Consider the following 128,288-nt stretch of genomic DNA (forward strand, 5'->3'; position numbering starts at 1 on the left):
GCTAAGGGATGCCCACATAGCTGGTAAGATGTTATTTCTGGGTGCTTCTGCAAGGCTGTTTCCAGAAGCCTTCAGAATGTCACTTGAATGGATGTGAGGGGGCCTCTTCCAATCTGTTGAGAGCCTGAATAGAACAAAAAGGTGGAGGAAGAAGGGATTTGAGCTCTGCAGGGGCTGGGACATCCAGCTCCTCCTGCCCTTAGGCATCAGCTTTCCCGTTCTCTGGCCTTCAGATTTGGACTGGGGATTTAGACCGTCGGCTCCCTGGTTCTTAGGCCTGAGGTTGGGTGGAATGACACCACCTGGCTCCCTGGGCCTCCAGCTCACAGACGGCAGATCATGGGAGTTCTTAGCCTATCTCTCTCTCTATATGCCCTGTTGGTTTTGTTTCTCTGGAGAACCCTGACTAATACAGGCACTAGTCCCATTCACGAAAACTCCACGCTTATGACCTGGTAACTTCCCGAAGGCTCCAGCATTAAACACCTTCACACTGGGATTAGAGTTTCAACATACGAATTATTGGGTGGGACCCACACATTTAGTCCAGTGCACCCAGCATCCAGATTCCAGTGGCCCAAAGACAAGCCAGGAGTTCATTTTCAGATTGGTATCTGCAGAGGGAGGCACGGATTTTCTCCAAAGCCTGGAGTTCTGCACTGTGATTCTTCCATTGGAGATTGTAAAATAGTCCATAGAAAGTGGGCTGGGTTTGAAACAGATGCTCTTGGGGCGCCTGGGTGGCTCAGTCAGTTAAGCGTCTGACTTCGGCTCAGGTCATGATCTCACTGTTCATGGGTTTGAGCCCTGTGTCAGATTCTGTGCTGACAGCTCAGAGCCTGGAGCCTGCTTCGGATTCTGTGTCTCTCTCTCTCTCTGCCCCTCCCCTGGTCACGCTCTGTCTCTCCCTCTCAAAAATAAATAAACATTAAAAAAAATTAGAAACAGATGCTCTTACTGCCATTAATTTCTAAATATAATCACCCAGGAGTTATTTTAGAAGACTATTTTGACATTTCCAACTGGAAGACTTTTGTGGCCAAAGTCTAAGGGTTAATTTCTAATATAATTCCTTTGAGGTTTTTAATGGTTGGTCCTTCTCCTAAGTTATGGCTATTTCCTATATGGCTTATCGTTTGCTGTCCCTACCATTTAGTATTCAAATGTATCTGCACTTATGAACATGGCAATTCTCCTTTTTTTAGCGCCAGCATGAGGATTAGTCAAGTCTGATTTCCCCTTACAGGAAGTAAGGTTTTTGCCTAATTGGATTTGTGAAACCAGTCACAAGATTTTAAAAATCAATTGCAAGTGACCAATCCATTGCAAAAAAAAAAAAAAAAAAAAAAAAAGGAAAAGGAAAAAGGAAAAAAAAAAGTGAACTGTAGGCTACACCAGAAGAAAAAAGAATTGGAATTTAGGTTTTATTTATTTGCAGAGACTTGAGCCAGATTATGGTCATTTGATTTCTAAATTATTCACATTGGGTCTAAAGTCAATTTCAATCAACAAAGAACCAACTTTTTAGAAAAATATTTTGGGTTTTTAAATCTGAGGACATTCTTTTTTGTTTATTTATTTTGAGAGGGAGAGAGAGAGAGAGAGAGACGTGAGCAGGTTAGCAGCAGAGAGAGGGGAGAGAGAGAATCCCAAGCATGTTCCACACTGTCAGCACAGAGCCCGATGCGGGGCTCAAACTCATGAACCATGAGATCATGACCTGAGCCAAAATCAAGAGTCTGAGCCACCCAGGCACCCCAACAAAGAACCAGCTTTTAAAGCTGTTTAAATTCTGTGGGACAGGAGTTGCAAAAGTAAGGATGAAGGAGACAAGAAAGGGGTGAAGAAAAAGAGGTGGAAAGAGAGGAAGAGAGAAAAAGCAAATTGAAAGATCCGAGCAAAAGAAAATTAGCTACAGAATGGAGAAGGATAAACAGACAGTAAAAAGCGACAGCGTGAAGTTTAGGTTTATAGTAGCTGAAGATCAGCCTCTGTCCTCTGGACGTTGACCTCTAATCTGATCCCAGAATCAGAAGCTCCTTAACTCCGACCCCACCCAAGTTCACATTCTGACCATGACTATCCTCTCACAGCCAGTTCCTGACCAGGCTGAGCCCTGACCCTGGCCCTAAACCCTGACTGCACCACAGACTTGAACTCTAAGGAACCTAAAATGGCCATTTCCCAAGAGATTCCCCCAAGACGGTGCCTCTTGGGATAGCGGTGGGGGAGGCAGTCTATGCTCTGCCAGCCTTCCCCTTCCCCGTCTGTGCCGGCTGTGTCCTATACTTACACATCCTCTGAAGACACTTAAAAAAAAAAATCACAGAGGCGCCTGGGTGGCTCAGTCGTTTGAGCGTCCAACTTCGGCTCAGGCCACAGTCTCACGGTTCGTGGGTTCGAGCTTGGGACAGGCTCTGCGCTGACAGCTCGGAGCCTGGAGCCTGCTTCGGATTCCGTGTCTCCCTCTCTCTCTGCCCCTCCCCTGCTCATGCTCTATCTCTCTGTCTTTCAAAAATGAATAAAAACCATTTTAAAAAAATCACTTCTTTGGTCTTGCATTGCTTGTCCCGCCTCTTCTCTTCTCAGACAAGCATCTTCAACTCTCTGGATACCTTTCTTAGCTTCTATGTGTTCTCTTTTGACTCACCCATCCGTCTTTCCATCTTCCCCTTTCGCTACAATTGCTTCTACCAAGGTCACTGACACCCTGCCAGCCACTCTTCGGGCCAGTTTTGTGGCATTTGATATGATACATCACTTCTTTCCTGCAGTCACCCCCTGACAGGGTGACAAATCGAAAAGAAAAAGAAAAGAAAAATTAATTTTCCCTGGTGCAAAAAGGGAAAAAGAGCCCCCTTTCTTTCAGAAGCATTTTCTTTTTTTTTTTTCCAGAAGCATTTTCTAATGATATTTTAAATGTTTTATTTATTTTTGAAAGAGAGACAGAGTAGGAGAGGGGGAGGGGCAGAGAGAGAGAGAGAGGGAGACACAGAATCCAAAGCAGGCTCCAGGCTCCGAGCTCTCGGCACAGAGCCCGACGCGGGGCTCAAACTCACGAACCGGGAGATCATGACCTGAGCCAAAGTCAGACGCTTAACTGACTGAGCCACCCAGGCGCCCCATTCAGAAGCGTTTTCTTTAGGAAATGTGTAATCGTAAATAGATTATTTCTCTTTGGGATGTAGGTAAATCTTGAAAACATAAATAGGTCTCTTGTCCCCTTTACAGCTCAGGAATGCCTTTCTCAAGGACGCAGGACCCATCTCCTTGAAATACAATCAGCAGGGAAGATAGCGCCCTAAGATGATCTCAGTATAGCTCGGTTCATCCCCAGTATCCGGGGAAGGGTAGGAACCTGATGTAGGGTGGTCACCTCCTTCCAGCTTACAAAACTACCTCTAGTCATAACGGTAGGAGAAGTTGATCTTTCCTTCGGATACAGCCAGTTAACTAACACAGATGGTCACCCCCGATTACCAAGTTAACTTAGGACGAACTCTGTATGATAAATGGTGCCGTCCAGCCCTCTTATTTGAGGACTATTGTTCAGAGAGAGAACATTGTGTAATGAGTCGTGTCTGCCCGGCTGTACAAGGGGGGGAGCTTGCCTTCTGTCCGTACAGTTGCCTGGCGGGTCGCCTGGGGTGCACATCACATTCCGGTTTAATGCCTATTCCATCGTAAAACGGTTATTTTGAGGGTGCCTGGGTGACTCAGTCGGTTAAGCGTCCGACTCTGATTTCAGCTCCGGTCATAACCTCACAGTTCATGGGATCGAGTCCTGTCACAGGCTCTATGCTGAGTGTGGGGCTTACTTGAGAGTCTGTCTCTCTCTCTCTCTCTCTCTCAAAATAAATAAACGTTTTAAAGCTTTTATTTTTTTTCCTCTTCCACCTGTGTGCAGAGGTTTTCTGGATTGAGAAGAGACATTGTGTTTCTTCTCCCCCCCGCCCCCCAACCTTTTTTTATTGAATACATTGGCCCTGTAACCCTGGGTAAACTGAAGGGGTACAATACGTTATTAACTTGACCTTTAGCAGAACTAACCTACTCTCTGTGAGAACCTTGAGGAGGGAAGGACCAGACCCTCCCAGGAGACAAGACCTGCCTACAGCGGAAACAGGTGCCCGTGATGCTAGCAAGTCCGTTCAGGGTCACATCGACCTACGACTCACCGCCTGGGCGCCTGCTTCTTCTGCATGCAGCCCTCCCCTCTTTGCAGCGCCTTCTCTTTTCGACCGCCCTGCACCCCACTCCCCCTGGAAGGGGTGATGGTCTTTGGGACATTCGTCCGCCGTCTTCCCAGGTTGCCAGCTTCCCGAATAAAGCAACCTTTCTTTACCCATCATCGCTTGTCTCGCAAGTGTCGATTTTTGAGAGGCAAGCAGCCAAATGTGAGTTCGGAACCGGTAATCATTCCAGTCATAGTATTGACAGAAAGACAGAACAATGGAACGGAACAGAGGATCCTGAAATAAATCCATGCATTTTCTGTCAGTCAACTGATTTTTTTAAGAGTTCTTTTTTATTATTATTATTTTTAATGTTTATTTATTTTTGAGAGAGACAGAGACAGAGCATGAGCGGGGGAGGGGCAGAGAGAGAGGGAGACCCAGAATCCAAAACAAAGCAGGCTCCAGGCTCTGAGCTATCAGCACAGTCCCCCACGGGGGCTCGAACCCATGAACCATGAGATCATGACCTGAGCTGAAGTCAGGTGCTTCACTGACTGAGCCAACCAGGAGCCCCTATTTGTGCCTTTTAAAAATTATAGCCTTGGGGCACTGAGTGGCTCAGTCGGTTGAGGGTCTGACTTCAGCTCACAGTTCGTGAGTTCGAGCACTGCACCAGGCTCTCTGCCATCAGCCCAGATCCCACTTTGGATCCTCTCTCTCTCAAAAAGAAAACATTTAAAAAAATACACAGTGGGAAAGGATCATCTCTTCAAATGATGTTGGGAAAAGTGGATATCCACATGCAAAAGAATGAGATTGCACACTTACTTTACACACACACACACACACACACACAAATCAACTCAAAATGGATGAGCGACTTAAACGCAAGACCCAAAACCACACAGTTCCTAAAGAAAACATAGGGGAAAACTTGATGACATTGGTCTCGGCAATGACTTCATGAATGTGACACCAAAAGCACAGGCAACAGAAATGAAAATCAACGAGTGGGACTACATCAAACTAAGAAGCTTCTGCCCAGCAAAGGAAACCGTCAACAAAATGGAAAGGCAACCTACCCAATGGGAGACAATATTTTCAAACCATGTATCAGATAAGGGGTTAATATGCAACATATATAAGGAACTCCTACAACCAGATGGTAAAGACAAACAAACAAACAAGCAAACAAACAAATAACTTGATTTTAAATGGGCTGAAGGCTTGAATAGACCTTTCTCCAATGGCGAGAGGGTATAAGAAAAAAGTGAAATGCAAATCAAAACCACAATAAGATGTTACTACACACTTGTTAGAATGGCTATTATTTAAAAAAAAAAAAAAAAAAAAAAAGACGGGGCACCTGGGTGACTCAGTCAGTTGAGCGTCCAACTCTTGATTTCAGCTCAGGTCATGATTTCAGGGTTGTGAGATCGAGCCCCTTGGGTTCTGTGCTAGATGTGAAGCCTGTTTAGGATTCTCTCTCTCTCCCTCTCTCTCTCTCTCCCCCTCTGCCCCTCTCCCGAGCTCTCTCTCTTTTTCTCTCTCCCCCTCTGCCCCTCTCCCCAGCTCTCTCTCTCTCTCTCAAATAAATAAACGTAAGAAATCTCTGTTTAAAAAAAGACAAGCGTTGGTGAGGACTGTTGAGAAATTGGAACCCTTGCACACTGTTCGTGGGAATGCAGAATGGTGCGGCCACTATGGAAACCCGTATGAAGGGTCCTCAGAAAATTAAGCATAGAACTATCATACGATCCAGCAATCCCACTTCTGGGTATTTCTCCAAAAGAACTGAAATCGAGATCTCGAGAAGCTATTAGCACACCTGCGCTCCTTGCAGCCCTCTTCACAATAGCCAAGCCGTGGAAACAACCTGGGTGTCCATCGACAGATGAATGGCTGAGGAAAATGTAGCGCATACATATAATGGAACGCTACTAAGAGGCTAGAGCTCATAGGGAGTGTAAAAAAAAGAGAATAAAGATAAAAGAAAACGAAAAACGTTTTCACAGTCAAAACCAAAACTAACACCACACCGAGATGCCACTTCACACACGTTAGACGGGCTGAGAAAATTAGACTGTCCACGCCAAGTGTTGCTGAGGATATGGGGCACCTGGACCTCTCACTCACTGCTAAGTGAGAAAGTAAAATTAAAGTACAATGAAAAGTAAGAAGTAAAAATTAAAAATAAGACAGCAGGGGCGCCTCGGTGGCTCAGTCGGTTAAGCGTCCGACCTCGGCTTAGGTCATGATCTCACGGTTCGTGGGTTCGAGCGCCGCATCGGGCTCTGTGCTGATGGCTCAGAGCCGGGAGCCTGTTTCAGATTCTCTGGTTCCCTCTCTCTCTGCCCCTCCCCCACTCACGCTCTGTCTCCCTCTATCTCAAAAATAAATCAACATTAAAAAAATTTTTTTTTAAATAAATAAAAGCAAGACAGCAAAATTAAAAAGTAAAAGCAACTACTTTGGAAAACAGTGTGCCACATTCCTTAAAAAATTAAACACGTGATCACCCCCCGCACCCCTAGGTGGATCTCTAAAGAAGAGAAATGGAAGCACACGCCCATTTCAAGGACGTCGGGATGGCTTTGAACCTCATACTTCGGCTCAGATCACGATCTTACGGTTCATGAGTTCGAGCCCCAGGTCCGGCTGTCTGCTGTCAGCACAGAGCCCACTTCAGACCACCCCTCCCCCTCTCTCCCTGCCCCTCCCCCCTCCCTCTCAAAAATAAACATTTTATTTTATTTTTTTTAATTTATGTATGTTTACTCTTTACCCTTATTTTTTCATTACATGTAGAATTACATAAACTATTTATACACACACACATATTTTGCTTAAAGTATGGTTGAAAATGCAAAATAGTGACAAAAAGTTTAAAGAGAAAAGTTAGCAAAACAGTAGAATGGTTAACTAAAGGATTTATAGGATTATCAGATTTTCTCTTGGAATTCAGCTTTGTAAGTTGCATTTTTCTAGTGATTTGTCCATTTCAAATTTGGCATATAGTTGTTTATAACATTCTGTAGTTACCTTTAAATGTCTGGTGTTTTCATATTGGCTAGTTGTGACTTCTCTCTCTCTCTCTCTCTTTTTTAAATTTACATCCAAGTTAGTTAGCATATAGGGCAATAATGATTTCAGGAGTAGACTCCAGTGATTCATCCCCTATGTATGACACCCAGTGCTCATCCCAACAAGTGTCCTCCTTAATGCCCCTCACCCATTTTAGCCCACCCCCACCCACAACCCCTCCAGCAACCCTCAGTTTGTTCTCTGTATTTAAGAATATCTTATGTTTTGTCCCCTCCCCCTCCCTGTGTTTATATTATTATTGCTTCCTTCCATTTTGTTCATTGGTTTTGTATTTTAAATTCCACATATGAGTAAAGTCATATGATACTTGTCTTTCTCTGACTGACTAATTTCGCTTAGCATAATACACTCTAGTTCCACCCACGCTGTTGCCAATGGCAAGATTTTATTCTTTTTGATTGCCAAATAATACTCCAATATATATATATATATATATATACACACTATATATATATACACTATACACACACACACACACACACCCCACATCTTCTTTATCCATTCATCTGTCAATGGACATTTGGGCTCTTTCCATACTTTGGCTATTGTTGATAGCGCTGCGATAAACATTGGGGTGCATGTGACCCTTTGAAACAACACACCTGGATCCCTTGGGTATATACCTAGCAGAGCAATTGCTGGCTTGTAGGGTAGTTCTATTTTTAATGTTTTGAGGCACCTCCGCACTGTTTTCCAGAATGGCTGCACCACCATGCAAGAGGGTTCCTGGTTCTCCACATCCTCACCAACATCTGTTGTTGCCTGAGTTGTTAATTTTAGCCATTCTGACTGGTGTGAGGTGGTATCTCATTGTGGTTTTAATTTGTATTTCCCTGACGATGAATGATGTGGAGCATTTTTTCAGGTGTCTGTTTGCCATCTGGATATCTTCTTTGGAGAAGTGTCTATTCACGTCTTTTGCCCATTTCTTCACTGGATTATTCATTTTTTGAGTGTTGAGTTTGATAAGTTCTTTATAGATTTTGGATACTAACCCTTTATCTGATATGTTGTTTGCAAATATCTTCTCCCATTCCATCGGTTGCCTTTTAGTTTTGCTGATTGTTTCCTTCACTGTGCATAAGTCTTTGATGAAGTCCCAATAGTTCATTTTTGCTTTTGTTTCCCTTGCCTCTGGAGACGTGTTGAGTAAGAAGTTGCTGCGGCCAAGGTCAAAGAGGTTTTTGCCTGCTCTCTCCTCAAGGGTTTTGATGGCTTCCTATCTTACGTTTAGGTCTTTCATTCATTTTGAGTTTATTTTTGTGTCTGGTGTAAGAAAGTGGTCCAGGTTCATTCTTCTGCATGTCGCTGTCCGGTTTTCCCAGCGCCATTTGCTGAAGAGACTGTCTTTATTCCACTGGATAGATAAACATTTTGAAAAACTATTTTAAGAAGCCCACGCTGAGTAAAGAAACAAACCCCTGCCCCAAATCATATTGTATGATTCAACTTTTAAAAGTTCTAAAACATGCCAACTAATTTATAACAACAAAAGCCAGCATAAGGTTTCATGGGACATGGGGAAGGAGGGAGAGAGAGGGGCTGAATGAAGAGAATAAAGAGGGCATGAGGAGATTTTTGAGAGTAAGGGACACATTCACTATGTGCATGTAAGAGGGATTTCTCTGGTGCATACGTATGGCAAAGCTTATGAAGTTGCATAATTTAATTTTTTTTTTTTTTAAGACAGAGCGCACAGGGTGGGGGAGGGACGGGGAGACAGGGAAACACAGAATCAGAAGCAGGGTCCAGGCTCTGAGCTGTCAGCACACAGCCCAACCCCGGGGCTCAAACTCAGGGCCAGCCCAAGTCCGACACACAAGGAACTGAGACACAAGGTGCCCCCCCCCTCCCTTTTTCTTATACTTTCAACATGTGGAGTTTCTTATATGTCAACTATAACACAATAAGGTCGCTAAAACTTGTATCTACATACATGAAATATTACTTAAAGTATACTTTAAAAATACAGAACTCAAGCAGGACGTTTTCTTCCACGTTTTCCGCATGGTCCAGCAGAGGGCGGCAGAGAAACTCCGCAGCCTGGAGCTTTGGGTAGGGTGGGGGCGGGGGGGCGGCGCTGCTGATGCCCCTTGGCGCACCCACTCCCCAGCAGGGTCTGATCCTCCCCAGCCTCACTCAGTGACAGTCCTCCTCGCTCTCCAGGCTCCCCACACTGACCTCCATCAGCCCCTGCGGCCAGTCGGGTGTCCGCCCGCTGAGACAGGTCCCTCTGTAGGCAGCTCAGCCCTCCACACCCTCTGTCCTTCCAGGGGCAAAGGCCCACCCACACTTCCGGTCTCAGCCAAAAGATCACTTTGTCAGGCGTGTTGACCTGACCCCCAGGCCAGCTGAGACCCCGTTACTTGCTCCTGTCACACTAGACGCTTTCCCTTCACGGCTCTTTTCTCCATTTTATTGTACTTTATTTTCAATCTTATTTTAAAAAAATGTTTTTTGATGTTCACTTAAGAGAAAGACAGTCGTGAGCAGGGGAGGGGCAGAGAGACAGGGAGACACAGACTCCAAAGCAGGCTCCAGGCTCTGAGCTGTCAGCACAGAACCTGACGCAGGGCTCGAACCCACGAACCATGAGATCAAGACCTGATCAAAGTGGAACACTTTACTCAACTGAGCTAACCAGGCGCCCCTTTTTCCACTTTACAGAGAGAGAGAGAGAGAGAGAGAGAGAGAGAGAGAGAGAAAGCGGTAGAGAGGCAGAGGGAGAGAGAGAGAATCCACGCAGGCTCCACACTCAGCGGGCAGCCGACAGGAGGCTCAATCTCACCACAGAGAGATCATGACCTGAGCCAAAATCAAGAGTCGGACATTAAATCAACTGAGCGACCGAGGCTCCCCACCTTCCCTCCATTTTAAGTGTGTCCTCAAAGCCATGATTTTCTCTGGATGCCTGTGGCCCTGTTTCAGGATCCATGCCTGTCCTGTTCTCTTTGGAGTCCCCAGGACCCAGCCCCGTGCCCCTTGCCTGACCCTGTGCAGGATGGGACAGGAGAACCCAGGATCTACATTTGTTTCCATCTCAGAGGGGCTGAGGGTCTCCTCCCGTGTAACACAGGAAGCCCTGGGAACCCTCAGCTGAGTCTCCAGGTGGGCTCTGTGGGGAGGCCTAGAGCAAAAGCAGGGACACAGACGACACGGACGCAATCCCCCCCCTCCCGCCCCGTGCTGTGATGAGGAAACAGGGCATTGTGGTGTCCAGCCCCCTCCCCACAAGCCAGTGCCTCTTCCAAAGTCTCAAGAGACTCTACTGGGTCATTCCTTGAAACCTCAAGGACAGAGAGTTCCTCCTAAGGGAGCACATCTCTCTGGGTGGACAATTCTCCTGACTCACGATCAGGAATCTTCTGGACGGTGCCTGTCCGCTCCCTGGGCTCACCCTACCCTGGAATGGAGTCAGGCAACCCAGGACCCACAGGGACCAGGACCCAGGCTGCCCAGGGCTCAGGGCCCACGCATCCTTTGGAGCCCCGTCAGGGTCCCTGATGCAGCCCCAGCATCGCCTCCAGGGGGCGACATAGGGACACGCAGGCAACACACAGGGAATTAAAATGTGAAGCTGGCTTTGTTTGCCTAAGGAGGTAGAGGAGCTTGATTTCCGTCTCTTTCTCCAAGAGACCCTTCTGAGTCCCTCCCATGTGGCTGTTCTATCCTGCCCACTAGGACGAGTGGGGCTGAGGAGCACCCTGATCTGTCAGGAGTCCCTGTGCAGCCCTCACTCCTTGCCTGGCACCAGCCACGGGGGAGGCAGGGTGACCACAGGAAAGTCCCCCTGGCAGAGGACACGGGCTGCCCAGGACGCTCAGGAGCACACGGCCAGCCTCTCGGCCACAGTGCAGCCAGCAGACACGGAGAGGAAGTGTCTCCTTACGATCTTCCCTCGAGGATCAGGGAACCTCCCGCCACCGGACCTCCCCCCACCTCTTCTCTTCCCGGGACACACAGGGCACTGCCTGCACACCTGGAACCTGAGCTCCTGAGACACTTGGTCCCAGGTCTCGGTCCCTGGAAGCAGAGGCCGGGCTGGGGACACCCAGGGATGGAGAGTGGGTCCCTCACCAGTCATCACCCTGCTTGCCCTCTTCTCACCCTCAGAACGTTACTGTGACCTTGCTGCCAGGAGTCAATGCAACTTCCCCAGAGCATTTGAGAACACTGGGGGGACCCCGTGCCCCGCTGGGCTTCTCTGATACAGGTGGAAAGAATCCCCTGGGTTTGGGGCCTCTGGGGCTCTGTGTGCGGTGCTGACAGACTCGAGGCCAGGACTCAGCAGAGGCCAACTCGGAGTAGGGAGGAGGCTCGTCCTCTGAGAGAACCAGGTCCCCGTCAGCCTGGCTATTCAACGTGTACCTGGCCCAGGACAACCAACATCACCTGAGAGCTTGTTAGATGCGGACTCTCAGGTCCACACCACACTGCTGAGTCAGAATGCACATTTTACAGGATCTGCAGACCCTCTGTGGGTGCAGGAAAGAAGGAGGTGGCCCCACTCCCACATCCTGGGGTCTCAGTCTGGCTGGCCATCTGCTGAAGCAGCATTTCTAGGAGTCACCAGGGCATTCGCGATCTTTAGAAAGTTCCACAGGTGATTCCGATGCCCGGTGGGGGTAACATCCCTGTGAGGAGAGTTCCTGGGGTAGCCCCTCGGGCTCCTGCTCTGAAGAGAAAAGCCACATGGGGAGGAGGGAGGTGTGCAGGGGGCTGACGGTTCGCCCCGACCCTGAGCTGTGGGGAGCACCCAGGACACCAAGGCCACAGGCTTGTACTTGTCCACACAAGGGCATTGTGTGCGCACTCGCATATGGTGGGAAATCCCAGCTGAAGAGGGAGAGGCCTCAGCAGTTCGCAGGGAACCCAAACGTAGACGAAATGAAAGGGGAAGGAGACCAGGAGGACAGGAGTGAGGGGAGGGGAGGGGGAGGGACCTGGCAGAGACCCCGCCCCTGCCCACGTGACCCGGCCAAGCGCTCCTGCCCCCAGAGGCGGCTCAGCACAGAGGGAGGAAGGACCACACAGCCAACTTGTCGTGACAGCGGTGCTCCTGAGCATTTCTGGAGCCGAAGCTCTCCTCACAGAGGGAAGGACAGAGCAGGCAGCAGGCGGCATGGAGCCCCCCTCGGCCCTTCCCCGAGGAGGGCGTGTTCCCTGGCAGGAGCTCCTGCTGGCAGGTGAGAGGGACAATCCCCTGGGTTAAGGGTGAAAGGAAGAGAGAGACTGGCTGCGGTCTCCCAGGGGAGGATGGGGCGCTGAGAGGGGACATGGGAACAGGGCAGGGCAGGACAGGGGGTTCCCGGCTCAGCAACAGGAAAATCTCATGATCTGGAAGAGGCGAGCGAGCGACGTGCTGTGTCCCAAGTTACTCATCACTGAGGATTGAATTTTGGAAACGATGTGAGCAACCAGGGACCCTAAACGCTGCCCCTCCCACCAACCTGAGATATTGACAGATCAATGCTGGGCCCTGGGAACACTCATTCACTCATCCACAGGTATTTGCAGCCGGCCCCACCACTGGGGCACAACACAGATCAGAGTCCCTGCCCTCCCTGAGCACACTTCTCTGGGAAGGAAGACAGACCAGCAAAGACACAGAATGGGAGGTCGGGCATTGACAGGCCATGAAGGGAACAGAGCGGGAAAGGTCAGAATGTGAAGACAGAGGGTCTTTAGAGGAGGCGGTGTGGGCAGGCCTCTCCCAAGGACCCCCTGAGTGTGAGCAGGTACCTGAGGGCAGTGAGGGAGTGAGCCCACAGACATCTGAGGGAGAGTACTGGAAACAGAGGAAATCACAAGTTCAGAAGCACTGAAGTCATGGCGGTCGTGCCGCTGACCTTGACCAGTAGGACACACACACACACACACACACACACACACACTCACCCCTGGGCCCAAGGCTGAGCGATTAGGACCTGCTCAGTCTCTAGGGCCACATCTTTCCGTCCCAATACATAGGCCAAATATTGACCCAGGTCTTCTCTCTTCCCTCCTAGTCTCACTCCTAACCTTCTGGAACCCTCCCACCACTGCCCAAGTCACTGTTGAATTGGTGCCGCCCAATGCTGCCGAAGGGAAGGACGTTCTTCTGCGTGTCCACAATCTGCCTGTGAATCTTCTAGGCTTTGGCTGGTTCAAAGGGGAAACTGTTGAGCCCCGTAGTGAAATTGTATCATATGCAGCAGACTCACAAGAAATTACCCCAGGACTTGCACACAGCGGCAGAGAGACGTTATATCACAACGGATCCCTGCTGTTCCAGAACATCAACCTGGAGGACACGGGATACTACACTGTACGAATCTTAAAGAGAAATTTTCAAATTGAAATAGTAACTAGACGGCTCCGTGTATATCGTGAGTAATTCCTCTCTCACCTCTGGTGTCGGGTGGAGTGAATTCTACTTCGTACACACAGGATTGACAGGCCTGGACTGTGCCTCCCTTCCCTTCTGCATTTTGTCCCAAATGGTGTTTGAGCATTTAGTGCAGGACACACACAGTAGAGATGAATTTCCTAAGATTTCAACTCCTTTCCTGGCATCCAGACTCTATGACCATCTGAGAAAGACCATGCAGGTCACGGTCAAGGCCAGGCCCGAAGGGGCCCTGGGATCCTCAGTAGAGCTCAGCCCAGAAGGCCCTTGCCCAGAACAGTGCCTTGGGGCTCCTGAGTCTCATGACCCCGGGGACTCTGTGCCAGGGTGGGGTAGGGCTCCTGGGCAGGGCTGACTGGGAGCAATGATTTCCGAGCTGCCCGAGTCCTGAGCCTCTGAGCTGGTCACCAGCCAGCGCTCGGTCTCCAGATCTACATCTGGAGAGAGGCATGGGCAGCACAGACATAAAAAGGCCCCAGTCCATTAGCCAACTGCTGTGGGGGACTTAGGAGACTCCAGCGGAGGGTCAGCACCCCCAGGGAGGAACAGAGCAGAGAGATGCTCTTGACGGCTCTTCCTCTCCCAAGAAGGAGGCCCAGGGAGGGAGCCTTGTCTTGTGGAGGCAAGAGTAAGAGAGGCCATTTGATTGGCCGGCCGCGATATACCATTTTAGGGCCAGGTATTTAAGGATGGTTAAAGGTTACTTCACAGGCATGGCAGGTGGAGATCATTTACCATTATTCCTGTTGTATTAGGGGGAAACTGAGGCCCAGGGAGGTATAGTCACTGAATCAGGGTCACACAGGCTGATGGGCTGCTGGGCAGCACAGCCCCGTCCTCTCCTCCGTCAGAGGGAAGGGTGCTGGTGTGGGCAGTGAGAGCAAATAGAGAGGCTCATTCTGTGTTTACTCTACAACTAATGACCCCCAGCAGCAACCTGAGTCAGCATGCCCCGGCCGCCCCTCAGGTGGCCCATCCTCACCTCCTTGTGCTGGACTTGAAATCACAGAGTGTTTCCTGGTGTGTTGGTGTCGCTCCCACTGGGGTAGACTTGCCTTCTCCTTCTGACTCTGCACCTGAAACCAGCACAGGGCCTTGCCTCGTCTATAACTCTGGCACTCGCCTCAATAAGTGCACAGTCAAGACTATCACAGTCTCTGGTAGGTGGATCCCTGGAGCATCTACATCAGGCACTATGGTGAAGGTCTGCCTGGTTTTCAGAAAAGAGCCGAGGTGAGGTTATTTTCACTTGCTTGTGACGCAGATCTGTCCCTGAACTCTCCCATCACACGTCTGCAGATGCTTCCTCCTCTTCCTCTCTGAATTCTCATCGCAGATCTTGAGATCTGAGATCTGAGATCTCCCAGTCCAGTCTGCAATGTGGGGAGGGGATTCTGTCAGTTCCCAAAACCCCCACACATATAAGGGGCCTTTGCAGATGGGGAAGAAAGAAGGGTCCTCAGGGTCAAGTTGCTTTTTGTTGTTGTTGAATTGCAGAAGTGCTTTATATATTCTGGATATTAATCTCTTACCAGCTATGATTTGCAAATGTTTTCTTCCAATCTGTGCATTGCCATCACTGTTCGTTTTTTGTTTCTGTTTTTGTTTTTGTTTTTTGGTTTTGGTCTTGGTTTTGGTCAGGGAAATTTAGCTGACACACAATGTAACATTAGTTTCAGGTTCAGAACATAGGGATTGGACAACTCTATATGTTATGTTATGCCCACCACAATGTAGCTACCATCTGTCGCCATGCAATGCTATTAAAATACCATTGACTAAGGGCACCTTGCTGACTCAGTAAGTAGAGCATGAGACTCTTGATCTTGGGGTTGTAAGTTCGAGCCCCACATTGGGTGTAGAGCTTACTTAAAAATAAAATCTTTAAAAAAATTAAAAAAAATCATTGACTGTGTTTCTATCAGTGCATTTCCTGCCTGAGTCCTGTTCATTCCATAACTGCTACCATCACTCTCTTGATTGTGCTTTTGGTGCACAGAAGTTTTCTAACTCAATACAATCCAATTCATCTATTTTTTCTTTTGTTGTCTTTGCTTTGGGCATCATATCTAACAAATCTTTGGGAAATACGGGTTCAGAAAGTTTTTGCTTTATGTTTTGTTCTAAGACTTTTACAGTTTTGACTCTTATGTTTAGATGTTTGATCTATTTTAAGTTAATTTTGGAGGGCAGTTATGCTCACCACTATACCACCAAAACATACTATTTTAAGGTATTTCTGTACATGATGTAAGGTCAAGGTCCAATATTATTCATTTGCTAGGATGCCCAGTGTTCCCAATACCATTTGTTTAAAAAAATTTTTAACACTTATTTGTTTTTGAGAGGCAGAGACAGAGCATGAGCAGGGGAGGGGCAGAGAGAGAGGGAGACACAGAATCCAAAGCAGGCTCCAGGCTCTGAGCTGTCAGCACAGAGCCTGATGCAGGGCTCAAACTCACAAACCGCGAGATCATGACCTGAGCCGAAGTCGAATGCTTAACCGACTGAGCCACCCAGGCAGCCCCCAATACCATTTGTTGAACAGATTTTTTTATGCATTGAATGGTCATGACAACCTTATTGAAAATCATTGAACCACATATATTCAGTTTGTTTCTGGGGTACCTACTGCATCCCATTGGCATTTCGGTGCCTATCTTTATACCAAGCCCATGTTATTTTGGTTGCTGTAGCTTTGTAGTCAGGAAGTAGGAGTCCTCCAAATTTGTTCTTTTTTCAAAATAATTTTGGCTATTTGAGGCCCCTGAGATTTCATGTGAATATTTGGAAATTTCTATTTCTGCAAAATCTTTCCTTAAGAATTTGATAGGGGGGGCACCTGACTGGCTCAGTCGGTAAAGTATGCGACTCTTGATCTCTAGGTTATATGTTCAAGCCCCACGTTGGGTATAGAGATTACTTAAAAATAAAATCTTTAAAAAAATGATTTTGATAGGGATTACATTGAATCTGTGGATCTCTTTGGGTAGTATTGTCATCTTAACAATATTAAGTCTTACTATCCATGAACATGGGATGTCTTTCCATTCATTTGTGTCTTCTGTAGTTTCCTTTAGTGATGTTTTATAGATTTCCATGTACAGTCTATTGCCTCATTAGTTCATTCCTAAGTATTTTATTCTTTTTAATGTTATTGTAAATTAAATTGTTTCCTTAACTTGGGAAGGGGTTATTTCATTATTAGTGTATAGCGACACAAGTGATTTTTGCATGTTGACTTTGTATCCTGCAAGTTTGTTGAAATTGTTGATTAGTTCAACAGTTTTTGTGGAATCATTAGAGTTTTATACATATCATTTAATGTCATCTACAAACAGACCTAATTGTACTTAATCCTTTCCAATTTGATTGCGTTCTACTCTTTTTCTTCAAATTATTTCAGCTTGGTCTCCTATACTCTGTTGAATATGGGTGGTGAAAGTGGCATGTTTATGTACTACCTGATCTTAGAGGAAACGCTTTCCGTGTTTCACCATTGAGTATAATGCTAGCTGTAAGGGTTTCATATAAGGCCTTTATTATGTTGCAGTAGTTTTCTTCTATTTATAAGGGTGCCAGTATTCTGTATACCATACCCGATTCTCTACAGAAGTTTTTCACCCTGAGATTCAATCCACAGATGTAGAAGTAAAAGGCTCCAGAGGGAGAAATCCTATGGATTGAAAACTGTTTGGTCCCTAAGGTGATGAAGACTGGGTGGGCTGCTCTCATTTCCTAATAAATTATAACCGTGCAAATACCTTCCCTATTTTATGTAAAGGTGCCTCAGACTCAGAGATAGAAGGCCTTCAAGCCTTCCTCCCCACCATACACGAAAAGGTATATAAGGAGTGAGGCTTGATCTATTAAAGTCATAGAAGTTCAAGAAAGGAACCACACAGGAGCCCATGGGAAAAATTCCACCTGCTGATGAGGATGCTGGACATGGGCTAAGAGGTGTGTGGTGCTGATACTACAGAGATGTTCAGGCAGACCAGGCAGATGACTGAGGGCCAGAGGGGGACCTGAGGGTCAGAGGGAGAGGTACAGCCCCCTCCTTACAGATCGCCACCTGAACAAAGACACTCATCCTTCTGCAGACATCAGGGCGATCCTCTGGGGCACCTTTACAGAGCTCAGTGGGGCCCTCAGAGTGGCTGATATCTTGGAAGACAGAGCATGGCCCCAGGCCCCCTCTCATTCTGTCACCTCCTCTGTTTCTCCACAGAGGCAGTGTCCCAGCCCTCCATCAACATCAGCAACACCACAGCCACAGAACATAAGGACTCTGTGGTCCTGACCTGCTCCACAAATAACAAAAAGGTCTCCATCCGGTGGTTCTTCAATGGCCGGAATGTAAACCTCACAAAGAGGATGAAGCTGTCCCGGGACAACAGGGCCCTCACCATAAGCCTCGTCAGGGTGGAGGATGCCGGGAATTATCAGTGTGAGGTCTCCAACCGGGCCAGTTCCAACAGAAGTGACCCCATCAGGCTGGCTGTGAGCTGTGAGTGACCCTCGACCTCTCCCCCTTCCTCCCTGTATATTTCATGGGCAGGGTGTGTGTGTGAAATAGAATACAGGTCTGGGGGAGGTGGGAGCCTCCTTCACAGCCTCTACAGCAATGTGGATGAGATCCCCGGAATTAGACTAATCTTGTTAACATCTTGGTTCTGCTTTATACCAGCTGTGGGACCTCAGACAAGACACTCAACCTCCAGAACCTAAGTTTCCTCATCTGTAAAACTGGAAAGAAAGGCTGGGTCTTAGGGCTGTTCTGAGGGTTGTCACTATGAGGTTAATGAGATCTTAAATCCTGAGACAGCATCCTACACAGGTTCAAGGCTCAATCAAATTTAGCAGTTCTTGTTCTTTTGTCATTGACGTTGTTGTTATTAGCCGTAATGTCCCGTGGAGCTGGGCTTAAGTGTTGTCTCAACTCGGTCCAGTTCTGTGACCTTCACTACTTTACTGAAGCCCTTGACACTCTCAGACCGTAATTTGCAGAGTGGGGTTGACACATGGCCGCCTCATGGAAGCAGCAGATGAGATAAACACAAAGTATTTTCCATGTGCCTGGCCCAGCGCTGACCTCGAAAGCAGTCAGCTAGTGTTATTTTCACTAATCCGTGTTGAGTGGACAAGTAGGGGCCTCCCTCTAAGACCATCAATGGTAATAGAAAGGAAGAAATGTGGAAAGAGGCATAATGTGAGAATAAGAAAGAGAGGCATTAGGAGGAAAATGAACAGGATGTGGGCACTGGCCACAGTTTTGGGCAGAGGAGGGCAACATGAAGACTCAAGTCCAAGGTTTCACTATAAGGATAGAAAGGACACAGCAGGGGGAACCTGGGCAGCTCACTCCATTAAGCATTCAACTCTTCTTTTTTTTTCTTAAGTTTTTAAAAAAGTATATTTATTTTCAGAGACAGAGAAAGAGAGTTGGGGAAGGGCAGAGAGAGAGGGAAAGAATCTCAAGCAAGCTCTGCACTGTAGGCACAGAACCTGATGTGGGTTTGAATCCACAAACCATGAGATCGTGGCCTGAGCCAAAGACACATGTTTAACCAACTGAGCCACCCAGGTGCCCCAAGCGTTCAACTCTTGATCTCAGATCAGGCCATGATCTCATAGTTCATGGGTTCAAGCCCCTTGTTGGGATGTGCACTGATAGTGGGGACCCTGCTTGGGAGTCTGTCTTCCCTCTTTCTCTGCCCCTTCCCTGCTCCCACTCTCTTTCTCTCTCTCTCAAAAAAAATACACTTAAAAAAATAAAAAAGAAATGACACAGCAGCCGAGGGGGTGGGGATGCTGTGGAGATAACACACATCATCCAGACCTCGATGGCCATTCCTTCCTCCCTAACCAGGCCCTTCCCCCCAGCCCTCATGGCTTCAGCAGATATGACTTGGGACTCATTCCTCCTCACTTTTGCTTCTTATTTCAGATGGAAGAAGCCCCACGGGCCTCCCTGTGGGGACCAGTGTTGGCATTGCAATTGGGGTCTTGGTCGGGGGGGCACTCGTGGCCGCCCTGGGGTATCTCCTGGTCCGGGTGAAGACGGGAAGGTACGATGGCATTTCCCACACATGATCCTGTCCACCACCCCTCCCCCGCCCCAGCAGACTCACCAGTAGGCAGACGCCGTCCTGACCCGGGATTCTGGGCTAGGTGTCCCAGACCTCCCAACTGCCCCCTGGATTTCTCCTCTGATCACACCTGGCTCCTTCCTCACCAGCTGCTGCCCGGGGCCCTTCCTCCACAGCTGCCTCTGTTCAAAATTAGGGACAATCACAGAACAGCCCCTCAGGGTTGTCCTGGTTCGCTCGGCAACCCTACAGCAGTGCTCGGTACTAAGTGCACAGTGACCGGTACCTCCCGTGGTTTGTCAGTCCACATGCCCTGGGACGGGGATTTGCAGCCTCAGGACCGAGGGTGGTCCTGGCCAAGGTCACGCAAGGGAGAGTGGAAGACCCTGACAGGCCGGGTGGGGTCGACCCCCAAAGTGGCACATGCGGGAACCACGGCGCCTGATGTGTGACACCGCAGACCCTGGGCCCCGTCCGGTAGAGGTCCTGGGACGAAGCCCCTCGTCCAGGCAGATGGAGATAGAGCACGAGCCAATGTCAGTTTTCAACAAATTCTGGCCTGAGGACTCGAGGGTCTGGCCACAGCAGGGGCACCGCATTCAGGGATCTGACATACCTGGAGCTCCCCAAGCGTCCTGCACACGCAGCTGGCCGCCTTGACCCTTCCACTCACTCAGACCCTCATGTGTGATTCCTTTCCTGGGCCCTTGATCCCTTTTCAGGACACCTTCTCCTAGGTGTCCGTCCGCTGCCCAGCTTCCTCTCTGGTCCGAGGATACATGTGCTCCGAAGGCCTTTTTTTATCCCTCTCCTGGGCCCTTCCCCTCCTAGACTGGTGGAGAGATGGGGTCTCTAAGGGCTGCTTGGAATGAGGACCCTCCCTGTCCCCTGTTCTGACACCAGAGCTGTGACCTCTCCCTGCCTACCTCACAAATAAGCCTGATCTTTCCTAGGGCCAGTGGCCAACGTAATCACAGAGAGATGGGGCACCCAGCCTGCACCCCTGGTGAGTATCCCTTCAGCCCAGGCAGCACAGGGAGCCCCTCGACCTTCCCCCAATGTCCACTCCTGCCAGTCACACCCTGGGGCCTCTGACCACGTCCCTGGGGCTTCAGTACAGGGGACCCCAACTGGCCATACTCCCTGACCTATGGAATCTAGGTCACGGGTCAGCACCTCACAGACCAGCACCAGTGGGTCTCCCTGTGGGAGGTGCTCCTTCCCTGGTTCTCCGAGAGCCGATGACCCGGTACCTCCTGGGAGGGTGGACCCTGGGTGCTAATTCCTGTTTCTGTGCCCAGGTCATGGTCCAGTCAGCAGCTCCACATCCCCGGTAAGCCCGCCCCCTCCCCACTGGGGTCTAGATTGTGCGGGCGCAAGGCAGAGAACCAACGAATTCAGCAGCACCGCACACACCCTGCTTCCCCCAGAGAGCCAGGACAAGGCAGGGCCCGTTCTGCCCAGGATTTGGACCGTCTTCAGGGACAGGACCACTCCCCACCCCGTCCTGAGTCTCTCCTGCCACTCTGAGCTGCCCAAGGGGAACCCTGGAGTCTGGCCAAGGACAGAGCACTGGGAACATCAGCCAGGGGTCCTGGGCTAATAGGAGTGGGGCAGGGAGTTAAGGAGAGACCGGTCTGGATCTGGGGTGTGGGTCAACAGGCTTGGCGAACGCTGCTCAAGAGGCAGAACGGGTCACCCCTGCAGAGAAATGACTCTCCCTCTGTCCACTGACACCCATTCTCTCCCCCTGTTCAGAACGCCCTACCCAGCCCGGGGACAGCCGTTCCCATCTACCAGGTGAGTGTGGGCAATGAATGTTCAGGTCCCCCAAGCCCAAGGGGACTGAGGATCTGTCCCCAGCCTGCCCTGCCTGTGCTTTCAGGTTTAGGACACAGCAGGGCAAAAGGGCACAGGGGCTAGTGGGAGGAAGGAGGGGCCTGGAGCAGAAACCTGCCACCCAGCCAGGTTCCCAGAGAGGTGGACGCAGGACCTGAAAGTCACCCAGACATGTTCTGAGAAGCTTGCGGGGTTCAGAGGCCTCTTTTTCTTTTACAGGAGTTACAACACCCTGACAGGAACATTTACTGCCAGATCAACCACAAAGGACAAGTGTCTTCTTAGTTTCCCCTTCCCTTGGGAGCTACTCCTTCCAGGGGCCTTCCTGAGACCCCAGACCCTGGGTGGGGTCAGGTGCCGCCGCCTGAGCCAGAGAACCAGCTCTGAGCCCAGAGGATATTCAGGGACATGGACCCAGGGTCCGGGCCTTCCTGATTTCTGGAAGCCCTGACAGGCTGCCACAATCCCCGGATGGGCCAGGACAAAGGCCCCCATGTCCCAGGAAGTGGGGTTTCCCAGGGAAAGTGTCCTGGGCCCTGACCCACCAGGGACAACATGAGGGGATCTGATTAAACAGGACTCTTCCCCCTCCTTGGCCCTTTTTTGGTGAATGGTGATTTCTCTGAGCAGACATTCACCTGAACCTCTGGGGCCCTTCTCTCCTGGGTCACACAGGGAAATGTTCCCTCTGAGTTCACCAAGGCCCCACCTTAGTCCCCTGAGATAGAGGAGGGGCGAGGGGTGTTGACATGCTGGGACCACGTTAACTAGAAAAGGAGAGATCACCAGAGCTGTGGCCAAACTATGACAGCACTCAGCGGTCCTCACCCTGCTCAGGGACCAAGGCTGGAGACACCTCCAGTGTTTGCAAATGTGCACGGGGTTCTCAGGAGCACAGAACATGGGGCCTCTGATGACCACAGGAGGATGAGCTTGGAAGGAGCAGCTATAGTCAGGCACACATCCCAGGTGGGACCCCTTCATAGCCTTTTGGTGTCCTGAGCCCTTTGGTCCTCCTCACCCATCCCCAGTGGCCCTGACTGGTGTCCTTCACCAATAAACTTGCCCTGTCCCCAAATCCAGGATCCAGGGCACTGAGACCTGTCTGAAGGTTTCTCCAGCCTTCGGGATGTCCTACCTGCTGGGGTGACATAAATGCAGGTTGTCAGAGGAACCCCAGGGTTTGGGACCCAGAATTCATGCTCTGAACATAGCCTTCCCGGACACTGCCCATGACGTCTAGCCCAGTACCTCCCAGCAGTGTCGACTTTTCTCCCTGAACGGGATCTTATCTTGAAACACACCTCCTCCCCATAAATAAGCATGCAGGTCAGAGGCAGAGGGCTTCCCCCACCTAACTCACCCAGGCTCCCATGGTGATGGGACAAAGTGTCTCTTCCACCTGGTCCACAGGCCTCGTCCTACTGTCCCACCTGCAGCCTCCTCCACACACCTGGGCCAGCGGCTCTCAGTCCTTCCCTGAGGCCCCCGGTTGGCTGCCCATGTGGATTCGCTCGCGTCAAGGTGCCCTGTTCACACAAAAGCGGTCCAAGCACCAAGGCACCGCACCCACGTTTCACAGGTGGGTTTGCCATCACCCACTTGTTTCTTAGTCATGAGATGAGAGGTAAGGAAAACAAGCTGCAAAGTATCACGTCATGTTTAGCTCTGTGATGCTCCTATCGCAATGCACACTATGTTGGATTAGACAGGGTGACGCCTCTTGTTAGTTTCGTCTTGCTGCTCTAGCAAATTATTGTAAGCCTAGTGGTGGATGTCAACACAAATCAAGGTGCCCACCTGGCTGTCTCTTCTGGAGGCTTAGGAGACAGTCTGTTTCCTTGTTTTTCAAGCTGTGCCGTTGGAGGCTTCCCAAGTTCCATGGATGTGGCCCCTTCCTTCACCTTCAAAACCAGCAGTGCAACATCTTGAAGTCTCTCTGTGTCCTGTTTCCACATCACCTCTTCTTCTCTAGTTCTGCCTCTCCTGCCTCCCCCTGTCACTTATGTAAGGACCCTCGTGTGTGCCTGGATGGCTCAGTGGGTTAGACTTCCAACTTTGGCTCACGTCGTGATCTCAGAAGGTCGAGCCCTGTGTTGGGCTCTATGCTGACAGCTCAGAGCCTGGAGCCTGTGATTCTGTGTCTCCCTCTCTCTCTCTACCTCTCTCTGTGTCAAAAATGAATAAACATTTTTTAAAAATTAAAAAAAAAAAAAGAAAGAACTCTTGGATTATATTGGCCTACCTGGGTAAACTACCATAATGTCGCAATCACATGGTCCTTAACTTAATCTGTTAGTCCCTTTATCATTGAAATAATCACAGATTCTTGACACAAGGGATGTGGGAGTGTCTGAGAGGCCTCTGTTCTGTCTACTGCACCCCCAAGGCCATATTCACCACAATCGTTCATGACAAACTGCTGGTGGGCAGCCTGGACTTGGTCATCTGACCATGGAGTCACTGCCTGCAGGGATGTCCACAACACCATGACTGCCCTGAGCCAGTGATGAAGGCCAGTCCACACTCCCTGCAGCCTTCTCCACCTCTTCCTTGTTAGTAATGCTCCTTGTTAAGAATGCAAAGAGAGTGGACACAACTGGAAGATCACAGCTCCCAAGCCTTGGGAACAGTTCGGTGAGCATCAGCACCATGGACAGGTGCCCCAGCCAGCCTCCTCCCAGGCGTTGAGCAGGGAGGAGGCAAGAAAAAGAGACTCTGGAGAAGCTGCCTATTGCTTTTCTACATAAGAAAGATGTAATGAGGCAGAATGCTATCAGGGGGATGAGCTGCTTCTGCTCTAATTTATCAGTCATAAGCCCTTTGCACATGTCTGGATGTTACTGTTGGCACGTTGATTACAATTCCCTGCGTGGCTGTTAGCTGCATCCAGAGGGTGGCCTTGGGGAGCCTGGGAGGCTGCTCCAGCCTCTTGGGGAACCTCCTGCCCCCCACCCCCCCGAGAGTCAGGCCACTGTCTTGCATACAATAAGGAAGGAATGGGGGCGCCTGGCTGGCTCAGTCAGTACAGAATGAGACCCTTGACCTCAGGGTCGTGAATTGGAGCACTGGGGGTAGAGTTTCCTCAGTAAAAGAAAAAAAATGGAAAATAAAAGGAATGAATGTTTCATGACTAGCTTCTGACCCTTAGTGCCTGACCTTGGAAACACACTCATCACCCGGCCTGGAGCGCCCCCTAAGCACAGCATCCTGTTTCCAAGCCCCAGCTGAACCCCACAGGCAGCAGGGCTGAGCAGAGCCCCTGGGCTCTTCTCCAGCTCCTCCTTGCTGAGCCGTGTGCGTGGTGTCAGAGTCCTATGCCATCTGCCCGCCCTTCCCGGCAGAGCAAACATTTCACCCAGGGGATGAGGGGGGACCTGAAGATCTCCCAGGGGAGAATCCAATATATGAGGGTTCCTGCATCTGCCTATGACCCCTCAGGGGAAGAGATAAGACAAGGGCACTCACAGTCACCCCCATCTTCCTTTTTCCCCATTCACGTCCCACCTGCAGAACCAACTCTGATGCTACAGACCCAGTCTTGCCCTTCCATGGACTCGGGTCCATTGTGTCCACTCATAGTGTCCAATATAATGACAGCTGGGTGCTCTGCCTCTATTATTTCTTTCTTTCTGCTTTTAGTTGGGTTCATTTTGCTCTTATTTTTCTGGTTCTTATAGTAGGAACTTACATTATTGATTTGAGATATTTCCTTTCTTGTAATGTAAGCATTTTGTGCTAGAAATTCCCCTCTCAGTGGGGCATAAGCTGCATCCCATAAGCAGAGGAGGGTGGTTTTTTTTAGTATATTTAATTTAATTCTGTGTGTTTAAATGTTTTTTTTTTTTATTTTGAGAGAGAGAGAGAGAAAGAGAGAGAGCATGGGTAGGGGAGAGAGGCCGAGAGAGAGAGAGAGAGAGAGAGAGAGAGAACCCCAAGCAGGCTCCACTCTCAGCACAGAGCCTGCCTTGGGACTCAGTCCCACGACCCTGGGATCATGACCTGCCTGAGATCAAGAGTCAGATGCTCAACCGACCAAGCCACTCAGGCATCCCAATTCTGTGTGTTTTTAAAGTTTCCTTTGAAACTTGCTTTTTGACCCATAAATTATTTACAAATATGTAGCTTACTTTCCAAATCTTTTAGGGATTTTTTTCAGTTGTCTATTATTAATTTCCAGATTCATTACCATTTTCCGAGAACATACTCTGATTTCAGTATTTTACATTTATTCATTTTTGAGAGACAGAGAAAGAGCATGTGCAAGGGAGTGGCAGAGAGAGAGAGGGAGACACAGAATCCTTAGCAGGCTCCAGGATCTGAACTGTTCGCACAGAGCCCGATGAGGGGTTTGAACCCACGAAGCGTGAGATCGTGGCCTGAGACGAAGTCAGACACCAAACCGACTGAGCCACCCAGGCACCCCAGATTTCAGTATTTTAAATTTGGTGTGGGGCGCCTGGCTGGCTCAGTTGGGAGAACATGTGACTCGATCTCAGGGTCGTGAGTTCAAGCCCCACGTTGGGCTTCCTGCCGTCATGCAGAGCCTGCTTTGGATCCTCTGTCACCCTGTCTCTCTGCCTCTCTCTCTTTCTACCTCTCACTCTCTTCCTCCCTCTCTCAAAAATGAATAAATATTAAAAAAACAAAAACAAAGTAAATTTGGCTAGATTTTAGATATGATACAAAACATGAGCTACAGAGAATGATGAATTATACATCTCCTTTGGCCATTCTTTAATAGTAGGTCAGCTGGCAATAAATTTTGATACTCTCTCTTCATCAGGGAATTTCCTTCTTTCCCCTTCACTCCTGAAGCTAATTTTAGCAGACGCAGAATTTGAAACATGTGCCACTTCCTTCTGGCCTCCATGCTTTCAGATACAAAACCTACTGTCACTTACATTAGTGTTCCTTAATGCACAAGGGTGGTTTCTCTGGGTGTCTTTAGGATTTTGTTCTCTTGTCTTTTATTTTCAGAAGTTTGTTATGTGCCTTAGTGTGACTGCTCACCGTGTTTGGGGTTCTGACTCAGCCTCTTGGGTTGTCATTTCCTCAGATACCTTTTCAGTCCGCACGTTTCCCTTCCACTTCTGGTACCCAGTGGCACCGAGGTTCCATCCTTTTTTTACGGAACAGATATCGGGACTCTGCTCATTTTTCTGTCTCTTTCCTCTCTATTTTTCAGGAGGAATAAATTCTATGGATTTGTCCTCCAGTTCATCGATTCTACCTTGTGCATCGTCATGTTACTATGAAGTTCACCAGTGAGGGTTTGGTTTTGTTTTTTTAAATATTGGTTACTGTAGTTTTCAGTTTCATCATTTCTATGTTTCTTTTCTATTTTTCTTGAAGACAGAGACAGGGAGTGCATGGGTGTGGGAGTGGAGGAGGGACAGAGGGAGAGAGAGGAAGAGAGAGGGAGAGAGAGGGAGAGAGAGGGAGAGAGAGGGAGAATCTCAAGCAGGCTCCATGCCCAGGGTGGAGCTCGACTTGGGGCCTGATCTCACAACCCTGATATCATGACCTGAGCAGAAATCAAGACTTGGACACTTAACCAGTTGAGTCACCCAGGTGCCCCTGTTTGGTTCCTTTTTATAACTTTCATTTTTTGCTGTGGTTTTCAATTTATTTTTTGAGCAACCTTGACACCAGTGTGGCACTTGAACTCGTAACCCCTTGATCAAGAATCATGTGCCCTACCAACTGAGTCAGCTAGGCGTCTCTCAATTTCGTGAAAAAATTTATTATCGGTTATTGAAGTGTTCTTTTAATGATATTTACTTGTTAAATCTTCGTTGGATACTTCCACAGTCATTGGAATTGGAGTCAGTAATGATCTTTTCTCAGTCAAATCGTGGTTCTCCTGGCTCTTGGTATGATGAGTGATTTTTTTTATTGTATCCTGGATATTTTGTTATTGGGTTAGTAGATTCGATAATATTTAAATGTTCATGAAAAAATTTTTTTATGTCTTTATTTTATTTTGAGAGACAGAGTGAGTGTGGGGGGAGGGGCAGAGAGAAGGAGAGACAGAACCAGAAGCAGGGTCCAGGCTCTGAGCTGTCAGCACACAGCCCAACCCCGGGGCTCAAACTCAGGGCCAGCCCAAGTCCGACACACAAGGAACTGAGAGACCAGGCGCCCCCCGCCCTTTTTCTTATACTTTCAACATGTGGATTTTCTTATATGTCAACTATAACACAATAAGGTCGCTAAAAATTATATCTACATACATGAAATATTACTTAAAGTATACTTTAAAAATACAGAACTCAAGCAGGACGTTTTCTTCCACGTTTTCTGCATGGTCCAGCAGAGGGCGGCAGAGAAACTCCGCAGCCTGGAGCCTTGGGTAGGGTGGGGGCGGGGGGGGGGGCGGCGCTGCTGATGCCCCTTGGCTGCCCACTCCCCAGCAGGGTCTGACCCTCCCCAGCGTCACCCAGTCACAGTCCTCCTCGCTCTCCAGGCTCCCCACACTGACCTCCGTCAGCCCCTCCGGCCAGTCGGGTGTCCGCCCGCTGAGACAGGTCCCTCTGTAGGCAGCTCAGCCCTCCACACCCTCTGTCCTTCCAGGGGCAAAGGCCCACTCACACTTCCGGTCTCAGCCAAAACATCACTTTGTCAGGGGTGTTGACCTGATCCCCAGGCCAGCTGAGACCCCGTTACTTGCTCCTGTCACACTAGACGCTTTCCCTTCACGGCTCTTTTCTCCATTTTATTGTACTTTATTTTCAATCTTATTTAAAAAAAATGTTTTTGATGTTCATTTAAGAGAAAGACAGCCGTGAGCAGGGGAGGGGCAGAGAGACAGGGAGACACAGACTCCAAAGCAGGCTCCAGGCTCTGAGCTGTCAGCACAGAACCTGACGCAGGGCTCGAACCCACGAACCATGAGATCAAGACCTGATCAAAGTGGAACACTTTACTCAACTGAGCCAACCAGGCGCCCCTTTTTCCACTTTACAGAGAGAGAGAGAGAGAGAGAAAGCGGTGGAGAGGCAGAGGGAGAGAGAGAGAATCCACGCAGGCTCCACACTCAGCGGGCAGCCGACAAGAGGCTCAATCTCACCGCAGAGAGATCATGACCTGAGCCAAAATCAAGAGTCGGACATTAAATCAACTGAGCGACCGAGGCTCCCCACCTTCCCTCCATTTTAAGTGTGTCCTCAAAGCCATGATTTTCTCTGAGTGCCTGTGGCCCTGTTTCAGGATCCTGTCTGTCCTGTTCTCTTTGGAGTCCCCAGGACCCAGCCCCGTGCCCCTTGCCTGACCCTGTGCAGGATGGGACAGGAGAACCCAGGATCTACGTTTGTTTCCATCTCAGAGGGGCTGAGGGTCTCCTCCCCTGTAACACAGGAAGCCCTGGGAACCCTCAGCTGAGTCTCCAGGTGGGCTCTGTGGGGAGGCCTAGAGCAAAAGCAGGGACACAGATGACACGGACGCAATCCCCCCCTCCCGCCCCGTGCTGTGATGAGGAAACAGGGCATTGTGGTGTCCAGCCCCCTCCCCCCAAGCCAGTGCCTCTTCCAAAGTCTCAAGAGACTCTACTGGGTCATTCCTTGAAACCTCAAGGACAGAGAGTTCCTCCTAAGGGAGCACGTCTCTCTGGGTGGACAATTCTCCTGCCTCAGGATCTGGAATCTTCTGGACGGTGCCTGTCCACTCCCTGGGCTCACCATACCCTGAAATGGAGTCAGGCAACCCAGGACCCACAGGGACCAGGACCCAGGCTGCCCAGGGCTCAGGGCCCACACATCCTTTGGTGCCCGGTCAGGGTCCCTGGTGCAGCCCCAGCATCGCCTCCAGGGGGCGACATAGGGACACGCGGGCAACACACAGGGAATTAAAATGTGAAGCTGGTTTGTTTGCCTAAGGAGGTAGAGGAGCCTGATTTCCGTCTCTTTGTCCAAGAGACCCTTCTGAGTCCCTCCCATGTGGCTGTTCTGTCCTGCCCACTAGGACGAGTGGGGCCGAGGAGCACCCTGATCTGTCAGGGGTCCCTGTGCAGCCCCCACTCCTTGCCTGGCACCAGCCACGGGGGAGGCAGGGTGACCACAGGAAAGTCCCTCAGGCAGAGGACACGGGCTGCCCAGGACGCTCAGGAGCACACGGCCAGCCTCTCGGCCACAGTGCAGCCAGCAGACACGGAGAGGAAGGGTCTCCTTACGATCTTCCCTCGAGGATCAGGGAACCTGCCGCCACCGGACCTTCCCCCACCTCTTCTCTTCCCGGGACACACAGGACACTGCCTGCACACCTGGAACCTGAGCTCCGGAGACACTTGGTCCCGGGTCTCGGTCCCTGGAAGCAGAGGCCAGGCTGGGGACACACAGGGATGGAGAGTGGGTCCCTCACCAGTCATCACCCTGCTTGCCCTCTTCTCACCCTCAGAACGTTACTGTGACCTTGCTGTCAGGAGTCAATGCAACTTCCCCAGAGCATTTGAGAACACTGGGGGGACCCCATGCCCCGCTGGGCTTCTCTGATACAGATGGAAAGAATCCCCTGGGTTTGGGGCCTCTGGGGCTCTGTGTGCGGTGCTGACAGACTCGAGGCCAGGACTCAGCAGAGGCCAACTCGGAGTAGGGAGGAGGCTCGTCCTCTGAGAGAACCAGGTCCCCGTCAGCCTGGCTATTCAACGTGTGCCTGGCCCAGGACAACCAGCATCACCTGAGAGCTTGTTAGATGCGGACTCTCAGGTCCACACCACACTGCTGAGTCAGAATGTGCATTTTACGGGATCTGCAGACCCTCTGTGGGTGCAGGAAAGAAGGAGGTGGCCCCACTCCCACATCCTGGGGTCTCAGCCTGGCTGGTCATCTGCTGAAGCAGCATTTCTAGGGGTCACCAGGGCATTCGCGATCTTTAGAAAGTTCCACAGGTGATTCCGATGCCCGGTGGGGGTAACATCCCTGTGACGAGAGTTCCTGGGGTAGCCCCTCGGGCTCCTGCTCTGAAGAGAAAAGCCACATGGGGAGGAGAGAGGGCTGCAGGGGGCTGACTGTGCGTCCCGACCCTGAGCTGTGGGGAGCGCCCAGGACACCAATGCCACAGGCTTGTGCTTGTCCACACAAGGGCATTGTGTGCGCACTCGCATATGGTGGGAAATCCTAGCTGAAGAGGGAGAGGCCTCAGCAGTTCGCAGGGAACCCAAATGTAGACGAAATGAAAGGGGAAGGAGACCAGGAGGGCAGGAGTGAGGGGAGGGGAGGAGAGGGGAGGGGGAGGGACCGGGCAGAGACCCCGCCCCTGCCCACGTGACCCGGCCAAGCGCTCCTGCCCCCAGAGGCGGCTGAGCACAGAGGGAGGAAGGACCACACAGCCAACTTGTCGTGGCAGCGGTGCTCCTGAGCATTTCTGGAGCCGAAGCTCTCCTCACAGAGGGAAGGACAGAGCAGGCAGCAGGCGGCATGCGGCCCCCCTCGGCCCTTCCCCGAGGAGGGCGTGTTCCCTGGCAGGAGCTCCTGCTGACAGGTGAGAGGGACGATCCCCTGGGTTAAGGGTGAAGGGAAGAGAGAGACTGGCTGCGGTCTCCCAGGGGAGGATGGGGCGCCGAGAGGGGACATGGGAACAGGGCAGGGCAGGGCAGGACAGGGGGTTCCCGGCTCAGCAACAGGAAAATCTCATGATCTGGAAGAGGCGAGCAAGTGACGACGTGTTGTGTCCCAAGTTACTCATCACTGAGGATTGAATTTTGGAAACGATGTGAGCAACCAGGGACCCTAAACGCTGCCCCTCCCACCAACCTGAGATATTGACAGATCAATGCTGGGCCCTGGGAACACTCATTCATTCATCCACAGGTATTTGCAGCCGGCCCCACCACTGGGGCACAACACAGATCAGAGTCCCTGCCCTCCCTGAGCACACTTCTCTGGGAAGGAAGACAGACCAGCAAAGACACAGAATGGGAGGTCGGGCATTGACAGGCCATGAAGGGAACAGAGCAGGGAAAGGTCAGAATGTGAAGACAGAGGGTCTTTAGAGGAGGCGGTGTGGGCAGGCCTCTCCCAAGGACCCCCTGAGTGTGAGCAGGTACCTGAGGGCAGTGAGGGAGTGAGCCCACAGACATCTGAGGGAGAGTACTGGAAACAGAGGAAATCACAAGTTCAGAAGCACTGAAGCCATGGCGGTTGTGCCGCTGACCTTGACCAGTAGGACACACACACACACACACACACACACACACACGCTCACCCCTGGGCCCAAAGCTGAGCGATTAGGACCTGCTCAGTCTCCAGGGCCACATCTTTCCGTCCCAATACATAGGCCAAATATTGACCCAGGTCTTCTCTCTTCCCTCCTAGTCTCACTCCTAACCTTCTGGAACCCTCCCACCACTGCCCAAGTCACTGTTGAATTGGTGCCGCCCAATGCTGCCGAAGGGAAGGACGTTCTTCTGCGTGTCCACAATCTGCCTGCCAATCTTCTAGGCTTTGGCTGGTTCAAAGGGACAACTATAAATCCCCATAGGGAAATAGTATCATATGCAGCAGACTCACAAGAAATTGCCCCAGGATTTGCACACAGCGGCAGAGAGACATTATATCACAACGGATCCCTGCTGTTCCAGAACATCAGCCTGGAGGACACAGGATACTACACCCTACAAATCATAAAGAGGAATGTTCAAGTTGAAAGAGTAATTGGACAGCTCCGTATATATCGTGAGTAATTCCTGTCACCTCTGATGTCAGGTGGAGTGAATTCTACTTCGTACACACAGGATTGACAGGCCTGGACTGTGCCTCCCTTCCCTTCTGCATTTTGTCCCAAATGGTGTTTGAGCATTTAGTGCAGGACACACACAGTAGAGATGAATTTCCTAAGATTTCAACTCCTTTCCTGGCATCCAGACTCTATGACCATCTGAGAAAGACCATGCAGGTCACAGTCAAGGCCAGGCCCGAAGGGGCCCTGGGATCCTCACTAGAACTCAGCCCAGAAGACCCTTGCCCAGAACAATGCCTTGGGGCTCCTGAGTCTCGTGACCCCAGGGACTCTGTGCCAGGGTGGGGTAGGGCTCCTGGGCAGGGCTGACTGGGAGCAATGATTTCCGAGCTGCCCGAGTCCTGAGCCTCTGAGCTGGTCGCCAGCCAGGGCTCGGTCTCAAGATCTACATCTGGAGAGAGGCATGGGCAGCACAGACATAAAAAGGCTCCAGTCCATTAGCCAACTGCTGTGGGGGACTTAGGAGACTCCAGCGGAGGGTCAGCACCCCCAGGGAGGAACAGAGCAGAGAGATGCTCTTTTTTTTTTTTTTAATTTTTTAAATGTTTTTATTTATTTTTGCAACAGAGAGAGAGACAGAGCATGATCAGGGGAGGGGCAGAGAGAGAGGGAGACACAGAATCGGAAGCAGGCTCCAGGCTCTGAGCTGTCAGCACAGAGCCCGATGCAGGGCTCGAACCCACAGACTGTGAGATCAACCTGAGCCGAAGTTGGACACTTAACCAAATGAGCCACCCAGGCGCCCTGAGAGAGATGCTCTTGATGGCTCTTCCTCTCCCAAGAAGGAGGCCCAGGGAGGGAGCCTTGTCTTGTGGAGGCAAGAGTAAGAGAGGACATTTGATTGACGGCAGCGATATACCATTTTAGGGCCAGGTATTTAAGGATGGTTAAAGGTTACTTCACAGGCATGGCAGGTGGAGATCATTTACCATTATTCCTGTTGTATTAGGGGGAAACTGAGGCCCAGGGAGGTATAGTCACTGAATCAGGGTCACACAGGCTGCTGGGCTGCTGGGCAGCACAGCCCTGTCCTCTCCTCCGTCAGAGGGAAGGGTCCTGGTGTGGGCAGTGAGAGCAAATAGAGAGGCTCATTCTGTGTTTACTCTGCAACTAATGACCCCCAGCAGCAACCTGAGTCAGCATGCCCCGGCCGCCCCTCAGGTGGCCCATCCTCACCTCCCGGTGCTGGACTTGAAATCACTGAGTGTTTCCTGGTGTGTTGGTGTCCCTCCCACTGGGGTGGAATTGCCTTCTCCTTCTGACTCTGCACCTGAAACCAGCACAGGGTCCACGTGTAACCAACTCACTTGCTTTTGTTTAGGAGGGAAGGCGTGAGGGACGCCTGGGTGGATCAGGTGGCTGAGTGTCCAACTTCGGCTCAGGTCCATATCTGCTGAGATCAAGCTCTACATTGGGCTCCCTCCTGTCAGGGCAAACCTTTTGGATCCTCTGTCCTCTCTCCTTCTATGCCCCTCCCACCCCTCTCTCTGTGTCTCTCTCTGTCTCTGTCTCTCAACAATAAATGAGCCCTAAAAAAATTATTTAAAAAAAAATAGGAGGGATGGAGTGAACAGTGTGGGTGCCTCTGTTGCTGGAGGAGGGCAGGGGTCCTGTGTAGCCAGGCCTCCTAGGATCCTGCACCAGGATGCCTTTCTGAAGAGATGTGGTCATTCATTCGCTCATCACCCCTCCTTCCTGCTCATTCTCTGACTCTTTGCTTGATTTTGGACTCTGCTCTGCCATGTATGGGATCGCTGTCTCACGGCAGTCATTATCAAAGCCCCTTCAGGCCCTGGGGCCCAAGTACTGAACTGACCTCTGGGCTTGCTTCTGGTGTCCCTGGGTGTCATTTCTGCTGAGATCCTCACCCCCTGGCCAAGCCATCAGGTCTGTGAAGAACCAGGAGAGGTGCCGTGTTGGGGGGTTGGGGGCTGTCTCTGACTCTGTCCCACGTCTTCCACGACAAAACTCTGCTCTGTGATTGACATTTGAGAAACTCTGTGCTTGCTCTCAGACACACAGAGCAGGGGGCTTTTCCTTCTGTGAGTCCTCAGATCCTCTCGCATTTGTCTTGAGATTCACGGATCTGCTTTATTCTTAAGGACTCGGGTTGGCAGACAGATGAGAGAAGGCAGCTCTGATTGAAGATGCCTTTGGAGGAATCACAGGTACCACACAGGGCAATGTTCTCTCTGTTGTCTACACAGCGGAGTTACCCAAACCCAACATCACAAGCAACAACTCGGACCCCGTGGAGAACGTGGACTCTGTAGTATTAACGTGTGAACCTCAGACTCAGAACACAAGCTACCTGTGGTCAGTAAACAGTAAGAGCCTCCCGGACAGCGCCAGGCTGGAGCTGTCCCTGGACAAGAGGACTCTCACTTTACATGGTGTCACAAGGAACGACACAGGACCTTATGAGTGTGAGACTTGGAACCTAATCAGTGCCAGTCGTAGTGACCCATTCACCCTGAATGTTCTCTGTGAGTAACTTGTATTCCTACCTGGCCCAGGCTGCCAGCCCAAATCCACGCTGCCAGAGGTCAGGCCACATCTGTCCTTCTGGGGTCTGAGTACTTGACTCTCACCTAGACACCCAGGCTGGCCATGGCTTCTGACCCAACTTAGATGGACACTGTGGCCCCTATACACACCCAGATCTTCCTCTTCCCCTTCCCTTGGATTACATCACATGTGGCTTTATTCCGTTTGCTCCAGATGGCCCGGATGCCCCCACCATTTCCCCCTCAGACTCCTATTACCGTCCAGGGGCAAACCTCAGTCTCTTCTGCAACTCGGCCTCTAACCCGCCTGCACAGTATTCTTGGCTTATCAATGGGAGCCCCCAGCCATCCTCACAGGAGCTCTTTATCCCCAACATCACTGTGAATGATAATGGATCCTATGCCTGCCTTGTTTATAACCCTGGCACTCGCCTCAATAAGTTCACGGTCAAGACTATCACAGTCTCTGGTAAGTGGATCCCTGAAACATTTACATCAAGCACTGTGGTGGCGATCTTCCTGGTTTCCAGAAAAGAGCCTAGAAGAAGTTATTTTGCATTTGCTTGTGACTCAGATCTGTCCTTGAACTCTCCCATCACATGTCTGCAGATGCTTCCTCCCTGTGCTGTCTGATTTCTCATGTCAGATCTTGAGATCTGAGATCTGAGATCTCCCAGTCCAGTCTGCAATGTGGGGAGGGGATTCTGTCAGTTCCCAAAACCCCCACACATATAAGGCACCTTTATAGATGGGGAAAAAAGAAGGGTCCTCAGGGTCAAGTTGCTTTTTGTTGTTGTTGAATTGCAGAAGTGCTTTATATATTCTGGATATTAATCTCTTACCAGCTATGATTTGCAAATGTTTTCTTCCAGTCTGTGGGTTGCCATCACTTTGTTGTTGTTGTTTTTGCTGTTGGTTAGGGAACTTTAGTTGACACACAAGGTAACACTAGTTTCATGTGCACAACATAGAGATTGGACAACTCTGTGTTATGCTATGCCTACCACAGTGTAGCTACCATCTGTCACCATGCAATGCTATTAAAATACCATTGACTAGGGGCACCTGGCTGGCTCAGTAGGTAGAGTATGTGACTCTTGATCTCGGGGTTGTGAGTTCACGCCCCACATTGGGTGTAGAGCTTATTTAATCTTAACAAAATCTTTAAAAAATTAAAATAATAAAATGCCATTGACTATATTTCCTATGCTGTCTATTTCCTTCCTGAGTCCTGTTTATTCCTTAAGTGCTACCATCACTTTCTTGATTGTGCCTTTTGGTGCACAGAAGTTTTCTATTTCAGTGCAATCCAGTTCATCTGTTTTTTCTTTTGTTGTCTTTGCTTTGGGTGTCATATCTAAGAAATCATCGGGAAATGCAGTTTCAATAAGCTTTTGCTTTATATTTTCTTCTAAGACTTTCACAGTTTTGACTCTTACGTTTAGATGTTTGATCTGTTTTAAGTTAGTTTTTGTGCATGATGTAAGGTCAGGATCCAACTTCATTCATTTGCATGGGTATCCAGTGTTCCCAAGACCATTTCTTGAATAGAAGTTTTTCTCCATTGAATGGTCATGACAACCGTACTGAAAATCATTGGACCCTATGTATCAGGATTTGTATCTGGGGTGCCTGTTGTATCCCATCGGTCTCTATGTCTATCTATATAGCAGGCCCACATTATTTTGGTGACTGTAGCTTTGTAGTGAGGAAGTAGGAGTCCTCCAACTTTGTTCTTTTTCAAAATAATTTTGGCTATTTGAGGCCCCTGAGATTCCATGTGACTTTTTGGAAATTTCTATTTCTGCAAAATATTCCCTTAAGAATTTAACGGGGGGGGGGGGGCACCTGAGTGACTGAGTACAGTGGATCATGCGACTCTTGATCTCGGGGTTGTATGTCCAAGTCCCACGTTGGGTATAGAGATTACTTAAAAATAAAATCTTAAAGGAAAAGCATTTGTTACGGATTACACTGAATCTGTGGATCTCTTTGGGTAGTATTGTCATCTTAACAATATTAAGTCTCATCATCCATGAACATGGGATGTCTTTCCCTTCATTTGTGTCTTCTGTAATTTCTTTCAGCAACGTTTTATAGATTTCCATGTATACTCTATTGCCTCATTCTTTCATTCCTAAGTATTTTATTCTTTTTAATGTTATTGTAAATGAATTTCTACCTTGATTTTGAGAGGAAGGTATTTTTAGTGTATAGCAACACAATTGATTTTTGCCTGTTGATTTTGTATCCTGCAAGTTTGTTGAAATTGTTTATTAGTTCCACAATTTTTGCAGAATCTTTAGAGTTTTGTACATATAATTTCCATCATCTACAAACAGACCTCATTGTACTTATTCCTTTCCAATTTGATTGCATTCTATTGTTTTTCTCCTAATTATTTGGCCTGGACTCCTTTCCTCTGTTGAACATGGGTGGCGAAAGAGGCATGTTTATGGACTATCTGATCTTAGAGGAAACACTTTCCGTGTTTCACCATAGAGTATGATGCTAGCTGGGGGTGTTTCCTATAAGGCCTTGATTCTGTTGCAATCATTTCCTTCTATTTATAAGGGTGCCAGTATTCTGTATACAGTAACCGCTTCTTTACAGAAGTTTTTCACCATGAGAGTCAGTCCACAGTGGTGGATGTAAAAGCCTTCTTCAGCCTGAGAAATCCTGTAGATTGAAACTCTTTAATTCCTAAGGTGATGAAGACTGGGTGGGCTGCTCTCATTTCCTAATAAATTATAACCGTGCAAATACCTTCCCTACTTTACACAAAGCTTCTGGGGACACAGAGATAGAAGGCCTGCAAGCCTTCCTCCCCACCATACACGAAAAGGTATATAAGGAGTGAGGCTTGATCTATTAAAGTCATAGAAGTTCAAGAAAGGAACCACACAGGAGTCCATGGGAAAAATTCCACCTGCTGATGAGGATGCTGGACATGGGCTAAGAGGTGTGTGGTGCTGATACTACAGAGATGTTCAGGCAGACCAGGCAGATGACTGAGGGCCAGAGGGGGACCTGAGGTTCAGAGGAAGAGGTACAGCCCCCTCCTTACAGATCGCCACCTGAACAAAGACACTCATCCTTCTGCAGACATCAGGGCCATCCTCTGGGGCACCTTTACAGAGCTCAGTGGGGCCCTCGGAGTGGCTGATATCTTGGAAGAAGGAGCATGGCCCCAGGCCCCCTCTCATTCTGTCACCTCCTCTGTTTCTCCACAGGGCCAGTGTCCCAGCCCTCCATCAACATCAGCAACACCACAGCCACAGAACATAAGGACTCTGTGGTCCTGACTTGCTCTACAAATAACACAGGGGTCTCCATCTGGTGGTTCTTCAATAACCATAGTCTAAAGCTCACAGAGAGGATGAAGCTGTCCCCGGACAACAGCACCCTCACCATAAGCCCTGTCAGGGTGGGGCATGCCGGGAATTATCAGTGTGAAGTCTCCAACCCAGTCAGTTCCAGCAAAAGTGACCCCGTCAGGCTGGCTGTGAGCTGTGAGTAACCCTCAACTTCTCCCCCTTCCTCTCTGTATATTCATGGGCAGGGGGTGTGTGTGAAATAGAATACAGGTCTAGGGGAGGTGGGAGCCTCCTTCACAGCCTCTATAGCAATGTGGATGAGATCCCCAGAATTAGACTAATCTTGTTAACATCTTGGTTCTGCTTTATACCAGCTGTGGACCTCAGACAAGACACTCAACCTCCAGAACCTAAGTTTCCTCATCTGTAAAACTGGAAAGAAAGGCTGGGTCTTAGGGCTGTTCTGAGGGTTGTCACTATGAGGTTAATGAGATCTTAAATCCTGAGACAGCATCCTACACAGGTTCAAGGCTCAATCAAATTTAGCAGTTCTTGTTCTTTTGTCACTGATGTTGTTATTAGCCGTAATGTCCCGTGGAGCTGGGCTTAAGTGTTGTCTCAACTCGGTCCAGTTCTGTGACCTTCACTACTTTACTGAAGCCCTTGACACTCTCAGACCGTAATTTGCAGAGTGGGGTTGACACCTGGCCGCCTCATGGAAGCAGCAGATGAGATAAACACAAAGTATTTTCCATGTGCCTGGCCCAGCGCTGACCTCGAAAGCAGTCAGCTAGTGTTATTTTCACTAATCCGTGTTGAGTGGACAAGTAGGGGCCACCCTCTAAGTCCATCGATAGTGATGGAAAAGAAGAAATGGAGGAAGAGGCATAATGTGAGAAGAAGAGAGAGAGGCCTTAGGAGGAAAATAAACAGGATGTTGGCACTAACCACAGTTTTGGGCAGAGGAGGGCAACATGAAGATTCAAGTCCAAGGTTTCACTATGAGGAGTACAAACGACACAGCAGGGGACACCTGGGTGGCTCAGTTGGTTAAGCTGGCAATTCTTGTGGGTTTTTTAAAGTTTTTTTAAGCTTATTTATTTATTTTGAGAGAGAGAGAGAGAGAGATGGAGTTAGGGAGATCCAGACAGAGAGGCAGAAAGAATCCCAAGCAAGCTCTGTACTATCAGCACAGCATCCAATGTGGGGCCAGAACCCATGACCCATGAGGTCATGGCCTGAGCCAAAGACACATGCTTAAGCAACTGAGCCACCCAAGTGCCCCAAGCATCCAACTCTTGATCTCAGCTCAGGTGATGATCCCCTGGTTCGTGGGTTAGAGCCCCTCGTTGGGGCCTGCACTGAAAGCGGACACCCTGGTTGGGATTCTGTCTTTCGCTCGCTCATGCCCCTCCCCCTTCTTGCTCTCTCTCTCTCTCTCTATCTCTATCTCTCAATAATAAATAAAAAAAACCTAAATGACACAGCAGCCAAGCGGGTGGGGACGCTGTAGGGATAACACACACCACCCAGACCTGAAAGGTCTTTCCTTCCTCCTTAACCAGGCCCTTCCCCCTGCCCCAAGCCCCTCATGGCTTCAGCAGATATGACTTGGGACTCATTCCTCCTCCTTTTGCTTCTTATTTCAGACGGAAGAAGCCCCACGGGCCTCCCTGTGGGGACCAATGTTGGCATTGCAATTGGGGTCTTGGTCGGGGGGGCACTCGTGGCCGCCCCGGGGTATCTCCTGCTCCGTGTGAAGGCGGGAAGGTACGATGGCATTTCCCACACACGATCCTGTCCACCACCCCTCCCCCACCCCAGCAGAGTCACCAGCAGGCAGACGCCGTCCTGACCCGGGATTCTGGGCTGGGTGTCCCGGACCTCCCAACTGCCCCCTGGATTTCTCCTCTGATCACACCTGGCTCCTTCCTCACCAGCTGCTGCCCGGGGCCCTTCCTCCACAGCTGCCTCTGTGCCAAATTAGGGACAATCACAGAACAGCCCCTCAGGGTTGTCCTGGTTCGCTTGGCAACCCTACAGCAGTGCTTGGTACTAAGTGCACGGTGACCAGTACCTCCCGTGGTTTGTCAGTCCACATGCCCTGGGACGGGGATTTGCAGCCTCAGGACCGAGGGTGGTCCTGGCCAAGGTCACGCAAGGGAGAGTGGAAGACCCTGACAGGCCGGGTGGGGTCGACCCCCAAAGTGGCACCTGCGGGAACCACGGCGCCTGATGTGTGACACCGCAGACCCTGGGCCCCGTCCGGTAGAGGTCCTGGGACGAAGCCCCTCGTCCAGGCAAATGGAGGTAGAGCATGAGCCAATGTCAGTTTTCAGCGTCTTCTGGCCTGAGGACTCGAGGGTCTGGCCACAGCAGGGGCACCGCATTCAGGGATCTGACATACCTGGAGCTCCCCAAGCGTCCTGCACACGCAGCTGGCCGCCTTGACCCTTCCACTCACTCAGACCCTCATGTGTGATTCCTTTCCTGGGCCCTTGATCCCTTTTCAGGACACCTTCTCCTAGGTGTCCGTCCGCTGCCCAGCTTCCTCTCTGGTCCGAGGATACATGTGCTCCGAAGGCCTTTTTTTATCCCTCTCCTGGGCCCTTCCCCTCCTAAATAGACTGGTGGAGAGATGGGGTCTCTAAGGGCTGCTTGGAATGAGGACCCTCCCTGTCCCCTGTTCTGACACCAGAGCTGTGACCTCTCCCTGCCCACCTCACAAATAAGCCTGATCTTTCCTAGGGCCAGTGGCCAACGTAATCACAGAGAGATGGGGCACCCAGCCTGCACCCCTGGTGAGTATCCCTTCAGCCCAGGCAGCACAGGGAGCCCCTCGACCTGCCCCCCAGTGTCCACTCCTGCCAGTCACACCCTGGGGCCTCTGACCACGTCCCTGGGGCTTGAGTACAGGGGACCCCAACTGGCCATACTCCCTGACCTATGGAATCTAGGTCACGGGTCAGCACCTCACAGACCAGCACCAGTGGGTCTCCCTGTGGGAGGTGCTCCTTCCCTGGTTCTCCGAGAGCCGATGACCCGGTACCTCCTGGGAGGGTGGACCCTGGGTGCTAATTCCTGTTTCTGTGCCCAGGTCATGGTCCAGTCAGCAGCTCCACATCCCCGGTAAGCCCGCCCCCTCCCCACTGGGGTCTAGATTGTGCAGGCGCAAGGCAGAGAACCAACGAATTCAGCAGCACCGCACACACCCTGCTTCCCCCAGAGAGCCAGGACAAGGCAGGGCCCGTTCTGCCCAGGATTTGGACCGTCTTCAGGGACAGGACCACTCCCCACCCCATCCTGAGTCTCTCCTGCCACTCTGAGCTGGCCCAAGGGGAACCCTGGAGTCTGGCCAAGGACAGAGCACTGGGAACATCAGCCAGGGGTCCTGGGCTAATAGGAGTGGGGCAGGGAGTTAAGGAGAGACCGGTCTGGGTCTGGGGTGTGGGTCAACAGGCTTGGCGAACGCTGCTCAAGAGGCAGAACGGGCCACCCCTGCAGAGAAATGACTCTCCCTCTGTCCACTGACACCCATTCTCTCCCCCTGTTCAGAACACCCTACCCAGCCCGAGGACAGCCGTTCCCATCTACCAGGTGAGTGTGGGCAATGAATGTTCAGGTCCCCCAAGCCCAAGGGGACTGAGGATCTGTCCCCAGCCTGCCCTGCCTGTGCTTTCAGGTTTAGGACACAGCAGGGCAAAAGGGCACAGGGGCTAGTGGGAGGAAGGAGGGGCCTGGAGCAGAAACCTGCCACCCAGCCAGGTTCCCAGAGAGGTGGACGCAGGACCTGAAAGTCACCCAGACATGTTCTGAGAAGCTTGCAGGGTTCAGAGGCCTCTTTTTCTTTTACAGGAGTTACAACACCCTGACAGGAACATTTACTGCCAGATCAACCACAAAGGACAAGTGTCTTCTTAGTTTCCCCTTCCCCTGGGAGCTACTCCTTCCAGGGGCCTTCCTGAGACCCCAGACCCTGGGTGGGGTCAGGTGCCGCCGCCTGAGCCAGAGAACCAGCTCTGAGCCTAGAGGATATTCAGGGACATGGACCCAGGGTCCGGGCCTTCCTGATTTCTGGAAGCCCTGACAGGCTGCCACAAACCCCGGATGGGCCAGGACAAAGGCCCCCATGTCCCAGGAAGTGGGGTTTCCCAGGGAAAGTGTCCTGGGCCCTGACCCACCAGGGACAACATGAGGGGATCTGATTAAACAGGACTCTTCCCCCTCCTTGGCCCTTTTTTGGTGAATGGTGATTTCTCTGAGCAGACATTCACCTGAACCTCTGGGGCCCTTCTCTCCTGGGTCACACAGGGAAATGTTCCCTCTGAGTTCACCAAGCCCCCACCTTAGTCCCCTGAGATAGAGGAGGGGCGAGGGGTGTTGACATGCTGGGACCACGTTAACTAGAAAAGGAGAGATCACCAGAGCTGTGGCCAAACTATGACAGCACTCAGCGGTCCTCACCCTGCTCAGGGACCAAGGCTGGAGACACCTCCAGTGTTTGCAAATGTGCACGGGGTTCTCAGGAGCACAGAACATGGGGCCTCTGATGACCACACGAGGATGAGCTTGGAAGGAGCAGCCATAGTCAGGCACACATTCCAGGTGGGACCCCTTCATAGCCTTTTGGTGTCCTGAGCCCTTTGGTCCTCCTCACCCATCCCCAGTGGCCCTGACTGGTGTCCTTCACCAATAAACTTGCCCTGTCCCCAAATCCAGGATCCAGGGCACTGAGGCCTGTCTGAAGGTTTCTCCAGACTTCGGGATGTCCTTCCTGCTGAGGTGACATAAAGGCAGGTTGTCAGAGGAACCCCAGGGTTTGGGACCCAGAATTCATGCTCTGAGCATAGCCTTCCCGGACACTGCCCATGACATCTAGCCCAGTACCTCCCAGCAGTGTCCACTTTTCTCCCTGAACGGGATCTTATCTTGAAACACACCTCCTCCCCATAAATAAGCATGCAGGTCAGAAGCAGAGGGCTTCCCCCACCTAACTCACCCAGGCTCCCATGGTGTTGGGACAAAGTGTCTCTTCCACCTGGTCCACAGGCCTCGTCCTACTGTCCCACCTGCAGCTTCCTCCACACACCTGGGCCAGCGGCTCTCAGTCCTTCCCTGAGGCCCCCGGTTGGGTGCCCATGTGGATTCGCTCGCATCAAGGTGCCCTGTTCACACAAAAGCGGTCCAAGCACCAAGGCACCGCACCCACGTTTCACAGGTGGGTTTGCCATCACCCACTTGTTTCTTAGTCATGAGATGAGAGGTAAGGAAAACAAGCTGCAAAGTATCACGTCATGTTTAGCTCTGTGATGCTCCTATCGCAATGCACACTATGTTGGATTAGACAGGGTGACGCCTCTTGTTAGTTTCGTCTTGCTGCTCTAGCAAATTATTGTAAGCTTAGTGGTGGATGTCAACACAAATCAAGGTGCCCACCTGGCTGTCTCTTCTGGAGGCTTAGGAGACAGTCTGTTTCCTTGTTTTTCAAGCTGTGCCGTTGGAGGCTTCCCACATTCCATGGATGTGGCCCCTTCCTTCACCTTCAAATCCAGCAGTTCAACATCTTGAAGTGTCTCTGTGTCCTACTTCCACATCACCTCTTCTCTGGTTCTGCCTCTCCTGCCTCCTTCTGTCACTCCCTCTCTCATGCCTGGGTGGCTTAGTCAGTTATGTGTCCAACTTCAGCTCAGGTCATGATATCACAAGTTCCAGCCCTGTGTCAGACTCTGTGCTGACAGCTAGGGAGCCTGGAGCCTGCTTTGGATTTTGTGTCTTTCTTTCCCTGCCTCTCTCCCTCTCTCTCTCTCTCAAACTAAGCCCTGGGCATAGTTGGGAGACATCAGCACCTTGGACAGTGTCTCAGCCTGGGGCTGAAGAAGCTGCCCATGTCTATTCTCTGTAAGAAAGATGTAATGAGGGGCACCTGGATGGCTCTGTTGATTGACCTCGGCTCAGATCATGATCTCAGGGTTTGTGAGTCCAAGCTCACGTGGGCTCTCTGCTGTCAGTGCAGAGCCCACTTCAGATCCTCTGTCTCCCTCTCTCTCTACCCCTAAAACCGTGCTCTCTCCCTATCTCTGTCTCTCTCAAAAATAATACAAACATTTAAAAAAGTAATAATAGAGGCTCCTGGTTTGCTCAGTTGGTTAAGCGTCCGACTTCAGCTCGGGTCATGGTCTCACAGTCCATGAGTTCGAGCCCTGCGTCGGGCTCTGTGCTGACAGCTCAGAACCTGGAGCCTGTTTCAGATTCTGTGTCTCCCTCCGTCTCTGACCCTCCCCCGTTCATGCTCTGTCTCTCTCTGTCTCAAAAATAAATAAAGGTTAAAAAATTTAAAAAATTTTTAAGTGTACAATTCAATGGTTTCTAGTATATAATTCACAGAATTGTTCAACTATCAGCAGAATCAATTGTGAACTATTTTTATACTTTACAGCCATTAGCAGTCATGCCCTCTTTCCCCAGATGCCCACAGTCTTAGGCAACCACTAATCTACTTCCTGTCTCTACATCCATCTCTGGGATTCAATGTGCAGTCTATGGTGAGCAGAATAATGTCCTCCCAAAGATATCCAAATCCTTATTCCTGGAGCCTGTAAATATACTACATTACATGGCGAAGGGGAATTAATGTAACAAATGGAATTAAGGTTGTTAATCTGCTGCCCTTAAAAAAAAATGGACACTATCCTCGATTATCTGGGATGGGCCTAACGTCGTCATGAGTCCTTAAATGTGAAAGAAGAAGACAGAAGGATCAATGTCAGAGTGAGCTGATGTGAGAAAAACTTGGTCAATTGTTCTGGACTTTGAAGATGGAAGGAGGCCACAAGTGAAGCAGTTATCAGCAGACTCCAGAAAGTGGTAAAGGCAAGAAAACTGATCCACCCCTAGAACCCAGAGAAAGGAATGTGGCCCTGCCAATATATTTATTTTAGCCCAGCAAGATCCATGCCAGACTTCCAACCTCCAGAATTGTAAGGTAACAAATGTGTTGTTTTAAGCCACTGTGCTTCTGGTAATTTGTTACAACAGTAATAGGGCACTAATATAGATGTCATATTAGTTTACATTTTTGCATTAATATTAAATTTGGGGGGCTTGATAATAGGACTGTGGATGTATAGGAGGAAGTCCTGGTTCTGATGAGATACAGGCCGAGGTAGTTAGGGTGAAGTATTATGGTATCTATAACTTTCAAATGATTCATCAAAAAATCATATATATATACATATATATGTGTATATATATATACATATATATGTGTGTGTATATATATATATAATAAAATGTGTGGGTACACGTGTGCACATATTTACATCTATACATCTTACTGTGCCTAATTTATAAATTAAACTTAATTTGGATATGTATGCATAGGAAAAAACATAGTATACATAGGGCTCAGTACGATCATGGATTCAGGCATCTACTGGAGATGCCTGAATATATTCCCCATGGATAAGGGGGGACTACTATATAAGTTGGATAAGTTCTGAGAATCTTATGTACAGCATGGTGATTTTAGTCAACGATACTGTATTGTATATTTGAAATTGTTAAGAGGGTAGATCATAAATGACCGCACCACCAACAAAGAATGATAATTATGTGATGTGATGGAGGTGTTAGCTAACGCTGTGGTAATAATCATTTTGCAATACATAGATGAATCAGATCATCACATTGTACAGCTTATGTTGTATGTCAATTGTCAATTATATTTCAGTAAATCTGGGAAAAAATTTTAAAGAACTACCAAAAAAAGCAAGTAAACAAACAAAAAACAGCAAATATTGTGGGGTGTGTTTTTTTTGCCTTTTAAAAAAAGTTTCTATTTATTTTTTAAGAGAGAGAGCAAGCAGGGAAGGTGCAGAGAGAGGGAGGCAGAATCCCAAGCAGGCTCTGCGCTGCCAGCACAGAGCTGGAGGCGGGGCTCGATCTCACAAACCATGAGATCATAACCTGGGCCGTAATCAAGAACCAGAGGCTTAACCGACTAAGCCACCCAGGCACCCCAGCAAATATTGTTGATAGGGAAATGGCAGAATTACATTTAAAATAAACTCAAAGATGTCCAGCATTGTCAGTGTCCTCCTGGGATGTCCCAAACAGCACAGATCAACTGTCATCACTCATAGGTGATTATTGTCTATACAGAGAAGCCCCCAAAGCCTGTAAACATATTGGTAGAAATAATAAAAGAGTATAGCAAGCTGTTTGACTTTAAGATCAACATAGTGTACAAAATTTATTGCATTTCTATAAATTAGAAACAAATAGAAAATGTCCTTTTTTTCCTTTCTTAAAAATATTTATTTATTTATTTATTTGGAGAGGGAGACAGAGAGGGCAAGAGAACAGGGGAGGGGCAGAGAGAGAGAGAGAGAGAGGGAGAGAGAGAATCCCAAGCAGGCTTCTCACAGTCAGCACAGAGCCCCATGCAGGGCTCCATCTCAGGAACCGAGAGATCATGACTTGAGACAAAAGCAAGACTCAGACGCTTAACCAACTGAGCCACACAGGTGGCTCACCATCGGAGTGCCTTGGGGGCTCAGTCCGTTGAGCGTTGGACTCATGATCTCAGTTCAGGTCATTATCTCTCTGTTCCTGAGATTGAGCCCAGTGGGGGGCGCTAATGGTGTAGAGCCGGCCTGGGATTCTCTCTCTCCCTCCCTCTGCCCCTCCCCTGCTCTCTCGCTTTCTCGCTCTCAAAAATAAACCTTAAAAAATAATAAAAAATGAAAAGAAACCATTAACAATAACGAACACTATAGATCATTTTGGAATAAATTAACAAAAGATGTGCAGACTCTTATGCGTAAAATTAAAAAAAAAAAAAAACTTTACCGAAAAATATTAGGGAAGACTTAAATGGAGAGACGACACATGTTCATGGATAGAAAGGGTCAGTTTCATAAATACATAAAGCATCTCCTAAATTGGCTATTATTCAATGAAGTTCCAACCAAAATCCCGACAGGGTTTTTATGGAACTTACAAGCTGAACCTAAGTTAATATGGAAAGCCAAGATTCTCCTGAAGATGAACAAGTGTAAGGGGGAAATGACTTGCGTTCTCAGGTGGAAAGATTTAGTAAAAAGTTATAAAAGTTAAGACAGTGTAGGGCTGGCACAGGAGTAGATAAATTGATCCCCGGAAAAAACAGGGAGCCCAGAAACAGACTCATGCAGATGTGGAACTCTGATATACAACCAAGATGCCGGTGCAGATAAATGAGGAAAGGTGGAATTATTTAATAAAGGAGGTGGAGAATTATTTAATAAAGGAGGGTAATTAGTTACCCATATTTTTAAAAATGAAAGTAGATTCCTACCTCAAAGGAGCACAAAAATCAATTCTAAATCGATTAAGAATCTAAATGTGAATGGAATATTGTCTTTTCTTCTTCTTTCCTTTTGAGACATGCTTTGACTTGCCGCTTGATTTCTTATTCGGCCCGTTGGCTGTGCCGTTGTGTGTTGCTTGGTATTTGCATATTGAATATTTAATATTTACATTGTAGATTTTTCAGCTATGTTTTTTTTTCAATGTTTATTTACTTTTGAGAGCAGGGGAAGGGCAGAGAGAGAGAGAGAGAGACAGACAGACAGAGGATCTGAAGCAGACTCTGCACTGGGAGCAGAGAGCCCAATGCAGGACGCAGACTCAGAAACGGTGAGATGAGCCTGAGCCGAAGTTGGACACTTAACTGGCTGAGCCACCCAGGCACCCCCCCAGCTTTGTTTTATTGTTGATCTTTAGCTTTGTGCCATCGTGGTTGGCAAATATAGTTGGTATGATTTTCGTCTTCTTAAAAAAAAAAAAAAAAAAAAAAAGAACTGAAATGTGAAAAGCCAAACTTAACTTTTTGGAGAAAAGAGAGTATCTCTTAAGCAAGGCACGAGAAGATTTAACCGTAAAACTGGAAGACTGAGAAATTCAACACTGAAATTCTGTTCTTGAAAAGATACCATAAGAAATGAAGACAAATCATCCAACTGACTATTAGCACTTAATATATAAGCATACATAAGGAACTCCTATATATCAATGAGAAAAAGATAAGGGGCACCTGGGTGGCTCAGTTAAGTGTCCGACTCTTGATTTTGGTTCAGGTCATGATCTCATGGTTCATGAGTTCGAGCCCCACATCGTGTTCTGTGCTGACAACATGGAGCCTGCCTGCGATTCTCACTCTCCCTGTCTCTCTGCCCCTCCCCTGCTCTCTCTCTCTCTCTCTCTCTCAAAATAAATAAACTTAAAAAAATAAATTTAAGAAAAAGATAAATAACCCTATAGAAAAACAGACAAAAAAAACCCCCATAAAATAGGCATTTTACAAAAGAAGCACAGCCAATACTCCCATGAAAGGAAGCCCAGCCTGCTGAGTATTCGGGGAGACACAAATTCAGACTGCAGGGAGATGCCATTTTGCAGCCGCCAGACTGGCAAGAATTAAAAAGTCAGAAAAGTCGGAGGGATGCGGATCAAAAAGAATTCTTTACTTTGTCACTAGTAATGTATAACTGCTACCACCACTTTGGAAAACAATTTGGCATTGTCCCCTAAAGCTGAACAGACCTTACAGCCCAGCCATACCGCTCCTGGGTGTGTACCCAGGAAAAACACTTACACATAAGCATAAGGGGGCATGTAAAAGAATATCCATAAGCAGCCACTGCTGGATCAAAACACTGCAGGGGAGGGAGACGGGAATCCAAGGATGATTGACGACAAATGCATGGTGATACAGTAGGAGGTGATACACCAGTAAAAACGGAAGGACAAAAGCATACACTGGAATATTGGAAATATGGGGGTGCCTGTCTGGTTCAGTCATTGGAGTGTGAGACTCTTGATCTCAGGGTTATGAGTTCAAGCCCCACTTTGGACGTAGAGATTACTAAAAAGGCACACTTAAAAAAGTAAACTTGGGGAGGGCCTGAGTGGCTGTCGGTTAAGCGTCCGACTTTGACTCGGGTCATGTTCCTGCCGTTCGTGGGTTCGAGCCCCGCATCGGGCTCTGTGCTGACCGCTCAGAGCCTGGTTCCTTCTTTGGATTCTGTGTCTTCCTCTCTCTGCCCCTTCCCCGCTCACGTCCTCTCTCTCTGGCTGCTGGGCATGACATGGTCACTTTGGCAGTGATGCTCCCCACCCCCACCCATCCCCTGCTCACTTCACCGTGCACACTGCCCACCACGTGCCCCTCCCCCCCCCCACACACCTCCCATGTCTCCACAACCCTCATGGACCACAGGACAAAGCAGAAAGGCAACTCTGTGACTTTACTGGGTTATGGGAAGGGGTTTGTCCAGTCCAGCCAGACTGTCAGTCCCTGAAGGCAAGCAGAAGCCCTGAGAGGATGCCCCAAGCAGGACCCCGACTGGAGGGCTCGACACCAGCAATCTGGGCCTTCTCTAAGACGTTGAGGACCTCGGTCACTCTGATGCTCCCAATATGGTGAAAATCTGCTAAAAGTTTGTGATGTCCACGAGCACAGCCCATGAGGAGGAAGGTGGTATTGAGGAGCCCTGTAAGGAAGACAGAGCAGTTAGGGACACTTTCAAGATGCAAGTGCCCCACCCCTCCTTCCAGACACGCCTCACAAACCAGAACACCCGTTCTTCCACCAAAAACTTGGGTACCAGGCACCGTATTCCTTCCCCTTGGAATTCACGTGCCTGGTCCCCACAGCCCCAACCCCCTCTCAGTCCTCCAGCCCCTCTGAGAGATGAGAAGGCACTAACACAAGTTTCTCTTCTCTCACCTGCCTGAAATTTTAAGGTGGAACTGTAGCACTGAGAGGCGTCATAGGGGCAAGAATCAGTGGTGACAAAACTTGGGAGGCAGTCCTTAGAGTGTTCGCCCACACAGGTTGGGCAACCATGGGAAGAAAATGCTGTAGACCTCGGAGTGTTGGCCTTGAGTTTCACAAAAGGATCCAAGCTGGTGAGGTTGTTGCAGAGATATGACCGGCAGACGCGGCTGTAGGAGGCAACGGACAGTCCAGGCGGTGAAACGAGGTAAGAGACTTGCTGGGGGTAAGAGGAGGCTGGGCTGCAGCCCTTAAAACCCACAACTCCCCTTCTGGACCCTGAGGAGCAGATTAGAGAGCTCTGATCGGTGTCGTTGGTCGCACCCAGAGTTCCCCCTCCCACCTTGCACCCCGCTCTTCTGGCTCATTCTGTCCCATCACCAGCTGTGCTGAGGTGTTCAGCCGCACGGGGCTCAGGTCCCGGGGTCTCCATCTGTGTCTCCTCAACCCACCCTCCCCACAGGAGCCCCTCTGCTCCTCTCTCCCCTGTGTCCCTTCCTTTTCTCCTCTCCCAGATTGCCCCTCTCCTCCTGGGATCTGCCCACCTCCTTCCTGCCCTCTTATCCAGCCCACACCCCACCCCACTGGGTCCTGCCTCTCTCCTGCCAGGGTCTTGACATTGTTCCCAAAGATGTAATGGTGTAAATATTCAGAACTTGAGCCCAGAGCCACTTCCCTTCAGCTGTCTCGATGAATACCAGCGTCTCCTCACAGCCCTCACTCAGCTTACACACCATGCTCCTCATCAGAAGCCATTTCCAGTTATGGAGAGAAACAGCTCTGAAGAGCGAGGATGTTGCTTCGTAGCACAAAAGAGCCCCAGCCCCTAAGGAGAGAATGTCCTTCCAGTCGTGTGCCACTCACGTTGCTTTCTCAGCCCCCAAACTGCCAACCAAGATCTCAGCCTCCACAGATCCTGTCCCCCCGAGGAACCCAGATATCCTGCCCTCCGCCCCCTAGTTATGTGAATCCAGCCCCCCACCCTCTGGGGGCCCCCAAAGCATCTAGCCCTGCAGGACATACGAGGCAGAGTGGAGATGGCCCCTAGGAGGCAGAGCAGATGCACAGGGCTCAAGTGCTGGGGTCCCATGGTCCTGGGTCTGGGTCCCCGGATGCTAGAGGTCAATCTGGAACCAATTTCAATCCAGGTATCAATCAAGGTCAGTTCTAGTTAGCTTCTGAATCCTCTGTTCACTTGCCTCTGGGTCACTGTTTCGAGAGCATAAAGTTGATTGTCAGTTTTTGTGACATAGGCTCCCTGAGACCTTCAGGGACACAGGTCTTCCCATCTCCATAGTCTCCCCTCCAACCTGCCCCGAACCCACCACATTAGTTTCTCAAGTTATGACTCTCCCCTGCTTAGGTCTTCCCATTGGAGGCTGAGCAAAGATGCTGACTTAATCAGAGTCACTGTTTCACAGGCTGCTCTCCAGCCAGAGACAGTGAGACCAGAACAGCAAAGGTGTGTACGGAAGCTCACTGAAATACCACTAAATAGATTTGGGTTTGAAAAGGATATTTATAAGTATTCAGGAGTGAGTAATAATGAACCTAGTACATATCACACACACACACACACACACACACACACAAGTGCATGTAAAACCTGGTGAAACCTAATCAGGTCTACAGTCTAGTTAAGAGTGTTATACCAATGTCAATTTCACGTTTGCATCCTACAGTTCTAGAAGACGTCCCTGTGGGGAAGTGAGAGGAAGTATTTACGGGTTTACAACTTTTGCAACTTCTTGTGAGCCAATAATCATTTCAAAATCAACTGGGTTTTTTTTTTTTCAACTACAAGTCAAAATTTGGGACACAACTGAAGCAGTATTTAGAAGTAAATTTATAGTTTCAATACCTTTATCAGGAAACAGGATCGTTAAAAAATATGATCATGAGTTAACTTAAGAAGTTGTATAAGGAGCAACAAAGCATCCCCTGCTCCCCCCCCCAAAAAAAAAGGATAGAAATTAAGATAACGGCAGAAACCAGTGAATTAGAAAACAGCAGCAACAATAAAAATTATTGCAGGAAACTAACATTCTTTGACAAGATCCACAAGATAATTCTCCAGCAAATCTAATTAGGAGAAAAAGAGACGATGCAAATAAAATACAAAATGAAAAATAGGAAGTAACAGACAGGATGTTTTTAAAAAATAAAAGTATCATTAAGAACTCTACATTTATAAATTTGAAAACCGAGATGGAGTCGGAGTGCCTGGATGGCTCAGTCGGTAGATCACACGACTCTTGTCATTGGGATTGTGAGTTCGAGCCCCACGTTGGGTTAAGAGATTACTTAAAAAATAAAATAAAATCTTTAGAACACCCAGAGGAAGTGGATTAATTTTTAAAATAATATGAAATGTCAAGACTGGCATATGAAGAGTATACGCAATGCCTTAAAGCAATGAAAATGGCCAAGGATCTCTGGCAAATTGAAAAGAAAAAGAGAGTAACCCGAGTAGGAATATGGGCCAAGCATAGGAAGAGACAATTCTCAGAAGAGCAAACCAGAGAGGCTAAGAAGTACGTGAAGACACCCGAGCTTAACAATAACCAGAGAAATGCAGTCTATCAAACTGTACATCTATCAGGCTGGCAAAGAACCGGAAAGCCGGAAAAAGATTAAGTGTTGGCAGCAATGTGGGGATACAGGGACTTTTGTGTACTGCTGCTCGTGGGGTCGTTGGGAGGGGGACAGGACCTTCTTCTGGACCGTGAGGAATAAAGGAGTTGAGAGTTCTGATCGATGTTTCAGCCCCAAAGCAGTGTTGTGGGGAGGAGTCTGGCAATACTGAGTCAAATTAGGTTTACAAATACCCATTACTACTATATCCTAGGTATGACGTAATAAAGAGCTCCACCTTCATCTACAAAGGAATATATACAAGGATGCAGCATTATCAGGGAGATGGTGAGTCGAGAGCACTGTGGGCATCCCTCCCTGAGACTTAGTGAACACGCAACCTGCAGGGGATGCCAACCGTGGAATATCATGCAGCAATTAAAAGAAACTGATGAGATGTACACGTAATAGGTACGTGGATGGATCAAAAAAGCACAGTACTGATTATCTTACATAATAACACAATATCGCTTGCGTAAGCTAAAACCACATGCAGAGGGGCATTGGCTGCCCACACACTTTAAAAAACACACACACACACTTTAAAAAACACGTGCACATAAGACACTGCACATATTGCAAGCACACACGTGAACCAAAAGATACCCAGTAGCCACCTGAAGGGAGTGCCCACAGGAGGGTTAGGGGATGAAAGTGGAGAATGATGATTACTGGAAAAACTAACGAAAACAATGTAGGTGGTACAAAGTTCATAGGCTTTGGACTCAAAGGTAGAGCAAGGTTAGAATCTTTACCCCTGCACTGACTAGCTGTGCGATCTTGCGCAAGTTGTTGAACTCATCCATAAACTGGATTAATAATACCTCTCATAAGGTACGGTTGAAAATTAGTAAGATTATTAACATAAAGTGCCAGGCAAGAACTAAGCTTTCCATAAATGTCCATTCCCCGGTCTTTCCCTGTCTCTCCACTATCTAAAGGAACAAGGCCAACCTCACTAGCTGGCATTCAAGCCTCCCGCACCCCACATTCCCCACCCCAGACTGGCCCCAAACAATCTTTGCAACTTTGTCTAGTATGGCTCCCCTGCAACAGCAGTCCAGCTAGAGGTCACATCAGCAACACTTTTCTGTCCAGAATGCCTGGCATACAGGCTCTGTAACACAGGAGTCTGTGGCAAACAAAGGGACTAAGACTCACAGAAAAGATGGGACACAGGAAGGGGCAATGAAGGCTGATGAAGGAGCACACACAGGGGTTGGGCCAATCAGAAAAGATGGCACACACCAGCCTGGAATGCAAAACGACAGGACCCAAAAATCTGAGCACAGGTGGAGACACACTGAAAAAAGAGTGGAATGAAATCCTCAGGGAAAAAGGATGGAGAGGATAGAGAGGTAGTCAGAGGAGATACTATCCCTACAAAAGAGAAACCATGCAGAGGAGGAAGGGTAAATTGATGGACTGGAACCGTGCAAGGGAGTCAAGAGGTGCAGCAGAGAAAGCACAAGAGGAGAGGCAGGAAAATGAGGCCTGGGGCACAAAGATGTGGTTCTGGGGGCGGGGGGGGTGAGGGGGTGGGGGGGAAGGAGACAGGGCGGGATGCGCAGGGAGAAGGGGACAAAACAGAGGGTGGGAGGGAAATTGTGAGACACACCGAGAAGGCAGGCGATGATTACAGAGTGGAGCCCAGATGAAACTGATGAATTCTGGTGAAATCAGGGAGCGAGATGCACATGGGGGGGTGCGGGTGGGGGGTGGAGAGGGTGTCTATGTCTATGAAGACATAGAAAAACTACAGTAGGCGTCTCAGAAAGAAAGCGAAGGATGGGCGGGGGAGGTGGGGGTGGGGAACTGGGCCAGGCTATTTGGAAATTAAGAACGTGGAGGAAGGGGGCCCGAAAATCAGCAGGACAGACAGGCAGAGAGAAACTCCAAGAGAATGGGGAAAGTAGGAGTTAGGAAAATCAACACCGAAACGGACGGTAAGAGAGACACAGAAAGGGGTGGGATAAGGGAAGGAAGCGGGAAAATGACAGGAGGGGGAACACATAAAAAAGAGAAGGGTAGATCGGGAGTTGGGGCACAGGGAGAAAAGTGAAAGAAACACGAGCGTCCACACAGCGAAGAGGAAACGCCCTGTCGAAGCCAGGAACGCCAAAAGGAAGGCCGCACTGTGCAGCCTAGAGGGCGAGACTGCGCAAGCGCAGGCAGGTCCCAGTCAACGCCTGGGAATGGGACCCAGATAGCCGTTTCTTGGGGGGCAGGGCCAGCCTCATCCTGGGGGCAGTACTCGACGCCCCATTGGCCACCTCTCCGAAAAGGGGAATAACAATCCGGGAAGGCAAGCCACAAGGGGCGGGGGAATTGGGGGGGGGGGGGTGCCGAGACTCAACTCGACGCGCTATTGGCTGGCCTCACAGTCTGGCGCGGGGAGACGAGGCCTGGAGGTAAGGGGCGGGCCGTCAGTGCAGGATCTTGAAGCGCACTGGTCGCTTGCCTCGGTGGCGTGAGGCGACGCTTGACGCTCATTGGTCCTTGTGAGAAGGGGCGGGAAAACCGGCGCGAGCGCAGCCGTTCCTCACGCCGCTTCCTCACCGCGTCCTTTCGCGTCCTCCTGACTGAGTCCGACTTTGCTCGCTCGCTCGAGGCTGTGGTAACCGCGGGGCGAGGACGCGAACACGACCCCGCCCCTCCCTGCCCCTTCTCCGCCCTGTCTCTGGCGCTGGGCCCCCTCCCCCGCCTCCCCCTCGCGCTCCTCGCTCCCCTCTCCTCCCCTCCCCCACCTCACGGGGCCCCTCGGCGCGCTCCCCGTGCCCTGCCCTCTCCCTGGGACCCTGGAGCGAGGACAGGCCGAAGGCCCAGCTTCAGAAAGGGGGTGCACGCGGGCAGCAGGCGCTCGAGGCGGTGGTGCATGCGTGGAGGTGGGCTGGAGGGGGGGGGTGGTCCATGAGATCTGGTTGCTGGGAACGGTCAAAGGCGCCCCAAGCGCCGGGGCAGCGATCGCAGGGTTGGCGTCCGACTTTGGACGCCTGTGGGTGCAAGAGGGGACTCCGTGCCGGGAGGAGGGGGCCTGCGACCGAGATCAGGGCCTGGCACCTGGAAGGGGCTCAGTAAACGTTTGTGGAGTGGATGACAATCATTCCTGAAAGCGGGGGGGGGGGGGGGGGGGGGGGGCGCGAGGAATCTCTAAGAAGAAAGTAATCGCGGGGTGGGGTGGGATCAAGAGAGTGTTCTGATGTAAAAGGGGGGCAAGGCGAACGTTGCCTCGCAGGACATACGTGAGGCTGAGAATTGAACGGGGAGCACAAACATTTGCAGGAACTGGATAAATGCACGAGGGAAGAATGATAGTTGCCGAAGATGATGGCAGGAAACATCATCGGATCGGGGCAGTGGGGGGAAGGGGGTATAGAATCCCCGGGGGTGGGGGGGAGAGAAGGGGCCGTGAATGAGAATGAACGTGGGACTTGGGCACGGGGAAAGCACAGGCGAGCAGCATAGAGTACCGTTTGCGTTGAAGGAATATGTAAGAAGGGAGTGAGAAGAGGGGCGCCTGGCAAGACGGTGAGCCTTCTGGGAAGGAGGATGCTCGAGGAAGGCAGTGGGTGAAGAAGGGAGAAAGCTAGGGAGGAAGCAAGGTGAAAGCTGAGTCCACAGACGGGTAGCAATGGAAACCCCTTCAGGTGTGGCCTCCCAGGGGCAGGAGGGCTGGTGGGGAGAGGGCCCATGTGGCCACCCTGACCTTCCACTCCTGCCTCTAGATCCATGGAAGCCAAGGAAGTGCCTGCTCCCCACCACTGCGCCGCAGACTCTGCCACTGGGGATGAGCCCAGAGCCCTCCCGGGCACAGAGCTTATCCCCAGGAGAGCTGTCAGTCGCTCTCCAACCTGCGCCCGCTGCCGAAACCACGGCGTCACTGCGCACCTCAAGGGCCACAAGCGCCTGTGCCTCTTTCAGACTTGCGAGTGTCACAAATGTGTCCTCATCTTGTAAGTATGAAGGAGATCCAGGGAAGGGAAGATGATGGGCCTCATCTAAAGGGAGGCTAACTTTTGACTCGCAACCCCCATTTTAGGGAGCGCCGAAGAGTCATGGCTGCCCAGGTGGCCTTGCGTAGGCAACAGGAGGCACAGCTAAAGAGGCACCTGGCTCAGGGACTCATGAGGAGAGGGGCGGCCCCTCCTAAAGCTCCTAGCCGTGCCAAGAAGGGAGCCACTCGACCAGGGGTCCCCTGTGAGTGTCTGGCCAGGGATGGGGCAGGGTTTGGGGTGGAAAACAGTCCCAGACCTGCCATTGGATTAGTGTGTGACCTTGGGCAAAGCGTTTCTACTCTCTGGGCCTCAGTCTCTCCAACTTTAAAATGTGATCATTGGATCACATTTTATGTAGTATGTAGTGAGATCTGTGGATAGAAAAGTGTCACAGAGAGGGTCATGGGGAGATAAAAACTCAGTTTGCAGTTGGAGTGGGATGGGGGTCAGGAAAAAGGGCTCATCAAAACTCCCTCTGGTCCTTTATAGCTGGAAAGGAGAACATAGCACCCCAGCCTCAGACGCCCCATGGGGCAGTCCCACTGGCACTGACACCCCCTGGGAAGGTAAGGAGAACCTGGGCCGTGGGGGGAGTGACTCCTACACTAGCCCCTGCCCAGGCCCTTTCCTCTGTGCCCTCAACACTTGGGTTCTAGATTTAGCCCTGACTTGTAATATCAACTCCGGGCAAATCACTTCTCTTCTGTGGGCAAAAAATGAGAGAGTGGGATTTTACAGCCCTCCAAGTCTAAAGTTTTGAGGTCCTGCCCCCATCCTAGAACATACTCATTCTTTCCCCAGGCTTGTACCTGAATTCAACCTGTGCTCTCTGCCCTTGCAGGATAACTCCCAGGGGCCTCTGCTGCTCAGCCGTCCCCCAGAAGCCTTGCCTTTGTCCTGGACTCCAATGCCCCCAGGCCCTTGGGCTCCTGGACACTGGCTTCCTCCAGGCCTTTCCATGCCACCCCCAGTGGTGTACCGCTTGCTATGCCAAGAACCTACTGTCCCTCTGCATCCCTTTTCTGGTAAGACGAATTCAACATTCAACAGATGTTTAAATGCCATTGTACCACTGTATCAGAAAGAGAAGAGGACAGGGTAGGAAGGAAGCTAGAAGCCATGACCTTTAACCCCTGTACCCTCCTGCATTCTCTTACCCTCATTAGACTTTGACCCTGGCACTTCCCTCCGGCTGCCCACTCATGGACCCCGCCCAACCTGCCCAGGATCTTGCCCGATACTGATGGCTCCTCTTTCCAGAGAATCCCAAGGGCCCTCTGCCTTGCCCCGCACGTGAGTAGGGAGGGAAGAACACGCGTTTATCATATGCTTGACCCTGTTCTGGACGTCACAGTAGATGATATAGAAGATAAGGTCTTAGACCTTGTGAAGAGGAGCTCTCCTAGCTCTGCCATTGCCTTACTATGAACCTTTGTACAAGTATCTTTACTCTCCCTGAACCTGGTTTTCTATCAGGAAGTCGGAGACACAATTATTTTCTTTGTGGGTTGTCATGAGCATTAGTGATAATGTATGGAATGCACCTAGCACAAGCCCTGGCCTTGGACAAATAGGGGCCATTGAGTCCTTTTAAACAGATAAGATGGAGTCGAATTGCCCGCTGAAATGGGTGGGGCATGATGGTGAGAGCCTTAGAGGCCTGAGATAGAGGCCAGAGACCATTAGGGAAGGCTTCTTCAAGGGGTCCCAACCTGTTCCTCAAATTCCATGGGGATTGGGGAGGGAAACTAGACTCTAGTAGGGCAGGAACAGTCATCCCAGTCCCTCCCAATGTTTGGTATGTTTTTAAAAACTGACATCATTGATTTCCCATAATCGGCACAGTAGCGCTGGAGGAAAGAAGCTGGCAGATATTTTCATTTCATAGAAAACAAAGAAGGCCAAGCCAGGGGAAAGGACTTGCCCAAGTCCACAAAGCCTAATGACCCAGCAGGCACTCAGACTCCCAGATCAGCATATGGCAAAATCCTGCCCTTTCTCCCATGTGTACATGTCTGTCCATGTGTTTAATCCCCTTGGCATCTTCTCTTCTTCTTTCTAGATGCTCGACTCTGATACTCCAGCCCTGTGGCACCCCAGACCCTCTTCTGCTGCAGCCACAGGTCCTGGGACCAAAGTGGGATCCAGGACCCTGGGAGGAAGTTGAGCCAGGGGAAGGAAACATGGGGGTTAGTGAAGTAACCAGGGGCTGAGAGAGCACTTGGAGGGTGGGCAGAAGTGGGGGTTCCCAGTCTGTTTCTCTCCCTTTCTTTTGCAGGCGCCTGCAGCCTCTCGCCTAGCCTGGACCTCTGCCCCCTCAGAGCGGCAGCTGCAGCGGGAGGCAGCTGAGGCTCTTGTGGGTCTGAAAGATTCTTCCCAGGCTCCCCGCCTGACCTCTTCTGTTCCTCCCAACCCTGCCTGGATCTCCCTGCTCCACCCCTGTGGCCCACCAGGTAACCTGTTCCCTGAAAGGAGACAATGGGATAGAGATATTGGGAAATGGAGGTACCAGAATTAAGTAGGGACTAACCAAGGAGATCAGGGGGGTCAGCAGGTTGAACATCTTCAGACTCAGGCCCCAAGCTTCTCAACCTAGCTCCTGGAATTGCAGTTGAGAGTTGTTCAGTGGATTAGTTTTATTAGTTTCGTGCTCAAAAGCAAATGTCCAGTGCCCTGATGTCAAGGAAAATGAGGCCCTGAGAGAGGCAGGGACTTGCCCAAGGGCGTGCGGCAAGACAGTGGCAGACTCCAGCCCAAGGCTCACTCTCTAGACCTATGCTGCCTGCTGTTGTCTCGAGAGGGCTGAAGAAGTAACAAGGGTCTGGCCTGGAAGGAGATCTGATCACTGCCTTCAAGGAGCTTCCGTTTTACTTGGGGAAACTGGATGCCTTCACAAAGCTCAGTGACAGAGCAGATGGCTCAGTTGGTAGAGCGTCCGACTCTTGATCTCGGGGTCATGAGTTCAAGCCCCATGTTGGGTATAGAGATCACTTAAATAAGTAAAACTTAAAATCAGTGACAAACCTGGAAAGAACTAGAAAAATCTTGAGGAATGAGACTTACGGGGACAGAGAGGGAAGGCTGAAGATCTTCCTGTCCAAAATGTTGAATTAGGCATGGGTACGAGTGAGGAAACCTGCATGGAAGAACTGCTGGAATGAAGGAGATGAAGCTGGAGAGACTTCTGATCATGGAGGTGTGGCATGCCAGGCTTAGGCTAGAGCAGCCACTGTGCATGAAGGGGAGCCAGGGTATGTTTCTGAGCTAGGCAGGGACATATTTAGATACCCTGAGCTTTGAAAGACAAGTCTGGTGGCTTGATGGAGGGATTGAGAGACAAGGTGGGAAAATCGGGGAGGAGGAAGTGTTTGCGATGAGCCAGGTGAACAAGGATGAGGCCTGGATTGGGTGGGGTAGAAAGAGGGGATTGCTGGGAAAGGAAATGGATGTGACTTAGTCCCACCCCCTTCCTTCTTGCTTATAGCTCCTGCTGGAGGAAGAGGATTCCAGCCTGTTGGCCCCTCTCTCCGCCCCAGCCCAGCCCCCTCCGTAGCGCTGCATATTGGGCATCTGGGCTCCATCTCCCTCCTAAGCTAGAAGCCCAGAGGTTGAGACCTCACTTGAGCAAGGGGCAAGAGCCTGCAGTCACCGCATATTTGGTATTTTGCCTCTGGATTTATGCATGGAATATAATATAGTGCGAGCTTCCGGCTTTTTTTTTTTTTTTTAAGCTTTATTGTGCTTTGTTAGCTTTTGGTTCCTTTTGTAGTGTGGGTATTTCCTTGACTGAAAGTGGATATCCTCTTACCCACTTGGGTCCGGGGACCTTTTTAAATACCCAACAAAGTGAGAGTTACGCAATTTAAGCTAACAAGTATCTAAATAGGTTTTTGCATGAGTTCATGTTCCAGAATATTTGACATGTGATTCTGTACGTGCTTGTGCACTTATGTCTGTCTCCATGCGTGCAAAAACAGGAGGGTATTTTCATTTTGTGTCTACGTTTGGCTGAGTAACCGAAAAATAAACCTTTGTTGTTTTACGCCACTGAGACTTAGGGAGTGTTTGTTGCCAAAGCCTAACCTAGTCTATTCTCATTGACATAAAGGACTTGTTCAGTTCACTTTTCAAATTGAAAATAGTTATCCAGTAACTACCATAAATAAATACAAAGTTGGATTTCTTATTATGGCTCGATAAGACAGATTGTTAGAGGGAGATGGGAGATTCAGTGACTCAACAATTAAGTGTCTGCCCTGTGCCGGGCATAGACACTTTCCAGCTGTCCAGAGGGCTAAAAATTGAAATGCATACAAGGCCAAGCCCATCATTTAAATGAGTAAAGAGGGGTGCTTGGGTGGCTCAGTAAGTTAAGTGTCCAACTTCAGCTCAGGTCATGATCCATGGTTTGTGAGTTCAAGCCTCGCGTCAGGCTCTGTGCTGACAGCTCAGAGCCTGGAGCCTGCTTCGGATTCTGTGTCTCCCTCTCCCTGCCCCTCCCCGGCTCATGCTGCTTTTCTCTCTCAAAAAAAATTTTTTTTTAAATTTAAGTGAGTACAGAAAGCTAGATGAGCCCTAGAAAACAGAATACATGCCATACTAGAGAGGGCAGCCTCCTTTGGGCCTTAGTGGATTGTTGCCAGGCAGGAATGTGACTATTGCCACAATTTCTGATTCCTTAAGAGAAGCTGGAAAACTGAATTTCTATATAAAACATATTAATTTTCAAGAGTTGTCTCAGTTTTCTTCTTTAAATTCTAGGTGAGCTGAACAAAACATATCTTCAGGCCAGTTTTGGCCAAATGGAATACCTATAATGCTAACATAATGTAACATTTTTTAAATGGGGAAACTGAGGCCAATGAGAATAGGAAGAATCAAGTTAGCCTTTTTCAAGGGCTTTATCTGAACTAGGGAGATTCATGTGTCTACGTTTTCAAGGACCTATGAAAGGTAAGAGAACATTATTACCATTTATTAAGTACCCCACTGTATGTGATTCACATACATGCTCACAGCAACTCTGTAAGCCATGCATGATTACTCCCATTTTACAAATAAAGAACACGTTTATTTTTTTTTTTAAGTTTATTTTGAGAGAGAGAAATAGAGCATGAGCAGGGGAGAGGCAGAGAGAGAGAGAGGGAGACAGAGAATCCCAAGCAGGCTCAGTGATGTCAGCACACAGTCTGATGCAGGGCTTGAACTCACAAACTATGAGATCATGACCTGAGCCGAAATCAAGAGTTGGACGCTTAACCAACTGAGCTACCCAGGTGCCCCAAGAACAAGTTTAAAGAGAAAAAGTAACTTGCCCAACTATTTTAGGGAAAATTTCTAGGCAAATAAAGGAAAAAGTTTCCTTCTCCTTGCCAAGCCCTAAATCAATTAGGTAATTTTTATAAAACAGAGTGAAAGATTCAGGACTCCAGCAGACAGGCATGAGCCCAAGGGTTTTTCAGAAAGTCTTTGATTTTTCTACTCAAGGTATCCTTAGATAATAAGCAGGTCGTACCTGCATGTTTCTTTGTCCGCTGCTGTCAAGTCCTTCTCCTCGAACCATTCCGCACATGAAGACCTCTTGAGCTATTCCAAAGATATGAACACCTGGAGATCCCCATCCCCATTTCCACTCGTAGAAGCAGCAGACAGAAAGCGCAAGGGACAGGCCTGATCACTGATTCTTTTTCCTGAGGCCACTTACACTCCTCTTTTCATCCAAGATGATTGCTGGTGATGGCATTCAGTCACTGCTTGTTCTTTTGTGTCTGGAGCCTTGAAAAGATGGGCTGCTTCTACTGCCTAACATTACAGGGTAACAAATCTGCAACACTTCTCAGGACTCAACACAAGATAATCAAAGGAGGAAAGCCTGCTTCACACTTTCCTTCCCTCCCCTTGTTATAACTTAGATATATGATTGCTCCTTAATAGACCTGCCTAAGCCTTGCTGGGCCCTGCTCTCTCAAGTGACAGATGACCAAGCCCACATAGTCGCGGAGAAGGGAAGCGTTGCGCCAGGAAAGATGCCTGAGACCCTGCTACTCAGGGCTGACCAAAGGTCCCAGTACACCAAGGTCACACAGCTGGGAAGAGTAAATGAGAAAGTACAATGTGGGGTTAAGGGATGACATGAGAAGGTGGGGAAAGAGAGGACTGGGCGAAGGAGCTTAGGGGCAGGCCACTCTTCCCTGGCCCTTCTTATTTCTCCGCAGTCCACCTCCCCTCCCAGCCAGATCCTTAGGGCTTTTCACGCCATTGGCTAGGCCTACTTTGTCTATCACATTGTCAGGGCTTCCCCATTGGTGCCTGAGGGAGAGGGTGGAGACTCTGCAGGAGCGAGCCCTGGGGAAAAGGGCAGATTTCAGAATTGTTCCTGCTCCTCTCTGTCACTGCCTCTTTGGGTGCAGCCGTCTTCATCTGCTGTGGTTGTAGGGAGCCAGTGGGTTCCTGGCCTGTGAGCAGCCCTTAGAGATTAGAGTCAGTGGGCTGTGAGCACTGTTCCATGTGCTGCCACTTTCCCACTTCCCAGGGCAAGGCGAGGAAAGGTGCCACCCAGGTCCAATAGGGTAATGCATAATTCATCCCCCTTCTAAGCGCCTTTTGTGTACCACCCTGACGTTCTGCAGAAATAACCAATGAGGTTCCAAATCTGAGGCGCCATCCCTCTGTCCAAACAAGATTGCCCCATCCCACCAGTCACCCACGTATTACTTCAGAAGTTCATTTCACATTCTGCCTTTTGAGAATCGATGCTCCTCCCTTCCCTTCAGCCCTACGTGAACCTGGTCCACACGTGACCACAGTCCTTGTTCAGTGTAGAACCGACATCTTATCACCCACCCCATCCAGTTTCTACTCAGACCCTCATTACCTGGTCCATGCAGGCCTCATTCTGCTCCCCCAGCCCCTTGTGTAGCTGGCTCTGCAGCCCCCAACATATGTTCTCAGAAACACAGTCCTATAACCCATACCCTGCCTGGGCCCTAATGACATCCTGAGCTCTCCCCAAAAGCAAGATTCCTCCTTTTCACCTGACTTAATGTCTCCTATAAACAGATCAGGCCAAGTTCCCTACATTCCTACATCCACAGGCCTGATCACCCTGAGCTGCGTCTGGCTTTGTGCCTCTATGTCTCCCCCTCTTAGTACTCTCAGGGAGCAGTACTTATTCTCAGGAACTCTCAGGGAGTTCCTCTCTGGGAACTCAGAATAAATAACTAAATACATTCTGTCTGATTCCTTAAGAATTTTTTTTTTTCCTACAAAGTTGATAAACTCTAATGTTGCCTCTCCCCTCACCACAATATGAACAACTTCCTGTCCTCAAACCAATTTTTTTTAAGAGAGTTTTTTTAGAGCAGTTTTATGTTCACAGCAAAATTGAGCAGACTGTAAGTGTTCCTGTGGTCTCCCTGCCCCCGTACAAGCACAGCCTCCCCCACTATCACCATCCCACACCAGAGTGGTACATTTGTTAAAACTGAGGAGCCTACATTGACATGTCAGTATCACCCAAGGTGCATAGTTTACATTATGGTTTGCTCTTGGTATTGTACACTTTACGGGTTTGGACAAATGTATAATGACCCGTATCCACCATTATAGTATCAAACAATTGTTTCACTGCCCTAAAATTTCTCTGTACTCCACCTATCCTTATTCCCATCGTCCTTATCCCCGCCGACCCCTGGCAACCAATGATCTTTTTACTGTTTCCATAATTTTGCTTTTTTCCCCCAGAATGTTGTATAGTTGGAATCATACAGTTTGCCTTTTCAGATTGCCTTCTTTCACTTAGTAATATGAATCCAAGTTTGCTCCATGCCTTTGCATGGCCTGATAGTTCCTTTCTTTTTAGCACTGAATGGCATTCTATTGTCCGAATGCACGACAACTTTGAATCATTTTTAAATTTTCTGTCTATAGAGTTATTGAAAGAGATTAAGCAGTCACCAGTTATGGATTCAAATCCAGTTTGGGCTTTACATTTACGTGAGCTTGGCCAAACTACTTGATGCTCTAAAATCCAGTTGCCTACCAACCACCTTACAGAGTTGTTAAGGTTATGAACCTGTAAAAATTAACACCAAGGACACAGTACTGAGAAACCATGTTATGTAAAATCATAGACCGTCAGAAAGTTTGCTCTTTGAAATCATAGCAATAGTGAGAAGGGGACATCTCACTCTTGCCTGGGGGATCACTTTGACACAGAGACGTAGCCATGATTTTCACCCAGGTGCAGGGCTTCAGAGGAGGGATTTCTGGAGATAACATTGCACATTTATCTTAACCCTATAATTTCCAAACAAACAGGACCCTGTGTCTGCTTCTCAGCCAAGGTATGATGTTGACTCCATTACATAGGACCTGCTTTGCCTTGAGTCCCTCAAACCTCTGCTTAATATAAATTTTACCTACAGTGGTTCTGGAAAGCTTTTTTTAAAGAACTCTTTAGTAAATTGACTCAAGTGGACTAACCTTAAATGATTCAGCACTGATATTAGAAATGTACATCAAAAATGTATAAAAGGAGAACATAAGTTACCTAAGTATATGGACACTTATAGTTACACCTACATACAACTACATATTCATACATACATGTTTTGATTCGGGGTGGGGGGCATGGAATTTGAGATACTAAAACTATTCTTAAGTTTTCAAGACAGTGTAAGATAGGTTTCGACACCATTGAACGTTCGCTACCTGAACGGTGAAGCTCCTAATGTAAACACCAGATGTTATCATGCTAGAAACAGGGTTTGTGTTATAGACTTAGTGCTTATGTCGCCCCTCCCCCCAATTTCCTATCTTGAAACCTAGTTTCCACTTGTGATGGTATTTGGAGGTGTGCCTTTGGAAGGTGATTCACATCATGAGGGCGGAGCCCTCATGAATGGGATTGGTGTCCTAATAAAAAATTCCCCAAAGAGCTCCCTCACTCAAGTAAGGGCATGCAAAAAATAATTGTCTATGGACCTGGAAGTGGGCCCTCACCAGACACGGGATCGCCTGGCACCTTGATTTTGGACTTCTCCCAGCCTCCAAAACTATGAGAAATAAATTTCTGTTGTTTATGAGTCACCATCCATGGATTTTGTTATAGCAGTCTGAATCAACTAAGATATTTGGTTTTAACTTTTATTTTTTTTAACAGGTATCGGTGTAACACATTGGCTTACTAATAACTACGGCATTTTGTGTACACAGTATATCACTGTGAAAAAAATAATATTATTCGCTCTGATTTTTAAACTCTTTTCAACATAAGAAAATAGCAACACGCATTTAAATGTTTCCTTTTGCAGCAAGTTAACCATTTTATCAGACAAGTGTGTCCCTCCTGTTCTTGGTCGTTGGACCTTTCAAGGATTGAACCAAACCACGCATGTAACACTACATAACGTTTACCTGTGCCTGGCCCAGAGTAGGCACACAAAAAATATTTGTTGCTGGAATTAATGTGATAACACCATGTACAAGAACAGTCACTTAAAAGGCGCAAAACGCCAGGATTTTGGTGTTTCCATCTAAATTGTGTTTGCTTTTTCTTTTTTTAAATATTTTTTTAAAATGTTTTTATTTTTGAGACAGAGAGAGCATGAGCAGGGGAGGGACAGAGAGTGACCGAGACACAGAATCTGAAGCAGGGTCCAGGCTCCGAGGGGGTCAGCACAGAGCACCCACGTGGGGCTCGAACTCACGGACTGTGAGATATGACCTGAACTGAAGTCAGACGCTTAACCGGCTGAGCCACCCAGGCGCCCCTGTATTTTCTTTTTAACTGAGAGTCTGAAGCCTTGAAAGGGCAAGTGGACTGCCTAAAGCCACACGGGTCAGTGAGGCAAGTGAGCAAAAGAAACCTAAAGTGCTGAGCGAACAGACTCAAGCACTAGGAGGCAGAGCTGCACTAACTTCTCCGAACGTCCCGCCTCCACCTCTTTGTCCCTGCCCTAATCTCCTCCCCGCCTGTAGTTCCTCCATCCCACTGCGGTCGCCTGGGCCGTGATGAAGCAGTTTCCGCCCTAAGAAGGGTGGTGCTTCTCCTTCTGCTCTCGCGAGGACTGGTGATCGAACACATTTCCTCTTTGCACTACCGCAGGGTTCCCCATCACAGTTCCGCCCTTACTACCCCCTACTTCCGGCCCGGAAAGCCACTTCCACCCACAAAGGGGGTCGTCCCGCGGGGGCACGGGCCGTGGCCGGGTCCCTCTTTCCTGCCCATCCAAAGCCCAACTTTCGCCGCCACAGTCTCCTCCGCCGCGATCGACGCAAACGAAGCCGTCCCACCCCACAGCTCAGGACGGGCGCTCGATTACACTCCAGGAGAGGAAAGGGCGGGCAGGACCCAGGCTTCCACCCCCGTCCCCTAGGCTTTCTCCTTTGCCTGCCCGCCCCCACACCACACGCCCTCCCAGCTCGAAGCCGCATTCGCCCTCAGAGAGGCGGGGCGGCTCTTCTGGCCTCGCTCTCGCGAGAGCTCGCACTTCTCGCGATACCCGACGCCCGACTTGTGCGCCCGGGAAACCCCGTTGCTCCCTTTCCCCTGGCTGGCAGCGCGGAGGCCGCACGGTAAGACGGGCGCTCCTGCTCGGGCTGGGCGCGGGGCGTCAGGGGCCCGACTCCCCAGGCGGGAGTGCGTGTCTGGGGCCCCCGGGGAGACTGTGTGGGGCCGCCCCGCCCCCTGGAGCCGCAGCCACGTGCGAGCGGCAGGCCCGGACATGCCCGGTCTGCGAGGTCCGGGGACCGAGACTGGGCCAGGCGGGCGGCGGGGATGCAAGGAGGGGGTCCCCAGAATCAGGGGCTGGGGTCATCTGGCGTCTCCATCACGGCGCCAGGCCGTGCTCGTGCGACGCGCAGAGACCGTGAGCGGCGGTGAAGTCTAGCACCCACAGGCGCCGGGGCCTTTAGGGCCCGTATCTGAAGTAGGGCCTCGGGAAGGAACGGGAGTGCGGCGGCTGCGGTCGCGTGGGGGCAAGGCCCTGGCCCCTGTCAGCCGTCTCCACCAGTGCCAAGTTCACATGCTTGCTCTTTTTCTCGTAGATGCCTGGAGTTACTGTAAAAGACGTGAACCAGCAGGAGTTCGTCAGAGCTCTGGCAGCCTTCCTCAAAAAGTGAGTGTGGGGCCTCGGGCTCGGTGGATGGGGGCTGTGGTCTTTGCCTGACTCCTCCGCGGACGTTGTTTCTCTTCTCGGGTACCGGGAGGCTTGTGTGAGGTCTCCGTGTGGAGTCTGCTTTTCTGCCTGAGGCCTGGGTTTGGGTTGTGGCCGCGTTTCTGGTTTTTTTATGTTCTGGGACACGTGGAGCTCCTGGTAACCTATACATTTTGGGTTGAGCAGAGGGGATTTGGGGGCTGGAGTTTGGGGAGACTCCTGGATCGTCACTTTCTCACCGTTGGTCCCAGGTCTGGGAAGCTGAAAGTCCCTGAATGGGTGGACACTGTCAAGCTGGCCAAGCATAAAGAGCTTGCTCCCTACGATGAGAACTGGTTCTACACACGAGCTGGTGAGGAACTGGGGCCTCTGGGTAATGGGGGGGGGGTGCTGGGTGACCCCTGGCACAAACCATCCCTCCCTGTTCTCTCTGTGAGCTCACCCAAGATTGCAAGAGGAGAGAAACTCTTTAAATTATAGTTGATCTACAGTGTGAGAAGCACTAGGCTATCGCTACGTGCTTGTGTGACGCTCAGTAACTTCATTTCTGAGTCTGTTTTCGTTTGTAAGCGATTGATGTGAGGACCTGTGGCTTCCTCTGAAACTCTAGGGAAACCCAGGGTCAAGTGAATGTTCATCGTTTACTTAGAGGTAGTTTGTTTTAGAGGAAAGCGTTTACTGACGCTTCCATGTTCGTGGAGTCAAGACTCTCCCCAGTTCAGATTTCTCTCTGCCACTTAACTGTGTGGCCTCCATCTGCCTGTTCCTCTTTGTGTCCTCTCTGAAATGAGGCTAACGATTGTTAACAACACAGGATTGTAGTGGGAATCAAATGAGCTTATGACAGTTAAAACCTGTACAATACCCCTGTGGCAGAGTAGTCCTTCAAGAAAAGTCAGGTGTCCCATTTTTATCGTTCAGATCCATAGGCTGGTTTTCTCCTTGTCTCTCTAGAGAGACCATTTCTTTTAAGTGGTTGGGATCTGGCCGGGTCACTCCTTGCTCTAAATCTTGGTAAGTCCCAAGTACCCAAAACAAAGCCTTATGATCACCCTGTAACCATTTGCCAGTCCCCTCTCTTATTAGTCTACCAGTGATAAGTTCGAAGGAGTGACTTCAGTGTAGTGCCCAATGGCACAGTGCTAATTTTTACCTGTCCTTGACATTTCAAGTTTCTCCCAGCTGTCACTCCATGAAGGCCTAACTTAGGGATGGAGGGGTGGTCAGTGCTAGGTTGTTCAAGGCAGCAACCTCTGCACAGGCCTTCATTAAGGACCGTCAGCTTCTGCAATCTTTTAACCTTCAATCTCTGACCTAGGGGCTCCATCCTGGCCAAAGACTGTCTCCAGACAGGAAGTAGGTGGGAAGCACAGTTTGGAAATAAAGAAAGCTTCAGGGTGACTTTGAGAAGAGTTGGCCTTGGTACCAAGTCCCTTTGGCACTTTGGAATATGATGTATTTTGTAGATTGGTGTTGCTCTTGTGCATCAGATGTCCATGAGGTCCACTCTGTTTCAGGCCCTGGACGGGCAGAGGCCAACATGACTTGGCCACAGCCTCAGACTCCTGAGGATTAAAAGGTCAACTCTCAGGTGGGTAGGGTGGGTAGCATATAGCGGGGATCCCCACTCTGCTTTTAGGAAGAAAAAAGGGTTGGGGAAGGGAAGCTGGCTTGATTTCCCCAGGCACACATTAGTGATGGGGCCTGGATGAGACCACCACCCCATCCACCCATCTTGGGAAGCAAGGCTGCCTGGTCCTGAATGTTCTTTGGCAATGCCCCAAGAATCAGTTGGTCAAGGCAGTTTTGGATCTAAGATGAGGAGAAAGTCTACTGGCTTTTCCTATGTGGTCAGGTAAATCTACATATTTTGTTTAATCTGCCCTGTTGAAAACTTCCCACATAGTACTGGTGGTTTTCTGTTTTATGCTTGTTGTATTTTTGTAGATGGGGAGAGATTAGTGTGAAATGAGATCGAGACCACCCTGGGCAGTACGCCTAGATGAGCCTTAGACTGTTTCCTGGCCCCTTCTCTGACAACTCACACGGAGTGTGCATCCTCTACCTGCCATCCTGATCTCCCTTACTCAAGGTTTCCAAAACTCCCTTTTTGACCTCATTTCCCCAGCTGCCTTAGTGGCATAGCATAGTGATTCTAGACCAAGGTCTGTTGTGCACATTTTTGTTGGGACACTGCCACGCCCATTTGTTTACATGTACACCTGAGGCAGAGTTGCAATTGTGACGGGCTGGTGGCCTCCAAAGCCAAAAATATTTATTCTGACCCTTTACTGGAGAAGTTTACCAGCCTAGAGTGCTCCCACCTAGTTGGGGTTAGCTCATACTCTGGGCAAGTCACTGGAGATACTCAGTTACCAAAGAGGAAACAGGTACAGACAGGTGAAGTGACCTTAGGAGAGCATGACACGCTGACTCCAAGCTTGGCAGACCCGAGTCTGTGCTGTATTTGCATTTTCTCCTTCCCTGCATTGTGATGTCAAGGAAAGACCACTGTAGGGTTTGTGAGGGGAGGGGGTGTTGCCGTGTGGCCTTGGACAAGCCCCCTGGTTTCTTCATTGTCAGAAGGTCTTGCTTGGGAGGGAGGTGGGAATCCATTGTGTCTTGTCCAGCAGTGAGTGACTCCTAAATTGGGACATCTGAATGTCCCAAATGAAATCATTGTGGATGGGACCTGGTCTTCTCTGATCAGTGCATAGGACTGGGCAGTCACATATGCTGTTATTGGAAAGATCAAGGCCTTGGAGACATTTCAGGAACAAGTTAAGGGGTGACAATGTCCGGATTCTTTCCTTAGAAGCTTGGCAAAGAACAGTTATTAAGATGCTGAGCTGTAGGGGCACCTGGGTGGCTCAGTTGAGCATCCAACTTCAGCTCAGGTCATGTTTTCACAGTTAGTGAGTTCAGGCCCTGCATGCTGACAGTGCAGAGCCTGCCTGGGATATTCATTCATTCATTCATTCATTCTCTCTCTCTCTCTCTCTCTCTCTCTCTCTCTCTCTCTCTCCCCCCCCCCCCTCCCCTGCCCCCTCACAATATAAATAAACTTAAAAAAAAAATGCGGGGCGCCTGGGTGGCGCAGTCGGTTAAGCGTCCGACTTCAGCCAGGTCACGATCTCGCGGTCCGTGAGTTCGAGCCCCGCGTCAGGCTCTGGGCTGATGGCTCGGAGCCTGGAGCCTGTTTCCGATTCTGTGTCTCCCTCTCTCTCTGCCCCTCCCCCGTTCATGCTCTGTCTCTCTCTGTCCCAAAAATAAATAAAAAAACGTTGAAAAAAAATTAAAAAAAGAAAAAAAAAAAATGCTGCGCTGCAAAGACATTTGTGAAACTTTGGTATACCAGGTGTTCAAGAGCATTGTGACCCTCTCCGCCTGGTGGCCCCTTGGGTGGGAGGATGCTACTGGTCCCTCCTTTATACTTTGAGGTGGGGAGTGACTCCTGGACACTTGGGACAGGATTTCCAAGAGGAGCAGAAAGTCTTAGAGGGACTTGAGAAGCCATTTGTGACCACACCTGGCTTGCTGTCACCTCCTAAGCAGCACCTAGGATGGCCTGATTTGTGATGTTACAGCTCCACTTCAGAAGGATTGGGGCCTGGGTCTCAGCAGGGTGGGGGTGAGAAAAGGCCAATTATTTTGTAGAATTCTGTTATTTTGACTGTAATGCTTTCCGACTTGTAGCATTAATATTCTTTCCCTTTTAATAGGTCAGGAAAATAATTACCAAGAACTGGGGTGGGGGGTACCCTCTATCTGACACCACACCAGCTAGTTTTTTGCAGCTTAAGGAAAAATTTACAGCAGCCCCTCCACCTCCTCCTTGAAGAAACTAATAGTTGGACTTTACTGGAGCTTATTCTCTGCCACTCAATCCTCAGGATTTGAGTAGGCTTCCCCTTGAGTCCCGTGGCCCAGGCCCAGACCGCCCAAATAGGGGGTGGACTCGGCTGAGAGGAGCAGTGTCGGGATTCACACCCTGTGTTGCCAGACGGCTCAGGGGTTGGCCATCTCTTTATACAGAGCCCGGACTGGGGCTAGGCTGAGCGGTGGTCCTGGCCTGGCTTCTCCTGGGCATCTGTGTGCTTGGGAGTATTCCACTGACCCCTTCCTGAGGCCATTCTGCTTTCCTCAGCCCTGGGTAGAGCCCAGGTGGGAGAGCACATCTCCACCCAGGCCAAAGCATGGCTTGGCACAGGCACAGGAGGAATGGTGGTAGCTGTTGGGCATGTGAGCTGGTCTGGAAGTCTGGACTTTTCCAGTGATATCACTGGAAGGGGAGTTTTGATGCTGGAGGTGGTGTGGAGGTAGGAAGAACCAAGGAGGACTGTTTAAAAAAAATTTTTTTTAATGTTTGTTTATTTTTGAGAGAGAGCATGCGAGAGCATGAGTGGGGGAGGGGCAGAGAGAGGGAGACACAGAATCCGAAGCAGCCTCCAGGCTCTGAGCTGTCAGCACAGAGCCCGATGCGGGGCTCGAACTCACAGGCTGTGAGATCATGACCTGAGCCGAAGTCAGATGCTCAACTGACTGAGCCACCCAGGCGCCCCCCAAGGAGAACAGTTTTAAAGTGAGCAAAAGCTGGAAGCAGTGAAACCAGGGAGAGGTTGTACAGTGGTCCTGATAAAGGTGGTGAGGGTTTCAGCCATGCCGAGGCCCCCAGAAGCCCATGACTGTATCTGAAGACCATCTTACAGGGCAGGAGGGGTCTGGGTGGGGACAAGTGGTGTGGAAGAACTTCTTTGGGAGGAGTAGCCCACTTTAGGTGGTAAGTTCCACCCACCCCCAGCTCAGAACCCCACAAGGTCATGGATGTGGCCTGGCACCTGGTTGTTAGGAGTAAGTAGTTACTGGAGGAAGGAATCCTGATTTTTCCCCTCTGATCTGTAGGGACTAAAAGTAGTCACTTGGGCAAAACCTTATGTACTGATCGCTGGCAGCCCTGGAATGACCTGGAGTCCTTGCATCTCAAGCCCTAGTTCCCTCAAATTTCAGTGGCCCCCTGAGATAGAAAGCCAGAACAGTCTGTTCCTCCGTGCTATGTGACATGAGGCCAGTGAGTGCCTTCTGGAGCCTGTTTGCTTTTCTGTGAAGGAGAATAGCACTGGACACCCGTGCAGCTCTCAGGTGAGGGTGGGTGACTTACCGAGGCCACACACCATCAGGCCAGGTCGTAAAACCATCTTACTGCCTCATGGGGGAGCATGAAAAGCAGATGGCACAGGGCCTGGTGGGCAAATGGCCCTGTTGAACAGAACAGTGAGGGATGGGGGACTTGTCCAAGCCGGATAAGAATCCTGTGGTTGCGGAAGGGGTGATGCCCGTTCAGGGTTGGGAACGTCACTGCATGGGGTGTCGGCTCTGACCCTGAGTTCTCCAGGGCCAAGGGGCTTAGGGAGCTGCGCTCAGGTGACATATCCCTGCTCGTACTCCTGCCCCTCAGGCCTGGGCCTGGAGGTGGAAAGTCAACGGCTTAAGCATTTGCCAGGCTCTGCCCATAGGACCCTGGGCCCAGGCTCACGGCAGCTCAGCTGTGGCAGGCCGTCCAGTCTCCTCAGCTGGGCCCGGGGTGTAGGGCAGCTTGGCTGTGGGATAGCTGGGGTGGGGGCCCAGTCCTTAGTCTGTGTATTCTCAGTTTTCCGGGCTATACAATGGGAGGAATTAGCTGCTATGCACACAGTTATGTGTGTGACCTTGAGCGAGGCCCTTCCCTCAGCCTGCGTCAGCTATAGAGAGGACTCTACTTTGCTTGAGAAGGATCCTCACATCTCACGCACACCCCACCCAGCTTCCACAGCACGGCACCTGTACCTCCGGGGCGGCGCTGGAGTCGGCTCCATGACCAAGATCTATGGAGGACGTCAGAGAAATGGGGTCATGCCCAGCCACTTTAGCAGAGGCTCCAAGAGCGTGGCCCGCAGGGTCCTCCAAGCCCTAGAGGGGCTGAAAATGGTGGAAAAGGACCAAGATGGGTAAGCGGGGTTGGGGGGAATGGCTGGGACAGGGGTGATGGAGGACACTTGGGGTCAGATCACCTGTAATGAAGTTGTCTAGAGCCATCCTTCCCCCGTGTGGAGAGGTGCCAGGTCTGTCCTGCTGTCTGCACCTGCCCCTCAGGCGGGCAGGGGATTCTGCAGAAAAGTGAACAGTGAGGGGCCTCACCCCGACCTCTCTGGCTGACTACCCCAAGCTCCAGGAAGGTAATTTAGCGACTGTCCGCTTTCATTAGCCTGCTCGTTAACTTTTCCCAATTGATTTTTCGGGGCTTTTGATCTAATGCTCGCACAAACGACACCCTGGCAGCTCCCAGGGGGGCTCCCACTCCTGCCCCCAGCTCGTTAGAATGCAGCTGACTGGGGCCCTCAGTGGGACTTGGCTGGTGTCATGTGGTCCCATGGCCAGGTGCCTTCTTGGGAAGCCTGGCTTACATCCAGGGTGGGCCTGGCAGTGACATGGTTGAGAGCCTCCACTCATGGGGGGCTGCATGACCCTTCTCCCGCAGGGGACGCAAACTGACACCTCAGGGACAGAGAGATCTGGACAGAATCGCCGGACAGGTGAGGCCTGGGTGTGGGCCGGGACTGGGTCTCTTAGTCACTGCCTGGGATTTGTCAGGTCAGAATTTCCTACCCTGGAGGGCACAGCCCAGGCTGGTGGGGTCAGGGGCAGGAGAAAGAACGTTTCTGACTAACTTCCTGCTAGAGCTGGTTAGAAATGTGGGTGCCGGGACCCCAGGCCTGGCGTGCAGCTGGAATTGTTTCCCGTGCAGGACAGGTTTCTGCACACAACTCCCCTTTGCCCAATCAGCCTTCTCAGGACTCTAGCTGCAGTGTTTTCTCATTCTTCATGGTCACTGACATCAGCCGGGATGGCTGTGGAGAGAGTGGGGGAGGCAAGCCAGCTCAGAACAAGGGTCTCCATCCAGATCCCTGACTGGCTGGACACCTTGGGGCAGAGTCTGTTCGCCTGGAGCCAGTCCCATCTGTAGAATGGTCTACTCTTGCCAGCCTCCATAGGGTAGTGGTGAGGGCTCAGTGGGCTACAGCAGTGGGAGCCCCCAGGGCCAGGCATGAACCCATTGTTGGGTTTTTTCTTTCTGTATCATTGACTCAGGTCTCCTAGGAGCCTTGGAGGGCTCAATCACTTAGTCAAGTGTCAAAAAAGAGTAGAAGGTGTCAGCCCCCTGGGAGTCCGGGGGTTGCCTGGAAGGAGCCGGTGATCTCTTCTGCGCAGGGCAGGGCATAGACAGTGTGGATAGCAGAGCAGTGGGCAGGTGTTGGAATCCTGCTCCGCCACTCCCTTTCTTTTAGTCTCCGTTGACACTTCTGTAAAATGGGGAAATGCCCGAGGCTATAAGGATTAAATTGGATGAACACCGGTCAGACCCAAATCCAGGTGCCTGGCGTCCCTCGGGTGGCGGGTAGCTGCTCCAAAGCTCCAGAACACAGACCCCACGGCCGATCTTAATTACTCTCCCGTCTTTTCCCACAGGTGGCAGCTGCCAACAAGAAGCATTAGAACAAATGCTGGGTTAATAAATTGCCTCATTCGTAATCCTGGTCCGAGTCTCTTGATTGGCTGCTGTTGCTCTTCCCTTTGGGGGCATGAAGGAGGCGCCTTGAGCTTCCCTTTCCTCGTGAAAGAGGGGGACTAGGGATCCCTAGTGACTGTGATACCAGCAGCCACTAAAGCCTAAGGCCCAGCCTTCCCGGTTCAAGCAGTTCCACCCCCAGTGGGCCTGGTGCCCTAGCTGGACTGGTGGTTGGGTGGGGCCAGGACAAGAGGCCCTTGCACCTCCCCCACATCCTGCCTTTGCAGTTCTCAGTAAGATGAGAAACTGAAAAGGAGTGGCTTTCAGGCAGTGGCCCCAGCTGGGGCCTGGGCTACAGAGACCGCATTCTGTCCCTTCCTGCAACAAAGCAGGGCTGGGGCAGCCGGCCTTCATTTCTGGTGACTCCTTGAGTGCCTCCAGGCCAAGGTGACTTGGTGTGCACCATTTGTTGGCAAACAGACCACTGACCCTGCCTGAACCTTTGCTCTCTAGAGATCTATTGCCTTGGGCCCTTCTGGAGCTGGTTGTACCTGCCCCAGAGTTGGGACCCAGTGCCCTTTCCCACCCACACCCACCATCATCCTAGTGGAGAGGTGCGAGAGGCACCTGAGCAGAGGTAGAGGGGCACTGCCTCTTCAGTCCTGTGAGGTGATTGGCTCTCAGGCATGAATGGGGCAGGAGCCTGCCTATGATTGGGCCCCTGGTAGGGGCAGGGGATACGAAGGGCACCAAGTGGCTATGTGCCAGGCCCCAGAAAACAGCCTGGAAAAGTGGCCCCTGTGGGACCAAACCCACCTCCTACCTGGGGAGTGCTAAGATGCTGAGCCTGAGCTGGCTTTGGAAGAGACCGTGCGAATGGGGAAGGGGCAGAGAGAGGGAGACCTTTGGAAGCAGGCTCCAAACTGTCAACACAGAGACCAATGCGGGCTCCATCTCACAGGCCACAAGTTCATGACCTGAGTCGAAGTTGGACGCCCAACAGACTGAGCCATCCCGGTGCCCCAACTTAGTTTCTTATTCTTGAGGGATCTGGGGAAGTACCATATAGGTAGATTGTGCCATGGCTCAGGACATCACACCAAGCAGACAACCAGTTACCAGAGAACAGCAGAGTCCCTCACCTGGTGGGAAATGAAGCTGGCCTCTCTCCCAGCTTAGAAGTCAGTGCTGAGGGTGCCTGAAGCGTCCGACTTCAGCTCAGGTCCTGTCTCACGGTCTGTGAGGTCGAGCCCCGCGTCGGGCTCTGTGCTGACAGCTCAGGGCCTGGAGCCTGCTTCAGATTCCGTGTCTCCCTCTCTCTCTGTCCCTCCTCTGCTCACGCTCTCTCTCTTTCAATAATAAATAAACGTTAAAAAAAGTGCTGGAAGACTTGTACTGAATAAACAGCCTACCACATGCAAAGGCACTTTGTATCACCTAACACAAGGCAACCTGCTGAAGGTGCCCAAAAGCCCCCACATTTTAGATGTAGTGAGAGTAAGTCACAGGGTGGGTAATTTGCCTATGTACTATGGGGGGGTGGCAAAGCCGGAATTTGGACCCGGGCAGCTGGGCTCCAGCCACTACGGTGCATTGCCCGCCTCAGAAGTACAGGAAATGGGGCAACGAGGTAAGCGGGGTGTGGACGTGCCCAAACAGTCCAGTTCGGCCTCAAAGGCCTGCAATCCAGCAGCTGCGCCTCTCCAGCCGCCGGGGGGCAGTCGAGGGCCTGGAAACAGCCTCAGCAGATGCAGGAGGTGAATTATAGGGCTGCAGCGTCTGCCCAGGTTTCTTGAGGCGGGGGAGGGCGGGGGGGGGGCGGCGAGGATCATAAGGAGGAGCTAAAGCAGAGAGGGGCTGGTGACCTGCTACACAACAAGGGTCACAGCAGAACACCTGGGTCCCTGGAGGGAAGGGGGAGGGCCCCAGGCCAGAGAAGCGGAACTGTGTCCTAGGAACTGTGATAAGCTCACTGTAGTATTCTTGTAGCCTCACAAGGGGGACAAGCGGGGTGATTACAGGAGAAGAAACTGAGGTTCAGACCACCAGTCAGTTGGCAGAGCTGAGATTGAAACAGAACTGACATTCAAACATGAACTCCGGAGGCCCATGCTCTGTGTGGGTGACAATTGCATTTTCATTTATAAGTCATGAAATGCTTCAAGCAATCAAAACAGTATACCTATTAGTGTAAGAAAGACCCATGTACCCCCTACCCAGCTTAAGAAGTAACACAAGACCTAAAACTGGCACAGACAAAGCCTCTGTACCAGCCCTCTGAGGTCACAGCCCTCCTCGCTTGCCCCAAAGGGAACCCCCTCTCAGGAACTGGGTGTCGCTCACCTGCATGGGTTCCCTAATTGACTACAGATGCATGTGTCCCTAACAGCACCCAGTGTTGCTTCGCCTTTTGAAAACAAGTCAACTGTTTCATGCTACACGTCATTTTCATGTCATTTCTGAGACGCAGCCGTGTTGACAAGCAGAGCTCTGCCTTTTCTCCTGCTGAGTATTACTCTACCGGCTGCCTACACCACAATGTATGCGTCCCATTCTCCTGTAAATGGGCTTTCTGTTTCCCAGCTTCTGCTACCAAAAATCTCTCTGCAATAAATGTTTTTCCCTATGTGTCTTCTTAGGTGCATGTGTGACTGTCCCCTAACGGCTCACAAACATCTCAACAACCTCATGTAATTCCCCACCCCCACTCCTCAGACCTCATTTTCCTTCCACGTGACCTAAAATGATGCTCAAAGGTATGTGGGCCCACGTAAGTGACTTTGAATCTCTGCTCCACTACTCCCAAATTGTACTACACTGGGTAAGTGATGGCATCTCCTCTCTGGGCCTCAGTTTTCTCCTCTGTAAAATGGGGGGGTGACCTACCTTACCTACTTGTGGGGAGGCTGACTCATGTCGAGAGCCCATCATGGCTCTAACTCCTAGGGTGCTGGGGACATCAGCTCATCTCACAACAGCGGGGAGATATTCTTGTTCTCATTGCTGAGATTAAAAACGCCAAGGCTGGGGCTCTCGGCTGGCTCTGTCAATAGAGCATGCAACTCTTGATCTCAGGGTTGTGAGTTCGAGCCCCATCAAGTTGGATGTAGAGATTATTTAAAAAAAAATTTTTTTTAAACGCCAAGGCCCACGGGGCACCTGGCTGGCTCAGTCGGTTAAACATCCGACTTCAGCTCAGGTCATTATCTTGTAGTTTGGGGGTTGGGGCCCCACATCGGGCTCTGTGCTGACAGCTCAGAGCCTGGAGCCTGCTTCATATTCTGTGCCTCCCTCTCTCTTTGCCTCTTCCCTGCTCGAGCTCTGACTCTCTCTCTCTCTCAAAAATAAATAACCATTAAAATTTTTTTTTTTTTTTTGCTTTTAATGCCAAGGCTTAGAAAGCCACCACCTAGTCATAGAGCCGATCAGCCTGCCCCCATTTATTTTCATGAACATTAAGAGCAACCAACATCTACTGAGCACCTGCTATGGGCTAGGCCCTATGTTCAGAGCTGTGCATGCACAACCCCTTTAAATCCTGGATTCCAACCTCAAGAGGTGAAGACGTGGAGGCTCAGAGAGAGGCTCAGCTTTGCCTAAGGTCAGTGACTGAACGGAGACCAGGCTCAGAACCACCACCCAGACAGGACAGACCGCCTGCACGCAGCAGGCACCTCAAACTCTGACTCCCTCAGGCTTCCTTCCCAGGGCTGGCCAGTGGCCGAGCCAGGCTGTGAACTGGTTTCTTTCCCCAGCCCAGCAGCCTCCCCTCGGGGGAATTGCGGCCACAGGTGCAGGGAGCGGTTTCTCTCCACTCGGGGCCTGAAGCACACTGGCAGGGGCTGCCCCTGGGCCCACAGCCGAAGGGCCCAGCAGTGGGGCCATTGGAGCCCATCTCCGGTGGGGCTGGGCAGGAAGTGGGGCGGGGCTTGGGGCCAGTGAGGTGGAATCTGGTACCCCAGGACTGCTGCAGCCCAGACCAACCAACCCGCTGGGAGAGATGCCTGGGGGTCCCGGAGTCCCCCAAGTGCCGTGTGCTACTATCTTTCTCCTCTTCCTAATCTCCGCTGTTGGTCTGGGTACGTGGCTAACAGGCTGGTGCTGGGGGGCCGGGGGAGGACTGGAGGCTGGAGAGAGGGCTTAGGCAGAGAGAAGGGCACTAGGAGTGGGGGGAGAGGAACCGGCAGGTGGGGGGGGGGCAGTGCTGGGAAGGCCCCTAAAGAAACTGCATCTGTCTGCTTGACTGTCCCAAGCAGGCCGCAGGTCCGAGGGGAGGCCGGAGGGGGCTCGGCGAAGTTGAAGGGCCGTCCACGGCCACATGGAAGGAGACAGGGGCGCGAGATGACTTCCCCACCCCCTCATCTCCCCTCACAGGTCAAAATAAGGAACTAAGGTCGCCCTTGACTGAGCTCCAGAGCTGGGGGCAGGAAGAGCACTTGGGGGTAGGGCTCAGCTTCACGGGGGAGAAACAGCTTTCTCCTTCTCTGCCTTGAGTCTCGGTCACCCCGATGGGCCGGAGCCCCTTTTCAATGCTGGGGGAGGGGTTCCTCGTTGACACTGTCCTCCCAGCTGTACTGCCCCCCCCCCCCAACCCCATCCCGGCAATGCCAGCTAGTGGGACTGTGACCACCCAGGTTACACTGGGAGCCGGGCTGGGGAATGTAGCCCATGACCCTGAGGTGGCTGCCTCTTTCCCCCCCTCTTCCCCCTCCTCTCTTCCTCACCTCCCACCTCCTCCCTTCAGAAGAGGGCTGTGGGCTGGCTTCCTTTTGACAACCACCGTGCTGAGTCCCTACCCTAATCCCCAGCCCAGCCATCAACTGAACTCGCTCCTGAACCTCTCAGGTTGACACATGAAAGTTACAGAGAATAACGGGTGGGCGTGAGGGTGCAGGGCAAGGCAGGCCCAAAGACTGGCAGGAAGAGGCCCGGGAGGCTCAGGCTTTAAAAACCCCAGCCACTCCCCCTGCCCTGATGATGCCAGGCAACAGATTTGCCCTCCCCGGGCCTCAGCTGTCCCACCTGTAAACTGGGATGAGAGAACCTACCTCTGAGGGTTTTGTGAAGATTACACAAGATAAAGTGGCAGGGGGGGGGGCAGGGCTGGGAGGGGGTGGAAGGAGGACCAGGAGGGCCTTCAGGAGGAGGTGACGCCCAAACTGATTCTGGAGGGAGCTGCCTGGGCAGGGGCACCTCTGCCACTAGGGAACCAAATATCCAAATGCCAGTGAATTCAGTGGGGCCAAAGCACAGAGCATGGGGAGGGGGGCAAGAGGGAGTGCTGGAGAAGTGAGGGGGACCCGCAGGGGTGTGTCCTCCCCTCCTCCCCCAGGGTGTCCTCATCCTCCACAGGTGTGCCCTCCCTCCGCTGCCCTAGGTACAGCCTCAGTCCCCCAGCAAGCGTATTCACTCTAACCCGCAGCCTTACTCCAATGACAACACCATGTGCCCTCTTCCCACCCCACCCCACCCCACCCCACCCCACCCCCGCCCTGCTGGAGTGTCCTCAAGCCCCACGACACACACACACACACACACACACACAGGCAGCTGCCCGCAGGGGCCGGGGCTGGGGCCTGTGTCCCCATCCACAGTCCCTGACTCCTCCGCCTCTCCACAGGCCCCGGCTGCCAGGCCCTGTGGGTGGATGGGGGCCCACCATCAGTGACCGTCAGCCTGGGGGACACCGTCCACCTCCAGTGTCTGCACAATGGCAGCAGGCCGGACAGCACCCTCAACATCACGTGGTGGCGTGTCCTCCAAGGCAATGCCACGTGGCCCGATATATTCTGGAGCCATGGTGAAGGCCCCAACGGCGAGCTGACCATCAGCACCGTGAACAAGAGCCACATGGGCATGTATAGGTGCCAGGTGGAGGAGAAAGTCCCCAACAGCAAAGTCCCCAACTTCCTGCAGTCCTGCGGCACCTACCTCCGCGTGCGCGGTGAGTGGCAGCCCTGGCTGGGCTCCGGGGGTCTCCCCTCCCCCCCACCCACCGCTGCCACCCTGCCTGGGAGGTGGCGGACGGAGCCAGTGCCCCCACCATGGGCATATCCTGGTCCGCACTGCCAGATCTCCTCATCTGTGGAGTGGGGGCTTCAGTGGTCTGGCGTTGTGGGGGGGGGGGGCTGGGAGGCCAGGGGTGTGGGGGCAGGGGGCAGCAGTGCTCTGAGCAACACCCCTCCTCACAGAGCCACTCTCCAGACCTTTCCTGGACATGGGAGAGGGCACCAAGAACAATATCATCACGGCCGAGGGCATCATCCTGCTGTTCTGTGCTGTGGTACCTGGGACACTGCTGCTGTTCAGGGTGAGCCCCCTGGGGATCAGGGCCCTCTGAGTCTGAGGTTACCTGCTAAAATGGGAGACTGACAGCACCCTCACAGTGCTGAGGGGGTAAATGAATTAGTACCATGACGGGAGTTTAAAGAGTGCGGGGGGCCAAGAGGGGTATCTTGCCTCAGTCTCCCCTCAGGGCTGTCCTCAACCTCCCTACCCCAGGACATTCTCAACCCCCCTCCCCCCACCACCTCCCCAGATGTACCTCCCTCTCCCCGCCCCCCCCCCAGTCATGGTGTCTCACTCTACCCCCACCCCCAACCGGGAGTGCAGTGGCCCTCCCTCCAGGGAAGATGGGGGCTGCGTGTTCCCCCAGGGGCCTCTGACCTGCACCAGCCCCTCTTGAGGCCACGGCGGCCACTGCCATTTACTGTGATTGCTGTTATTTGTGGAAGGACAGTGGAGACAGCTGGGACACCTGCCACTCCCCCGCTATGTGGTTTTGGCGTGCCCCTTACCCCCTCCTGGCACCCAGGAGGGTCTGAAAACATTCTCCCACAACCCCCCTCACTGAGGCTCCCAATTATCCACCCCCACCCCCAGAAACGATGGCAGAATTTGAAGTTCGGGGTGGACGTCCAGGATGACTATGAAGACGAAAACCTTTATGAGGTGAGTGGTGGGTGGGGACAAGTTAGGGGCAGGCGCCTGGGGGTTCTCGTGGGGTCCTCCCTAGGGTCATCGGGGGCAGGGGCTCGGCCATCAGGGCGCTGAGGCCCGCCACCATGTGTCCACCCCAGGGCCTGAACCTTGATGACTGCTCCATGTACGAGGACATCTCCCGGGGCCTCCAGGGCACCTACCAGGATGTGGGCAGCCTCCACATCGGAGATGGGGACGTCCAGCTGGAGAAGCCTTGACCCTGAAGGCTGCCCCAACCGGCTGTGCTGCCAGCCCCTGTGCCCCCTACCCCACCCCTTCCTGTTCTCTTTTCACAAAATCTTCCCTGGGAGTGTCCTGACTCAACTTCCCCCTTGGGGGTATCCACTCTTCTTCTCTCTCGACTGTCCTCATCCCCTCCCCACACCCCAATTCAGTTCTCCCGCTGCCCGCCCCAGCCTCCCCCTACACCCAGCGGGTAATGAGCCCTTAATCGCTGCCTCCAGGGGAGCTGATTGTAGAGCCTCGTTAGTGTCACCTCCCCCTCCCTGCTCTGTCATGGCCACTTAGTGATAATAAATCCTTCCCAACTGCAGACCTTGGCAGGAGTCATGGATCTCATGGGGATGCCCCCCTCCCCTGGTGGGACCCAGGAGTCCAGGCCTCTGGCCTCCTCCTTCCTCAGACCCAGGATCCTGGGCCCCCAGCCCCTACCCATTGTCCACACCTGGGACCAGGTAGCCAGCCTTGGCTGCCAGGTGAGAGAAACAGGAAGTGTCTGGGGGAGCATCTTGCCCAGGCTACATCCCAGAGCAGGGAAGAGACACAGGAAGGAGCCAGGTGACCATATCCATTTCTGCATATTTAAGTCTCACAAACACAGGGGCCTGTCTGGTGGGGCCGGTACCAGACTCGGACCCTGATCACAGCCAGGCCATACCTGTTCTCTGGCAGTGGAGTCCAAGCAGGGGGATTTGTAATCTGTGGCTCTGACTTGGGGATGGTAGGGAGCCCCGGGGGGGGGGGGTGCGAGTGACAGAAGCAGAGGGACACAGGGTTTCTGGGAGAGGAGAGACAGGCCAAGACACAGAGAGATAGTGATGGAGAGAGAGCAAGTGAAGAGAAAAACAAGGAATGGACAGGGAATCAGGGAGAGGCAGAGGTACTGGGACAGAGGGAAAGCAGGAAGAGAGAGAAAGGAAAGGTCCATGAAAAAATGGACACGGAGAGGCTGACCCCACCCCCACCCCCACCCCGAGACTCTAAGGAAAGCAACAGTGGGGGAAATGACTGAGGTGGCGATGCAGAGAGATACAGAGCCCCGGAGGTGGGAAGAGAAGGGCTCTGAGGGAGAAGTGACAGAGGGGAGGGACAACGAGGGGAAGCGGTGGGGGGGGGGGAGGGGGGCAGGAGGGAGCGGGAGGAAAAGACCCCAACGGAGAGAAAGTGGCAGAGAGGGGCACGTAAAGAAACACGCGCAGCGAGGCAAATAAAAGAGAGGAAGACCGAGAGACCCGGACGGAAAGCAAGGGAGGCGATGGCGGACACCCGGCAGGGGCGAGAAACGTGGGGCCGACGCCCTGCGGATGGACAGACGGACAAAGCCGGGAGGGGCCGGGCGGGGCCGGGGCGGGGTTGGGGCCCACGGGTCCCCTGCCGAGGGGGGGAAGGAGGGGCCGGGCGAGCGGCAAGAAGGGGAAGGAAGCGGAGGTGCCGGGCGGGCGCGGGGCGCGGGCAGGAAGCGGGGAGGGGCGGCGGGGCGGGGGCCTCCGGAAAAACGCCCCAACTTCCTGCCCCGCCAGAGTCAGGAAGCGGGAGCCGGGACACAGGGCCCGGGATCGCCGAGCCCGACCTCGGGCGCCCCGCCGGTCGCCTCCCCGCGCGGACACCAGGTACACCGTCCCTGGCCCCGCCCGGCCTCCCGCCCCTCGGCTGCCGGGGGAAGTGGGGAGGAGGAGGGAGGGGGCCGGGGCGCTGCCGTCAGTGGAGGGGCCTTCGCTGCGCCCCACAGAGCCAGCGGCCGCCCTTCCCCGGGCCTCAGTTTTCCCATCTGTCAAAGGGGCAAAGAGGAGAGAGAGCTCATGCCTGCCGAATGCCCAGTAAGTGGGGGTGAGGGGTGCGAGGCCGGGGTCAAGGCCTCCCAATTGTGTAGCCGAGGACGGATGACCACTCCCATTGTACTGCTGGGGAAACTGAGGCTCGGGGAGCGGAACCGACTCATCCCAGGGTACACACACCGTGAGACCGAGTGGAGTTGGGATTTGAACTTGCAGGTGTTTCAAGCACCTTCCTCCGACTCCACATGCTTTAGGGCCACTTAAAAAGAAAAACGTCCGTAACCACGCCGTAGGCCGCGGTGAAGCTGAAAGTTGCAGAGCGCCGTTTGAAAGCAGTTTTGGAAAGCTCTTTTTCTGGGCCATTGGTTATACCCTGAGACATGGGTTGTAGGGGACAGAGCTAGAGACCTTCCCCCCATTGTACAGGTGGGAAGACTGAGGCTCGGAAAGAGGTAATTACTTTTTCCAGGTTACACTGGAAACGTATCTGCGGGAAAGGTACGCTGGAACACAGGATTTTTGCATTACAGCCCCAGCAGAAAGCGTGCGGCCGGGGCGGGGGGTGGGGAGTGGGGGATGCGGGGAAAAATTAACGTACACCTTGGGAATTCAGCTGGTTCCGGAGTTAGGAAGGCAAGATAGGGTGGGGAGCCCAGTCCGGAGACTAAGGGCCACGGGTGACTCGGAGCTCTCGAATTGAGCCTTGGCCAGGGGGCTGGAACCACTTTCTAGTCGGCCTGGGGGCCGGGCAGGGTAGAGTGACAGGAGCAGTCGAGATACGGAAACGCCAGTCCTCCAAGGCAGGCCAGAGAGGCCCTGTCTGGCCAGCGTGGCGCAGTGAAGAGCTAGAGCGGCCGGCGGGAGGAGTAGAGTCGCCTGGGCAGTAGCCTGGCAGGAGCTGGGCTAGAGTGGCTGGCGGGAGGAGTGGAGCTGGAAGCAAAGGTAGATTTGGGGACAGCTAGAGCGACTCGGAGTTGGGGGTGGGGGACCGGCGCGCCGAGACTTCGGTTCTGGCGGCTGCGGTGGATACTCCAACGACCAGGAGCAGGTGAGGGACGCGGCCCCTGTCAGGCGTCAAACCCTGACTCCGCAGGTCCGCCCCAGCATCCCTGGCCGTGCAAACCGCCACGTCCCCTGTAGGATTTGGGGCCCGTATAGACCCGCCACGTCCCACATAGGATTTGGGGCTGTTATGGATCCGCCACGTTCCATATAAATTACAAGGCCCTACAGGCTCACCAGCTTTCTGCTAGCCCCCCATGGAAACTCGGCTTCTTAATAGAGGCAGGCTTCTTAATAGATCAGTCATTAGTACCTCCTAGAATCCTGGGCCCTGTAGATCCTAGGTCTTGGGACTACCACAGGCTCCTATAGAATCCTGGTTCCCTTTTTACCTTACATAGGTCCCAGGAACTGGCTATTTTACATATGGAATCATGATTCTGTGTGATCCCCAGATCCGTGTAGACCCACCATGTGTCAAATAGAATCTGGGGCCTTATACATTCCAAGGGCCCTTCATGGACTTAATTTGAATACTCTATTTTAGGTTCTTAAAGGCTCCCTCCCAGAGGTTCTTGGAGACCAGGGTCATCCATGCAATGTCTTATAGACCCCAAACCTTGCACAGAATCCAGGCGCCCATGTAGTCCCCGACCCGTGTCTGCTTTGCTTTAGGACCCTTATCTCTAAGAACCTTCTAAACCTTCCCCAGCCAGCACCACCCCCAGTCCCATGCACACAGCGTCCCCTCTGCTGGACCTTAGGCCTTGTCAGTTGCCTAGAGATCCATCTGATGGCTTCAACCTATAATTGCCCTTTGTGGCAGCCCCTCACCCTGTATCTCCTAAGCAGCCAACCCCTCACCTTCCCTGCCAGCATCCTCTCTGAGCCCTAAGTCCCTGTGAAGCAGCCTCAGCAGCAGCCTGCACTCCTGCCCAGGTCACAGTGCCCACATACCTCTGACTTCCCCAGACACCATAAAGAGACCCTATAGGTCTCAGCTTCGGTTCAGATTTTAGTTTCTTAAGGTTGGGGTGGGGTTTCCCCATGCTCTGAAGCAGCACATTCTGATAAATGCATAAACTCTGGAGCCAGACTACGTGGGTCTGAATCCTGGCGCTGTGCCTCAGTTTCCTCTTCTGTAAAAGGGGGATAGTTATAAAACTGAACTCCAGGGTTCATTTAGAGGATTCAATGAGTTAATACCTATAAAACAGTTACGTTGTACCCGGCACATACTCAGTGGCCCTTAAGCGCAGATCAGGTGTTAGCTATTATTTCGTATTAGCGTGATGAGGAATGAAGCAGGTCACGAGCATCTAGTGCATGATTCCGGGTCTGCCTGGCACTGAGCATTTGCTCACATAATGTGGGTCCTTTCCTTTGCCCTTTTGGAACCTCCCTGCCTCTGTTGAACCTTCCCTCGCCCCGCCCCTTCCCCCCCCAAGTGGGATGAGCACGGACGTTCCATGTGCGTGGTCATGTTTTCCAGCCCAGAAGTTGCAGCTGGTGGCCTGGTGAAGGTTTTCCATCTCGAACGGGAATACTAATCGCATGGGGTGCTTGTGGTTGTGAGCGTTGAGTTCGTATGTGAGAAGCACTGAGAGCGATGCCTAGCACACTGTAAGTGCTAGGTAAGTTTAGCTTTTGTCATAAATAAGCACTATTTTTTTTTTCTTTTTGCCTTGGTTTACAAATTTATTTAAGTGAAGTTTAAACGGTGCTCAAATCTTAAGTTAACCCAAACTTGAAGTTGGACAGATACACTCTATGGAAAAGAATAAAAACAACGCGTGCCCTGGGGAACCCACAGGACAGCACTTGAAGACTCCAGAAAGCGTCGCTGTCTGATGAGCCTAATCAAAATCATAGCCACCGTTTATTGAGTGCCAGGGAGGAGGCCTGTGGAGGAGGGAGAAGGCTGGGTCTGAGGCGACCGGGGTTATAAATAGCTTTGGGAGAGGCCCCCCCCCACAGCCCTGCTGGTCCACCCCACCCTGTTTCCACAGCTCCTTCCCGCCTGACACGGGCTCGAGTGGCATTAGTCAGCCTAATTAAGGACACAGAAGATGGCGGTGGGAAGGCACAGGGGGAAGTGGAGACTCTAAGGGAGACAAGATGGGAGAGACAGCAAGAGATGGGAGAGAGAGAGATGAGAGACAGCATCTGACACAGTGACTCGGAGAGGACTTGGAGAGGTGGCTGCAGAGCCAGACATGGGAAGACAGGCGGAGACACAGGGGACAGGCAGGGAGCAGCAGAAGCAGTGTTAGGGGGAGGTTCCTGACTCGGAAGGGAGGCAGAGATGGTGGGGAAGTGAGACGGGCCGGAAGGGAGGGAGGAAAGGGAGACAGGGAGAAGAGAGGCAAAGACCTGAGGCACATTCATGGGACAGACAGCCAGGGAGAGCTGGCTGGGGCAGGAGGGCCGACCAGACAGACTGATGCAGGGTGAGGGAGACCGACACCCCTTGGGGATGGACTGGCTGAGGACTGTCCCTTGTTTTTTGGGATTGGAAGCTGGGGAAGATACCGGGTCCCTGAGGGAAAGAAACTGCTGGGTTTGGGGAAGGAGGTTCAGTTTTGTTTTCTAATGTAGAGCGAGTTGGGGGTTGGGGGATCTGCCATTAGGTTTCCTGTCACAGGAAGTGGGGCTGGTGGGTTCAGAGGCAACATCCTGCCCCAAGCCTGTCAGATGGAGGAGAGCCCCCCACACCCCAGTTATCTCCCTTCTACCTCCCTTTCAACCTTCCCAACTCTGCTTGGCTCCAGGCCCTGCCTCCCTAGGACCCAGCCTGCAGCCCCTTCCTCCCTCAGACCCAGGAGTCCAGGCCCCCCGGCCCCTCCTCCATTAGGGACCCCAAATTACAGGCTCTCATGTCCACAGCTCTCTCATGGACCCAGGCTCCTGGGCCCCCATCTCTCCCCCCATTCCAAGGCTCCCTGTCCTTGGGCTCCCCGCCCTGGCTGGCCTCTGAAGGGCTCTTTGTCGCCACACAGAGGCCCCATTGAGCTGCGGAGGCCGGGATTGGGGGGGGGGGGGTGCTGTTTACTCACCTTCACACCTGGGCCAGGAATCTGTGAGTAACCGCCCTGTGCCTGTGCCGCTGCCTCCTGCCCCCCCTAACCGTGGCCCCTCCTCTTCCTCAGCCCTGTGGAGCCCATGGAGGCAGACGACATTGCCCGCGGGCTGGTGAGTGGAGAGAGCCTGGGGTGAGAGGACTGGGGGACTGAAGTGAGGAGCACTGTGAGCTGAAGCCATCCCTCTTCCACAGGCCCCGGGACCACCGCGGCCTGGCCTGGTGCCAGTCAGCATCATCGGGGCTGAAGACGAAGATTTTGAGAATGAGCTGGAGACGGTGAGGGGTGGAAAAGCTTCTGTCCCAGTCTCCCTAGGCCCCAGCCCTCAAGTCCCATCTTCAGGGTCCCCTCCCTCCTTAGGTCCATCGTTGGATGCTGCCCCCTGCCTCCTCTCGCCGCTCGCCCCTCTTTCTCTAATCTTCTGGGTACCACTTTGCCGTCCCCTACTACCCCATCCCTGATGCCCCATTAGAGCACAGACTTTCACCCTTTTTACTCTCACCCTGGTTTTTGTCACCGTCTTCCTTAATTGCGGCACAGACCCCTACTCTGTCTCCTAATGCCTGTCCTTGTCACCCACATGCATAACATTAGATCTCATCCCCTGTCCCCGACACCAGCGCTGGCCACCACCCTTACAACGTAGACACCACTGCCCGTGGTGGTGTGGGTGGGGGACGGGTCAAGCCCAAGGCTCCCCTTCTCCCCGCCGTCTCACCCCCATCCCCACCCTCAGAATGCAGAGGAGCAAAACAGCCAGTTCCAGAGTCTGGAGCAGGTGAAGCGGCGGCCTGCCCACCTCATGGCCTTCTTGCAGCACGTCGCCCTGCAGTTTGAGCCGGGACCCCTGGTGAGGGCAAGGCCGGGTGGGCAGAGGGAGGGGTGGGGCCGGGACAGGCCACAGCGCTCAGAGAGATGGACTAGTGAAGATGAGCTGGGAGGGTTTGGAAAACAGATCCAGAATACACAGCACAAGATCTAGAAACAGAGAGCCAGAGAACTAGCCGCGTGATCCCGACAGGATTGCAGGTGCCCCGTGTCCGTCTCCGTGAGCAGCAGGTGCAGGCGGGAGAGTACACCCAGCAGGGGCACCTGGAGGGCAGCAGGGAATCCTGAAGCTGGCAGAGACCGTGCCCCACCCCCGCCTTCCCAGCCCGTGGCAGTGACAGCGACCTTTCCCACTGACCCTGCAAGTGGATCCCCCTCTGTGGCCTCGGCAGGTGCCACCGGTCATTCAGGGCTGGTGCACGGGAGAAAGCCACTAGCCTTCCCAGGTCCAGGTGGCACAGGAGGTCCCGGTCCAGAAATAAGAAGCCACCACAAGCAGCCCACAAGGCAGAGAGAATGCAGTTGATGATCCACAGATATCAGACAGAAATTACCTGGGCGGTGGTGGATGCCCAGAGAGCCATGCCGTCCGGAAACATGCAGAGTCCAGAGAACCCAGTGGGTGATTTAGAAAGGAAGAGGCCACCGCTCGGGCTGGAGGGGGTTCCAGGCAAGGATCTCCTCCCAAGATGACCCAGGGCAACCCAGCACAGGCTGCAGTTAGGGGGTAGCCTAGAGCACTGGACTGCACTGGAAATGCATAGTAGGTCCCTCTGGAAACCAGAGATTGATAGAAATGCCAGGGCAGGATGCCTGGGGGATGCAGAAGGGAGGGCGCATTGACTGATCCTGTGGCTTCCGAGATCGGCAGGAATCGGGAAGGTGCCTTCTCTCCAGAAAAGTAGCTGCCCCTTGCCTGTGAATGGAGGCTCTAGCCCTCCGGGCGAGGGGGTCCCCCTACTGAACCTGAGGTTTCTAGAACCTGAGCTCTTGGAACTCAGCCCAGGGTGGTGCTGACTGCCATGGCCTTTTACAGATGTGGAAACTGAGGCCTGGCGAGGGCCGGGGGCTTGGCTGAGGTGACCCAGATGCCCCCCTTCCCCGCACCCCAGCATTTGGAATCTGTCCTCCTGCTGCTCCCTCACCTCATCAGCTGGGAAAGCGGCCAAGAAAGAGTTGCGGTCCCGTGGGCTGCTTCCTGTTGGCCTCTCCTGGAGTTTGGGGGTGTGCAGACGCAGATTTGTTGGAAATGGTTACAGCAGAGAAATAGATTCTTGCCCCTGCTGGGGCAAGTCCTTAGCGCAGAGACCATGTCCCTTACCGGACGAGAGACCCCAGGAGCCCGGTTGGAGTTTCCAGTGCCCTGCCAGCATCACCCAGCATGGGGCTGACACACAGCCAGCCTCAGGAAAAGAGCGGTAAATGAATGAGAGAGCCCACTTGTCCACCTGTTTATTTACTCAGCCCCCACTGTGCACTGGGCCTTGTCTGGGGCACAGACGAGTCAGAACCTCACACACACACACACACACACACACACACACACACACGCGCGCGCACACGCATCCTCAAGTCTCTCGTGGTATTGTGGCTTTTTTTTTTTAGAGCAAGAGCACCCACCAGCAGAGCAGGGGGAGGGGCAGAGTGAGAGGGAGAGAATCTCAAGCGTGCTCCACCCCCAGCTCACGGAGCCCAGCTCTGGGCTTAATCTCACGACTCTGAGGATCATGACCTGAGCTGAAATCAAGAGCCGGATGCTTAACTGACTAAGCCCCCCGGGCGCCCTGCTCACGGTGTTCCTAGGCAGTGGGGTGTAGTGGAATAGGCTGCCTGGATTCTGATCCCAACTTTGCCACTTACTAGCTGTGTGACCTCGAGCAAGCTTCTTCAGCTCAGTTTTCTTATCTGTAAAATGGGATAACGTTGACCAGGTTAACGTGGTTAAAGGGTTTAGAGCAGCATCTGGTACGCGCCCCTAGCTGTCTTAGTGTAGCAGGTGACGCCAGGAGACAGAATCGGAGAGAGCCATTTCACGGGACAGAAAATTAGCAAATGCTCTTGGTGGCCCCAGGGAGGCCAAGAGAGGCAAGGGCCTGGGTGGCCGGGTGGGGGGGGGGAGGGGATGATGGAAATCAGGGAGCACTAGCAGAAGGTTTGAGCCCCAGGCTTTTTGAGGGAGAATATGGTTTGGGGAGGGGGAAGAAGACGAGTGACAGTCTGTCTCCCCAGCTCTGCTGCCTGCACGCGGACATGCTGGGTTCACTGGGCCCTAAGGAGGCCAGAAAGGCCTTCCTCGACTTCTGCCACAGCTTCCTGGAAAAGACCGCGGTGAGAAACACCTTCGGGGGACCCCAGCCCCTCCCCGCCCCATTCCTTGGTCCTGGGGAGACTCTGGGCCACCCTGGTCCACCCTCCGCCGCTCCCTCCCCTCAGACAGTCATTCCCAGTGGGCTCCTGGGCTGCGGTCCCGTGACCCCACCACTGCCCAGTCCTCTCCTTCATTCTGTTCTCTGTTCTCTGTCCCGAGCAGGTTTTGCGGGTGCCAGTCCCTCCCACTGTCGCCTTTGAACTTGGTAAGGAGAGAAAAGGGGACTGTGGGTGGGGGAGAGGTTGCTAGCCGGGGGGCTGGGGTATCCGGGAGTCTCAGGGAGGGAGGCCACCCTTTCTGCTCACGGGGACAGTAGAGATTCCTCCTCCCCTTCCCCCTGGTCACTGCAGCCCAAGGGTGGGTGGAACTGGCCTCCAGCCCCCTGCCTGTGTCCCTACACAGACCGCACACGGCCCGACCTCCTCTCCGAGGACCTCCAGCGGCAGTTTGTGCAGGAGGTGGTGCAGAGCCAGCAGGCCACCGTCAGCCAGCTGCTGGAGGACTTCCGCTCCAAGCGGCTCATGGGCATGACGCCCTGGGAGCACGACCTGACCCAGCTGGAGGCCTGGGTGGGGCGGGACCGTGCCAGCTTTGAGGCCCGGGAGCGGCACCTGGCCGAGCGGCTGCTGACCCACCTGGAAGAGATGCAGTGAGTGGGGCCCGTGCCCTGTCCAGCCTGGTGGGGGGGGGGGGTGGTCCCTGCAACTTCACGGTTCGTTCCTTAACGTTTGGGCTCTGGGTCCCCTGGCCCTTGCATTTTAAAACGTCTGGTTGTCTGGTTTTGTGTCCTCTCTTCCCAGCTTTGGGGCACCCTCCCAGTTTCCAGGTCTTTCCACAGCCTTGCATGTGGGCCTGGCGCTTGGGTCCTGTCCTTGCAGCTCCCGGCTGCCCTTGGTGCCCTCGAAAGAGACACTCCTCCCTGCTGTGATCCTCCTTCCCCTCAGCCTTGGCACTCTCCCTCTCTGCCTCTTCTTTCTCTCCTGTCCCAGCAAGTTTATCACAAACTTCTTTCTTCTTTTTTACAGACACACCATCTCGACTGATGAGGAAAAGAGGTGATGGAAGCAGAGAGGACAGCAGGAGAGGCATTTAGCCCCCTGGGACCCAGGGAGGAGGACCAGGGGTCTGGGGGCCTGGGCATGGAACGGCATCCCTGGCCCTGTCCTCCGGAGCCCTCTCCCCCTTCCTCAGACACTCACTTGGAAGCTGTTGTGGGGTTGGGGTGGGGAGCGAACGTGGAGGGGAAGGCTTGGGGATAGCGGTGTCCCTGCGGCCATGGGCGTGTGCGCATCTGTGCACGTGTCGGGGCCCTCACCATCCCCTTCCCACAGTGCCGCTGTGGTCAACGCCATCAGCCTGTACATGCGCCACCTTGGGGTGCGGACCAAGAGCGGGGACAAGAAGTCAGGGAGGAATTTCTTCCGAAAAAAGGTGCTTCCCTGAGCGCCCAAACCTGGCCCTTTCTCCCCAGGGACTCCTGGGGAGCCCCGTGACTCTGGCCTCCTGGGGTCTGGCTCAGCTTTGTTGGGGTCTCAGAAATGCACAGCCCCCTCTCCACTCTCCTCCTTCCCTTAGATGATAGGGAATCGGCGGTCAGATGAGCCAACCAAGACGAAGAAAGGCCTGAGCATCTTCCTGGATGCTGCCCGCTGGAATCGGGGAGAGCCCCAGGGTGAGGTGGCTGGCCCCGGCCCTCCCTGACTTCCCCCACACCGCCCCCGCCTCATGGTCCCGTCTTTTCATTTCAGCCCCAGATTTCCGACACCTCAAAGTCGAGGCTGATGGTAATGGTCCTGAAGCTAGCTGGGGGCCTCGGGGAGGGGGTGGGGGGTGGGAGGATGGAGCTGGAGCACAGGCTGCTGTGTGGGTTAGAGTCACTGGGCTCTCATTTCCACTTTCTTCTGGATGTTTCCCCAGCTGAGAAGCCAGGCCTTACAGAAAGGAAGGGAGGCCTGGGGGTGCCCTCCCGGGACCGGAACACTGGAGCTGCCGGGCAGGACATCCCTGGAGTTTCTCTGCACCCTCTGTCTGGGGACAGCCCTGACCGGGAGCCAGGTGAGTTTCCTGGGTCTCTCAGAGAGACCGCCCCTCCCTGCTCCTGGTCACCGGTCTTGTTAAGAAAACCACCCCCTTCCCTCAGTTCACCCATTCCACAGCTTTCCTCTCAGGCTCCCACTGCTCTCCAGGTGATGCGTTTCCCACCTGTTTGGACTACGTTTCCCGTCAGCCCCCCACAGCGGCATTTCCCAGGACCCTCTCAGTACACTGTCAGTCACCCCACGGATCTGAGACAGCTGCTTGGCTGGGCCTGGGTTCAGATCCTGGCTCTGCGGCTTAGTTGTGTTGTATCTCGGGAGTCACTCCTCTGTCTGAGACTCAGGCTCCTCGTTTCTAAATGGGACCCCCCCCCCCCCACTTCCCGTAAGTCCTGGCTGAGGCTCGGGAGAGGGAATGGACGCGGAGGCATCATGCAGAGCACCCGGTCTCCCCTGCTTCAGTGTTTTCTTCACCGCCTCCGCCCCCCGCCGGCCCCAGCTGCCCACAGCCGTGTTCTTAGAGGCCTTTCCATTTCCACCTGTCCGTCCCCCGCTGAAGCACAGGGCAGCCTCTGGTGTCTGGCCGGCGTTGGGTAGTTTTAGCCCCCATCCCCCATTCCCCGGGGGTCACGGAGGCCCCCCCAGAGCATGGGTCTTGCCACAAGGGCCTGGCAGCCAGCCTCGCTCTCCCCCGCTGCCCGCACAGGTGTTGATGCCCCACCAGAGCTGGGGGACCCGCCCCCGCAGGGCCCGGCCAGCCTGGAGCCCGTGGTGCCCCCGGAGAACACGGAGGAGGGTGCTGAGACAGAGAGGTGCCCGGGGCCGGGTGCGGGGGGAGGGGTTGCTGGGAGCAGGACCAGGCTTACCAGGCTGGGGAGGCGTGTGCCGTGTGCCGGGTCGCGCTGCCATCTGCACCTGCTGTCCCCGAACCATCTCCACTCTGCCCTCCTCCTCCTTTTTTCCATTTTCCGCCTTCTCTTTCCTTCTCCGGCTTCCTCTTTTCTCATCTCCTCCTCCCACTTCCTCTTCTTGCGCTCCAAGCCCCTTCAGGTTTTCAACCCTTCCCTCCTCTTCTAAGCCACCGCCCAGCGCCTTGCTCCTGCCTCCCCGTGCCCTGTCCTCCATCCCCCACCCTGTGTGCTCCATGCCTGGGGGCCCTGTCCCCCTCACAGTTGGGGGGCAGGCTCTGCCCCCTGCCTGTCCTTGTGCCGCTGCTTTGGGGACCCTTGGGTGGGTGGGGGAGGTGAGTTGGGTTCCATTTGGGTCCACCTCTGACCCTGTGCCCCTCTCTCCCCAGAAAGTGGAAGAGGTGGGTGCCTGGGCCCTGGGTTGGGGGAGGGCTAGCCCCTCCCCCACTTCTCCCAGCCCCTCCCCTCTCCCCATGGGCCACCCCCTCCCCTTCACCCTGCAAGGGGTGGGTGGGGACATCACTCTCCCAGCAGAAGAGCTAAGTATTAAAATCCCCTTCCCCACCTCACTCCCAGCTCTGCCCCCACCATCCCCCTGCCTCAGGGAAGGGAGGGGTCAGTCCTGTGCTCCATACTGGGTTTCCCTCCCTACCCCTCCTGACCACCCCCACTGCCCCAGCACCCCGAAGTCCCACTGCTCCTTCTGACTCTCTCCTCTCTTCTGTTGCATGTTCAATCTCTGTCCTGGTCTCCCCTACCCCCGTCTCTGTCTGTCCCTGTCCTGGTCTGTCTGTCCCTGACCTGGTATTTCCCCACCTCTGTCCCTGTCCTGGCCTCTCCCCGTCTGTCCCTGTCTTGGTCTCTCCCCATCTCTGTCCCTGTCTTGGTCTCTCCCTGTCTCTGTACTGGCCTCTGGCTGACTCTGTCCTTGGCCTCGGGGTCCAGGCTATCGGGGCGTCTGGGGCGCTCGGAGAGCCTGCGGGTGAGTGACCGCCGCCGGCCTTCCCGGGGCAGCCTCGGGGCTAAGGGCCGGGGTGGGGGCCGCTCCCGGAGTGACGTGGACATGGACCCCAGCTCTGCCACGGCCGTGCTTGGCCCTGCCCGACGAGCCACGTAGGTCATTCCTCCCCCCATCCACTGAGGCAGCCTGGAGAGTCAGAAGGATGGTGGGGGCGGGGTTGTTGCCAGAGTGACAGAGACCTGGGTTTTGGATCCTAAGGTCACCAAGGTCACAGGAAAGGTGTGGGACTCTTCTTTCTAGAGATCTGGGGGCATATGGGCTACTTTGGAGGCATTGAATGCCAAGGCCACAGAGGGGGGTTGGACACTAGGAATGGAGGTCTTCTCCCTGGGATGCCCCAAGCCAGGGCCCTAACAAGGCCTCTGTCCCACAGCCCTGAGCCTGGAGATGAAGGGGACCCAGGTCGGTCTGGACTAGAGCTGGAACCAGAAGAGCCCCCTGGCTGGCGGGAGCTCGTCCCCCCAGGCACCCTGCACAGCCTGCCCAAGAGCCAGGTGAAGCGGCAGGAGGTTATCAGCGGTGAGTACCCCTCCCTGCACCCCCTGTGGCCAGCCACACAGCCCAGTTCTGCCGAAGAGACAGGTGCGGGGAGATGTCCCCCCGGGGGTCAATGACAACAGGCCGGACTGCAAGCTGGCCTGTTCCCATTGAGGGCCATTCATTATGTAAATTGTAGAACAGCCACTCGTGGAACAGGACTGTGGCTGTCAGCCCGTCGAACTGACGTCCGCAGAGAGTTTTTGGTAGTGCGGGACAGTGCAGGCAGGAGCTGGAAATGGTACAGAAAGTTGTATTTCTAGCGCAAATCCTTGCTTCCTTATTTGGGAAACACGGATAGTAATGGTCCTACCCCAAAAGACTGTCACGAAGCTGAGATGTTTCACGTGATGTTTAGCGTGGGTGTGGGGCTGGGTAAGAACGTTCCGATGTGACGGTTATTACTGTGATCTTAACCGTTTAGGGGCGAAATGGGCAAGTTTCAGAAGATAATATATCAGTGCTTGCTTCTGGGCAGAGAGATGATGGGAGTATCATTTCTGTCTCGATTCTTTTCTGTGATTTCAAATTGTGCGGAGGGGGGTTTGGCAAAAGTAGAAGACCTTTTTGGAAGCTCTGGTTTGGAAGTTCATTTACAAGTTACTTAGTAAGAAGGGTACTCGTTTGGAATTTTTAGGGCAGTTAGGTGAATCCTTTTTGTGTTACCCTCCTAGGGACGTGATCCAAACGTAAAGCAACGCCATCTGATAGCATTTTCCGGAATCATGAAAACACGCAACATCTGTGCTGTCCAGCATGGTTACCACCAGCCACATAATGGCTCTTAAGCCCTTGAAATGTGACCAGTACAACTGAGAAGTGAATTTTGTATTTCATCTCATTTTAATTAAATTTCGAAGGCCCGTATGTGGCTAGTGGCTACCGTAGCAGACAGCACAGCACTTTCTCTAGTCAGAAAAATACGAATAATGTGGAATTGTACATTCGGTCTCCAGGAACTCCTGGGGCCCCTGAAATCCAAGCATATGGTCCCTCTGGGGGCGGGGTCCCTGAATCCAAGGCTATCAGCGTGTGTTTGAGGGGTTGTTGTTGTTCCAGAAACCAAGGCTGAGAGACTCACTGGACCTTTAGACACGAAACACAGCTGCAGGCTTGCTGGTGGTGGTGTGACCGTATCATCCCAGTTTGCCTGGGAGTTTCCTGGCTTTGGCAATGAAAATCCCACGTGCCGGGAAATGCATCGGTGCCAGGCAAACTGGGAGCCGTGGCCACAGCCTGGCTGGCTGCTGCGGCCGAGGAAAAGCAGTGATGGGCTAAGGAACCCTCAGTGGCTATTTCAGGGGCAAATGACTATCCAGAGAGAGTCGTCCTCGTCCCCCTCTCCCAACCTGCCCTTGAGACTGCACCCCGTAGTTTGCACTCTCCCCAGCCATGCTGCCTGTTCTTTGCCCCCCACCAGAGCTGCTGGTGACCGAGGCGGCCCATGTGCGCATGCTCCGGGTGCTGCATGACCTCTTCTACCAGCCCATGGCGGAAGGAGGCTTCTTCCCCCTGGAGGAGCTACAGTACATCTTCCCCAGCCTGGACGAGCTCATCGAGGTGCATTGTGAGTGCAGGGCAGCGGCCCCACAGTGCGCCCCACCGTGGGCCCCCTCCTTCAAGGCCTTGGCGGCTAGACCTGGAGCCTAGCACGTCTCCCTGAGTCCCTACCCCGGCCAGCTTCTTTTCTAGCAGTGGGGACAGCCCCAGACCCCCAGAGCTCACATTCCATGGGGCACATCAATAAGTGTGGGGGTGGGGTGGGGGACAGCCCGTTGGCCCCAAGGATCAGGCAGACACCCTGCAGCCCAGCCACCACCGTCTCCTGACCGGCTCTGCATACAACCTTGCACCCTGACGGAGGTCCTCACAGGGCCCTGACAGAGCACCCCCTTTCCTCACCGTGCTCCACAGCCCAGTTCCTCGATCAACTGATGAAGCGGAGGCAGGATAGTGGCTACCTCATTGAGGAGATCGGAGATGTACTTCTGGCCCGGGTGAGGGTGCCCAGCCCCTGCCCCCCCTGGGAGCCCCTCCTCCCAGCCAGGGACCTGGAATCCAGGCCCGAGGAGGCCAGCTCTCAAGCCTCCCCTCCATCAAGACCCGGGGGTCTGGGCCCCTAGCCCTGTCCTCCTGTCTAGGCCGCTATTCCCACGTGAGGCCCTGCTCTCTCCAATCCTACCTGAGACACCCTCCCTGGCCTGAATCTCACTATAGTTTGATGGTGCCGAAGGCTCCTGGTTCCAGAAAATCTCCTCCCGCTTCTGCAGCCACCAGTCATTTGCCTTAGAGCAGCTCAAAGCCAAACAGCGCAAGGAGCCTCGGTTCTGCGCCTTTGTGCAGGTAAGGGGGAAGCCTGGACCCCGGGGCCCCGGAGGGGGCTGGTGTCCCAGTCCCCGAGGTGAGCCGCCTCCACGCTACTCTCCCCTCAGGAGGCCGAGAGCCGCCCGCGGTGCCGCCGCCTGCAGCTGAAGGACATGATCCCCACGGAGATGCAGCGCCTGACCAAGTACCCCCTGCTCCTGCAGAGCATCGGGCAGAACACAGGTACCGCGGGCCCCGCTCTCCCATCTCCCGCGTGGCTGTGGGACCTGAGCTTCCGGGGCTGGAGCTCACCGGGGCCGGTGTCTCCTCTGCCACAGAAGAGCTGGCCGAACGGGAGAAAGTGGAGCGGGCGGCTGAGTGCTGCCGGGAAATTCTGCACCACGTCAACCAAGCTGTGCGCGACATGGAGGACCTGCTGGTGAGCCCGCGTGTGGCCCTGGGCCCAGGGCACTGGGACGAATGTGTGCAGAGGTTGGCCCGGCCTTTGTCTCGTCCTCCCCGGGGCCACTTCTTGGGAGGTCGGGCCCAGCCCTTGGCTTGTCCCCCTCGGGGTCACTGTCGGTCAGCCCCAGCCCTTGGGTTGTCCCCGTGACTCTCCCTTCCCTGCCCCAGCGGCTCAAGGATTATCAGAAGCGCCTGGATTTGTCCCACCTGCGGCAGAGCAGCGACCCCATGCTGAACGAGTTCAAGGTGGCTCTGCCTGCCCTGGCCTCCCCTCCTCTCCTCTCCCTTGCCTTCCCCTGCCCTCAGCCAGCCCTGACCCTCTGGCCCCAGGGAGTCTCCCATAATGCACCCAGGGAGCGAGAGCCACCCCTGTGCCCTGCACCCCTCCTCATTCCCAGCGGGTTGCCCCTCCTGATGATCCCCGACTATGACCCTGGCCCTGTGAATCATCCCGACCCTCCCCTGCCCTCGCCTGCATCGACCATGACTCCTTCCTGCCTCCAGAACCTAGATATCACCAAGAGGAAGCTGGTCCACGAGGGCCCGCTGACGTGGCGGGTGACGAAGGACAAGGCTGTAGGTGGGTGCTGGCGCCGAGTGGGGCCCAGGGGCGGGGCACTCAGAGCGGGGAGGCCGCTGAGCTCCAGCCTTGCCCTGCAGAGGTCCACGTGCTCCTGCTGGACGACCTGCTGCTACTGCTCCAGCGCCAGGACGAGCGGCTGCTGCTCAAGTCGCACAGCCGGACACTGACGCCCACCCCCGACGGCAAGACCATGCTGCGGCCCGTGCTGCGGCTCACGTCCGCCATGACCCGCGAGGTGGCCACCGGTGAGGCCTGGCCCGGCGGCCCCGGGCACACCCGCCCGTGGAACGGGAGGTGACCCTCTAGAGAGCTGGGGAACGCACGTTCTAGCACTTGGGAGGCCGCTGCGGAGGTTGAGAAGGGGGCGGTGTGAGAGGCCCCCAGCTCGCCATGGCGGGGGGCCGGGCCGGGTTGTAGATCTTAGGGCTACACGTGCCCGCACAGGAGCAGCCAGCTCTGACCGGCGTTCGAAAAGACACCGTGGCTGCTTCTTGGGGATGGTGGGGGAGCAGCGGTGGGGGCGGGAGCCCAGTGAGGAGGGGTTTGCACGTGTGCTGCCGGGAAGCTGCACCAGGGGCTTGTGTGTGGAGCCAGACTGGGGACTGGCTGCCTGATGGATTAGGGGGAGTGAGAGGGAGGGACGGACTGAGCTGGGGCGTCTGAGGCCACCGCAGTCAGGGGCTTGCCCAGGCTCAGGGGAGGCACAAGGTGGGGTGACCCTGGCTCCGAAACCCCCCTCCCTCTTCCTGCAGATCACAAAGCCTTCTATGTCATTTTTACCTGGGACCAAGAGGCTCAGATCTACGAGCTGGTGGCCCAGACCGTGTCGGAACGGAAGAAGTGAGGGGGTCTGGGTTCTAAGCTTGGGTGGAAGAGGAGGTCCAGGCCCCGGGTCTCCAGGGGCAGGGCTGGCGGTGGGAGGCCCTGACACAGGGTCTGGGGGCTCTGACTGCCCCGGGGCCTGTCTCCCCAGCTGGTGTGCCCTCATCACGGAGACCGCTGGATCCTTGAAGGTCCCTGCCCCTGCCTCTCGCCCCAAACCCCGGCCCAGCCCAAGCAGGTGAGGGGCCTGGGAGGAAATTGGAGGGCTGAGGAGCCGGGGGAGACCTCTTTCTGTGCCCCAGAACCTGAGCTCTGGCCCTGTGTGTGTGTGTGTGTGTGTGTGCATGTGTGTGCACGTGCATGCACACCCACCACCCCGTCACAGCCCATCTGGCTCCTCTCCAGGTCCCTCTGTCTCCATCTTCCAGCCTCAATTTCTCTCTGTCTCTGAACCTCCTTGCCTCCTGCTGTTGTCTCCCTGCTGCCCCCCAGGGCTGTGGGGTCACCCAGTACTTCCTCCCCACAGCACCCGGGAACCCCTGCTCAGCAGCTCGGACAATGGCAACTGTGGTGGCCGAGAGATGCCCCCAGCTGACGGTGAGCCTTTTCGGGGGGTGCTGGAAGGGGGCAGGGTTGCCGAGGACACCCGGCCGGAACTGAGCACCCTCCCTGCTCCCCCACCCAGGCCGCATGGAGAGAATCTTCAGCACCCTCCTGCCCTACTGCAGACCTGGCCCTGAAGGCCAGCTGGCGGCCAAGGCCCTTGAGAAAGGTAGCCCTGTGCTGTCCTGTCCCGTCCTGCTGCCAGCCCGGCTTTCCAGCTCGCCTCCTGCCCGGGCCTGCATGCCAGGCCTGTACCGCCACCCTCAGGGGGCCGAGCCCCTCCTTCTGCAGCCTCTGTCCCTTCCTTGACCTTTCAATTCAACCTCTCCCAGGACGCCATCTTCCATGCCCTCCCACCCTGCCCCAGCTCCAGCCACAGGCTCACCTCTGCACCCCACCTCCCCTCTTTGCCAGTCCTGCCTCTGACTCTGTCCTCTTGTCCCTGGCCAGTGCTGTCCCTGAAGCAACTCCTGTTTCCCTCGGAGGAAGATAGTGGGGCGGGGCCTCCCCGTGAAGGGGATGGGGTCCCGGGGGCGGCCCCCCGAGCCTGACACAGACCCAGACCCAGGACATTCAGGAGAAGCTGCTCAGCCTGGAGGAGACCATTAAACAGCTGGAGGTGGTGGCCTGGGGGGAGGGTCAGAGTGGGGGGAGGATGGGGCTCGGTGGAGGGACCTCACTCATTGATGACCTCTCTGCCCCCGTCCCCCCGCCCAACCAGGAGGTGGAAGAGGAATTCTGTCGCCTACGACTCCTCTTGTCTCAGCTTGGGGAAAACCCTGTCCCCCAGCCTGGCTGTACCTGAGGCTCCCTGCCCCAGGCAGGTGAGTGGGGGAACCAGAGGCCCCAACACTGCCCAGAGGGGAGGGACCAGAGTGGGCATTTCAGGGCTCCCTTGTCCACAGCCCCGTCCATCTCTCTCCCTTGGTCTCGCTGTATCTCCCCGTGCCACCTCCTGGCCATCAGTTTCTGCTTCTCGGGCTCTTCTGTCCCCTCCCTGCCCATCCTCTCCCTTCCCTCCCTCCTCTTTGCCCCCCACCTCTGTCCTCCCAACTCCACACCCTCTCCCCCGCCATCTCCCCGCCTTTGCTGCTGTCTTCATCTCTCCGCTTCCCTTCTCCTCCAGCCCCCAGGCCTTCCGCAAGACTGAGGGCCACCCGCCCCCACCGCACAGCTGCCGCAGCATCTCCAACCCCAAGGGCCTGAGGAGAGGGAGCCAGGCGTGCCTGGGGGGCCCAGCTGGGATCACTGCCTCCCCCCAACCTCCCGTTGGCCTTGGCCTTCTCTCCCTCCTGCCTTCTGCTTGGGGGACTCAGGGCTTCATTCCAGGGCGGACCCACAGTGACCTCCCATTCCCCGGGCCAGCTCTGTATTGCCTGGGGTTGGGCCACCCCTCCATCCCCCCACCCCCAAGTGCCTTTGCTCTGTTTTTATACCCTGAATTGGAGGTTTATTTTTTAATATATATTACCTAAGGAGAGGTCTGTGTGTGTGAGGGTGGGGTGGGGGCTCTGGAGTGGCTTCTGGACCCTCCTGGGTTGTCTGACATCCCCTTCTTCTCCAGTTCTTCATTGATTCCTGTGCTTTAACAGAGACTCCCAAGGCCACTCCTCCCACACCCTGAGCCCCCGCCGTCACCCATGACACTGGGCTCCCCCACATCTCACACTCCTTTCCGTTCTTTATTTTTGTAGTAAACTCTCTGGAGGTGGCTGTTGGGGGTTGTGGGGAGGGGGCCCTCCTGGGCAGGGGCTGGGGGCGGGGTTATTGCTCTGAGCTCCCTGTCCCCAGGGGGCCTGTGTGGGGAGGGTGTCAGGACTGGGGCTGGCACAAGAGCAGACATGGCCGAACAAACACGCAGGTCACAGCACAGGGGTGGGTGGGCAGGAGAGGCTGGGCACCATATTGCACTTTCAGAGTGGGGCCAGGCGGGGAGCCCCCTCAAACCGGAGCCTGGGAAAGAGGCTGGAGACCACTGTGTCCCCTCCCCCTCTGAAGGGGGAGGTGAGACCCCAACCCAGGGTTAGGAAAGAAGGTGGGTGACCATGTGGCCGGTCCTAGGAGGGGCCGAGGGCAGGGCCTTGGCCTTGGGCAGGACATGGAGGGCACACTGGACCAGGGCAGAGGCTGCCCCCCCCCCCCCGAGCCCCCACCCTGGCAGAATCCTTTACCCCACAATGGTTCAGCTGCCGATCCCCCCTTTGCTCGCCTTGGCCTTGGGGGGCACAGGGAGGCCCTCGTCGCCCTCGCTGTCAGAGCTGCAGCCGCTGACATCAGTGATCTCCAGCTCCGAGTCGCTGTCCTCCTTCCCACCCAGTGCAGCCTCTGGACCCCCAGCTCCGGGCAGTGCCAGGCGAGGGGTGGCTGCCAGGCCCGAGGGGCGCTCAGGGCCCAGGCCCTCCCCCGTCGCAGCCAGCAGGGGTGAAGCTGCGGGGCCTCCCCCTGCCCCTGCTGAGGGCAGGTGGCCCAGGGGACCGGCCAGAGGGTTGGGGTAGAAGTGTGGGGGGTAGAGAGAGGGGGGCAGCTTGGGGAAGGGGCCGGTGAGGTACGGGTTAAAGTTCCAGGGGTACTCTGGGAAGGCGCGGCCATAAGGACCCAGCAGGCCAGGGGGCTTGGAATAGCCGGTGGCACCTGGTGAGTACAGGGGACAGAGGATCAGGCCGGGCACACCTCCACTGCCGGGGCTGCCTGCAGTGTTCCACCCAGTTCTCCCCCTCTCTCCCACGTGACATCTGCCGCCCCCTACCCTGTGGTTGCCCCCAGCTCTCCCCGGGTCTCCCCATTCCTTTGGCGCCCTAAAAGCCCTTCTCCCAGGCTGCTCCCTCTCTAGTTTCCCTCCTCCCTGCCTTCCACGAATCCTCCTGTGGCTTTTAAAACGTGCACACACACAACCTCGCCCCGGGCCTCCTTCCTGCATCCTGTCTCTCCCCATCTTTGCCCATCCTTTCCCCTCAAACACGTGCAGCATCCCCCCACCCTCCCCCAGCACCCTCAGGCTCTTACCGGAGCCCAGAAACGGGAAAGGGCTGTCCAGACGCAGTTTGTCTGTCTCAGGGGTGAACAGGGGCGCCCGGGCCCCTGGCTCTCCCAGGCGAGGGGCAGAGAACAGGGTCTGCAAGGTCTAGAGGGGGAGGGGGGAGGCAGCACCGCTCAGAGTGGCTGCCCCGTCCCCAGGGGTTGATGGCTGGCGAGGGGGGCACCAGACACCCAGTGCTGGGACCTCAGTGTCCCTAACTCACCTCAGGGGTAAGGGGAGGAGCATCTGGCCCAGGGGTCCCCCCAAAGGGACCAGGGGTCAGCAAGAGTGGGGAGCCCGTGGTGGCTGCTGCCACATCCAACAGCGGGTAGTTGACCAGCACGACTTTGCTGAAGTTGAACTTGTAGGTGAACCTCTTCCCTTTGGTCTTGTGGAGAATCCGCTTGTTGTAGTAGTAGCTAGAGAGAGAATGAGGGAATGCTGGGCAGGGCCCCGAACTCACGTTCTGTGCCAGGCACGGTGCACAGAGCACTGTAGTTTGGGGGAACGGAGGCTCACAGAAGTCCCTTCAGCAAGGTCACAAGGCAAGGAAAGGGTGAAGCAGGCTGGGACGCTGGCTTCCGGCCTTCCTCCTTGCTTCCCGTCCGCTCACAAGTAGTCACGGTAGCTACTGCGCGCTGGGATCCGAGGGACTCTGTCCCAGGAGACTGAGGGCAAGCCCCAGGGGGTGGGGGTCGAGAGGGACAGGGAGGGGAGAAGGGGCAAGGTGCCAGCCGGCCTCTCCCCACCCCTCCTCACCGCAGGGCCCGGCTCAGCTTGTCATAATTCATGTGGGGCTTGCACTTGCGGATGCCCCAGAGCCGAGCCACCTCGTCAGGGTCCTTGATGACGAATTCCCCGTAGTCCCCCTGCCAGGCGATGACACCCTGGTATTCCTCCTTCTGCAGCAGCTCCAGGATGAAGTGCCACAGCTGGATCTGCCTCGAGCCAGGGGACGACTCCGGCTTGTAGGCCCAATCTGGGAAGGCAAACCCTGGGGACAGGAGGCAGGGGAGTGGCCCCGGGTCAGGACACCGAGGCCAGGGCTCCCGGTCCTACTTGGACTCCGGAACCGAGAGGCATCCGGTCTTCCCCCGACTCCCAGCCTCTGATGAACAGCTAGCTACCCACCCCTTGATGTCTTTAGGGACCCAATTCCTACTCTCTACCCCAGCTGGTGTCTAGTCCCCCATCTGGCCAAAGAGGCAAGAACTCCGTTGTCCGGGGACCCCGGGGTGGCACCTCCGGCCTCATCCTCGACCTTGGCACAAGTCTGCCAGGTTCAGCGCCCCCGGGGTGGAGGTGGGAGGGATCAGTTTCCTGCGGCCTCAAACCGTGGGGAGGAAATGGAGGGGGCAGCTTGCAGGGGAAGGGCACCCCCGACACGGGGACAGCCCTCCTCCCGCTGCCCCCTCCAGCCCTGCCCTGAGAAGCCCCCGGTCGCTCCTGCTCTCTGGAACACCCCTGACCCCTTGCTGCATGGCCCCTCCCTGTCCCTTGCCCCCTGCTCCATCTCTCCCTGAAGCCCTCCGCTGACCCCACCCTGGGGCGGCCAGGCCCGTGTGCCCGTGTGTCTTTGCACCGGTCCGTGTACTTATACTCTCACGTGCCACATCCCCTCCCACACCTGGCTCTGTCGGTCCTAGAGCGGTGTGCATAAGCGTAAACCTGCAGCACGCACACAGCCGTCCCCTCACGCTCCAGGGATGCCCAGCTACACCGTGGGACACAGGCGGCCCCGAGGGCGGCGCTCCTGCTGGGGCACGACACCTCGCCCACGACGTGCCACCACGGCGGACACACCAGATACCCGGCATCACACGTCCGTCCCAACACACAATCGTACATCTCTGGCCCCTCGGAACCAAGACCCACAACAACGCAGCCATGACGGGAGACGCACAGGACGCCAAAGGCCCAAATCACACACAGTGTGGCAGAACTGGCGGGTGCGGCATCGGGACGCGGGTGTCAGCCTGACAGGCGCACGCGGGCTGAGACCACGCCTGCAGAACGGCCTCCCAAACCCATGAGACGCAGGCACCTGCGCTCTGTAACACCCACGGCTCGCCCCTCGGCACACGCTTCACACACACGAGTGGCCTGCACCCTACTGTCCAAATGTGCCGAATAAGCCGGATGGAAAGGGGAGGGTCTCTCGCCCACCCCTGAATCTCCCCTCCCAGCCACAAGGCCCCGGGCCCACTTCTGTGCTCAGTCCTGGGCCACATCCTCTGTCCTCCTTCCCTCCTCAGAGACCCCGGGACCCAGGCCTGAGAACAGCAGGCAGGATCAGCCTACAAAGAACCAAGGTTGGGGAGGAAGACAACGCTAAGCTACCTACTTGCTGTGTGGCCCCAGGGTAGGTCCTTGCCCTCTCTGGCTTAATAGAATTTCAGCGGTAGGAGGCAAGGAGCAGCGGGGTCCCACCCAGGCTGCCTGGTGCTGGTGCGTGAGAATCGGTGCTAATGCCTTTCCGCCGAGGGCTCAGGAGGCCAGGCGGTTTCCTCCCCGAAGGGAGAATTTTTCTCTCAACCCCATTCTGGGTCTTTCTTACTTCGGGTGATGGGGCTCAATCAGCTCGTGAGCTCCGGCCCATTCCACACCCGCTACTGCATCTCACACACACACACACACACACACACGCGCGCGCGCGCGCGCGCGCGCACACGCGACCCCGAGAGAACAGTGCACAACTGCCCCACACCTGCAGATACACGACCCAGTCCGGAACCACCACGTGCCCTCAAACACATTTCCTCAGACGGACTGGATCTGCCGGGACCCACAACGCACAACTAGAGAGGACCCGCAACTTCAGCCCGCAGACACACTGTGACAGACCGCCCCCCCCCCCAAGTTCAGTCACAGTGACCCACGGATGCAAGGACCCCTCCCCCCACCGCGCACACACCGACACAGAGGCCTGGGGGGCACCCACCCGCCCACGCAGCCCGAAGTGCACCGAGACCTCCGTCCCGGACCATGACATGCACCGGGAAGTAATGGTCGAGAGCTCCTCACCCCCAAGGCAGGTACGTGCTTGACAAGCCCACAGACACCCCCAATCCTAAAACGCAGACATGCTCTGCCCGATGTCCCGAAGAAACCCCCCACTCAGCCCAGACACGCTCAGGTAGGGGTGTGTGTGTGTGTGTGTGTGTGTGTGTGCACGCGCACGAGCAGGCTCGCCAGCTCACACAAAGACAGACGTTGCACATACACCCTCCCAGTGCGACCACTTCTTCCAGAAGCACTGACGTGTGACGCAAGGACACACTCCGAGCCCCCAAACTAGCAGGCACAGAGTCCCAGTCTACACGCGCGCACACACGCATTCCCCATCTGTGGGGCGTGTGACTTGGGCTTAAATGCGCGTCCAAGCCGGTCTTACTGTCCACATCCCCAGCTCTGAGTGTCCGCTTCTGAGCAGGCCGTCCTCTGTCCCAGGGCTCCGGCTGGCTGGACCGTGCTCCATGTCCCCCTGGCCAGGCGGCCCCTGTCCGTTTGCACACCCGCGCCTGGCCTGGTGCCCCCTCTGGTCCCCGCCCTGCTCCATCACTGCCCGGGCGTCTCCAGTACCTGCCTCTCTGCCCAAGGTCCCGGGTGGGAGCAGGCCGAGACCCCAGCACCTCGGATCCCAGGAGCCTACCCCTCTCGGACCCCAGCACCTCCCCTACCCTCCAAAGACCCTCACGTCCCAGTAGGCAGGTGGCAGGGACATCTGGCTGTGAAGTTTTTAGCCAAGTTTCTCATTAGGGGGTTGCCTTCAGGGGACCGTGACAGACCCGGACAGAGGAGGGAGGACAGGAAGAGGTGCAGAAAGGAGGAGCCAGCTGGCTGGGAGGGGCAGGAGGTCCGGGCCAGTTACCGGGGGTCCAGAGAGCCGGCAGGGCGGGCGGGGCGAAGAGAAGGTCGGAGACGCAGCTACAGTCCATGGTGGAGCCAGCCCTGCAGAGAGGCCGGGACAGACACACGGGGACAGGCGGGGACAGGCAGGAGAGACAGACAGGGGTCAGTGGGGCGGGCGCTCCCCACGGGCCCTCCCGGCCCGCCACCCGCCACCCTCTCCACCCACGTCCCACGGACCCTGCCTCCCAGCCTCTCCTCCCGCAGCCTCGCCCTCACCCTGTGCCTCAGTCACTACCCACGTCGCCCCCAGCCTCCCTCCGCGCTGCTCCCACTCGCTGGCTCACTCACACTCGCTGGCTGGCCACGCCACCCGCCCGCCCCGCAACAGCTTTGCCGCCGCCGCCGCCGCCGCCGCCTCTCCGGCCGGCTCGTGCCTGACCTCTCATCCGTCTCAGCGTCTCTGGTCTCTGTCTATCTGGCCGCCCCAGATTTGTCTCGCTCTGAACCTCGCCCCCACCCCCTGGCCCGCCCAGTGGACCCCCCTCCCCCCGGGGTTGGCTCATCTAGCTCCCAAGCAGTCCCCAGCTTTCACCCGCCGGCCCAGAGAGCCCCCCCCCCCCGCAGAACAGACCCCAGCACCCTGAAGGAGGGATCCCACAGATGCGCACCCCTGACCTCAGACCCCTACCACTAGCACCTGCCTCCCCCAACCTGGACAGCCCCCTCAGACACCCCTTCCCCTTAGATCTGCCTCCCCCACCCCACAGCCCCCCTCAGATCCCCTTCCCCGGACAGCCCCCCCAGACACCCCTTCCCCTTAGATCTGCCTCCCCTCACCCCACAGCCCCGCCAGACACCCCTTCCCCTTAGATCTGCCTCCCCCACCCCACAGCCCCCCCTCAGATCCCCTTCCCCGGACAGCCCCCCCAGACACCCCTTCCCCTTAGATCTGCCTCCCCTCACCCCACAGCCCCGCCAGACACCCCTTCCCCTTAGATCTGCCTCCCCCACCCCACAGCCCCCCCTCAGATCCCCTTCCCCGGACAGCCCCCCCAGACACCCCTTCCCCTTAGATCTGCCTCCCCTCACCCCACAGCCCCCCCAGACACCCCTTCCCCTTAGATCTGCCTCCCCTCACCCCACAGCCCCCCCAGACACCCCTTCCCCTTAGATCTGCCTCCCCTCACCCCACAGCCCCCCCCAGGCACCCCTTCCCCTTAGATCTGCCTCCCCTCACCCCCCAGCCGCCCCCCAGACACCCCTTCCTCTTAGATCTGCGTCCCTCCGGGAGGCCCCCCTCAGATACCCTTCTTCCTCCCATATGCCTCCCCTCGAAAGAACCCCCTTAGACACTCCTTCCCCTAAGATCTGCCTCTCCCAAACAGCACCCCTCAGATACCACTTCCTCCATGGATATGCCTCCCCCCTCAGACACCTGTGCTCCTATCTGCCTCCTCCCTCAGACATATTTTCCCCCTTAAATATGCCTCCTCTTTCAGACACCCCTTCATCCTTGGACATGCCTCCCCTCTCAGGTCCTCTCTCTCAGACCCCCTTACTCCCTCAGATACCCCTCTCCTCAAATACCCCCCTCCCCCCTCCTCACCCGTCTCTCAGAACCTTTACCCTTCTGACAGCCTCTCCCCCGCGGATACCCCACTACACAGACACCCCCACGCGCCCCCAGACCCTTGGACATCTGTTCCTCTCAGACACCCAGCCCTCGGGCACATCCTCCCCCTTAGATACTTTTCGGCCCCTCACCGCTCCTCCCTTTGAGACCCCACCTTTCAGAGAGAGCACTTTTCTCAGACCTCCTCGTTCAGACACCCCCCTCAAATACCCCACCCCCACGACGTGCTCTTATAAGACAGCCTTCCCGCAGACACCGCTCTCCCCAAAGACCCCGCACGGCCGCTCTGCTCCCCACAAGCCCCACCTCACCCCTTGGACGGCAGACAAGAGTTGGCAGATGGCCCATTCCCTCCAGACCTGCCGGGTCCCCACGGGCACCCAGGCGGCCCCCCCGCCACCCGGTGTCCACTGCGTCTCTCCCACACAGTCCTCTCCATCACTCAGGCCCCCGGCCACCTCAACTGCCTCTTCAGGGTCCCCCCTTCCTGCGGCCACTTTGCCCCCACACCCCCATGTCCCCTGTCTCCCATCCAATCTCCCCAACTTTCTCTGTTGCTCTCCCTCCCTGTCTCTTCCCCCCCGTCCCCCCTCCCACACTCTTCTCTCTCTCTCTCCCCTTCTCTGTCTCCTCCTCATCTCTTTTCCTTTTTTTCATCTCTCTTCTCTCTTTCCTTGTCTTCCTCAACCCAGGGGGTCTCCTCCCATCCTTTCCCACCCCCTCTCCCCAACCCCTGTGCCCCCCCCCAACCTCCCTCGGGTCTCTCCCATCTCTGGCTTCCCCGCACCCCATCCCCTCCGTCCCTTCTTCCCCCGGCTCTCCCCTCTCCCCAGCTGTGCCACCACCCCGGCTCGGCCCCCAGCCCGTCCCGCCTCAGTCTCCCCATCTCCCTCCCGGCTCCGGCTCCGCACCTCGCCGGCCACCTCTCTCCCACCTCCCGCTCGCTCTGCCTCTCCGGGTCCCCCTCCCTCCTGCCTCCGCCCCCGCCCCCACCCCCACTGGCCCCTCTCATTTCCGTGTTGGTTTTGATTTCTCTTCCCGACGCTTTCAACTCCCCGCCGCCTCCTCCGGACACGTTATAACGAGGAGCCGTGGGATCGGCGCTCCGGGCCCTGCTCCCACGCTCCCCCCCCCCGCATCTCTCACGCGTCTCTGCCGTCTCGCCATCTCTGCCTGCCCCTTCTCTGTCCCCGTCTCTGTCCGGTCAGGCCCACAGGGACTGGGTCCCTGCCCTGACTGACAGGGTCCACAGCACCACGTCTCAGGGTCCCCGTGTCTCTCTCTGGGTCCCCACGTCTCTCCACGTCTCTCCTCCCCACGTCCTTGTCTCTCCGTCTCTGTCTCTGTCTCCATCTCTGTCTCCGCATCTCTGTTTCCGTCCCACTGTCCGTCTCTTGGGGTCCCTTTGATCTCGCCCTGCCCCTGGCGCCCCCCTGGCCCCATTGATCGCCGATCGACCGGTGGAAGGAGCGGGGCCTGCGGGGCTGGGGCTGCGGGGCCAGGCAGGGGCCCGGTTAGGACGCTGGACAGACGGACAGCCGGCCCCAGACCCGGTAGCTGTGGAGGGGGAGCCGCTGCAAACCCCCGCCCCGCCCCGCCGGTCCGCGCCGTGCGGATGGGGACCCCGGGCCAGCTTTAATTTTTAATTTTATTTTGCTTCCTCCACCCCCCCCCCGCCGCCCCCCATCTCCACCGCCTGCAGCCACGGCACTGAATGTGTGTGTGCTTGTGCGTGTGCGTGCAGCAGTGTGGGGAGAGGGGCTGGGCAGGCAAGACGCTGCCTCTCCCCTCCTCGCCAAGCAGTCACACAGACCCACAATCCGGCCCAAGCACACTTCACACAGACCCACACGGCACCCTCGGCACCACCCCCCCCACCCGTGTCATACGCAACACACAGACACGCAGGTCAAAACAGCCACACGCCCCGTGACCGACACACACACACACACACACACACACACACACACACACCACGACGCTCACAGATATTCACAGAGGAACACACGGTTGTCTAGGGATACACACACCACCTTGATCCCACCCGGAAGTGGAGACACACAACCGTGGACAGAAACACACACTGACACAATCACACACAGACACGCGGACCTACGAGCGCACACCGACACGGCGCCACACCCACCCGGACACACACACCAGCACAGCCAACCGGGGACACAGGGGACACACACGAGGGACGCAACAGCTGCACACGGTGCCACATGCACCAGCACCAGAGACCCTGCATCACACACACGGCGACACAGACGCACACGCGGCACCGATACAGCCACCACGAGACCGCACGCACGCACACGCGCGCGCACACACACACACGCACACGGACCAGCCCGCCCAGCAGCACGCTCACACCCAGAGGCCAAGTGGGTGACGGGCTGTGTCGCGGCAAGGCGGGCACTCGGAGGTCAAGCCGCCGTCTGTCCGACTGTCTGTCCACCCGCCCCCCCGCACTTCTCCAGCGCGTGTCTGCGTGTATAAAGCGGGCACCGTCTCAGGCCTACGTCTGCCTCTGTCTCTCTAGAGATGGGGCTCCCGGCCTCAGGCCCACGGGCTGGCGGGGTCCGTCTCACAGAGGTCTTTGTTGTTCCATCCCTCTCTCCGCCTGGAGCTCCAAGACTCTCAGGGTCTGTGTTTCTTGTCTCTGTCTTAGGGCGTCTCTGTCTCTCCCTGTCTCTGGGCGTCTCTGTCTCTCCACATCTCTCCTCGCCTCTGGTCTCCTCACCCCCCCCCCCAGCACCCCGGCCCCCCGGGCTGGGGTTTAACCAGTTGTTTTGATTTCTCTAAGCTGCTCCGGCCGCCTCGGGAGCCGCCTCGGGCCTCACCCCCCCCCCCAGCCCCTTCATCCCTCACCCAGCACCCCCTCCCCTTAACACAATCTGCACAAGTGGAATGAAAATTGATTTTTTTTTTAAATTTCATATCTTCTCCGGGGCTCTGTCTAAAGAGGAGAGAGACGCGGCCCAAGACCCTTCTCCCGCTGCCGCCCCCGCACGCACACACACACCAACAGGCACACACCTCACACCTAGACACACACGCGTATACACCCTGACCCTCCGTCTGCACCCGCGCCGGGGACACGCCCCTCCCTAGGCCACACACCCACGCAGGACACATCTGTGCACACGGCGGACACACAGCAGACTCTCGCACCACCCTCTCCAGGCCCCCACCGGTAGGCACGCGTCGCACACCGTGCGCCCTGTCCCCTCCGGCCGCACACGGCCCAGCCGCCCGCTGTCGCACGCTACCTGCGCACGTGCTCGCACACGCGCCTGCCCACATCTGTGTGCACACGGGCCCGAAGGCGGTCTCACCGCAGGCACCAAGGGGGCCTCTGCGGCTGTCCCGAGGAGGACTGGGCCAGGAAGGGGACGGGGGCTTTCCTGCCTGGACTTGCCCACCCCCCCTACCCCCAAGGTCACCCCCACTCCCACCCCTGCCTGATTAACCAAATGCTTCAGCCTGCCCTCGAGCGAGGGCGTCTCTGCGTCTGGGGTGCGTGAGCGCACGTGTACGTACGTTCACACACAAACACACCGCTCGCTGCTTCTCTCCAGGCCACACGCCGTCATCCCCACAACAGGCTGGCTCATCTGAGAGCTAGCGCATCTCCACACGGGCACACGAAACGCGCAGGGACAGACGGGGCGCCTGAGCGGCTCGGTCGGTTAAGCATCTGACTTTGGCTCAGGTCATGATCTCACGGTCTGTGGGTTCAAGCCCCGTGTCGGGCTCTGTGCTGACAGCTCAGAGCCTGGAGCCTGCTTTGGATTCAGTGTCTCCCTCTCTCATGATGCCTCTCCCCTGCTTGCACTCTGTCTCTCTGTCTTTCAAAAATAAATATCCAAAAAAAAAAAAATAAAAGTTTAAAAAAACCCCAAAAACGCAGGGACAGAAGCACACAGGCCCCCATGACAGAGACCCACGGAATACACGCGACACACACAGGGCAGCGCGGAACACACGTCTGTGCCCGCGCGTCATCACACACACACACGGCCTCACGCGTGCTGGGGCGTCAGCTCCCACGTGGAGAGCACACGCAGACACACAACCACAAGTGCACAGGGCCTTCAACACTCTTCGGGGCACACGCAGGATCGTTTCACGTCCAGCCTCGACTCGGACACAATCCCACAGGCTCGGAGACACGACGGCACCTCCTTAACACAAAACGTACCGCCACCCAGGCTCACATGGCTGGTTTTGACGCGGGTGGGGGTGGGGGGGGGGCGAGCAGGAGCTGTGACCACAGCCCACAGCTGCTCCTTCACGGTGTCCCACGCCTACACTCGCCAGCCCGGCTCCTGGGGTGGTGCCCGCTCGCCCCCCCCACCCCCACGCCTCCCTTGGACTAAGCCTTCTGGTCTCCTCGCCTGCAGCGGCGTGGGCCGTCCCGGTCACTGAGACAGGCCAGCAGACTTGGAAAGTCCAGACTCCGCACAACTCCAGAACCGTGGGCAGTCACACCAGATGCCCGCAGAGGAGCGTCACACGCACAAGGCACGCACAGGCTCACAGACACGGCTCAGACGGCGTCTCCCAGCCCCCACGGGCTCACGCTCCCATGCTTAGTCCCCGCTGCCCTGGAACGCACAGGTCTCCGCAGGTCACGTCTGCACGTGCTGCAACACAAGTCACAGCCACATGAACCGTCAAGCCCGCCCCCACCCCCCCCCGCAGTGTCACACACACACAGAGTTACAGTAGCTTGCGTGTGTGCACACACACATGCACACACACCGGACTCTCTGTGTGAGACAGGAGGACGGGCGGGCAGACAGACGAGGCACCGGCCTCCCGGCCCGGAGAAGGTGTGTCTGAGATGCGATTTGGGGAAGGCGAGAGGCACCAAGCCATGGCAGCACCAGAGACCTCACACCCACCCTCACCCCCTCTCTCCCTCTCGCTGGTGTCTCTGGGTCTATCTCTCTGTCTCCATCTCTCTCGCTCCCTGAGTCCCAGTCTCTGCACGAACATCCCTGGGGCTGTGGCCAGCACGCGGAACCGTGTCAGTTGGGGGGGGGGAGCGTCCCCGGGGAGGTGGGAGCCGCAGTGCCACGCACCCCGCCTACCAAACAGCACTGGGGGAGGGGAGGGGAGGGCGGGAGGCGCCACCGCGGATGTGGACCCAGAGCTCAGGCTGCTTCCCTACCCCCTGCCTTCCCCTTCAGAGACCCCAAGAGATGGAGGAAGCGTGGGGGGCGGGTAGAGGGAGGGAGGAGACACCCAGAGAGGGAGGGTGGGGGACAGAGACAAGCAGAAAGCAACACCTACCGGGAGACAGAGGGGGACAGAAGGGGACGAGTTAGGGAAACCTGGAAAAGGGGAGTGAGTCAGAGCCGCTTGGACAAAGTGAATTAGGGAGACAGAGGTCGGGAAGAGAGCTGTTCCAAGGAGGGACCCCGTCAGGGAGAAAGGAGAGGAGGGGCAGAGATGCGGAAAATTGAGGGATTAGGACGGAGGCAAAGGAGTGGGCAAGGAGGGCAGAGGCTGTAGGGGCTACAGGGGCAGAGGAGGCGGGAGCAAGGGGAAGGCACAAGTGTGGGCTCATGGCCAGCACAATGCCCAGCTGTGGTCTTTGGGGGGGGTGTCAGTGTCCCCGGGGGCTGACCCAGCTCCTGGCTACCACCCCAACTCCAAAAACCACCCTGCCCCTCCTCCTCACCTCCACCTGGCCAGGTCACACCTCCTGCCTCATCCTGAACCCCAACCTCTTCCCTAGACTCCTCAGTTCCAGCTCCCTCCCCTGTCTCATCCCTACACCCCAGCACCACCCTCCCCCGCCCCCCCCCCCCCCCCCCCCCCGCCAACTGCCTTGTATCAGAGACAGTGACAGAGGTGCAGGGGCAAGGACTGTGATCTGGCAGTGCCGGAGGGGTGGAGGAACAGAAAGCTGAAGGCAAGTGTAGCCAGCTAATCCCTGTGGCCGAAGTCCAAGAGGGCCCCTCTGGACCGTGATGGCCAAGAGGCAGGGGCGGGGGCACCCTGTGTCCTGTTCATGGGGCTTGGCACCAAGTATGTGCTCAGGAAACGGGGCTTAAGTGAAACTCATATTAAAAGGAGGCAGAGAAACAGAGGGACAGACAGGGAGTCAAAGGGACAGAAAGCCAGAGACCAAGGGGCAGTGATGAAGGTGGTAAAGCGAGACGTGGGGTCAGGGGCACAGAGAGGGGGGTGGACAGGAAGACTGAGGGATGAAGCAGGGGGACAGACAGATGGGGGACTGAGACACAAGAACAGGGGGACAGAGAAACAGATGAGGAACAAAAATGGGGGAGGAGTGAGTGACTGAGGGTCAGAGAAAATGAGGAACAGATAAATGGGGTCAAAGACCCAGGAAGGCAAACATAGAGGCAAAAAGGGAAGAGAGGCACAGGGGGACAGGCAACCAGGAAACAGAGGGCAGGGCCCCAGAGCCTGGGGCCAAGTGCAGGTCCTGGGCCCATGGGAGCTGGGTGCCTGGACTGCAGGGGATCCCACGAGGGCCAGAGAAGGGCCGGGGTCCGGCCAGGCTGGGGGAGGCTCGGGGCTCCAGGGGCATCGCACGGTGCTAATTCAGCTCCATCGATCAGACGGGATGAGAGCAATAAATTATTGTGACAAGATGCAATCCTGGCCCGCGCACTGCCGCCGAGGCGGATCGATCCCTGTCCCCAGCCCCACACCGGGTCCCATGCCCAAGCCCTGGCCCGGACGCCTCTGCCCATCTCTCTCTCCGTTCCCCCACCACACATACTCCCACCAACACCAGCAGCCCTTGGGAAGAGATGGGAGCAGAGAGGAAGCCACGGAGGGAAGATCAGCCCCCATCTGGCCCAGGTCCTCTTGCCTCCCTCACCACCCCATCCTCACCACACGACCTGGGAGGTAGCAAGTGCCGTGATGCCCATTTCACAGATGCGGAAACTGAGGCTCAGATAGGAAAAGTAACTTGGCCAGAGTCCCACAAGAGTGAGTGGGGAGGCCTGGACTCAAACGTGGGTCAGGACTTCAAGCCCCCAAAACCTGTACTTTTGGAGGAGAGAACAAAGGAGAGGGAAAGAAGAGGTGGGAGGAGACAGAGAATGAGAAAGAGACAGAGAATGCAGGACACAGAGAACAAGAATCAGACCCTATAAAGAGAGAAGATACAGAGATACAGAGACAGACGGAGGTGGAGAAACACCGCGAACAAAGAGACAGGGAGGGAGGAAGAGAGAGACAGAGATACACAGAGAGACAGAGACTCAGATTCGGGAGACAGAGATGGAGTAGAGGAAGCACACAGAGGGAGGGCGGGCAGAGAGGCACCAGGCTGGGGAAGCCGGGTGTGCAGAGATGGGTAGTTCTGCAGGGCAAGGGGTGTCTGAGGAGACAGGAGCGTGTTGGGAGGAGCTGGGCTGGCTCCGGGCAGCTTGGACGGTGGGAGGGAGTGAGGATGTGAGTGACCAGCTCGGCCCCGGGGAGTGGGTGTCCAAGAGACAGGTGTACGAGCAGGGAGATGGGACACGACTGATGGCAGGAGTGGGGGGCGAACACGAGGCTGGGGAGCAGGAGGGCTGCTGGGTCATGGAGGAACAAGTGTTGCCAAAGTGACAGGGCGGACAGGTGCCTCTGTGGAGGAAGCAGGTCACCTGATAGGCAGGTGGGAGAGGTAAGGACACCTGGATGACTGAAGTCAGATGGCCTCCAAGAATGCCAGTTTCTGAGACCTCAGAGAAACGACTCCGTTTCTCGGGGCTCAGTTTCCTTCTCCGTAAATTGGGGATAAGAATAAGGACCTGCCTCCCCGGGGGCCTCGTGAGGAGGAAACGAGACCGTGGTTCGAAAGAACTGAGAACACTGCCAGTCACCGAGACAGGCTGAATAAGCCTGAATAAGTGGCTGGCTGGGGCTCCTGGCTGCCTCAGTCAGCAGAGCGTGCAAGTCTTGATCTCAGGGTTGTGGGTTCGAGCCCCGTGTTGGGTGCAGAGATTAAAATCTAAAACAAAACCAAAACGCAAAGAAACCGGGCAGGGGCTGGGAACATGTTCCGAGTAGGCAGGTGCTACTCAAGGAGCCGTCCGCGGGCCAGGAGCACCTGGAGCTTGCTAGAAATGCAGTCTCAGGCTCCACCCCAGACCTGCCACACCAGGGTCTCTGGGGCGAGGCCCGGAGCGGTATGTGCCAGCGGCCCCTCCACGAGTTTCCCCTGCACACTGAAGTCAGAGAGCCTCTGGCTTAAGGGAGTCTGTACGATGCAGAGGGCAGGTGTGGGGACCCCTGGGAACAGTGTTATGTGGTCAGCAAATGCTACAGGTGTTACTTAAGCTCATCAAGGAAGGTGTTCCCTGGGGGGCTAGATGGCTGGTGACATGTCCTGTGAAAAGGGACAGGTATCTCCAGAGGGGAGCAGGCTGGAGACAGGTGTGAGGGATCTGAAGGTTAGGCTCTCAAGGTGTCGGGGTGGGATGGGGGTGGGGGGGTGACAGGCCGCATGAGCAGGTAGTGAAGACGAGCACAGCCGAGACAAGGCGGCTGAGAGGTGTTGGGGTATGTACCCAATGTCTGTAAAAGTCGTGAAGGGGGGTGGCCTGGCTGGCTCAGTCGGCACAGCATAAGACTCTTGATCTCAAGGTCATGAGTTCAAGCCCCACACTGGGCATGGAGCTTACTTAAAAAAAATTTTTTTTTTTTTTTTTTAAAGAAAAAGCAGGGCGCTTGGGTGGCTCAGTCAGTTAAGCGTCCAACTTCGGCTCAGGTCATGATCTCACGGTTCGTGAGTTCGAGCCCCGCGTCGGGCTCTGTGCTGACCGCTCAGAGCCCGGAGCCTGTTTCGGATTCTGTGTCTCCCGCTCTCTCTGCCCCTCCCCCACTCATGCTCGGTCTCTCTCAAAAATAAATAAAATGTTTATTTAAATAAAAAAAGAATAAAAAAAGAAAAAGCTGTGAGGGGACAAGAGCTACGTGGACGTCAGTGAGAGGGAAGGAGAGAAGGGGACTCGAAGCTGGTTCACGTCTGTGGGGCAACAGTGTGGCCAGGAGCAGGCATTCCCTTTGTGGACAGGCTGGGGATGCCAGGGGTATGGCAGAGACCCACTTGAAGAGATGAAAAGCAGAGAGAGATCAGGGAGGCGACAGGTGCGGAAGCCTCGGTACGTGTTTGCTGCAGGAGTGAGTGGACAGGACATTGGAGCCGGTGATGCTCTGGCAGACAGGTGAGAAAGGGGCAGGTATGGAGAGACGCTGGGGTGACCTCGTGCAGCAAGGAAGGGGGGATGTGGGAAACATGGGGAATTAGTTCTGTGGGAGAAGAAAAGAAGTAGGTAGTGCCTGAGGGACGGTGTGGGGCAACAGGTAGCTGCCTGAGGCCAAGGTCAGATTCCCCGTCCAAACCTGTGTACGAATAAGGTGGTGGTGTGAGAGACAAAAGAGAAGCAGAGACAGAGAGATAGAAGGAGCCAGATACAACGTGAGCAGCTCAAGGGTGGAGGGGGGAGGGGTGACTTTCAGGACAAGGGCTCTAGGAGACATCATGGCGGGGGGGGGGGGGGGGCGGGGGGGGAGGCACACGAGGAAGGGTGCCCAGGGCCCACTGCACGTGTGAGCGATCAAGCCGTGCCGATTAGGAGACAGGTGCGGGTAGGTGGGTGCACCTGCCGTCTGGGGTGAGTCACCTGAACTGACAAGTGGAAAAGACAGCGGGAAGTAGGTATCTTTGGGCCAAAGGATGGGAGACGGAGTGTGGGGGCGGTAGGTGCAGGCAGGGAGCGTGGTGGGAAGCAGGTGTGTTCTCGGGTGACACATGAGTGGGAAGTGCTTCTGGAAGGACAGGTACGAGGGTGGACAAGGTTAGCATTGGAAGGGAGGAGTATGGGACGGGAGAGGTGGGAGGGGGCAGGTTAAGAGGATGAGTGCTTACGTGCGAAGGACGGAGTGTGTGTGTGTGTGTGTGTGTGTGTGTGTGTGTGTGTGTGTGTGTGTGTGTGTGGCGGGGGGCGGAGAGAGAAGATATGGTGGACAGGTACTGTTTGAGACACAGAAGTGAACAGGAATGTGTGAGAAGTGTGTTTAATAAGTGTGTTTAGAGCTTCAGGGAATGGGGGGGTGCAGGTAGGAAAGGGACGATGTGGCATGCGTGGGACAGAGGCAGGGATTCGAACAGAAGGGGCCGATTTTGGAGAACAGGTGTTACCTGGAGAAGCAGGTAAGAGAGAACACGTGTCACCGAGAGATCATAGACATCTGTGGGGCAGGTTGCAAGGGACACGTGTTACCTGTAAAAGCAGGTGACAGGAAATAGGTGACACCTACAGGGACAGATGAAGAGAACAGGTTACCTGCAGGGGACAGGTATAAGAAGACTAATGTTACCTGGAGGTCCAGATGTGGGGAAATGAAGGGGACACGCTAACGTGACGGGTGTGTTGATACACAGGTGTGAGTGAAAGGTGTTACCTGCGGCCACAGGTGCGTGCAGCATGGTTCTTCAGGGTGATTCACTGCCTTGGTTTCACCTCCTTCCCTCTCCTCCCCCCCCCAGGGGCCAGTGCTGGCGCTGGGAACCCTCCCGCGGCTTCGGCCCCTGGCAGGGCGCGCAGTTAGCTCACGCAGTCAGCTCTGGGCTCAGCGAGGCCGGCCGGGCCTGCCGGGCAGCCGGGCTCCTGAGGCTGCTTGGCGATGCGGAGCGCGTCTGGGCCTCGGCGGGCCGGCCGGGCAGGGGGAGCGGGCGGGGGGGCCGTTTAGCCGTGATAGATCCGCGCGCCGCTTGTCTCTTAATCTCCGGAGCGACCGATCGATTCGCTATTTCCCTTTGTTGCCAGAAAATTCGATCCTGGGCCTGGAATTAGGTCCCCGGCTTAATCTGAGCGGAAACCAGCGAGGGGGAGACAGAGACAGAGATGCTGGGAGAGGCAGAGACAGAGAGATAGCAAGAGACAGAGAAAGGCAGAGACAGAGAGACACTGAGAAAGACCTGGGGAGAAAGAGGCACAGAGATTCTGAGATCGTCCGAGAGTTGGACCCAAAGAGGAAGAGAGAGATGCTCCAAAAGACAGAGATAAAGAGTCAGAGACAGATTCTTGGAGTTAGAGGTGGAGCCAGAGATGCTGGAAGAGACAGAGACACAGTAAGGAGAGACCCAGCCACGGAGGAGATGGCAGAGGTGGCCCAGCATGGCCCCGGGACGGTGGTGGAATGACAGACAGCAAAGGCATGCAGCATACTGGCCACCTGTCCCCAGAAGGACACAGTCCCTGGAAGGTCAGGAGCTCCCAGCCCCAAAGTGTGCAGACCCATTTATTGGCCCGGATGACCCCCTTCCACCAAATATCCAGACCCCAAATATCCAGAGCTAAGTGTGCAGACCCTCAGCCTTGAACTCCAGCTCCAAATCCAGACCTCCCAGCACCACCACCCCCCCCCCAGCTAAACCTTCACACTGACCACAGCCCCAAAGGTCCACACCCCATACTGACTCCAGCCTCAAACTGTCAGCTCTCAACCCCAAATAGCCAGTCTCTTGGCTCTGAACCCCCGGGTCCCAAATTTCAAGCCCTCAGTCCTGGTCTCTGAAACCTCCCAGGATTCTAGCCCCGCACGTCCAGAACCCCCTCAGGTGTGCCCGTCGGCCCCGGTTCCCAAATAGACCCCAGTCTCTGCCGGCCCCCATCTCTAGCGCTCTCACGCACTCCTCCGCCCCCCCCCCTCCCGCCTCCGGAGCCCCTGTCCCGTGCGCGCACCTCCAGCCCTTTCCCCCACCACCCCCCCCACCCCCAGAGCTGGGCGCTGCCCCCACCCCCACCCCGGGCCGCCGACCCCTCCCGTCTTCCCCGCCCCGGGCTCGGCGGCCGGGCTCCGACGGTCCCTCGGGAGCACCTCCCGCGCCCCGCCCCCCATCCCCGCCCCCGCGCCGGCCCGCGGCGCTCACTCACTTTCCGGGGTTTGCGCCTCCGCTCCGGTCCGGCGAGAAGTGTTTAAAGTTCGGATCCCGCAGCCATGGCCCCGGCGGCGTCCTGGGGAGCGGGCTCCGGGGCGGGGGGCGGGGCCGGGCGGGGGGCGGGGCCCGGGGGCCCCGGGGGACGGAGCGGGAGCGAGAGTCACTGCGAGACCCGGACGGAGAGACCCGGAGACGGAGGGACAGCCGGGGACACGGAGAGGGGGGCCGAGCAGAGACCGCGAGACGCGGAGAGAGACGCGCGGGAGAGAGGCGCGCCGAGAGCCGGAGACGCGGGCCGCCGGGGACGGGGCGGCGGCGGGGGTGCGGGGGCGCGGGCGGCCGGCCGTCCTCCTGAGCCTCCTGCGCTTCCTCCTCCTCCTCCTCCTCCTTCTCCTCCCTCTGCTCCTCCGCGGCGCGCCGCGCGCCTCCGCCCTCGCGGCCGCCCGGCCGGCTCGGCGCGCAGATATATGGAGGCGGCGGCGGCGGGCGCTGCGGGGGAGGGGGCGGGAGCGCGATCGATGGAATATAATTTTCCTCAAACTCGGAAAATAAAGTTCAGAGCTGATCAAATTTGAAAACAGATGTCGAATCGCGACTCTAAATAAGGTTCGATCCCGGGACTGAGGGAGTGGGGGTGGGGGCGGGGTGGGTGGAGAGACCCCCCCCCCTTTCTCTCCCCTCCCCGCCCCGCCCCTCCCGAGGAGGACGCGCGGACGAACCGACTGGCGGGCAGGAGGTGGAGGGAGCAACTACGCGGCCAGGACCCCTGCTGGACACTCGAAACGGACCCGGACACACAGACACACAGGCACCCGGACATGGGGACGCGCGGAGACAGTAACACGGTGCAAACACACGCAGGATACACAGCCTAGTGGGCACTTGGACCCTCAGACACACACAGAGAAGTACATACACAAACAGATGGACCCTGAATCACTGACCCACAAACTGGACACACAGACACACACAGAAGCATGGCGACACACGGTCACACTCCACCTCTGAACGCACAAAGCTTGGGTGACACGCAGGCCCAGGGCATCTGGACAGACACACTGACAAGCACAGAACCCCGGGGCAGGCAGGCTGACACTCCCCTTCACACGCCCCACGCCTTGTCAGGAGCTCACTCACACCTGCAGGGACAGGGAAGGGCCGGATCTGCTCCCGCTGAAATAACAAGAGCCATGGCCTCAGGGCTCCGAGAGCAGCAGCCCCCAGCTCCAGAGTTCAGCTCCCCTCCAGACTCCCTGGCCTAGCCTGACCATGGCCTTCGTCATCCACTCTCCCCTTCCCCTCCTTCCCCTCACTGCTTCTGCGCCCCCCCCCCACTTTTCTCTCCCATTCTCAGGTCAGGCTCTGCCCCACCCCCAAGCACCAGTGACCCTTTCTCAGGGGAACAGCAGCCCTTGGAGTCACCTGCCTCAAGAGGGAGAGGGTCTCGGGGCAAAACAACAGTCCCCAGATGAATATGCCCCGGCCAGGGCAGCTGTGCAAGATCTCACCAGCCCCAGTGACCCCTGGGCAGGGACGCCAGGGGGGGTGGGGGGTGGGGGGTGGGAGTGAGACGGAAGGATGGAGCGAGAGGGTCTGAGAGAACTTCAGCAGGCTCCAGCCCCACCACCGCTCGCCAGGCACTTGGGCAAGTTACTCAGCATCTCAACGTGAGCTAGTAAGCGTGAGCCTCACTCGGCCCAGCTGAGATGCAGGGCGATCACGACAGCTACCTCCGAGGGAGGGGAACAGCAGGACGGGGTGGGGGGGGGGACAGCTTCCCCCTGGGTCAAGCACGAAATAAACCACTTGCCATGAACGTCACTACTTTGGAATGATCATATTAAAAATACTAAACGTTCCTCTAGAAAACGAGAATCCCCTCATTTGTTTCCACGTGGACCCAAGCTCTTCCAGGGAGCCAGCAGGAAGCCCCTGCACTGGGTGTCTCCACCCCTTCATTAGGCCATTCCGGAGACCCCTCTGGAAAGCCACCGGTCCTCCCGAGTGTCTAGAACCACTCTGGACTGTGTACAGCATCCCTGAAGATAGCTCACCGGCCGGACTTGAACCTCTGGGGTGTCTGTGACCTCCAGCCGACTGAGGAGAACACCCACCCAGCACCTTCGTGGTCCGTGGCTCTGAATGCCAAGGAGGAGGTTCCAGAACACCCCCTGGGAGGTAGGACTCCTCGTCTGCACGTGATGCCATTCAGGGGAGAAACAACACCCTCCAGGTGTTTCAGGAAAGCTAGAACACTGTCAGGACACCGAGAACACCTACTGGAACGTACTTAATGACCATTAAATGCACGAGGGAACACCTGGGAAGAGAGAAGGGACACCTGAGCAGCAAGAACTCAATTAACTGTATGTTACACCCTTCAGTTAGAGAGCCCACCGCTGTGGGGAGGCAACACTTATTACACTGCACGCAGCACCCTTCTGGAAAATAGTAGAACATCCTTGGAATGTTAGTGACAGCCACCCATAAGACAGCAAAGAGCACCAGCCAAGAGGGCTTTCATACTCTTTATCTCTAAACATCTCTTTGTCTCTAATCCCGGCCTCTGGGATTGGCGAGGGCAACCCAGGGCGTCCCACTGTAGGTAACACCTGTGAGGGGCTCGCATTGCCCAATCGGAGGTTATGGCTGACCGCCACCCCCCACCCCCACCCCCACCCCACCCCCAGGAGAGCTCTGATGCCCTTGGTGACCAGGACCAGATAGGCTGAACAGTCATGCCCAGAGGCAGGCACGCACACACCCGTCTGACCGCTCAGAATCACCCCCCTCCCCCCCCAGCCCGGGAGAACACCTTCCTGATTTCTGTGACACCTTTTGGGCTGTGCATCTTTGGACAGTCTGCGTTCCCTCTCTGAGCCCCAGGCGGTTGGCGGGGATCCGTGAGGAGGATGCCGGAGTGAGTGTGCCGCGTCCTGTAGGCACGCGGGAACCCAATCGAAGGGAGAGTTCTGACCGGACAGCCTTCCCAGGGAGGGGCGTGACAGCCACCAAGGCTCACCATCGCTCGTTAGCAGTATTGCCAACACCTACCGGACCGAAGGAAGCGTCTCGCAGGAGGGGGACCATTAAGCTGTAGTTAACATCCCCAGGGAGGCTGCAATAGCAGACGACTGTAGTTAACACCCTACTGAGAGAGAACACCCTCAGGGTGTTTAATGCCCCCTGGAAAAGAGAGAGAGGACACCCTCGCCAGCCTGCAACAGCCAGTGGACTGAATCTATTACCCGTGAAGGCGAGGACACCTCTGGGGTCTGTAACATCCATTAGACTCTTTTGAACCCCCCAAGGAGTGAGAAGGCCCCTCTGTCGGGACTAACGCTTGCGAGGGGGTCTCTGGGTACAGGAAATACCCACTAAAGGCGACCGAGAGTGGAGCTGGGACGGGTTTCAGCGGATCACCCGCCTCAAGAATCCACCTCCTGACCCTCCCCCTGCACGGCTCTCCCTGAACCTCAGGAGTTCAAGAGCAGGGTGGACTGAACAGGGTCCGTGCATAATTACAATGATAATGGTGATTGCTTGGGGCCAGGCACGGGACCGAACTCTGCACAGAGATGAACTCGTTGACTTCGGTCAATAACAACCCTGTGAGGTGGCTGCGGTCACTAGCATTCTCTCCATTTTACTGATGAGGAAACCGAGGCACAGAAGTCACTTGTCCCCTGTTATACAGCTAGTCAGTGTTGGAAGTGGGACCCGAGCCAGTGGAGCCTGGCCGGAGGTGGGGGGAGTTGGGGCAGGGGGAGCCTGTTTTCCTAACCACCAAGCTGGCTACATCACCTGCTGTATACACCCCCACTCCACCTGCACGTATTAGACTCCGGTCCCCAGCTTTGAAGGACACGGCCCCGCCCGGTCTGCCAGCACTTTCTCTGCGCAGGCTGACGTCCCCACCCGCAAACCCAGGCTCGAGGCTCCCTGAGGGCAGGACCTGTGTCCGATTCCTCTCTGGGTCCCCAGTGAGGGCAGAGCCTGTCGCTCAGGGACCTGGGGAGACCCAGGGAGGGAGGGAAGGGACGAGGAGAAAGGCGGTAAAGAGGGGTGTGGAAAGGAGGGCGGGGGAGGGGGACTGAAACTGGGCCAGGCCTCACCCGAGGTGTTGGGGAGTGGGAAGGAATCCAGAGCCCAGGGGAGGCAAGTCTGCTGGGGGGGGAGGGGAGCAGACAGCATCCCCGCCCCTCCCCCACCGCTCCCCACCCCCACCCCCTGGATGGTGGTAGAGGAATGCCGGCAGGGGATGGGGGAGGACGGACAGACCACCACGCAGGAGGCCGGCCGGAGAGCAGAGGGAAGCAGCCGGCCAGGGCGTGGTCATAGGGGGCCGGGGGTGGGGGGTCAGACGGACGGACAGGAGCGGGGTGTCGAGGAGACAGAAGGACAGATGGGGCAGGAGGGGGGTGGTCCCTGAAGAAGGACTGGCAGGCTTGGGGCTTGGGGTTGGGCGGAGAGGACGGACAGACAGCAGGAGAGGGGCCGCGGGAGGGGCGGACCGACGGAGGGCGGCAGCGACCGGCGGACAGATGGGTGCGGAGGGCCGGCCTGCAGGCGCGGCCCGCGAGGCCGGGGCCAGGCCGAGGGCGCGCGCGGTGGCGGCCGGCGCGGGGAGGCGGAGGCCGGGCGAGCGGCGGTGTTTGTGGAGCTGTCGGCTGCGGTGGAATTATGAAAAATAGCAGGCATCGGAGCCGGCCTTCAGCTTCGATTAGGGGAGATGGGACATGACAGGTGCGATCAATACGCAGCCGTTCTATAAAGTGTCAAGTAATGAATCAATTTCGACTAAATTTTCCATTTTTCAGAGGCCGTTCTCCGAGAGAAGAATATCCTCTTTTGTAAAGATATTATTATCGATTTCGGCGGCAATTTGACATCAGGGGTAGTTAATTCCACTCAGAATAAAATTGAAAACACTTGAGAGAGAAAAGAGAGAGGCGAAGAGTGAGACAGAGGGAGAGGGGGGAGGGCGGGAGGGGCCGGGGGGGAGAGAGACGGATGGACAGAGAGACAGAGACAGAGACATAGGGAGAGGACAGACGGCGCGGGGGGGCCCCCCGGAGAGACGGGGGCAGAGAGATGTGCAGAGACACGGAGACAAACCGAGAGGCCGGAAAGCCCACAGTTACCAGGGGGCGACAGAGACTGAGAGAGACGTTCCGAGAGAGACTCAGAGAGAGGGGGGCCGGGAAAGCATGACAGAGAGACAGAGTGTCTCTGAGAGAAGCCCAGATGTTAGAGACTTGCCACAGAGGCGCGAAGACGTGGACAAAGACAAATTCAGAGAAAGGGGAAAATGGCAAGAGAGGCAGGGGAAACAGAGAGGGAAGAGACACAGAAAGTGAGAGCCGGGAAGGGAAGGGGAAGTTAGGGAGCCGGAGCCGGCGTGGGGGGGGGGGGTGGGGAGCTCCACTGACGTTAGGGACAAGGGACCAGATGAGAAGGGGTGGGGCAGAGGTCCCAGGGCTGAGGACGCATGCCTGCCGAGATGGGTAGAGCCTGCTGCCCAGCCTGTGCTGTCCCCCCAAGTCACTCTGAATGGTGTGTGCGTCTCAGTCCCAAACTGCTGGTTGAGGCAGAGTGTGAGTGTGTGTTATGCATCCATGAGCTTCCCTGAGGTGTGATCCAGGCTCCTGGGGTCGGCCTGGGCCTGGGGTTGTGTTTCGGGTCGGGGGTGTGTGTGCCCTTGCTGTGACTGGATCTGATGATTTGTGTGTTTCCCGGGACCCGTCTGTGTGTGTCCCTATCTCTGTGCCTACACACACTGTGAGTCCCTGGCCTTGCAGCCCCATGGGTCTCAGCGGCAGGCGGTGGTGACAACATTTCTGGCTAGTGCCTGCCAGTCCCTCAGCTGAAGTCTCCATCCCCCCCCCAACCCCTCCCCCAGCAGCTGACAGGCTGCCTGAAGAGAGGAGAGAAGGGGCTGGAAAATAGGACCCCTGGGTTCTGAGAGAGAAGATGGCTGGGGACCCCGACTTCTGAGTCTGAGGGAGGAGGGGCTGGGGGCCCAGACTTTTGGGTCTGAGGAGGAGGGGCCGGTTGGCATGGACACTGCCGAATAGGACGGTCCCCACAGAGGTAGTGGGACTGGCTGGGAAGGTCCTCAGCCCTCCTGTCAGCCTCCCCACCAGAAAAGCCTGTGCCTGCTGCCCCCTAGTGGACGTGGAGATGGGGCCGGCCAGGGACAGGGAGCCGACAAGGTCAAGGGAAGCAGAGGGACAGATCCACAGGGGAGCAGAGACAGAGAGACAGGGACAGAGAGATATGGAGAGAGAGTTGAACACAGGGACAGAGACGAACAGGGGACAGAGGTGTAGGCAGACAGAGGAGCAAGGGTTGGGCAGGCAGAAGATTGAGATCTCGGATGAAAGGGAGAGAGAGACGACGTGGAGACGGGCAGAATCAGGGGTGGGGACAGAGGAGGTACAGACCAATGCTGGACAGAGAAAAACCTGGGCTGGTGTGGAGACTTGGGTGCAGATAGTAGGAGAGACAGACAGGAGCCATTTGGATAGGACAGTGTGACGGGGGATGGCAGATAGCTCTAGAGAATGGAGATGTAAGGAAAAGGGAACCCAAGGAACAGGCAGAGAGAAGACAGGTAGATAGACAGATAAGGAGGTCAAGACACAGATAGAGACAGGCAGACACTCATGGAGAGACAGTCAGAGTGAGGCAGGTGGACAGAGAGGTACAGAGAAGCCAGGCCCCCCAAAGCCAACTGGACACCCTGAGATGGAACAGAAAGTGGGATGTGGGGGGGGGGTGAGGCTGAACCCGGGACTGGGGGAGACTGTGGCCCAGTGGGGGTTCCAGGCTGAGGGGCTTCCCAAGGCACAGCTTAGGAGTGAAGCTGGGGAAGGGGCTCCCCTGGCCAGGGTCTTTGCCCGCCACCCCCTCCTAATCCCCCCCCCCACCCGGCGGGCTGCCCGGCGGAGGCGACAGATTGAGCGATGAGACGCATTACGCACTTAATCCGCCTGA

At 54.5% G+C, this 128,288-nt stretch overlaps 8 protein-coding genes across 33 annotated transcripts; 6 read left to right on the forward strand and 2 right to left on the reverse strand.

Moving 5' to 3' along the window:
• Positions 1-12,288: 12,288 nt before the first annotated feature.
• LOC122234049 (carcinoembryonic antigen-related cell adhesion molecule 21-like) lies at positions 12,289-21,899 on the forward strand. Its single transcript, XM_042968725.1, has 8 exons — positions 12,289-12,469; positions 13,292-13,651; positions 17,903-18,181; positions 19,622-19,742; positions 20,717-20,769; positions 21,065-21,096; positions 21,522-21,563; positions 21,822-21,899. The coding sequence occupies exons 1-8, from the start codon at positions 12,406-12,408 to the stop codon at positions 21,885-21,887; spliced, it is 1,017 nt and encodes a 338-aa protein (XP_042824659.1). The 5' UTR covers positions 12,289-12,405; the 3' UTR covers positions 21,888-21,899.
• Positions 21,900-30,882: 8,983 nt separating this feature from the next.
• Positions 30,883-42,387, forward strand: LOC102965808 (carcinoembryonic antigen-related cell adhesion molecule 6-like). Of its 5 annotated transcripts, XM_042968721.1 has the most exons (10): positions 30,883-31,079; positions 31,913-32,272; positions 34,544-34,822; positions 35,058-35,312; positions 38,077-38,355; positions 39,810-39,930; positions 40,909-40,961; positions 41,258-41,289; positions 41,716-41,757; positions 42,016-42,169. In XM_042968721.1, the coding sequence occupies exons 1-10, from the start codon at positions 31,016-31,018 to the stop codon at positions 42,079-42,081; spliced, it is 1,551 nt and encodes a 516-aa protein (XP_042824655.1). In that variant the 5' UTR covers positions 30,883-31,015; the 3' UTR covers positions 42,082-42,169. The 5 variants fall into 5 exon arrangements, with proteins under 5 accessions (XP_042824655.1, XP_042824654.1, XP_042824656.1 ...); XM_042968720.1 differs by lacking the exon at positions 39,810-39,930 and having other exon boundaries at positions 42,016-42,387; XM_042968722.1 differs by lacking the exons at positions 35,058-35,312; positions 39,810-39,930 and having other exon boundaries at positions 42,016-42,387.
• A 7,042-nt stretch (positions 42,388-49,429) lies between these two features.
• On the reverse strand, positions 49,430-55,191 carry LYPD4 (LY6/PLAUR domain containing 4). Of its 7 annotated transcripts, none has more exons than XM_042969478.1 (6): positions 54,231-54,911; positions 51,840-51,919; positions 51,002-51,187; positions 50,655-50,804; positions 49,931-50,257; positions 49,430-49,694 (listed from the first exon to the last, which is right to left on the reverse strand). In XM_042969478.1, the coding sequence occupies exons 3-6, from the start codon at positions 51,066-51,068 to the stop codon at positions 49,492-49,494; spliced, it is 747 nt and encodes a 248-aa protein (XP_042825412.1). In that variant the 5' UTR covers positions 51,069-51,187; positions 51,840-51,919; positions 54,231-54,911; the 3' UTR covers positions 49,430-49,491. The 7 variants fall into 7 exon arrangements, with proteins under 7 accessions (XP_042825412.1, XP_042825408.1, XP_042825414.1 ...); XM_042969474.1 differs by lacking the exon at positions 51,840-51,919 and adding an exon at positions 53,774-53,864; XM_042969480.1 differs by lacking the exons at positions 51,840-51,919; positions 54,231-54,911 and adding an exon at positions 55,172-55,191.
• On the forward strand, positions 50,098-60,654 carry DMRTC2 (DMRT like family C2). Of its 15 annotated transcripts, none has more exons than XM_042969472.1 (10): positions 50,101-50,186; positions 51,342-51,440; positions 52,827-52,900; positions 56,338-56,565; positions 57,097-57,173; positions 57,449-57,632; positions 57,774-57,900; positions 58,670-58,796; positions 58,886-59,060; positions 60,092-60,654. In XM_042969472.1, exons 3-10 carry the CDS (start codon positions 52,879-52,881, stop codon positions 60,202-60,204), a joined length of 1,053 nt encoding a protein of 350 aa, XP_042825406.1. In that variant the 5' UTR covers positions 50,101-50,186; positions 51,342-51,440; positions 52,827-52,878; the 3' UTR covers positions 60,205-60,654. The 15 variants fall into 15 exon arrangements, with proteins under 15 accessions (XP_042825398.1, XP_042825406.1, XP_042825399.1 ...); XM_042969465.1 differs by lacking the exon at positions 52,827-52,900 and adding an exon at positions 56,652-56,809; XM_042969464.1 differs by lacking the exons at positions 51,342-51,440; positions 52,827-52,900 and adding an exon at positions 56,652-56,809 and having other exon boundaries at positions 50,098-50,186.
• Positions 60,655-67,086: 6,432 nt separating this feature from the next.
• Positions 67,087-75,332, forward strand: RPS19 (ribosomal protein S19). Its single transcript, XM_007086599.3, has 6 exons — positions 67,087-67,185; positions 67,657-67,727; positions 68,018-68,118; positions 73,567-73,750; positions 74,281-74,335; positions 75,270-75,332. The coding sequence occupies exons 2-6, from the start codon at positions 67,657-67,659 to the stop codon at positions 75,294-75,296; spliced, it is 438 nt and encodes a 145-aa protein (XP_007086661.1). The 5' UTR covers positions 67,087-67,185; the 3' UTR covers positions 75,297-75,332.
• A 3,902-nt stretch (positions 75,333-79,234) lies between these two features.
• CD79A (CD79a molecule) lies at positions 79,235-82,843 on the forward strand. Its single transcript, XM_042968758.1, has 5 exons — positions 79,235-79,388; positions 80,930-81,253; positions 81,501-81,619; positions 82,192-82,260; positions 82,389-82,843. The coding sequence occupies exons 1-5, from the start codon at positions 79,310-79,312 to the stop codon at positions 82,506-82,508; spliced, it is 711 nt and encodes a 236-aa protein (XP_042824692.1). The 5' UTR covers positions 79,235-79,309; the 3' UTR covers positions 82,509-82,843.
• Positions 82,844-84,001: 1,158 nt separating this feature from the next.
• Positions 84,002-102,342, forward strand: ARHGEF1 (Rho guanine nucleotide exchange factor 1). The gene is given in 31 exon segments (XM_042968513.1): positions 84,002-84,140; positions 86,800-86,930; positions 88,457-88,499; positions 88,582-88,665; positions 89,124-89,237; positions 91,445-91,543; positions 91,746-91,788; positions 91,986-92,232; positions 92,609-92,638; positions 92,915-93,014; positions 93,159-93,255; positions 93,332-93,367; positions 93,501-93,638; positions 94,326-94,431; positions 95,922-96,067; positions 97,506-97,652; positions 98,000-98,082; positions 98,303-98,428; positions 98,518-98,632; positions 98,728-98,828; positions 99,023-99,100; positions 99,359-99,434; positions 99,515-99,682; positions 100,190-100,277; positions 100,411-100,497; positions 100,786-100,856; positions 100,945-101,031; positions 101,313-101,404; positions 101,407-101,481; positions 101,584-101,686; positions 101,989-102,342. Coding segments are annotated over 29 exon segments (2,775 nt in total). The 5' UTR covers positions 84,002-84,140; positions 86,800-86,916; the 3' UTR covers positions 101,668-101,686; positions 101,989-102,342.
• Positions 102,343-102,430: 88 nt separating this feature from the next.
• Positions 102,431-121,363, reverse strand: ERFL (ETS repressor factor like). Of its 2 annotated transcripts, none has more exons than XM_042968514.1 (5): positions 121,285-121,363; positions 107,750-107,829; positions 104,638-104,872; positions 104,102-104,297; positions 102,431-103,983 (listed from the first exon to the last, which is right to left on the reverse strand). In XM_042968514.1, exons 2-5 carry the CDS (start codon positions 107,814-107,816, stop codon positions 103,045-103,047), a joined length of 1,437 nt encoding a protein of 478 aa, XP_042824448.1. In that variant the 5' UTR covers positions 107,817-107,829; positions 121,285-121,363; the 3' UTR covers positions 102,431-103,044. The 2 variants fall into 2 exon arrangements, with proteins under 2 accessions (XP_042824448.1, XP_042824449.1); XM_042968515.1 differs by lacking the exon at positions 121,285-121,363 and having other exon boundaries at positions 102,431-103,493; positions 103,866-103,983; positions 107,750-108,087.
• Positions 121,364-128,288: the final 6,925 nt, after the last annotated feature.

Source organism: Panthera tigris, chromosome E2 (assembly GCF_018350195.1).
Source record: "Panthera tigris isolate Pti1 chromosome E2, P.tigris_Pti1_mat1.1, whole genome shotgun sequence".
Taxonomy (NCBI): Eukaryota; Metazoa; Chordata; class Mammalia; order Carnivora; family Felidae; genus Panthera; species Panthera tigris.

What these genes read in the sequence shown, in the direction of transcription:
- LOC122234049 (XM_042968725.1), top strand. Translation starts at nt 12,406, where the DNA reads ATGGAGCCCCCCTCGGCCCTTCCCCGAGGAGGGCGTGTTCCCTGGCAG. An exon ending in TAGACGGCTCCGTGTATATC is followed by an intron (nt 13,652 to 17,902) that starts GTGAGTAATTCC and finishes GTTTCTCCACAG; the next exon opens with AGGCAGTGTCCCAGCCCTCC. An exon ending in CAGCCGTTCCCATCTACCAG is followed by an intron (nt 21,564 to 21,821) that starts GTGAGTGTGGGC and finishes TTTCTTTTACAG; the next exon opens with GAGTTACAACACCCTGACAG.
- LOC102965808 (XM_042968720.1), top strand. Translation starts at nt 31,016, where the DNA reads ATGCGGCCCCCCTCGGCCCTTCCCCGAGGAGGGCGTGTTCCCTGGCAG. An exon ending in GCAGGAGCTCCTGCTGACAG is followed by an intron (nt 31,080 to 31,912) that starts GTGAGAGGGACG and finishes CTTCCCTCCTAG; the next exon opens with TCTCACTCCTAACCTTCTGG. An exon ending in TGGACAGCTCCGTATATATC is followed by an intron (nt 32,273 to 34,543) that starts GTGAGTAATTCC and finishes TTGTCTACACAG; the next exon opens with CGGAGTTACCCAAACCCAAC.
- LYPD4 (XM_042969480.1), bottom strand. Translation starts at nt 51,068, where the DNA reads ATGGGACCCCAGCACTTGAGCCCTGTGCATCTGCTCTGCCTCCTAGGG. An exon ending in ATTCATCGAGACAGCTGAAG is followed by an intron (nt 50,258 to 50,654) that starts GGAAGTGGCTCT and finishes TCTGCTCCTCAG; the next exon opens with GGTCCAGAAGGGGAGTTGTG. An exon ending in CACCTTAAAATTTCAGGCAG is followed by an intron (nt 49,695 to 49,930) that starts GTGAGAGAAGAG and finishes TCTTCCTTACAG; the next exon opens with GGCTCCTCAATACCACCTTC.
- DMRTC2 (XM_042969459.1), top strand. Translation starts at nt 53,004, where the DNA reads ATGAGATGTACACGTAATAG. An exon ending in CACAAATGTGTCCTCATCTT is followed by an intron (nt 56,566 to 56,651) that starts GTAAGTATGAAG and finishes CCCCCATTTTAG; the next exon opens with GGAGCGCCGAAGAGTCATGG. An exon ending in CACTCGACCAGGGGTCCCCT is followed by an intron (nt 56,810 to 57,096) that starts GTGAGTGTCTGG and finishes GGTCCTTTATAG; the next exon opens with CTGGAAAGGAGAACATAGCA.
- RPS19 (XM_007086599.3), top strand. Translation starts at nt 67,657, where the DNA reads ATGCCTGGAGTTACTGTAAAAGACGTGAACCAGCAGGAGTTCGTCAGA. An exon ending in CTGGTTCTACACACGAGCTG is followed by an intron (nt 68,119 to 73,566) that starts GTGAGGAACTGG and finishes CACCCCACCCAG; the next exon opens with CTTCCACAGCACGGCACCTG. An exon ending in TGGACAGAATCGCCGGACAG is followed by an intron (nt 74,336 to 75,269) that starts GTGAGGCCTGGG and finishes CTTTTCCCACAG; the next exon opens with GTGGCAGCTGCCAACAAGAA.
- CD79A (XM_042968758.1), top strand. Translation starts at nt 79,310, where the DNA reads ATGCCTGGGGGTCCCGGAGTCCCCCAAGTGCCGTGTGCTACTATCTTT. An exon ending in CACCTACCTCCGCGTGCGCG is followed by an intron (nt 81,254 to 81,500) that starts GTGAGTGGCAGC and finishes CCCTCCTCACAG; the next exon opens with AGCCACTCTCCAGACCTTTC. An exon ending in AAGACGAAAACCTTTATGAG is followed by an intron (nt 82,261 to 82,388) that starts GTGAGTGGTGGG and finishes TGTCCACCCCAG; the next exon opens with GGCCTGAACCTTGATGACTG.
- ERFL (XM_042968514.1), bottom strand. Translation starts at nt 107,816, where the DNA reads ATGGACTGTAGCTGCGTCTCCGACCTTCTCTTCGCCCCGCCCGCCCTG. An exon ending in GCCGGCTCTCTGGACCCCCG is followed by an intron (nt 104,873 to 107,749) that starts GTAACTGGCCCG and finishes TCCTGTCCCCAG; the next exon opens with GGTTTGCCTTCCCAGATTGG. An exon ending in CTCCTCCCCTTACCCCTGAG is followed by an intron (nt 103,984 to 104,101) that starts GTGAGTTAGGGA and finishes CTCCCCCTCTAG; the next exon opens with ACCTTGCAGACCCTGTTCTC.